The 128,570-nt window shown below is 34.4% G+C and overlaps 2 protein-coding genes and 1 long non-coding RNA gene across 4 annotated transcripts; 2 read left to right on the forward strand and 1 right to left on the reverse strand.

Moving 5' to 3' along the window:
- Nucleotides 1-39,249: 39,249 nt before the first annotated feature.
- Nucleotides 39,250-96,596, forward strand: LOC149781291 (tumor necrosis factor receptor superfamily member 11B-like). 2 transcript variants are annotated; one of them, XM_089935378.1, is made up of 8 exons: nt 39,250-39,308; nt 50,359-50,414; nt 51,809-51,906; nt 61,145-61,480; nt 70,785-70,940; nt 80,045-80,180; nt 86,853-86,889; nt 93,820-96,596. In XM_089935378.1, the coding sequence occupies exons 3-8, from the start codon at nt 51,843-51,845 to the stop codon at nt 93,844-93,846; spliced, it is 756 nt and encodes a 251-aa protein (XP_089791504.1). In that variant the 5' UTR covers nt 39,250-39,308; nt 50,359-50,414; nt 51,809-51,842; the 3' UTR covers nt 93,847-96,596. The 2 variants fall into 2 exon arrangements, with proteins under 2 accessions (XP_089791504.1, XP_089791503.1); XM_089935377.1 differs by lacking the exons at nt 39,250-39,308; nt 50,359-50,414 and adding an exon at nt 51,189-51,340.
- LOC149781292 (uncharacterized) lies at nt 89,569-93,813 on the reverse strand. The gene is made up of 3 exons (XR_016414668.1): nt 92,132-93,813; nt 91,414-91,510; nt 89,569-90,556 (listed from the first exon to the last, which is right to left on the reverse strand). It is a non-coding gene; the product is annotated as an uncharacterized LOC149781292 (long non-coding RNA).
- A 5,426-nt stretch (nt 96,597-102,022) lies between the features above and the next one.
- On the forward strand, nt 102,023-119,710 carry LOC149781293 (uncharacterized). The gene is made up of 4 exons (XM_089935379.1): nt 102,023-102,071; nt 108,510-108,920; nt 115,349-115,435; nt 117,886-119,710. Exons 2-4 carry the CDS (start codon nt 108,521-108,523, stop codon nt 118,131-118,133), a joined length of 735 nt encoding a protein of 244 aa, XP_089791505.1. The 5' UTR covers nt 102,023-102,071; nt 108,510-108,520; the 3' UTR covers nt 118,134-119,710.
- Nucleotides 119,711-128,570: the final 8,860 nt, after the last annotated feature.

A 128,570-nucleotide genomic window follows, 5' to 3' on the forward strand; every position in this document is an offset into this window, starting at 1 on the left:
GTTTGGGGATGTTTGGGGTGACAGTTTTGTTTGTATCTGGAGTGTTATCAGGGTGGTCTTGGTTTGTTACAATGTGGGTTGTAATTATTGGTTCTTTTGTTTCCTGATTCGAGGGTATGTTTTGTGGTGCAATGTTTTCCCTTCTGATTCTGTGTGGAGAGTCATGGTGTTCATTGATTGTTTCAGAGGTAGATTTTGGTGTGTTGGGGTTGTTTTTATAGATAATGTTTTTGGCAGAATGGTAGGTGAGGTGTTTTCCGTTCATTAAGTCCACTATTTGTTTCTCTTTTATTGTAAATCTGCATTCTACCGATCTAGGATAATGGTTTTCTTTACAGTTAGCACATTTTTCTTTAGTTGTGTGGCATCCTCCTTTGTGTGGACCTCCCGAATACTTACATCTTGGTTTGAATCTACATCTGAAGGCATAGTATCCCCAGTGCAGGCATTTGGTGCAAAATCTTGGCGTATTTATGTAGTTTTCCAACTTATGGTACACTCCTGACTGTCCTTGTTTTATTATTGAGGGTATTGGCTCGGTAGCCTCTATAACTGCTTTGTTTGTTTCTTGTCCCTTGTGATTTTTAAGACGATAGACTTTGGTGGTCTGTGTTCCATTTGCTGTGAGTTTATGAAGTAGGAGTTCATTGCTTATGTCCTTGTTGTATCCCGTTTAGTGCTATTACTTATTTAAAGATAGTGGTTTTAGTGGGTTCAGCCAGATTAGTTGTGGTTCACTGTGTTTGGAGTTCGAAGTGACTTGTGTTTTCCTTTGAATGCTATGGTGTTTCTCTACTTTGATCTTTATTGGGCCTATAGTTTCAATTTGGATGAATTTTTCTACCTGTTGAATTGTGTTGCATTGGACAATCAGGTGGTTTCGCCTTGGTCTTCTCAGTTTGAATTGTCCAGTGTGAATTTTGGCCAGTGCTGTCATAATAATATTGGTACTTAGAATATTAATTCTGTTGCACCTGCTGCTTATGTATATGGTGCGTTCGATGGAATGATAATTGTCAATTTTGTTTTGGGGTTCTGTTGTTGTTTTATTTCCTGTTTTGAGTTAACCTTACTTGTTGGGGTTGGGGTTGGTTATTTGGGGGTTTTACCGGGCCCATGCCTTTACCTAGGTATGTGTTTTGGGGTTTGGGGGTTGTTTCGGGTCTTTGGGTTGCCTTATTAGTGATGCTGCTGGGTAGTTTGGTAGTGTCTAATTCATTGGATTTGTTCCCATAGGTTGGTGGTTCCCTTGGTGTTATTATCCCAGATGGTCCAGGGGTTTGGCTTGAGTGTATAGTTTCTTTCCTAATGTTTTGATTTATTGTTTTTTGCTTGATTTCCCGTTGTTGGTTTGTTTGCATGTTTCTAGGATTAGTTAGTTTATTTTTGGTGACTTTTGGGGTGCTGGTTATGGTTATGTGGTCTAATTGTGGGGAGTTTAAGGTAGGTTACTGACAAATTCATTTGTTAGGTTTGGAATAGTGGTGTCTATATCTTTATTTGCGTGTGGTTTTTCCGCTTCCTTGGAGAGGATTGGCGATAGTATTGGCATTGTATTTATATTATTCCCTGGAGTATAGTTTTGTATTTCTAGTAGTTTCTGTTGGTGGGGTGGGGATGGGGTGTTAGTTATTTCTGCTGGTTTGTGGTTTGTTTGGTCTCTGTTTGTGACCAGAATTTGGGGTCCCAGTGTGATGTTGGTTGAATTGGAGTTTGTGTTGTGGTTGGTACGACTTGCGTTAATCTTGCTTATTTTACATGCTTTATTGGTGCTGTTTGGAGTTGTGATACATCCATTATTTTTACTGATTTGTTGATAGGGTTGTTTGGTGGCTTGTGTGTTTGCATGTTTGGGTTGAATAGAGCCATTTGGACATAGTACACAATTAATTTTAATTTTATTGTTCTCTACATTTGTTTCTCAGTACTGGCCTTTCCACTGTGTGACAATCAATGCAAATCATATGTTAATCTAAAATACCTTCAAAGATGACTTCGCGGTGACGTTCTAGTCAAAGGTTGACCTGCTCTTTTTTTAGATGATTGACTATCAACAGAGCAGCATGTAAACAGAACACAGATTTCACTTCTGGATCATCACCAAGGCCTTATTACTCACTGTGCACTGTCGCCAAAATACATACAGACAACAACACCCTGAGCTCATATTATCAAGAATAAACAGTTACCTTTAAATCCCTACCAAAAATGCATAAATAAAACTCTTCTATCACCACCAAAATGAGAGAGGAAAAAATGTTCTAAAAATAGACTAGAACTACATTCGTGGGTACTGAACTGGAAGTATTAATTGTGACGTAATTCCATTTGTTTGGACCTAGTTTCTATTCTTCTACTTAAACTGCGTCTAGCATTGAATGATTACTTATCTTTTGTTTTTGTGCAAATGCCCAGTCTGCTTCTCCGCTCCAAGTCTCTCCTTTGTTCCTTTCTTTTCTGTTACGTGTTCCTATCGTTCCTTTGTTTGAGAGTTCCTTTGTTCTGTGCACTTCCTTTGTTCACGACTTGGCGGGCTGCTAATCGTTTCCTCTTCTTAGTATTATTTCTTTGCTCTTGTTTCCCTGTTTCTTTCTTCTGTGTTAATTGGTGATGATGGTGGCCGCACTCAGTAGAACTTTTAAAATTATACACCAAGCCGGTTTTACACAGCAAACAAATCAAGCAAATTGAGAGATAGTTTTCAAACTTGACGTTATGGGAATGACGTCACTAAAAATAAACAACGTTAGTTTACATATGATAGTTTGTCATTCTATGTAATTCTGAATTTATTTAAAGGATATTGAAACAATCGTCACAAAAACCTTACACAATTCTCTCTCGGCAACATGGTGTAATATTCGATAACAGAACTGTATCCATTTGCGAAGTAACTTGATATGGCTTGATGCATAACAGTACACGTAAGTACATGTAAATATTCAAACATTCGCCAGCTTAAATGCAGTCACATGCATGTATTGCGAGCGATGAAATATTTTTGAGCAAACAGTCATATATATATATATATATATATATATATATATATATATATATATATATATATATATATATATATATATATATATAGATAGATATGTATATATATATATATATATAGCTAGATAGATAGATATGTATATATATATATATATATATATATATATATATATATATATATATATATATATATATATATATATATATATTGCACATATGTATTGATTGTTAGGTTTTTAATTCATTGTATGTTATGGGTTATGCAAGAGTATATTGTGTAGCTGACATTGTCCAAACTCATGTTAATGAATCTACTTGAACAGAATCATTGAAATTTTGTTTACTCGGTGAGCCTAGATTAAATATCAAGATCATTATCTTAGTCTGAGTCAAGGACATTATGATTACCATGTTCTATATCGTAATTACAGTAAACAACCTTGTCTAATCATAGCTTTGATTTTAATGGAAATGAAATTTTGTCCTTCACCCTAGCTTTCATATTGTGTCTTCGTTTTTAAATAATATTGTTTTTCTAGAAAATATGTATGCATGCTGTAATAAGATCTTGAAGCAAAATCATTTGTTGTGTTCAGTATCTGATTTTGGACTGGAAATTTATTTAACTCAAATTTTTCGTCTTTGGAAATATAAAGTGCTCGATAATATTCTTGGCAAGAAACATTAACTTGGAATTATAGTGAATTAAAACAAAGAAACCTTGGGTTATATTACTGTGATTCAACAAAAGACTGTTGGCATATCATTACAATTCAGGATACACTGGTCAACAGTGAAATCATTACTGACTTGAAAAGGCCCTAATCTGTAGTATTTTGGTGTGCCGAACACGAATATAACCGTGAAAAATTTGTATTGGCTCTCGTTTTGAAGATATTCATATACCTCATTTTCTATGTTTCACTGTGTAAATTTCTCCAGTAGGACTGCAGCAACATCCGGAATAATGATGTAACATTGCATAATACCATCATGCTCACATCATCCACAGTTGATTGCATCATTTTCTGATGCAATGCAATACTAATGCCATGCGGCTGCTGAAGTAAGTTGACGTCAGCAGTGTACTATACATGTGTAGGCCTATTATACTAATGCCAGGCGGCTGCTGAAGCTGACGTAAGCAGTGTACTATATAAAGCCCAATCAGATAGGTTCAGCATTTAAAATATTTTAGACGTTGTGCGAGACAGTTCAAGCTACTGTTACATAAAACTTATTATTTTATCCATTTACGTACAATAAAGAACAGTAATGCCTCGAAAGTGTGTTAATACCGCGGACAATTTTTGCTATATTTGTGGGGAAGTGACATTTGCCAACCAGAAGAAAAGTATCAATTCTCAAGTGAAGAAGGCATATCATCTTTACTTCGGATGCAAGGTTGGTGACCAAGACAAGCCTTGGGCTCCGCATATATGCTGTGCTACATGTACAACACAGCTTTCACAGTGGTTGAATTGCAAAAGGTCATCAAAGCCGTTTGCAGTCCCAATGGTGTGGAGAGAGCCAAGCAACCACCTAAATGACTGTTACTTCTGCTTGGTTCCTCCTCTTTCCGGCGGAATAACGAAGCGAAAGAAGTCGAGAATAGTCTACCCAAACATTCCGTCTGCATTGAGACCAGTTCCACATGGTGAGGGACTTCCTATTCCAGAACCTCCAGCAGAATATTCTCTTGATTCATCTGACGAAGACAAAGGTGAGTCGACCTGTTCTTCTCCTGGTCCATCAGCATGCAGTGATCCAGATTTTCACTGTGGTGCATCATCAACCCCACACAGAATAACACAGGAAGAACTAAATGACCTGATTCGTGATTTGGACTTATCAAAGAACAAGGCAGAATTGCTAGGATCAAGACTCCAACAATGGAATCTTCTAGAAGAAGATGTCACAATTACTGCATATCGAAAGCGCCACCAGCAATTGGAGCCTTTCTTCAGAAAGGAAAGTAATCTGATATTCTGTTCCGATATTGAGGGCCTCATGAATGCTTTAAAAATCACTCATGACCCACAAGAATGGAGACTATTTGTGGACTCTTCGAAACTGAGTCTCAAGGCTGTGCTTTTGCACAATGGAAACATTCTTCCATCTATTCCAGTAGCGTATGCTGTCCACATGAAAGAGACATACGATAACTTAAGGCAGCTACTGAATTCCATTGAGTATAACAAGTACAGCTGGCACCTCTGTGGTGATTTGAAGGTAGTTGCCCTTTTAATGGGACTGCAGCAAGGATATACAAAATACATGTGTTTCTTATGCGAGTGGGATAGCCGAGCAAGGGAAATGCACTACATGAGGAAGGAATGGACTCACAGGCAGAATGTAGCCATTGGAGAGAAGAATATCCAACACCCAGCTCTGGTTGAGGCTCAGAAAATCTTGCTACCACCCCTTCACATCAAACTAGGTTTGATGAAGAACTTCGTGAAAGCCATTGACCGGACTTTGCCAGCATTCCGATACCTGCATGAAAAATTCCCTCGACTCAGCGAAGCAAAGATTAAAGAGGGAGTTTTTGTGGGTCCTCAGATTCGAGAGCTTTTCAAAGATGACCGGTTCAACAACTTGCTGGAAGGTGACGCGAAACAAGCATGGAATGCTTTTCGCCTAGTTTCTACAAACTTCCTCGGAAATGTTAGGGCAGAAAACTATAAGGAACTAGTAGAAGACATGTTGATGAAGTATAAGAAACTTGGCTGCAATATGTCTCTAAAGATTCACTTCCTTCATTCCCATTTGGATTTCTTTCCTAGCAACTGTGGTATTGTTAGTGATGAACACGGCGAACGTTTTCATCAAGATATCGCAACAATGGAACAAAGATACCAGGGAAAATGGTCCACTACAATGCTGGCTGACTACTGCTGGACACTCCTCAGAGCTCCCGAACAGCTGTACAAGAGACAGGCGAAGAAATCTAAGATGTAGTCAATGACTTGATTTTTTATAGGTAGGCTATTACAGTTGACCTTTTACTATTGGAATGCATTTCGTTATGTAAACATTAATTTCTTGCAGATTACAAAAGAACTAGAGCCAATTTTGCAATTTGACTGTCATATTCGTGTTCAGCACATAAAAATTGATAAGAATTGACTAATTTTATTTCAGTAACATGACTTTTGTAAAAATTTGTTGTCCAGTGATATCGGTACATTAGTACATTAAAGACTTCAGACCACTGCAGCATATCAATACCTTCAGCGTTAAAATTATTTGGAATAATACTACAGTTTAAACAGGCTTTATTCATTTGGATTTGTGCTAGAAAGTCCATGATTATTTGGGATTTAATTCGCAATACCGTAAGTTTTGTTTACATTTGTATTCTAGGAAAATAAATTAGTTGATGAATTTACAAAGGTTGTTGCTTCTCACTCTTTGCTATAACTTTTTTTTACGACCATAGAGTCGTATGTATGTATGTATGTATGTATACAGAGAGAGAGAGAGAGAGAGAGAGAGAGAGAGTTTGTTAATGTAAAGGTATGAAACAGACACATGCCTTGGTTATGTTTATGGGTATCGGGGATTCCCCATTCTATTTGTTCTTGTGTCGTCTCGCGCAGTAAATACGAACGAATAAGTGATGGGTGCCATAAAACTGACTGCGGCAACAATAAAAAAAATAGCAACAGACTTCCACTAGATTGGGTGGAATCCACTAGACTTGGGGGACTACACCAAACTGAATGGATATCCACTATTCATAGTGGGAACTTAATCCCTTACTCCTCTATCCACATCCATCGGTTTTAGTGGGCAATCCGTTATCCATGATGCGTGAAGATCCAAACCAAAGAAATGAATTTTAGCATATGATGCCAATCTGCCATTACATATGGCTGGAAAGAAATTAAACAACCTCTTCTCCAAAAAAGCTGAACTAAATTTGACGAAATTTGACATAAAGCATATTCGCATAGAGGGCTTTCAGCTTTTCCAAATGAGGCTGATCCACCGACATACATGCCAACTAGAAGTTGCCGGTATACTGGATTACCGTTTTCCTGTTGTATCTACCATGATACGTTCTGGCTGTACCTGTACTTTGGTAGTTTCCGTCAGTAAGAAATGTACAGAAATTCAAAAATAGTCTTGTTGCTTATTTATTGATATTATCTGTATATTATCATTTTTCCTGACAAAGGGGGTGATTGTTGCGAGTTTGTTCTCAGCTAAACTATTTTATTTTCTTTCATCTCAAAATAAATTATTTCAAATAATATGGTAAATATAATATGCTTTTATATTGATGTAAATCAGAGCAAGATATTTTTCCAGCGGAAAATTCAAAGCATAGCCTGAGGCACATGCCTCAGAATATTAAATCGTTTATACTTAATATAATTGTTGTATGCCACTTAAGAGAAATAGATTATATTTGACAGCATCGTGGAATAAAGACTTTTAAAATGTATGCAATCGATCCCCAATAAAATATTGCCACCATTCCTCAAAGTAGAAAAACCCTAAGTGACTTTCTCTCTCAAACCAATGAGTGCAATTTGACCAAACTTCACAGAACACATTATGACATGAGGAACTTTCATAATAGTATAAGTGATGCCATTCCACCATCAAATTATGACCACGGTTAGAAACATTTAAAAACCTTTGAACAGCTTATCTGAAAGACCTAAACAGAATTTGATACAACTTGTCAGACTGCATACTGACATAAAGATATTTTAAGTACAAACAAAAGGTGTCGAGTTTTCCAGGAAAATTTGCTTTGGCCTTTGATACCTTTAAGCAACTACTTTTCAAACACTACTCAATAGATTTGACAAAATTTTGTAAAACATCCTTGAAATAACGTCGTTTGACTTCTTTCCAAATGAGGCTGATCTGTTTTCAGATATGCTGACCACTCATTAAATACAAAACTTTGGAAGTAGCATTTTCTCCCAAAACTTGTTTTATGACCAAGGTTACAAACATTTAAAAAATCTTTGAATAGATTCTCTGAAACAGCTAAACAGAATTTGACAAAACTTGACAGAAAGCATCCAGGCATGTTGATGATTGAGGTTATACAAAAGATGCCAATTCACCATAAAATATGGCCACAGTTACAAAACGTATATATAAAAACCTTTAAATGAGATCCTATTTATAATTTTAATATATGACCAAACGTAATAGAAGCGTTTGGTTTCAAGATCTTTAATGCTTCTACAGATTTTGCTGATGAATCAAAATTACAAAAAGATATAGAAAATCCTTTAAATGACCTCTTCTCGAAAACCACTGTTGATAAAACTTGATAGAAAGTATCTTGCAGTGAAGACTTTTAAGATGTTTACAAAAGATGCCAATAAGCCATAAGATGTGGCCATGGTTACATAGAAAACCTTCAGAGCTTTACTGCAAAGTCATACCTTTTATGCAAACCCCTTTACAACGCTATGATGCCTTTCTACGCCTTAATTGACAAATAGTAATAAGATACTAAGTGCTGCCAAATAGGTCTTTAGACCCATAACTACTATTGTATGACTGAGACAATAAATCTATCAAGTAAATACAAAGCAAATCATTACCGGTAGTTTCATCACAAGATTAAAGCAAGTGCACTCATCCATTCAAAGTAAAAGAGTGCTCTGTATCCCACAGTTGTGATATAAAGTCATTTGAAAATTTGAATATTACATTTGACACATTTTTGATAATATATACTGGAATATGCCAATCATTGAACCAGCTGAGTTTATTGTTATCAAGTTTGCGTCAACGTTAGAGGAAGATTATAACAACTTCAAACCTTGGAACGAAGCTATGTGCTGAAAATACCTTACAGACACGTCTTCACTGCTACATTTATATCTCTCATTTCAGCAAAAAAAGACTCATCAAGAATCGCCTTTTTCTCAGAAATTTTAATTTTTGAAAGCTGAAAAACATTTATTCCCTAATTGTATTACCAAGCAGCATGAAAAATATATTAATGAAGTCTTCGAATATTTTTTTTTCCAAAAAGGGTAAAAAATCATTACTCACAGCAAATTATTCTAAGCTCAGCTAATCAATATTACATGTTTATTGCCATAAGATTGAGTTGTCTTGAAAGAAATGCGCTTCAATTCTATTCAGTATTTAATGTCACATATAATTTTAAATCATTATAATTTATAATTTGTCGAATTTCAAATGAAAGTTGCAGCACATTGGTAAATCTCTATATGAGTGAATCGAGAAGCTCACATTTCGAAAACCTTTCAAATCTTTACATATACTAAAGATTGCAAATTAATACCGATTTCATGTTTGTTTGGAATTTTTTTTGTCATAGGTTGTCAAAGGTTTGCTTAAAAAAAATTGAATTAGCAGCAATATTGAATTCCTGCCCTCAAAAATGCATTTCTGATTGAATTATGTATTGACAATGTGAAGATAGAATACTTAGAAGATTATTAGATTTCGAAAATGCGACCACCTTAGCTGTTCTATGAAATTCACAGAATGTTTAAATTAAGCCAAAAGTGTAATTTTTCATTATTAAGGGATCAAACAATAGATTAAATATTTGATATAGGTCTTTGAATAACTTGACGACAACAATGATCATAGTACATAGATATAAAAATATAGTAAGGTATATATGACACTGATAATTCAAGTTTGTGTTGCATGATTTTGCTAAACAATAAATGTGTTCGATTTTAGATTTACAGAATATAACACACAATATGTTTTAACAAATATATAATGTATACAATTCATCTTAAGTTATTCAGTCTGGAAGCTTGAGAATTCAAAGGTCTCTAATCAAGTTTGTGCATTGAAAAGATATCGTTCCAGGAGAAGGCAAAACATAATTTGCTTAATGAGTCTAAAGTTTAGGAAAGGGAACAAATTAAAGTATAATTTTCTCTTGGACGCAGATGCTATGCGAGCATATAATAACAAGGTAACCATTGAAATACTTTGAGACAAAAATAATAATGTATTCACTCATTATTTAGCTTCATTCTATAAAGTTATTGTTGATGATTAATTCAAGATACACGTATTGTCATTATGTCCATTTCATCCAAGCATTACTTTACAGATTTTACAATAATCTTTACCTATGTAATAATTTCGACTGTAAGAAATCTTTTACAATATTTTTAAAAGTAATGTCTAATTATGTGCATTTTTGTCAATGATGGGTTAAATTTACAAAAATGTTGATACGATCAAAAATAAAATGCATTTACTATGATTATTGTTCCACGAATATTTGGACTGTCATGGCTTAGACATGTACATACCCCTGACCATTGACTGTCTCCAATTAAGATATTCTTCCGTTAATGTTCATCTTGACTGAAAATGATTTACTGATTTTTATTTAATGTTTCAGTAAATAATGATATTCATCAACTTTATTATTCTCTTATAACCAAATTATGTTTGATAATGATAATTTTTTTTATCTAATTTGCCAGATTCGTCATATCTTAAATGCATTTTTAGTTAAAGAAAATTTGATCCTCAAAATAACAATATGATGATATTTACTCATTTTGAACATGCTTCTGCAATCTGATTCGTATATAATTTTATTTTTATGTAATTTGAGTGTTCAGTTTTAAAAAAGACAGGAATTTTCCTTTCTCAATCAAATCTGAAAGGAACTGCTACCTATTGCCCAATGCTTCTCAAAACGAAAAACCTCAGGGTACGGAATCCAAATTTTTCCTACATTAATATCATCACTTTCCACAGTAAATTAAATCCGTGCACCTTCCCATCGTAGCCAATCCCCCTGCTCCCTCGTGTCACCCGATTTGACTTGCCTGACTTCCTCTTCTGCAAGACATACTTCTTTTTGGACAATGGCAGGCTTCTCTTTTATGCTTTCTGCTTGTAATGTACGTCTTTTCAGACTTCCCAGCCCCAACCTTCCTGTCGCTACTGTACCTACAATGTCATTGTGTCTCAGTCGGAATTCTGCCCATTCAACAGTCTTACACAATGTTCCTTCGCTCACCTTCTCATCTGCACTCTCTTTCAGCATTATCACCTGCCTGATCGCAGTCACCTTGAACTCCTCTGTCAGTGATGATAATGGTAACTGAAGCTTTCTGTTGTTACTGTACAAGTTGATACTGCTGAAGCTCTTTGGCACACCCATCCATCATCACAGATATGTATTGAAATTTATCTCGACTGCTTCTAGAGCCGGCAATGGAAGTGGCCTAAGAATTCGTTGCAAAATACCATGATGGTAACATCAGACCTTGTACTTCTCAGGTAGCCCACTCCTCCATCCAGTCTTTGGCTTGTCACTTCATGTCGGCCACACTCTCGCTGTCATACACGGAGCCCTCTGGTACTGATGGATGTAATTGTCGTATCATCCATGAAGGCCCTTGAGGAGGCAGCCGAACTCAAGATGACATAATTGTCAACGAATCATCGTCTCTGCTGACTTTACAAGAAGACTGATTGAAACTGAAAATAGTACCATCGAAATGCTACATCTAGGTATAATGCCAATTTCTAAGCTCTGCCATGATGTTGCGCACGCTGACACGGTGAAGGGCATTTTGAAGTTACCAGGGTAGTGTTGAAGCATGTCCCTGAACTTCTCTGTTACATGATATTTCACCAGTTTGTGTGGAATGCTACCATCTGAATCGGTGAGGTCTAGCCACATCACTCTCAGATTTCCTTTATATTCATTGGCAATCCTGGATGATGTTACTTAAGACACTTATGTGCTCAAGGCAAACAGGTACTGCTCAAATTCCACCGTTCTGCACTGAAGTATCGATATGCTCGTTTTCAAGCATGTATTTCGTCAGATTTCGGGCAAGGATGGCTAGGAGTATATTCCTTTCCATGTTTAAGAGGGATATTTTCCTGAAATTCCTGATTCCAGACGAATTTTTCTTCTTCGCAATAAAGCAGCTGTCAGCAAGCAGCCAACTCTCTGTCAACTTGCCTCTTCTCCATAAGACCTGTATTAGCTTCCAAAGTCTTCTGGTTAGTCTTGGATAGTATTTGTAACCCTTGTAATGAACATCATTTGGTCCTGGGTCTGATGCTGCCCTTGCATCTTTTATAATGTCCTTCAATTCTTGCAGTCTTGGTTCTGAACTATCAATTGGAACTGCAGGTTCTTCTGGGTTTATTAGTCTGACTGCTCCCCGAGGCCTTTCTCTCTCTGTGGATCACTGTGGGGTTTTCTCAAATTTTCTTCTACCTCCTCATTTGGACATTCATGTCTTCCTGATCGTTTGTCTCCTAACAGCTTTTGACAAAGCCAGATGGATTGATAGTGAAGGGTACTTTCTGCTGAATACGCTCCCTTCTCTTCTTTCTGATGCTTTCTGCTTTTCTCAGTGTCTTTGCCTTTTACATATATTATCTCTAAAATCATCCAACCCCTTTTTCTCTTCATCCACTGTATTGAGATACCTTCTTCTCACCCTCCACATCTTTGTTCTTATATTTGTATTCTCCCGAAGTTGACGATTTTCTTATGGCAAAGTATTTCTTGGCTTCCTTTCCTATATCCCAAATATATATAGTTTCCCATACTGTATATGATGTTGGCCATGGCTTCAACCTTTCTATCAACACTTACTTCCATTGTTACTTCCAGTAGATGGTCGAAGTCGTTTCCATACGGTGTTGAACTCACTAGCCATTTCACATCTTAGATTCCGTTGACTAACACTCTTTACCGTTGCAGCCCTTTCTTGATTATCCAGCTCCTGTCTCCTGTTCAAAACATGCTATTTTGCATGTGTCTGGATCAAAATAATGCTGCACTTAAGTACCTACATAAACATGCACACTACCGATTACATTACTTTTTCTCTCTTCATGCATCTTATAAATTGTTTGTCACTCCTCCATTTTTTTGCATCTTCTTTTGATCAGATTTAATATCGTAATAATATTACTGCATTTCAACAGTTAACATAGTAAGCAAGCAGTTTGATACCAATGCCAAATAACGTTTATTGTTAGACCGAAATACCGTTTTATATTTTAATTGTTGAAGACCAGGTGAGTATATGCAAGAAAAATCTAAACACATTATATAGCCAAACCTTTATTGACTTCAAATATACAATCTTGACTCTTCACTGAAAACAAACCACCTATTTTGTCAATATTAGTTGGAACTTGGAATTTCTAAGCTATATAATTGCAAAACGTTCATTTCCTCAACCATTATTTGTGAAAATGCAAAACGTGATTGATTTGGCAAGAAGGTAGAATGCTCACCTTACATGCATCCTGAACAATGCATACTTTTTATGATTTTTATACATAATTGATAAGATTTGGTTGCCAAACTATTTAATTCTCTGAATGCTGACTTACATACCACAACAGCAATAAAACAGAAAATTCTTCTTTTCCAATATTCTTCATAATGAATTGTAAATGAACATACTGTTAAACACTGAGTGAAGAAAATTAATAATATGAATGCATGGCATCACTGAATTGAAAGTAGTATCATATCTGTTGAACGAACATTGAATGCTTATATTTGTGTTTAAATTGCATCAGACAAATTTAATCACTTTGCACAAAGCAAGACCTGATGAGTGTTTGTAGAACAAACGTTGAACTTTCCTAACTGGGCTGATATAAACTAGTATAGTACCAATCTGCCATAAATGGGGTCATAGAAAATTATTAAATGACGTCTGAAGAAAAAAACCTCCACATAATTTGACCAAACTTTCCAGAAAGCATCCTGGTATACAGGTTATCAAATCTGATCATATGCTGCCAATTCACCATCAAATATGCCTGTCATTCCCAATAAAAGAAAGGAATTCAAACGTTTTTCAGAAACTGATCAGCGAAAATTTACAAAATTTGAGAGCGAACGTTTTTGGCCAAAAGAACTAATAAGTTGATATGAAAGCTGCAGATTTGTCATCAATTATGGCCACCATTACTAATAATGGAAACTCCTTTAAATGACCGTAACTCAATAAACACTTAACAGACTCGAACCAAATTGTACAGCAAGCATTTTAGCTCAAAGAGATTTTAAGTCTATATAAATGATGCCAATCTGCTATCAAATACCGCTGCTGTTAAAAAATAGACAAATGCAATAACTTCATCAAAATACTACATACTGACTTTGACCAGATTATACTGAAAGTATTCTCGCGAGAAGTTCTTTAAAATTAGTGCAAATATTTTTGATTAGCAGGCAAAATAAGACGACTCTTACAAATAATAGAAAAACCTTGACATAACTTTTCCAAAGTAGCTGACTAGAATTTGAACGAACCTGAAAGACAGCATTCCGATATAAAATCTTTCCAAGCTATTACTAGTGATGCAGATCCAATGTGAAATGCTGCAGTTTCTACTAAAACTCAAAACTCTTGGAACAACCTCGGAAGAGAACTTGATGGAAAGCTTCCTGAAGTAGGTGGCTTTCAGTTTATTACAAATTGCTGCTGATCCACCATCAAACATGACCACTTTTACTTCAAAAAGAACATCAAAGAATGACCTCTCCAAAAACATTAAATAGAAATGGAACAAGCTTGACAGAAGGATATCCTAAAAACCTACAAAATTGTGCAAATGACCCTTCCGATATGACCACCATTGTTTAAGAGTCATTGTTAATAACTGTACAAATCCTTTAAGCAGCATCTCCAAATCGGATAGTTAGAATTTAACAGAACTTGACAGAAAGAACCCTGACAGTAGAACCTTTTAAATTTGTGCAAATAATACTCATCTGGCAGTGAATATAACATACATTTGTAAATGTTTGATAACGTTCAAGTGATATGCTGTCATATCAGCATACTGTTTCCTAAACAAGACTTCTTATGGTGCTGATATGTGGTCTGTCTTAAAAATATTGCTATTGGTACTCCTTCTGAACCAATAGGGATATTTACATGAAGTTTTCCACCAGAAATTTTTTAGTTATGCTTGTTTGGTCCCAAATATAAGTGGTTCTCACTCATCTAAAATGGCTGCCACAGCAACAATCTTGAGACTCGTGTTATCGCAACTTCTCTTGAATACACAATCATATTAAAAGTATTTTTTATTAAATGATTTCTTATGTTGTCAAGTTGGTCCTAATAAAAAATAGTGCTCATCAGACATCCATTATAACACCAAAAAACATGTTACATGTATCTTTATAACTGCATCACTGGAATTAATTGTCAGATCAGCATGGGGTTCCCACTGATATAATTATTATAACATTTCATTCATCATAAATGAAAATCATGGCAAATCTGATCTCCAGTAATGCCACTGCAATGGTTATCTGCAAAATATTAGTATCGCCACTTCTTTTAGATGCTGGTCAAGCTGACAAGGGTTTTTCACAAGAAGACTTCTTTAGCTGTATATTTAGTCCCTTGATGAAATTGTGCGAATCTGAATCCAATGGTCAAGATGTCAACCACCTTAAAAATTTTAACATTGTTAAATCTCCGAAATAGAAAGTTGTATCAGCGTGCGTCTTCTTATAATATCTTGCTGGTCCTAAATTAAAATGGTGCTGATCTGACATCCAAATTGGCTGCCATGGTGACCAGCTTGAACACATTACCTCTACTACTTCCAAACGGATGGCTAAATGAACATGATGTTTTCACCAGTAGACTTCTTATAAAATTAAGTTGGTCCTAAATGAAATTCGTACCAATCGTACTTTCAATAAGGCAGCCATAACAGCTGTCTTGAAAATCATTCAGTCACTATTCATCCTGGATATATGTTCATAATGGCATTTGGGTTTTTACCAAAATACTTCTAAATGAATTCTACTTGACCTTAATGTAAATGGTGCCAGTCTGGCATCCTGCATGTTCATCAGCTAATTTTAGAATATCTTGTTCTTGCTGAAGAATATTGGAGATAATTTATGCACTCAGCAATTAAGAGAAAGAAATGGTTTTATCTTGAATTCTTGGAAATTCTTTGTGCCCATTAGGGCATTAGCCTTTTTGAGGAAGTCTCGTTTTGCTTTTGCATTTTTCATATGTCAATTCCATATATTCTGAGCTGTACCGTGGATGAATTAAAAAATAATGTGACTGTAAGTGGAATTCAATGAAGTGTTAATATCTTTGAATGTCAGTATTGCTTGTACAGTCATAATTTTCAGCTTTTCTCTTTCAGAGAAGGAGATACCTGTAATTTCAGAGAGGGAAGTACCTGAAATATTTTTATTTCTGACCAGAGAAATAGTAGATGATTTCCTTGACTTTTTCAGGTTTCTTGTCCCCCTTTGTAAGTATTTAATATGTATATAGTTATTACATGTTCCTTCTCAGAGTCATAGTGTGATGTGACAAGAGCTTTTTTGAATTCTGTTGATGAGTTCATGTAATGTTGAATCAAAACTAAATTAATCAAGATGTATATTAGTTTAACTTCTCAGTATTTCTTATCTATTTATGAAAGTTTGCAATCTGGAATTGTGTGCAATGTTTCTGTGAAAGCCAATTTAATCATCATTTCCCTGCATTGTTTTCTAAATTCTTTGTAATTGTCTTGATTAGATCTTGACAGATTTCATATGAATCCTTTAGGCTTTTGTTTACTATTAATTGCAAATGATCTTTATTTGCCATATGCGATCTATTAAAGACATCATTCTGCCAAAAAGACATCAGTTTCATATTTAAAATACATTTAAACTTTCACAATACATTAGGACTCTATCGTCAAAAACTAATTAGCAAAAAGAAGCTAAACCATCAATTTTGCAAAACATGGCAAATAATTTAATTATCAAGGTTATAAATGAAAACGTGAAAGGAACAGACTCTAGTCACGTGTGCAAAATCTAACTAAAGATGATGAGAAATTACAACAATTTACACTATGAATAAAAATTACAAAATTTAAATGAAATCATGTACCAGGAGTTACAAAAATAGAGATACGCATAACAAGAGACACTAAAAGATATAACAGAAAATTTCGCAATTCTGATTTATGTTAAAATAAATTACTACAGATTCCCAAAAGATGTTGAAAGTGAAGGATGTTATTGTACAGAAGAACACCTGACTGTTGCGTCTGAGAACCCATAATAAAACGTTATTGGCTGCTAAGTGACTAAATTTGCAAGGAAGACACTAAGTGGATTTTCAATAGGGTTACAGGTCACAGTACCATAGTTGATTAAGAAAATTGAAATAGGTGCTACATCTATGTTTTGTTACTTTTTCCTATTATTTTTTGATGGTGTATTTTGAAATTTGCAATGATCTCTTTTATTACTTGCAGTTGTCTTTAGAATTGATGTTACTTTGAAAGAATCTCTTTAATTAATATTTACATGTTGTTGTTTTCTTTTCTTCTCTATTGTTCACCCATAGATTTATGTAAGAAGTTATAAGATACCTTCATATAATAGCATTACTATTGACAGTCACAGCAAGAAAGTATATGTTTACCATGTAGTGAGTTAAATTTCTACGTGTAACAGTTTCCAGAAAGAATGGTTTTAAATTGGGGCGATTTTTGTATCTCTGGTCACTGACTAGAAGCACTCATGTGTTGACCTTTCATCCGATATATCATGTAGGTATCTATTAGCACACGTTTGTTGCTGCTACTTATAAACTAAGGAGTCTGAGCATTCTCATGGAACTTTGCACACACTGATATCAAAATGTAGATAAACTAAACGGAAAATGTTGCCCCTAGGACTGCCACTTTAGCCATTGCTGTTACTTCTGAATCGGTGGTTAAATCAGTATGGCGTTTACACATACAAACTTCCTATATATCTCGGTCCTCAGTGGAAATTGTACCAATCTCACAGCTATCTTGAAAGTCATGTTACTGTTTTGCCTCCTGACTGGTAATTTGTTTTTAATATTGGCATATAACGAAAATACTTCTTATGATTTCTATGTGCATTCCTGCAAACCAATCAGATTCAGTTTGAATCATTTTGATAATGAATCCAGCATTCCTACAGATTCTGTATTTGCCCAATTTTGTATCCGCGTAAATAAAACTAAACACGAAACAATTATTCAATAGATTTGCATGTATTCTCGTGGTGTCAAATCTCACTCTTGCTTGCTTGAGACAGGATAATGAAGTAAATAGGATACTTCAGGCAAAGACCTGGTTATCATTACAATATGCCAGCTACAAGAATTAGGTCATCATTTATAAGAATAATCCTATCTCCGAATAAAATTTCGATAGTTGTGATATTTAGAAATGCGTGCAATCATCTGGCTTTTTGTATCCTCAAGCAAGTGACTTTTCTTTTTAATGAACCTGCAATTATGGAGAAAATTAGAGCACCAGGGCAAACGGAAACCCCTTGATTATATTGGTCGAATATTACTTATTGTGCCTGCTGGTAACTGGCCACCCTATGTCACCATTGGGAAAATTCCAACTCTTTGATTGGCAATTGACTTTGACCCTACGCTACAGCATTAATGTCAAAATTACAAAACTAGGGTAGGAAGGGTCAGAGGAAACTTGGACTAACAGTGTAGCACTCAGGATTGCCCCAGGAAGCTGCTTTTCATTTATCTAGTCATCATAGGTCGCAAGTAAAAGCTAACTGTCTTTTGATGTCTGAGTTTGAGCATATATATATATATATATATATATATATATATATATATATATATATATATATATATATATATATACGTGTGTGTGTGTGTGTCCCATATGAACGTGTTGAAACCAGTAATATTCATTGATATCTACTTTGTTTCCTTTTCAGTTAGTTTTTGTTCGTACACTTTCTACCATTTCAAGGATGGCTGTTGTCATTAGGGACAGCAGTTTTGTATTGTTATTTCCATCAATACATGCATACAATTATACTTCTGGACAAAATGTAATTGTATATGTATATTTTAATTAAGGAAATGTATTATTCAAGTAGTATAAATATATACAATCAGTGTTGCTCTTTTCAACACCATAATTCTAATGAACATAATGCATTATTATATGTTCTAAACTGTCATTCAAAATTACAATTTGTTTGTAAAACAGACATTGAAATAAACATATAAATTGTATCTCATTTCTTACCTTTGTTACCAATTAACACATCAGAATCAGAAACGGTTAGTAAAATCACTAATGCATAATACCAACAAAAAAAAAAACAACAAAAACAAAACAGACAAAGAAAGAAACCCATTAATACATTGTTTTTAAACTTATGGAATATATATGTAACATTTATAGATTCTACATGCATAATATCACATCAACTAAGCAAAGTGTAATTGTATGCACTACACAAAATATAAGAAATAGTCACTTTCCTACATACATCTCTCTATTTATATGTTAAAACATGAATCGCATATAAGAATACTTCATCGACATTATTTAAGGGGATGGGGGTAACGGCAGTTCCCTTGGAATTTTCGTCTCAAAATATTCAGGATATATATACCGGTGATGAAATGCAAGCAATTTGTGTATTATACAGTTCTAGAAAGATCCATCAAATTTGATTATATGATTTATACAGTCTGCAGGCTTTAGCACCAATGTAACTAAATATTGGAATGCACATCTATATTCAGATAAACAAATTTAACGCCTGGTACATGCTTTTCAGTAAGAAAAATTATAAGAACAATAACACAAAAAAGAAGACTAACGCCATTAAGCCGGTTCGCATTGTCCGAATGGCTATTTTTAGAAACTGATATCACTGCGTGTGACGTTTCACAGAGGCAAAAAGTACAAGCGCTATTTAAGTTATCAGATTGCTTGTATGAGACATTAAATGAGAAGCAGAGTATGGTACTGTTAAATGCACAGTTATTTCTCTGCAGGAGAGAAAACACCTCTTGTCATTGGCAAGTCAAAGTGAGGATTCAGTTTTCTTGTGTGAAACTTATTTTATTAAATTTTGTTATTTTTCTTTCTGCTAAATTAACTAAGCTAAATACATGTATCTTCAGAGCATGCTACTGTTAATAATAATAATAATAATAATAATATTATTATTATTATTATTATTATTATTATTATTATTATTATTATTAATACATGTGAAATAATAATAATATTAATACTTATACCAGTAATAATGCTATTTAGTTCATATTATATATAATTGTCATGAACCAAGTTTGAGAGCTAAACCTATTTTCAGAGGGCAGCTTTCTACAAAGGCCACTTTTGCCTTTTCCCATGGTTGGCTGCTGTACACAGGTTTGCCTGTACGATGTATTCCAAAGGCTTTGTAATAATGTTCTTTTGTTACAATGTTTAAATGGTTTATGACGTTGGATTTATGTGGTCTGTTTTAGACAATTAGCTCAATTACAATATCTTTATCAACTGACATGCTGAAGCCAAATAAACAAAGGCATTCGTTTAATACGAAAGGCGTATCAATGAATGCGCTTTGTAACGACGTGTAATTGTCACACTTCATTCATAATCAGTAATAACAGGAACCAAACAGAGGTACCAGGTAACAAGCAACAATCTCACCTGGTTCATAATCGCTATTTTGGAATCACGCATTAGTGATTAATTACAATTAAAGCAAGAAAACAAATGATTTTGTTTTGTACTTTTTGACCCAATTATTTAGAAGCATTCATTAGCTAGCTATTACTCTATACTAGTATGTTGACTAATTTAGTACAGCATGCCTGAAAATTTGCCAATAATAAAAATACAGAATGTCTGTTAAGAGATAAAACCACAGCAAATTATATGAGGACTAGAAACAAGGCGTTCCAATAATTGAGAGAGAACTAAATGTATTAGTTGCAACCAACATATATATAAGACCTTGCATTTAGTCGTTGTTGTTGTTGTAGGGTTTAACGCCATTTTTCAGCACACGATAGGCTATACATGGCGGCCAGTATTAATGGTGGAGGAAGAACCCGGGAAAACACCGGAAAGAACCACCGACCCTCGAGAAGCTACTGGCAAGCTTTCTCACATACCCACATTGGCTGAATCGGAGACTCGAACCTACGCAGACAGAGGTGAGATGGCAGTGATCCGTAACGGAGAGCGCTTTAGACCATTCGGCCACTCGGGGCCCCGCATTTAGTTGCATTCCAATGAACAAGTAAACGTAGTGCTTTATACCACTCAGCCACCTGGGGCCTCAACAGTGGTTGATAGTCAAAATTCAAAAAATTGTTCATCGTGTGATGATATGTCGAAAGATCACGAGAGTAACCATCCAGTTTATGCAGAAGAAGCAAACAAAACATTGATTTGTTCAGAAATCTGTATGTATCAATAGCTAGAATAATTTCATTCAAACCATATATAACATTTCTTTAGTTATCACTGAAACAATGTGCTACATTTTAAGATTTGGAACCACTATTTTCAAGTAAAGTTATATCTACTGGAAAATCCATGAGAACTGGGATATTGTATTTCTGATCCCCCCTCCCCCACAAGATTGGGTCAAATTAATTATCGTTAAATGTTGTATGATAAGTTATAAAATTATTGAATAGAAAGATGATATATGATCGTGTATTGAGCACCAAATTCATTTCAACTTGATAATGTCATTTGTCTTGTCTTTACGAAGATTTGCACTTATTTTGCAGCTGTGAAACCCAACCAAGAAATGCCAAATGTTGAAGCATGGATTCAGCAAGAAAAAAGAGATAACAGCTTCAAGGTGACAGAAATGAATTATCAACTTCTTGTCAAATGGAAAAGTCATCGTGGAGGATTAGATGAAAACTTCTGCAATGACATTATGAAGGCACTTAGGCATGCTGGAAAAAATGAGACTCTAGCAAAATTGGAACAGAAGCTTAGTAAATATTTTACTCATTAATGATAATCTTTGAAACGACAGTGAACTGTGAAAAGCATGTTTCTTATTGTTTTTGAAAAAGTATATCAGATATATATTTTGACACCTTGTGGGTTTGGGGATACAGAATAGGTCAAATCATAGGAGGCGTTCTAATGAATGAAAGGGTCAGATCTTACAGTTTGATCAGCCAGGGTCAGCTACCTTGAAACACCCTTGGCAAAGCACTTTACTCAAATTGCAGTATTTAGACCACTAATTAGTTTACAGGCAGAGAACCCATCTACAATTGGGAGAATTGAGCACTAAATATTTTAAGATGCACTTATTGGCTCGTAAACGGATTCAGTATTATTCCATTATACATTTCATTACTATACACTATACTTTAGTTAACAACAAAATACTTTATATTGATATCCTGTATTTGAGTTCCTGCTGAGAAAATAGACTTGCATATGGATTCTTCGTGTGAGGCTATCCAATTTTGTGCATACCAGGAAGTTGTCTGTTTAGCAACATGACATGCAACCAAATACTGCAAAACATCTGTTTTTGAAGGTTAAAAATTCACTAATGAATGGCAGCATGCGTGGTCTGTATGTCAATCTAATGAAATTATTTTTAGGAAATGAATTAGTTGTCCGATCCCTTGCATCTGCCTTAAATTACCTACATGTGTTGCTGTGCCATAAAGGACAAAACCAAACAAATTAAAATGGATTTTCTGATAGAAAATAAACAGTTTTTTGTTATACAATATATATCCAAGTCCCTTCAGTTTCATTTATTTTATTACAAACTTTATATCATTATATGTCAGCTTATTAATACTGACTGCGTGATCTTTTTAAATCAACAACAGAGATATTAAGGAAACTTCACTTGCATTATATGTTGATATTTACAGGTAGTCAATGACATAACATATGAAAATGTTTTGCCTAAAGGTCAGGATCACACCAAATTAATCATGATACCTTTTCCATACTTTTAAAAACTCTACCTCATTTATTATAGATATTTTTGAAACATTTTAATCATGTCAGCAATATTTTCTTTTACTCATTCATTTAAGAAATTGATAACGTACTTTTTCTTTGTCATTCATTGACCCATAATAGGTGGTTATGAAACTTGAGACTAATGAAGTCACTCTAGCCTTGAATAGTCAGCACAATGTGTCTACTCACACGCAGCACACGGACACCACTAACTGAGTTTATTAAGTGAATGGACAACTCTGACTTGATTAGACTTGAGTTTGCTCATTTTTTAATTTTGGAGAAAACTACAAATTTGAGTCAGACAAGGATTTAAGTTGGAGACAAGACATTAGACTTTATAAATTTCAAGGGATTCTTTTACAGACGAGTCACTAAAATTGATCAAATACTTTCCAATAGCAAGTAAAGCAAAATAAACCTTACAACTAAACTAGGATACAGTTGTAGGAAAATTAGGTTAAACAAGTGTTTAATAATAATAATAATAATAATGGCTTTGTTAAAAGATGGTGACACAATTAGTTACATGGAACTAATCCTCCATGTGGCAATCTAATATATATATATATATATATATATATATATATATATATATATATATATATATATATATATATATATAGCTGCACATACAATTATAAATTATATCAAAATGCGGAAAATAAACTACATTTCTATATGGACATAATAAATATAATATTTTATGAGAGCATGCTCAAACTATATAAATTAAGTATTTACAGTACAAAAATGATGCAGCAACAAAGTGCAAGGTTTCAGGATTTATACTTTAAGTTATAATGAATTTGTTAGATTGAACAAGTCCTACCTTTTCATCTTTTGAATTAGATTAAAAATAAATGCATTTTTATTTTTTCTTTCTCTAATTGCCTTCGATATTCTGTTTAAAATTAGTGGCCCTGAATATTGAAAACTACTCTTACTTTTATATTTTCTTTTATATTTTCTTTAAGACTGGAATCTTGGTTAGTTGAAATTGATCTTAACTTGGGAGTTTTACCTTCTTTTCTAGCATGAAATTACCCCATGTGGGACAATGGGGCCATATGTTTTGAAACTTTTTGCACAAGTTTAACCGTTCTCAAAAATATTTCTTCACCTACTGTTAACACTTTAATATGATTCATTGCTTTCAGGATGTTTTCAACTTTATCTAGGATGTGTCTGTATGCATCCATTTGCAATCAGAATGATTTGCAAATATTCTTGTCAGACGTTTTTCCCCAAATGCATGTACTATTACAGTAGGTATAGTTGTATGGATTTTGTCATGGATCCATCTATAAACAGATTTCATTCAACTTAAGATTCAAAGTGTTATTTTCCGATTTTGCTCTCATTTTCTGGGGTAGTTGTCTTTAATAATGTAGTCATTTTGGTGTTTACTTACATTCTAATTTTCTTACACTAGGAATCTAGTAGCTGAGTGGTCTAAAGTGCTCGACGTTATTTTGTTTGTTTGTTTGCTGTGGGGTTTAACGCCATTTTTCAGCATACGATAGGCTATTCATGGCGGCCAGTATTAATGGTGGAGGAAGAACCCGGGAAAACCCCAGGAAGAAGCACCAACCCACGAGAAGCTATTGGCAAGCTTTCTCACATACCCACATTGAAAAATAGCGTTAAACCCTACAACAACAACAACAACAACAACTAGGAATCTAAGCAAGGCTATCTGAACGAAGACCTCTAGGTCTGATTTTAGATGTTTTAAATGTGAAAGAGTGGTGTTTTCTGCTTATAGGTCGTTAAATGTAATACAGTTGCCTATCTCAGTGGCAGGTCATTTATTACAATAAGGAAGAGGAATGCGCCCATGATTGATCCCAATAGTACTCCATATGTAATTAGTTCTTTAAAAACAAAAGTGACAATTCATTTCTCACATTTAGTATTATTTTGGATAGATATGATGTAATCCCATTATTTGTTGAATTGTAACATTAATAATTGTTCAGTTTTATTGATAAAAATATCATAATCATCATGGCCAAAAGATTTTTAAGATCAATTAAAAATAGTATGGATCGAACTAATTTTCTTTGATCTTAGGCACTAATTCATTTATCTATTATATAGACCACAGCTGTCTCATATGAGTGTTTTATTCTGAACCCTGACTGGTGAATGAAGTTACATATTGATAGGTACATCAACAGAATATGAATATGTTTTCCTAGAAGTTTGGACAGGGATGGTAATAGGGTTATCTTGTGAATAAGTTTTTTTTTTGCCAAGTTCCAGCTTTGGAGGAACTCTGAAGTAGATAAACTTACATTACGTATGTAAGCTGTGCTATTAGATATTATAATTGAAGGAACTCTCAGGAGACAACGGTCCCATATTATATAGGACTGTTTCTTTTGTTGTCTTGGTAAAATTGGATCTATTTAATAGCTTTTCATTAAATATTGTGAAGATACAAAATTTTGTGTTGGTTGGACTTTTATCTGAACAAAACATGATGATTAGAGTTTGGTGTGGGTTATTTAATTTGTATTCCTCCATGCGTAAATGACCTTGATATTGTGATCTTAGGACTTTGGGGTTGTACGGCTGTTTTTAAGCTAAATTAAATTTTCATAAAGCCTTTTCAATTGTAAAATTTTACTTTTACATGACTTTTATTCTAGGCAGTGAAAATGGTGCCAGTATCGACATTTTTTAAAGTTGAAACATTATGAATGTTAATGTATCCCTAGTTTTTGTTTCTGGACAAGAGTTGCCTTTTGTACCTTAGTCTTTTACATAGTAAATGTTGCAGAATGTTGACATGTGATATATTTTGTCTGTGTTATACAAAATATATATTTTATGCATACGAATCATATTGGAATATTACTCTTGCAAAGAGTATCAAGAAATCTTTTTTGTCCAGACGTGCTGAAAGGAGTTTGATTACATTTTACAAAATACATCATGTACATAACAGTTTGCTGTTAAGGCAAGGGAAGTCTTTGTTGAAAATCACAGATCTGGTATTATGGAGAGTTCTCATCTTTTCAAAAAATGTAAAACAGATCTTTTAAAATGATTTTGGATATAGGATGCACAATGTCAGGATGCACGTTGTCAATAAAACAAGTTGCATAAATTATCAAAATGATTGCATGATTATTTAAATCTAAAGAACCAACATATAACAGAAATATGTGATACTTTAAATAAAGAAATTATAGATCCAATGAGTTTCAAAAACAGGGAAATGCGTGTATTTTCTTTCTAATTTTCAAAGCCTGACATTTATATTACTATGATAGTAAAATATCAGTCTCTAATTGGCAATTTCACTTATGTATGTTTATGTTTGGCTGTATCTGACTAACTTGTAGAGATCTCTACAAAAGTTGTTTAAGTTTATTAATTACATTTTATCTTTTCCCATTTATTACTTTAACATAGTAAGCAGGAATTAAGCTTCAATCGTTTTTTTTCCTTGTCTTTTTGCCATTTGTTTTTCATACTTAATATTTCAAAAAGTTCTGAACCAGTTAGTTGAGCAAATTTTGTTGTCGATTTGTCCATACAAATCTGTTTTATTGGACTGCAAATCTCGTGCTTGAAAACAAAAATCTCCTATATTTTGCACTTGAGACTAATGAAGTCACGGTTCTTAATATTTCTTTCAAAGATAAATGCACATAGAAAGGAAATAGGCATGCAGTTGCAATTGCAATTGTTCATGGCAAATCTTAACATCATAAGCCTTAGGTGTCATATACATACACCTCTGTTACATGCAAAAAGTCATATATGCCAAATCATCTAAAAGATACTGAATCTTAAAAAAGATATTGGTCTTCAATTTCAACTGAATACTGAATGTCATTTAATCTAACATCTTGATGATTTAAACAAATGGTTTGTGTCAGACAGGTGTTTTCAATAAAACATTTCCTTTCTTATAAACATTAGTTAGATTGGTGAAATTTATGATAAAAGGCAGCGTCTGGGGCTTTAATACAAATATGTTGTAAAACCTTTCTTAGTGCTACAATAATTCGGTAGGAGTTACAATTATCAATGATGTACCTGGAAAAAATACTTTCACCAAAAATACTAACATGAAATTGCTTTGTCTTACTCGCTTTCTTTTGCTAAATAATTAAAGCCACAAACTGGTTTGCCATGGCAAGAAAGTAACTTTATTTGATATAAATTTTCTAGGATTATAATATATTGAAATTATACATTATGAAACTCATGACGGTAACTGAGTAATATTGACTGCGCATAATATCAAACTAATTACCTGTCCATCATCCCACAGCATTTTTAAAACCACATAAGTATTTACCTTGGCATTCATAGATGAATATCATGCATAGTTCATTTGTAAACATTAGCAAGATCTGAGAGAAAAATATTTAGCCAAACCTTGGTATAATAATGCATCTATTGAAAACAATATGTGGCTTTATGTTAACACAAAATGCTTTTGTTATCCGCAGAGTTGTATTATCTATGTACAATTTCCTTCATTGACAAGAAAATGGAAACAATATTTAATGGAAATACAATATGTATATATGCACCTGAACTGAAAGTTTTTCTTTGTGTATATTATTGTATAATGGACTGGTGGCCAAGATTACCAATTAAGAAACGTAAATCTCTAATCATAATCAGTTAGATACATGTATAATATTTATTATTCATGAATTGATATACACTTGTCATACTAATTGAATAAAACAATCCTGCAACACTTACTTGTTGCGATTAATCCTCAGCCACTTACAATTCTGTGTGTTAACACCTTCAATGGTTTATATACCCATTTTTGTCACTTCACTATGATTGTTGCTGACTGCACAAACTATAAATCCTAATTAATTGTAATTAGTAGGAGTACATAGAGTGCATTTTCAGAAATACAAATTGGTAAAATTATTTAATGAACCACTAAAATAAGAAGGAAAGAATATTATTTTTTTTTATCAGTTTCAAAAAATAACAAAACCCTAAGTCAAAACACCAACATTAATATTTGGTCTGACCTATAAATATGTAGCTGTAAGGAGGACGTCGCTCTTGTGTAACTTTGGTGATCTCTATGGTGTGAATACATGACCATTGTGGCGTCATCCCCCGTGCATGTATATTGACTGTTTTAAAATAGATTTCAAATGTTTGCGAAATTGTCTAAAAAATTAATTGTTTGTTTTAGTGGTTTTGTTTAAATATTTATACCTATTTATAAATTCTTTAATAACATTTTGCACCTACTAGCAGATAGATTTAATCGCATTGTAAGATTCTGCAGTGCTTATTTTAAATCATATGGTGCAATGACTAAAACACGCACACAGACAATAAGTGTGTGCAACTGTTGATACTACTATCGTTTCCAGCTTATATGTTCGGTCCAAACGGTTGTATATTAAATAAAGTAATAGATTCAAATTTATCTTTTCGATTATATCCCTCAAATATGTGACACATAAATCGTTTTCTTAGTTCTTTCAGTCACATTAATTTAGCTTTCCTACCCTTTGTTAAATCACTTTTTCGCTAAACTCTAACAAGGTATTATCATCAGATGTCATCTTGTTCTTTAGGTCAAAATATTTTTGTACCAAACATTATCTTCTATATTTCTTGTTTACGATAAATACTTTAGTTGATAAAGACTATAGTAAACATGAAAATGATCAATAGAGTAATTTGATGTTTTATTAATTTGATAGCTCTCAGTTATCTGCAACAGTCATTGCTTTCTGTCCTGAATGGCCTACTGGTCTAGAGTGCTCGCCTTTACGGATCACTGACATTTCACCCCTGTCTTCGTGGGTATGAGTCTCGGGCTCAGCCAATTTGGTGATGTGATAAAACTGCCAATAGCATCATCTGGGTCAGTGGTTTTTACCGAATTATTCCGCGTTCTTCCTACACCAGATATAGTGGCTGCCATGTGTAGCCTATCTTGTGTTGACAAATAACATTTAACTTCAAAACAAAAACAGTCTCTACTTCATTCTTGTCATTGAAGTAAAGGAAAATCTTGGGGATTTTTAAAGTTTTTCAAAGCCATTGTGATACCCAACAACAAATCTAATCTCTTGAATAAAATATATAGTTGGGCATTTCTCTTTTGAACGAGGTGGATAATAATCAGTGAGTCCATCAACTGTAATATTTATATTTTGCTTTGTAAATGATGATCCATTCATTATGTGGCAATAAAGGTTGTATAAAGACAAGGACATGTACATTTGTTTATATGATACATTTGTGTCAGAACAATGACACGCTTAAGAATTAAAGTCTTTTTTCTCTTCTCGTTCTATTCAAAATGCTTTCTGCATGTTTCTCCAAGATCTGTCTCTTGTTTGTTACTGCATTCATTTCTTCCATAAAATGTTTCATATCTCTTAACATCTGTTGTAAGTGTTGATGTGAAAAAAGAATCTTCGTACTTAATTTCACTGCCACTAATCGTTTTCCTATCATGTCATTGATTCCATTCAGCTTGGTGATTTTGTGTCAGACGTTACTATTTCATCATGTTTTAAAGTATTTTTAATGAATTTTCATTCATAGCTTTTGAAATAATTCATAGGTACGCAGTGTCGAATTATACATTAACCCAATGTTTTAGCCAATTTACGTACAGACCTAAGTTCCTGTTAAATTGAATTTGTTGCTAAAATGGGTTGTAAGCCAAGAACATGGTTGGATTTTATTGATCTGCTTTGGTTGTTTGGACATTATTTTAATTTTAAATGTTCTTGTACAGCAAGATGTTGAAGAAGCAATCGATGACCAAATGAACAAGATGCCCCTCCCCCCACAACAGGTATAACAGGAATTGTCCAATAATACATTATGATGTTTTTATTTCGTTCCATTTTTTGACATAGAGTGATTTCGGCATCTTGAGGTGACATTTGTACAGATGTGAAATTTGGACTCTCAGCTGTTATTTCTATAAAGTTTCAGCTTTGGCTTTTTATTAAAATCTTGTAAATATTTTACAACTTGAACTCTACTTGGATACTTTTGCTTTTGTGAAGTTACCCATTTTAAGTTCTTTGTGATCCATATATTCATCCTGTCATGTTTCACTACCTTCTATATCTGTATGATCAGATCAATATAAAACTCTGAACAAAGGCTAAGTTCAAAGTAGTCAAAACGCGGTTAAAGAAACAAAATGGATTTTAAGATATGTGGAGAGGGAAAATATGCTCATGAGTTGTACAAAACTAATGTCTATTGTAAAGCTTGCTTTAATTTGTAAATGAAGATACGTCAATGAATATTACACACAAAACGGAGGGAAGACGGCATATATTTAGAATTAATAGGAAACAAAACTACATGCAACGAGATACCAGAATGATAAAACCAAGACTGACTAGAATTCAATTTATATTAAGAAATAAGATTAATTCAGACACAACTTTAAAGACACTATGTTTTCCAAGAATTAATTTATCTTGTACACAGTAAATATTACTAAACTTGTAGTTGTAAGTGAAGATGATCTAGGTCATGTCATACCATATTCCTCCTTAGATCGACAAAGGGTAAAAATGGGTAAACGTTACTCAACTTGAATTTGTCCGTAGAGATGATCACCCAACACCACCAACACCATACACGCAGAGTCTTTCTTCAAAAGAACATATACTATTTGAGAAAGCAAAGTATTATGGCTACCACAATAATTGATGTCATATTGTAAAATACCGCCATCTACATTTTTAGATTGTCATGTCCAATATTGTGATGCTAATTTTTTTTTTTTGGGGGGGGGGTATTTTTTCATATGGCTTTCGCTCTTCATGGAATCCTTGGATCGATGTTTAGCAATTATTGATTCATTTTTTAGACTGTCAGTTTCTTTTATTGAGTCTTTTAATTCTTCGTTTAATCAGTTGTGCTATCAATCTGATGGCTCAGTTTTGTTACATTATCGAATGTGATGGTTTGGTTTCTAAATGCATTTTGATTTCTTGTTTGGGTTCAATGTACAGTTTCTCAAACAGTTGGGATACAATGTCACTATTTAAGACACCCAATCACCTAATACATTGCTCTGCGCACTAATACATTTATATCAGTATTGATTTCAAGTAGTTTCTTTGAGTTAGGACCACACTAATCAAATCTTTTGGTTACTAATAAAATCAAGGGATCGTAAACTTGTAACAGAATTTGTTGGTAAGAGGCTTGCTATTTTCCTTTTACGCAACTTGAAAACGTGGTCACGGTGGTCTGAACACTTTCCTTAAGATTATTCATTTTGTTTCACTTATTTTGAGAAGGTAAAATAGGTCAGTACTGCTTATTGTAATCCTAAAGGATCTCACATGAATGGAAAAAAATCACTTTTCACTCACTAAATTCCAAAATCACTCAACAAATAAATCCAAACGATATATCCAGAAATATAATATTCTCATAAAGCAACAGTGAATTATTACATTGCAATGCAAATATCAACAATCATTTAAAAGAACTTTTTATCCCATAATTAACACCTAACTGTGCTGATTACTCCGAACAAAATTCGTCAAGACTTATTTCATGGGTCGAAAATATCCCAAGAAATAAAATGTCAATGAAGAGGCAATGTAAAAATTTATTCAAAGAGGGGATGTTTGCGCCCATGCATATATGCAAGAGTTAAATCCTTTTAGTCGGCTTAAATTATATCCCACCCATATATTTAACACCACCCCCATCCCCATTTATTGAAATCGGCACGATGAATATTGTATTAATTTTTTACATACCACTGAAACGGATCTCTTACTAGGAACTATAAAAAATGTTTTCAAATCAAAATTCTCTACATAGCTGCTCCACGCATTGCAAGGTTTGGCAATAATCTGTCCAAAAACGGAACCATTTTCTTATTGCCAGTACCCATAAAAACCTTATTTCTCAGATTACACTCGACGAACATTGTCGATACTTCGTTTGAGAATCAAGTATATCTCAACGTACAAGCTATCAAAAAGAACGAACCACGTCCAAATCATTTTCGGGGTGGACTGTAGGGTCCACAAATGGACCAAAGAGGTAATCTCCTTGTGGGCTTTGTTATAGGTACCGTATATTGAGATCCCAATTACTCGAAATCGGCTTGACAAATTTTACCTAAACGTTTCGTACTTTTGAAGTAGAAACTCTGAAAGAGGCCTTGATTTCAAAATCCTCTAAATAATTATTCAGTTAGTTAGATGTTGATATAATCGATAAACCTTGTATCTGCTACTCATAGCCGATATTCTTAAGTTACCCCTTATTGCGGTGATTTCTCAATTCGTTTAGACTCCTTTTGTCAATGCCTCTTTTGGGAGTCAAATATATTCCTGCGTACAACCATCAAATAATGATCAGTGTGAAAATCATTTTAAGGGTGAACTGTAGGGTCCACATATTGACTGATGAGGTAATCTCCCTGTGGTTTATGTTTTTTTTTAAAGACCTAACATAGTAGCTCAAAGTCAGTTAAATCGGCTCAACGAATGTTCTTTAAATTTGTAACCGATCCCTGACTTGAAACTATCCAAAAGGCAATGAATTCAAATTACTCTTAGAAAGGCGTTAGGTTAGTGCAAAATATTGATTGCTTCGGTTAACATTGTATCTGTAATTGACACCCGGTACCCGTAATTTGTTGCTTATTTCTCTGATTCTTCTCGACGAAACTCGTCAAAGCTTGTCGAAAATTAAAAGTATTTGTAGAGGTAATATCACAAATAAAGGACAATTTACAAATTATTTAATGAAGAAATATTTGGATCCATACGTGTACATAAGATTTAATCGAATTATTGCCGTGGTTATACCCACCAACACCCTCGCCAGTATGAAATTTGTCCCCTTTTCCGAAATTGGCGTAGCAGATTTCTTTTTAACTAATGTTGCAGCCAATCGGTAATTAGAGAATGTCAAACATGAGCTCAGATCAAAATTGTCTATATATGTCTAAATAGCGGTTCACGTTCCGATATATATATATATATATATATATATATATATATATATATATATATATATATATATATATATATATATATATATATATATATATATATACATATATTCAGCCTACACTTTAACAGTGATTATTGTCGATATCCATAAGGACCGGCCTATGTCTTCGATTTCTATCAACGAAATTCGTCAAAACTTCTTTTGGGGGTCAAACATATCTCTGCGTACAAATATCAAAGAATGATATATTTTAAATTCGTATTTATGATGATATGTAGGGTCCATATATGGATTTAATGGATAATCTCCTTGTGGTCTTTGTTGCACTTTCTATTTATCCACTACTTCTCTCGAAATCGGCTTTACAAATTTCTTTAGACTTTTCCAGCTGTTGGAGCAGATACTCAATGAGGCGGTGATATCTAAATCATATAATTAAAGTTCGCACAGTACGAAATGTTGATTCCATTTATCCACACTGTACCTACTTTTCATACATGGTAACCATAAGCTGCCCATTATTTCACAGATTCATCTCGAAAAAATTCGTCAAGACTTCGTTTGTGGGCAGAAAATATTCGTAGAGGTAAATGGTGAAAGAACGGTCAATGTAAAAATCCTTCATGGTGGAGCTGTAAGAATTAATCCCCTTACGTCATATTGCCGCATCCCCCACCACCCCATGCACACAGATAGATTGTATCCCTATCATTGTCGAAATTGGTTTAACGATTTTTTTTCTATATTTTGCTAATGCCGGAACTAATCACTAACCATGAACTGTCAAACAGTGGCTATGTTCAAAATTTTCAATTCTTACGACTCAAGATCTTAAAATATGTAACAGAAAGGACGTAAAACCAAAAACTGAGATAAAATCAACAAATTATTTATTTTCTAGTTACAATGTGTAAATGTAACAAACACAGTACTGTGAATCAAATCCCAAATAGTCCTAAATTTTCCATCACAATTCCAAGTGTATAGAATGTTTCGAATGAATTCCACTAGTCTTGAATGTCTTGATGAATCACAATGATGTAATCCAGAACTTCCTTGAAAGAGGTTTAAATAATCCCAAAATAATGTGTTAAACCAGTCAATGAGCACTTTGGTAATTCTAATAACTTATTTAAATGATTCCTCTCGAACGATATCTGAACACAACTGCAAACTCTGATCATAGAGTCATATAGACCGATATAACAAAATGACAAATTCTTCACCAAATCCCTTTTTATATACACTCGAGCTTGACCTTCATCCCAACAGAATGTTCTGGAACTCCCTAAATGTGAGTAATCTCAAATTGTAAAATTCCATCAAATCTTAAACAAAGACTTATTTAAAATTTACAATCATGGAAAAAAGTTAACAATGTGAACATGTTGTTTTCGAATGAGTAATGTATTTGAAATCTTCATAAATGCTGAACATTGCAAAGTTTTGGATATGACGGTCCTTACTATAGCAGTTTAGTACTGCCAGTATCGATCATGACCCTCCTCATTCTATGATTGCTCTCGATGGACTTTGCAATACTTCTGTTGTGGGTGAAATATATCCGTACGTACGAAATATCATTAAACGATCATTTTCAACGTCTTTTTTAGTAGTTGACTGTAGGGTCCATATAATGACTTAACGTGAAATCTCCCGGTGGTACTATTATGCTTTGATATATTTAGCTCCTTATTTTGCGAAATCAGTTGGACGAATTCTTTTAAAACTTTGGCCTACGTAGAAACTGAAAAATTAAATAGCTTTAAAATAAAGGTCCTCTAAATAGGGGTTCAGTTAGTACAATTTGATGTCAGAGTAGATCCGCGTTATACCGGCATTTCTTACTTGGTACCTATAAGTTCCCCCTAATTTCGTCAAGACTTCTTTTTTTGGGTCTAAAATATTACTAGAGATAAAATCGCAGATGTGTCCATGTAAGTTTTGTATGCAGGGGATACTTTGGCTCATATCTGTACGTAAGACTTGGTCTCCTCAGTCTCAAAACTGGCTTGTGCGATTAACCATATATGTATCCCCATAAACATCGAAATCGCCTAGACGATTTTTTTGTCTAGCTGTTGCTAGTTTTGGAACATATTACGGTGAACTTTCAAAGAGAGGATGAAATCAAAATTATTTAAGTAGGAGTTCACGCACTGCAAAGTTTGGATATAATCGGTAAACGGTAAAGTAGTTTCCCATTTCTCTGATTTCTCTTAAGGAACGTGCTCAAGATTTTTGTGTTGGATGGGGTGGGTGGGTGGGTGTATGGTGGGGGCAACCATATCCCTAGAGACGAAATCTCAAGAAGGATCCATATCAAAACGATGAGAGGATGTGTGTAACGTCGCCCTAGTAGTAAGAGGGGTGGTTAATTGGATTTGGCTGGCGTTATCTAGGGGATGACCTCCCTCGATTTTATGGCCCGGTGTGAATGGACGGATAGAACATCAACAGAGAACTGAGCAAGACTATTGGGAAGAAATAATGCAATACGAGCCCCCTTAGACAAGAAAAGAAGAATAGCGGCAGCTCCAATTCAATCTAAGTTTTGTCAACAGAATTAAATAGCAGTGTCTAAGTTGGATTTATTTCATCATGATAACGAATGGCGAAAAAACCGCTTTGTCCACAACTGATTTACGTCACCTTCCTCTCTTTACCCGTGCACCACACGTCCTCCTATTTTATCTAGTCTTCCTATTATGAACTCTCCATCTCTTTCTGGACTTCCTAGTCTTTTATTCTGAACACGTCATCTCTTTCCGGACTTCCGTCGTCGGACTGTCTCGTCTCTCCAAGAAAGCTGTTTCCTTAAAGGTCAAAATTACCCCTAAATCTCTATACGTATCACTTCCTATACCTACATACAATTTCCTCACTTTCGTCACTCAGAAGCATAACTAGCTATCCAAACACTGCATAAATTCTGACCTAATTCGATAGATCATTACTCTCGCTTCACAGCGACCGGCAATAAATTAACATGTGAGCGATGTATCTAACATTATCGTATCTCTTTACCTACGTTACCACATGCTCGATTACTATTGCATAAAATTCACAAACTTCTAGCCCATAGCAATCCCTAACCTACAAGATAATTTAAACATTACAAAATCAGATATAAATATGCGAGTATCGTTAACTCACGATAATCAGTATCGTCCTAACAGACAAAGGAAATTATTTCATATAACCCTATTTCTATCAATGAACTAGTAATTGTAAAATTAATGAGATAAATTGCATAAAAACTCCAGCATCAACATATTTCTATGAAATTTAATAAATGATACATAATATGGATCACATTTGCATAAAAGAAACAATCAAAAATAGAAAATTACGTGGAAAAATTAAAATTTCATACCTTAATGCTGTTCTCTTTCAGTAATTGTGTGTCCAAGCACTAAAAACGTTTCTTACAAGAAAGCCACCTGGTTCCCTTTTCTTGTTTAACAAGGAAAACACTATTCTTTTTAGGCTTCCTCGGCGACAAACTTCTCCTCTCATGAATTTTCGAACATAAGAATTTCGAACAAGGTCGTCACTTTAAATTCACATTACTTCCAAAGTGTACGCCTTAATTTACTCTGACCAATCGTACGTAGCGGTCCCTAAATTTTCCCAAGATAATCAATTTTTCGTCCGATTTTGGACAACCTAGAATCTCTGGACTACGCTGTATCTCAACTTCCCTTTGAAAATGACTATATGACATGGGTTCCTTTCAAGCGGTTATCGTTGGAAGCTCAATTGTTTACTTTCTCAGGACAGCGTTGTGATACCTCGGTCAAATCTCAATGAGTCGTAGATGCAGGCCTTTCAAGTTTAGCACTCACATGGGGGGGGGGGAGAAGAAATGTCGAAGTGACCCTTCATAAAGACTTTTCTGGCTTAATGTGATAAAATTTTAATGCTCAATTCATTCAACTTTAAGGTTCAATACTTATTCAAAATTCGACACTTTACAAGGTGATTTTTGGGTCAATAGTTTACTTTAGATTTTATCCCAATACGGTTTTTTATTTCTTTTTTTTTTTTTTTTTTTTTTTTTTTTTTTTGCTTTGATTTACAGCTCCTAAAGATTTATCACCCTATTTCTGTAAATCGGTTCGTCTGAGTTTCTCGAGCCTGTTCCTATTACTGAAGCAGATTCCTGACAAGAAAAACTCAGAAAGTGGGTCAAATCAAAATCCTTTAAGTATCGGTTAAATTAGTACAAGTTGTTGATGGAATCGGTTCTCTGTGCATGTGCTTTGCAGAGGCGGCACTCTTAAAGAAGTTTTCTATTTCTCTGATTACTGTGCACGAATTTCGTCAAGTGTGGGTCGAAAATATCCCTAAAGATAAAATCTCAAAGATTGGCCCATGTCAAACTTATTTAAGGAGGCGATATTCCATGTGTGGACTTGATAGGTATATTTATATAGCTATAACTTGCAATCAGCTCTACGACTTTTTCGTAACTTTTTCTTCTGTTGGAGCAGATCCATAACTAGAAACTATTGAGTCCCAGATCAAAATGCCTTAAAGAAGGGTTCAAGTCATTAAAAATTTAATATAAACCGCGATCAATCTGAATCAATAGATATCACGGTGTCAATTTTTTATACTGACCTCATCGCTAACGTTTGACAAAATAAATATACTTTCTATCCTACCTCAACATGTGTGTCACTCTGTCATAAAGAGCAATGCTAGATTGTCAATTTGACAACGGCAGAAGTAGGTTCTTCCCTGCATTATATTATCGTGTGCAGTGCGTCCTCAGCCATTTAACAACGTCATCAGCAGCAACGTGCATAGCCTGCAGTCCAGCGGGGAACTTTGCAGTGGACAGTTGTTCACAATGTGTGACATGGTCTGAAGAGCTAGCAGGAAGAGTTAGCGGCCTGGATCCATCGGACAGGGTTGACTGCACAACAACCCTGTCCTGTCTGAAAGCGGTTCAGTGTGGTCCACAGATGACGTGGAAGGTTGAAGCCAGGAGGGCAGACAGATGGCTCAGCTACAAGGGAGTGGTTTACAACATTTGTTGAAGACCACTCAAAACTCCATGCCGAAATATCTGTCATATCCTCCGGCAACGGACCTAACCAGATTGGGCATCTTGAAGTCAAGCGGACTGCTGGATGTGAGATGATGTCTATGTACAGTGGAAGTTTCTCACTGGCATAGACCTTAGCCAGCATTTTTGTGGTTGCTTCCTGGCGACGCAGATGCGAAGGAGGAATATTGCTGAGTACTGGCAGCCGTTGTAAAAGAGTAGGACGTAGTGTTCCAGAGATTATGCGCATTGTTGTGTTGAGATGGACATCAACTAACATAGTGTGAAATGATCGAGCCCAGACAGGAGCCCAATGCTCGGCTGTCGAATAACAGATGGCCAGTGCTGATGTATTTAGTGTCTGAGCACTAGCGCACCAGGTTCAGTCAGCCAGTTTGCAGAGTAGATTGTTTCGAGTGCTAAGTTTTGCTGAAGTTTTCTTCAGGTGGTTGTAGAATGTCAGTGATCTGTCCAGAGTCACATCAAGGTATGTTGGTGTCGGGTCGTGTTTTATCTGCTGCCCATTGAGGAGGATGCAAAGCTCACGGTTCGCATTTGCATTGTTAATGTGGAAGACGCTGGAGACTGTCTTTGTTGCGCTTGGCTGTAGACGACATTTCTTGAAGAAGTCCGTCATATTCTCCAGGTCCTTGTTCAGTACCCCTCACGCTCAGCAAATGAGCGACTTAGACATTAAGCCCCCTCTTCCCCCAAAGTTGCTCATTCACTGCATTAACGAGAGATAACTCTGCTGCAACTAAGCAGGGGTAAGAGTTATTCAGTCACAAAAGATAACATTTTCAATAATGCGTATCACATTTTTTTTTAATTTAGAAAAAAATATGAATTAACAAATCTCATGTGTTGTCAAGAAACTCAACTTTTTTAGCCTGAAAGAAACTACAACTCTTACATAATGCACCAATCACGGCTAGCTTTTGTTGTTTATTTCTAAATATCCCCTCCCCTCAGCCCGTTGTTGTTCAATTACTACCGTTATACCAAGAAGACTCCTCAGATTTTTTTGATTGGGCTAGACTAATTATTTCGTCTCATCATATAGAGGTCAACGTGAATCACTAGATATGAATGCCCTGAATAGTGATCAAATTTGTATGGGTTTTTCTTATTTTTCTTTTGTTTTCTTTTTGAATTGGCAATTCGTAAGCGGCAACCATTCCTTATTGAATCGGAAACATGTAACCAACTCGAGGTCAAATTTGTTGACTCGGGAGTCGTATATCCTTTGTATCGAGTTGTAGGCTAACTGTTACAGTATTGTATCCTGTAGAGTAAACATGAATACAAACCCCTTAGTACTTGTGTGGGCGTGCACCTGGATTATTGGATTCCCAAGAGATTCTAATATTAAACATGATTAATAGTCCTAGATTGTTGTTTTCATTCCATAGTCCTCAATCTATGGAGGAACACTAACTACATCGGTGTTGCTCAGGTAAGAATACTTAAGTTGAATTACTAATTCTTTTTAGAAAGTCATAAATTTCTCTCTCTCTCTCTCTCTCAGAAGTGATATATTTGCACAACGTTAAAACAACTGTCAAAATGTATGTAATGGTGGGGCTAACAGAGAGCTATTATCAGAACACAAGTCTAGTATATGTGTTGATTATAACAAATCTCTCTCTCTCTCTCTCTCTCTCTCTCTCTCTGAGAAGTGATATATTTGCACAACTTGAAACAGCTGTCAAAATATATGCACTGATGAGGCAAATATAGAGATCTTCATGGAACACAACAAAAGTCTACAATATATGTTGATAAATCTCTCTCTCTCTCTCTCGTAAGTTGATAAAGAATATTAAAGCATAGAGAGTGACTTCGAAAACCAGCTAACAATATCAATTGATTCATCAAATCTGGTATGGAATTGTCGTCATTTTTTGCGCTCTGATAAAATTACATCGAAAGTCATTTCGTACGATTATCATCGTGAATAGATCGCTGCCTATACAAATTGTTGAGATAGTGGACGCATTGATCCGAATTAGAAAGTTAGAGTTATTTACTCAACACCCCTAAAAAAATCAGCTAATTAGATTTTCGCATGACTTAGTTCATTGTGTTTTCAATGCAGCTTGGCGAAGATTTTGTTGGGGTGCGGGTATATAAACACCACACAGATCTAAAAAATCTAGATTTGAAAGCTTGAAATGTTTATTAATATGATGAAATATTCCAATTCGTTCCTAAAAAAATCCTAGCAATATTCGAATTGAAAAAGTTGCATTCATTTGAGCTCAAGTGGTGTCAATGGGCAGAGTATCTAAAACGCAGGCAAATTAAAATTTTGGTTTATGTGGATGGGTGCTCACTGTACTCAGGTAGTAATTATACCAGGTTTGACTAGTATATATCGATCAGGCAATTTAGCCATGAGCTGTGTCAAAAGATCTTGCGATCTACAGACGTTAGTATAATAATAATAACCTCAAAATATCCTTCTAATTACATCAGTTTTAAGCCTATAGAGTGTTTTTTTTTTCTTGACCTATAACTTACGTCCCAGCAAAGCAAAAACAAGATTATTTCATTTATTGTAGCCAAAATTAATATTAATTCAATTATTTTAGCCAAAATTAATATTTAACATATTTAATTTATCATTGAGTCACTTAAGTGCCTGGATAGCTTTTATCCAAACATGCAGACAACATTTATTATTTCAAAAACCTTGTACCGTGGAATTGCACATAGTGACTGCGGCTAAAAATCCATTGTCTATTGGGGGGGGGGGGGAGGGGCAGGCAAAAATAAGAAAAGACAGCCCAGAACCTTTTTTCACCATTTATAATTTAGCACTTACATCATGACAGGTTTTTAAAATAGACTATCATTTCATCCGTTAAGAGACAGTCAATACCTGCTACAAATTTAGGACATGGTCAACCCGTATATAGAAGCTTGCTGTTGAATTTACGCATCTAACATTTGCTGGCAAAACACTCAGCTCTTACATGGACAAAAAGGTGTTCATTCCTGGCATTTTATTGATGATGCCACATTTAATAATGCTCTTAAAGGTACGATTAAATGTCACGCTATGCCCTCTTAAAGGTGACACTAAATGTCACGCTTTACTCTCTTAAAAGTGAGACTAAATATTAAGGTACTCTCTCTCTTAAAAGTGACATTAAATGTCATGCTATGCTCTCTTAAAGGTTACATTAAATGTCAGGTTATACTCACTTATGGTGACACTAAATGTCACGCTTTACTCTCTTAAAGGTGACATTAAATGTCAAGGTACTCTTTCTTAAAGGTGACATTAAATGTCAGGATATACTCTCTTAATGGTGACACTAAATGTTAAGGTACTCTCTCTTAAAGGTGACATTAAATGTCAGGTTATACTCTCTTATGGTGACAATAAATGTCACGCTTTACTCTCTTAAAGGTGACATTAAATGTCAGGTTATACTCTCTTATGGTGACACTAAATGTCACGCTTTACTCTCTTAAAGGTGACATTAAATGTCAAGGTAATCTCTCTTAAAGGTGACATTAAATGTCAGGATATACTCTCTTAAAGGTGACATTAAATGTCATTCTATACTCTCTTAATGGTGACACTAAATGTCACGTTTTACTCTCTTAAAGGTGAGACTAAATGTCAAGGTACTCTCTCTTAAAGGTGACATTAAATGTCAAGGTAATCTCTCTTGAAGGTGACATTAAATGTCATTCTATACTCTCTTAAAGGTGAGACTAAATGTCAAGGTACTCTCTCTTAAAGGTGACATTAAATGTCAAGGTACTCTCTTAAAGGTGACATTAAATGTCATTCTATACTCTCTTAAAGGTGACATTAAATGTCATTCTATACTCTCTTAAAGGTGACATTAAATGTCATTCTATACTCTCTTAAAGGTGACATTAAATGTCATTCTATACTCTCTTAAAGGTGACACTAAATGTCACGTTTTACTCTCTTAAAGGTGAGACTAAATGTCAAACTATACTCTCTAAAAGGTGACATGAAATATCAAGATGAAAGTTCACGAACTGTAAAATAATACATTTTATTAACAATAATCAAACTACTGCTAAAATATGTCCACATCTCTTACCAACATGTTACGTGATTACCTCAGTGTAATGTCAAACTGTACTGCAAGCGACGAGAGAGAGAGAGAGAGAGAGAGAGAACCTGGTCCGGTAAGTTCAGTATATATATGTACAACACCATCAAAGTAAACTATTAAAAGGAAACACGGGCAGTATAAAGCCATTTTAATAAATAAACTTAATGCTAATGAAAACAATAATCCAGAAGTTTCTGGCAATTGTTTTATGTCATGTTCAGAAACTGGACAAGGACCATTAAGAAGGCTGGACATATGTTGATACATAGGAAGCGTATGTCCAAAATGTAGAAACTAATGGTAGTCTGTTTTTAATCAATGACTCAACACCAGTGAAAAACTGAATTATCTAATTAGTGTTACAGAGGTCCTAAAAGCAGCAACAATGTTAAAATTAATTATGCAAGTAGCCTTGATCATGTCAGAAATGGAATTTGCAAGGCATTCATGCTCAGTCCACTTACAAGTTATACAGAATGGTTCAATTTACTTCTAACTACGAATACTGCTGTGGAAAATAATATCAGAACACCTCTATATAAAGAGTTTTTAGCTCTCATGGACGTATGGCCAATTGAGATTGGTATGGCCCTGTGTGTCGTGCGTCGTCCGCCTTAAGTCCGTCTGTTATTGGTCGCTTGTTACCCACTATGCAGTCCAAATTTCTGATCCGATTTCAATTAGAATTGGAATGTGGGTTTATATCATCAAAATCAAGAATGAAATAGATAATGAGAGTGATCGATGCATAGTAATTAGGCGATCTTGTATCAAGCTGGTTTCAATCTTTACCACTCTGATGGTCAAATTTCTGATCCTATTTTGATCCAACTTGGAATATATGCTTTATATTGTTATGGTCGCGAACGAGTTTGATAACGAATGAGATCCACGCATACTCATGTGCTGAGCATGTACCTGATTGGCCTAGCTTGTTGCCACTCTGTAGTCACATTTCTGATCCAGTTTTGGCCATATTGGGAGTTTATGCTTATATCAATAAGATCTCGGACGAGTTCCATAATGAGCGAGATCCCTTGCATAATAATGAGATGATATTTTGCATCTGATTGGCTGACCTTGCTGCTACTGTGTCAGTCAGTTAGCTAGGCGTTATACTGAAAGAAAAAGAATGCATGTCATTAAAAAAGCCTAAAGTATATAAAAAATTTATAAGAATAAATTTGTAAATTGCCTCTCTGCTGTTGGTGGCTGCTTCAATGATGTTGGTTCCACAATAAGATACTTCGACTGTATTACATCTGTGACTCTGTAAGGCAGTGACCTGAACAAGTTAAAAATGTATCCGAAAACAATAGTCTGCTGATGTACAGCTGTTGAGAATACAACTGCATTTGCTAAAGATTCAAGGACCTAACTATTTACAGACTGGTTTATTAATTGCATGTCTGATAATGGACAGTGGAATCAACCTCCGTGCAGTTTTCAATTTGTTGTCTTAAATAAAACAATACTGCAGATACTGGGATGTGCTTGAATGATTATGAGAATGCTAAATTATTATTATTATTATTATCTTGCTCAAAGATCATTAGCGTTCTTAAGTGACTTCCCATCATATGCTTGGGTTACAATTAGTGTCAGAACGACTTGAAAAATGACTTCTCCGTTCAGAAGACAATGGACAAGTGGAAGAACTTCAGCGAAAAAGATGGCTACGAGATTTGCAAATATAATTTTCATTCACAAATGTATATTTACCGTAAGAAAATGTTATTGTAATATGGTCTTTACTGTGGTCAGCATGATATATTTTTGAATTAAGTATCTACTATAGATTACTCTACAATGTTTTCAAATTAAAGGTTTCTATCTTACATACCTTTTTGTATAATTTATTGTTAAAAGAATGACAATCTCTTGAAAAAGTGTTTTCATGACACTGGCGCGAAACGTGCAATCCACGATTTATTTATTTATTTATTTATTTATTTGCCTCTTTATTCGTCACTTGTCAAACTTGATAGCTTCTTGTGTGTATAATTCCAGCACTTATTTACAACGGTGGTTCGCATAAAATATTAAAGTTGCTCTGATTGGCTAAACTTGGATATTATCCCACAGACAACTTGTAGAAGTATGACTATGTTCATTTTGATAATTCAACACCTTATCATCTGAATTAAACAATTAAAATCAATGGAAATCTGCTGAAATTAATTTTTGCTCAGCAACTCTTCTTGCCGACAACCCATTCAAAGGAGTGGGTTTTTTAAAGCCTGTAATTACGGTCTTCAGCCACAGGGGCTCATATTTGGTGCTTGTAATTTACCTACAAATTATTTATGTACCACATAATAATGCAAGGGAGGACACTTCTTCCATTTCTCCTGCGAACTGTTTAAGAATCGACACTGATATTTTCGGCTACATTTCGCGGCAAAAAAAAAAAAAACAATCACGCTGATGTTTACATCCGGGTACCCCTGGTCGTCGATTACAGCACCACTCTGCACCAACGCCGCTCAATAAGCGTCTCTGCCATCTAGTGATTAACTATCAAATTTTGATAGTATCTCTAAGCCGACCAACTCGGAGGTCACGTGTGTATGTTAAGAGAAACAAGTTCGTTCCAAGCATGTGATCTCGTTATTTTGCTTATTTCCATGGCTTGCTAAGGTCAGTCTAATATATATCTTGGTTGCAATTTAAGGTAAGCACAATTCTTAATAGAAAAAAACTGCAAATATGTCGGTTTGCAAAGCGTAAATTTGACTATGCTTATTGTCGATTCTTCAGTTTCGGAATTTTGCAGGTTGTTAAGCTCTTTAGTTTCGGAAGTAGGTAAATCTTGTATGGAATCAGAACACAATTAATTTTCCTATATCGTCTCTACATTTGTTTTATCAGTACTCAACTTTCCTTTGTGTCCTAATGATAATAAATCATATCTCATTCTAAAGTACCTTCAAAGATGAACTCACATTGAAGTTCTTGTCATAGATTCACTGGCATTTCTTTGAGAGGCAGTAAATGTAAACACAGCAATGTGCAATGGAACACATATTTCACTCCAGGATCATCACCAAGGCCTTATTACTCACTGTACATTGTCAACGAAAGACAGCCATACCATAAGCTCATGTTCCAAAGAATAAACAATTGCCTTTAAATCCATACAAAGAATGCCTAAACCTAAATCTTGTATCACCACTAAAAGGAGATGGGAAATAATATCGGAGCTAATACTTGTGATCTGATTCCTGCCAGGCTAAACTATTTATGGCCAATTTTCTAGTCAAACTTTTGTATTAGCATGCCACACCTATTTTAAATTTCTACATGAAGTCTTGCTGAACTGGAACTCAAATTGTGATCTGATTCCGTATGTAAACCGCAATCCCATAATGCATAATCAGAGGTAATCGGTTTTAAAAACCACCGGAACTTACATGAAGTTTGGAGTACCCGTATGGTGTTTTAACAAACTTCATAAGTTAAAACAATAGCCCACAGGCAAGGACTACAGAATGTCGGAATCCTATGAACAAATAAAATGGCAGAAATTGTACGATTTACTATAGAAATATGCCGATTCAGTATGTTCTGGTGAGGACCTAATGTTATTGTTGTGCAGAATGGAAAAATACCTGTCCGAAAGAAGAAAAAGAACTTGTTATTTTTAAAAAGGAAGTCCTTCAGTGTTTATACCACTTGTTAGGACATGAGACAGCTTCCATCCCTTTGACCATCAAATCGTTTTCCGCCTTGTTTTTCCTGACTTTTCTGGCAATGGACTGCCTACGGCACGATATATTCTGTGTATGTGTGTGTGTGTGTGTGCGTGTGTGTGTGTGTGATTAGGGGCCATATGTTATAGTACGTACGCAAAATTCTGGCAAAGCTTGAACCACCCCCCACCCCCCGTACACATGCGAACTGTTTTACACACACACACCTGCGTACTTACGCTTGACGCACCCTCCCACCTGAATTCTATAGAACGGCCTATATTTTAATCCACGTAGAAACGATCAAAGATTAACAATATTAACGTGTTTAATAAAACAGTTAGTCCACCGACGTTGAATGTCTGGCTGCATCAAAGAAATAAGCTGCGTAACTTTAAAAAGTTTGTTAGTGTCCGCTAAATTTCAAACGCCGACTGAACCCAGTTGAACAGATTACGTATTAGACAAATTATTATCGAGGTTTCAACAACCATCCACCCACCCCGTTACCTATGCCTACGTACATTATCAGTAGACAACACCCCCCCCCCAACCAATACGCAAGCGTATTTATTTGGGTTAACCCCCCTCCATGCATACGTACTAAATGGACGGCCCCTTACGATTTTTAACGCAGCTTTAACAATTTTCAGTCATATCGCTACAATGTCTGCAGTGTGGCAGTTTATAGTGATGTCTATCTAGTACTGGGGCATCACGCGGCAGACATGTAGCATGATGTCCCACCCAGTAACATTATCCTGACACCAGGCTGACCAGTCCTAACACTAACCTGTTAATGCTGAGCGCCTAGCGAGGCAGCTATTAGTACCATTTTTGTAAGTCTATGGTATAACTCGACCGGGATTCGAACCCACAACCTCCCGCTTCTGAGGCGGACGCTCTAAACACTAGGCCACCGGAGAGGTCCTCGATATATTCTGTAGCGTCAGCTTTGTTAATCAGGCGAATTATCGGGCCGCTCGGTACTAATTAATACATTTATTTACGCTGACCGTTATATGCGGACGGTAAGTATCATCCCTCTTCTTTTGAGCCATGCCATTAAATCTTTGAGTACACTCACTTTTTTTTTAGTAATATTCCCGGCCGGAACAAAAACACCTGTGTGCCCAGCACAGAAGGTCGTATCAATGCTTATAATTAAACTATCAGTCATATAAAATATATATAATACTACAAGGGAGGACATTTATCTCCTTTCTCGTGCGACCTATTTAAGAATCAACGCTGATATTTCAAGCTAAGTTTCGCAGAGCGTAAGAAATTTGATACCAATGTTTAGCTCAGGAATTGGACTTTGTATGTCTATCCAAAATTTGGCTTACTGTCTTTCCTGTAAGAAATGCCAGACCATTTTCACACGCTATCGCTTGCCATGGCCATGACGCAAGCGCGAAGCACTAGATGTAATCATGCCTTCTCACTGGCCAACAGAAAATAAGTTATAAATGGGTGCTTATGTCGTTTTCCTTTGGCCAATGAGAGGGCAATATTCCATTCAGCGAATTTTGTTATTATTCTATACGTTTTCATTCTTGAAATTTAGGACATTGTATCTTTTTACAATCGCCCCCCCCCCCATATATCATGTATATGCAAATATAAAACCGTTTCATGCATTAGTCACTTCTCAGTGATAAAGGTTTTGCCATACGATTAAGACTGCCTTTTCTTGCCTCAGGGTGATGCTGCTTACGACGTATATATCAGCAAATTCGAATCCGGGGTCATTACCGGCTGAATACACACGTGTTCTGTTCTGACAGGGAATATTACTAAAACAGCAAGTGTTCTGAAAGATTTAATGTCATGACTAGAAGAAGAGTGACAAAACTTACCGTCTGCATACAAAAGTCAGTCGAAATAAATATATTATTTAGTAACCAGTCCTGATAATCCGCCTGATTAACACACTGAAGCTCCAACACAAATCCTGTATTAGTTGCTTTTGCTCCGCCACCAGTAATGTCAGAAAAAAAGAAGGCGGGGAACAACATGTTGTTCTAAGGGAGTGAAACCTTCAGGTGGCCTAACAAGCGGTTTAATCAATGAAAATAACAACAGGGCTTCGTTTCTAAAACTAAAATCTTTATTTTCTGAAACGTCTTTTGCCATTACGAACAACGATAACATGTCCCCACTGGAACAAACAGAATAGACATATTTGTTTTATAATAATTTGTACAATGTTCACCCATTTGTTTGGATCGCTCGATTCCGCCATTAGGAAGACCTTGCCTGGCGTAGGTGTTTTAAAGGTCACTTGCCACCTATATTGTACAAACGTGTGATATTATTATAGTCATTAAAAAGATGCATTTATTATGTATGCATACCATAAATATGTTTCATAAGACTTAAAAATCCGCTTTTTTAAATGAAAAAAATAATAATATTCGGCAATCTCCGTAAACAATCGGTAGTTTCCGCGTGTAAATGTCAATGTGATATATCTTACTATCGTGCTTTAATAAAGCATATATGGTGCACTGTGTTGCATATGGATGTAACCAAAAGAGTGTTGATGGGACAAAAGGGTTCTTTCTTTTTCCTACAGACCCCTGTTTACCACAAAAATGTGGATTGAAGCTGTGGGATCGAATAAGTCCTAAATCCAACTAAATCCCGTAGAAATCTCTATGGTGCATATGAGAAGACGGATAGAAAGAAAGTAAGTAAAATATATCAAATAAAGGATTACAGTACAGTAATGTTACCGCAGATTGAAAACATTATTGTTTAAAATAATCATAATACTTTTGGAACGTGCAGAGTGTAGACTTTGATCAAATTCTTTATTTATTTAGCATTATTTTAACCAATATGAACTCAAAAGGATTTTGTGTTTAACTTATCCCCTCCCCCACTGCCCGGTACAATAAAACAGATAAAGAAAACACTGATTTGAAAATAAAATGAAAGAAACTAACATTGCATTGTTATCATTTATTCCTTTTTTCATCATGCAAAATTTATTTTAAAAAATATATCCACGAACTCAGTATATGTAGCAGATGCCTGCAACCTTACTGAAGTGTTTATCACTTATGTCAGATCACAAAATCGCAAATGAGACAGGAATATCACCCGATTGCTTGAGGTCACCTGTCATTCACGCATGATACGTTATAAGGTGCAAAATGACCACGATTGTATTGTATCCGGGTTAACTATACGTTGATATCTCGCAAATAAAAATCATTATTTGAAAATACATTCACTGAGTGCAAATGATAATCTTTTTGCTAGCATGAGTTACAAAAGTATTATCAAAGCAATTTATTGCTGTGTACAATATTTACCCTGCAAAGATCAATATCCGTTTGTATCAGTTATGATTACATATGGCAAACAAATAGAAGCCCGGGTGATGAGTAAACGCAACTGGCAGCGAGCAATAAACTCATTGCTTAAACTTACTGACAAGATATCAAATACAAAGGTTATTTTATTAAAAAGCAAGCCAACCCCAGAAACTCACTTTGGGTTCTTTTAAATGTGCCAATTTTTTTTAAAAATGAAGTCGGCCGACGTAAGGAAGCCAACTTTGGTTCCTTTGGATTCTTTTAAGTGTGCCGTTTTCTTCTTTTTTTACAAAGTCGGCCGACATAGGGAAGTCAACATTGATTTCTTTTTACCTGTATTAACGGGAATTTTGAAAATAAATTGAAACAATGGAACAGTTTTGAAAGCGGCACAATCTAGTGCGTCGTGCATGCACATCGATATGAGGCTAAAGAGTAAATTAGTTTTCAATAGTTTCATCTAAATTTGCCCTATCCATAGTTTATAGCTTTATTTTTTGACAACAAGAAGCATGTACTTCGTCTAGTGGGGATAAATGTACGTCATTTCCGATTGGCGTCCTCTATAGGTGGGAAATCGTATCTAAGGGGAAGTAACAACATTGTATACTTCTATTTCGAGTAATTAAATTTTTTCTTCCTTACACTTGATAGTTCATTTATTCCTTTTATGCAAATATAACTACTTTAATCACGTAATGCAAATCTGATGTCAAAAGAAAAATGTTAGAGTATGGTCGGTGACCTTGTGACCTTTACCTGACGATCCAGGGAGCCCAGATGCAATTTTTAGTTCAGTGATTCGCCCTTCGATGCCTAAATGAAACTTTATTCACCATCCCACCTTTAAGGAATACTAGCCCATTTTCCAACATTACCGCTGGACATAGGCACTGGGCATATTCGCACCAGCCTAATACGCAATTGAAACGCGCTGAATGGAATACTCTCCTCTCATTCGGCGTCATATTCGGTCATACGGACTCAGCATTTATATGTGCAATGAGTAATGGAACACAGATTTCACTTCAGGATCATCACCAAGGCCTTATTACTCACTGTGCTCTGTCCCCGAAACACACACAGACAACCACACCATAAGCTCATATTCTAAAGAATAAACCTTTAAATCCATACCAAGAATGCCTAAATCTAACTCTTGTATCACCACCAAAAGGAGATGGGGAAAAATGCTATAAAAATAGACTGGGACTACATTCGTTGAACCGGAAGTAATAATTGTGATCTGATTCCATACTCAGACTAGTATGGTTTATACATTAGGTAACTATCCTTATCGAGGTGATATGACTGGTGAACAGGTTATTTTAGATTGGTTGTTATGCACTAGTTGTTTGATACATATTATTTCCATTCAGGTGCAGAGATAATCAGATGGGCGTGGTGCAGTAAGAGTGTGCCTGGTGATATTTAGGTAAATATACAATCTCAGTAATTTAGTAATTTTTTTTACTGCAATTGACCTTCTCGGCATTGGGTTTCTTCTTTGTGTAACAGACTCCTCTTCCAGATTTCAATTTATTGCTTTGAAACTTAATTTATTTGTATATTTCTTTTTATACCCCATGGATTTGTATGGGACAAATTATGAAATGGTATATGAGTTGGCTTTTAAATTACAATGTTTTTTCATTTTATCTCTCTTTTCATGTGGCATTTATATTAAGTTATACATTTCACATCAACATCCAGATTTTGAATGCATGATAAGTAAAACAATGAAACTGAATTTTCAATCTTTTTGCACGAATTTTCCATCGTATGGATATAACTGTTATTTTATCACTTTTAGAAAGAAAATGCCATATCAGAGAGTCAAAAATATGAGTCATTGATTGGAATTCACCAATCTTTGAGTTGCTACGAATTTGTGACGCATGGCAAAAATAAGAGATTATATCACAGCTATTAAATTTATTGAAAAGCAATTTAAAGTCTGCTTTAAAACTTTAAATTTCACAACTTAATTTGTCTTCAAAACAGTAGTACTAACAAGTAATATTGATATAAATGGCTAAAGGCAGTTACAGTTCTGGTCAGAGTTGCTCCCCTTTTCTATTTAAATGCTACTTATTGAAAGGTGGGTGTCTACAGATTTCTAGTTTGAAAATGTAATGAAAATTCTGATGTTGCCATCATCCTACAGATGCCACATTTATAAGTAATCTTAGAAGTTAAAATTGAAAGCTTACTAAGAATATCAAAATATCATTCCTGTAATATGCATTTTTTTTTTAAAATTTACATGCCCCCACGGTGTAGTTAGTTCCCCCAAGGGTTGACCAAGATCAGCAAGCTACAGTGAATTGGCGCATTTCAGAGCTGACTTTTTGTAAAAAGGTAAAAGGTATAATTAAAAAATGGGTTAACAAAGTTAACAAAGCTGTATAGATTGTTAACACTTGCCTGCACTGCACTGACAACAACAATGTGTACGAACTATTTAAAATAGTTATAATGTGCAAGTCGTCAACCCCGATATATATATATATATATATATATATATATGATGGTGGGCCAGCATTATGCTGGCTGCCATAACAGTCAGTGATGTCTAGTAGAGGCAGCTGGAAGCTAAATTTGTGAGAAAATTTCCATAGTTAGCAGACTGCACTGATTTTGTTGCACAGTTGAATTGCTTTATTTTACCATACTGGTACTTACAAAAATGCCGTTTTCCTTGTTTAAATCTTATGTTGATGAAAGCTATACATTACTTTAGAAAAAAAGAATGTGAAGTCTATTCAACAGGATAAAGTAAATTGGCAAAAATTAATTGTATGTATTTTGTTTCTTCTTTGTTTTTAGAACTACAGCCTGAAATATTGTTTGCCAGAAGAAAATGAATATGCTGCAGGTGGTATTTGTGGTTTTGATGTCGGTACATGTAATAAAAGGACATTCTGGTAGGTTATCTAAATTAAGCAGTTAGTTCTGTTAGATCTTTTATTTATGGGTATAAAAAACGTACTAGACACTGCTAGAGCCATTAAGATATTTTCACTTATCAATGCATGTAAGTAATAGCATTTAGATTGTGTTAATTGTTTTAATATTTCAGAATGTGAAATTGGAAGTTTTAAATATAGGGGGAGGTAATTTCAAAGATTACACTATAAATTGAAAATTTTGACTGTCTATGATGATTTTAGAATTTAATATTTGCATGTAAAGGGGCCAAAGTATGGAAAGCACATGTTTCATTCATCATGGTAATGCATGTATAGGGACCAAAATATGGGAAGTAAATGATCCATTGATCATGGCAGTGCATGTAAATGGACCAAAATACGGGAAGTAAATGTTCCATTCATATTGGCAGTGCATGTAAAGGGACAAAATATGGGAAGTAAATATTCCATTCATCATGGAAATGCATGTAAAGGAACCAAAATATGGGAAGCAAATGTTCCATTGATCATGGCAGTGCATGTAAAGGGACCAAAATATGGGAAGTAAATGGACCAAAATATGGGAAGTAAATGTTCCATTCATCTTGGCAGTGCATGTAAAGGGACCAAAATATGGCAAGTAAATGTTCCATTCATCTTGGCAGTGCATGTAAAGGGACCAAAATATGGCAAATAAATGTTCCATTCATCGTGGTAATGCATGTATAAGGACCAAAATATGGGAAGTAAATGTTCCATTCATCATTGCAATGCATGTATGGGGACCACAATATGGGAAGTATATGTTCCTTTCCTCATGGCAGTGCATGCTATTAACACTTTATTTAATAAAACAGAGTGATGGTTAAAATATTATGTGAACTCCATTCTTGAATAACCAATACACCAGTTTATAATGTAACCAACCAGCTTTTCACTCAAAATGTAAAATACATTGGCTTTCAAATTTGAAAAAATTTCATGATTAATACCATGTATACTCGCTTATATGTTGTTGAGTCAAACTGCAACCACATCTACCCTTATCTGCCATCACATCAAGCACTGGCAGATCAGGGTCGATATTGTCTGTTCTACTAACTGCTCCTAACAAATGGCATATACCCAAGATCTGCTGGCACACTATGCAATGGTAGATCTGGGTCTGTGCAGTTTGCATTTGGACTGGTACTTATAAACGAATAAATACAGTATGCACATAAAATCTGTGTACTGAGTCACATATTGTATGTTATGCTGGAGTAATTGAAACAAAGTAGACTCAGTTATTTATGTTAATGGAATTTGCACAGTACAGTAAACTTTTCTTCAAAGACCACTGCTGTGAGAGAACACCTGTGTAGAGAAACAAGATTCTTGATGCACGCATTGATTTGCTGTTGAGTGTGATTATCTGTTTTGAGAGACTACCTTAACCTGTACGAAAACTTCCGCCCTGACTTTACCCAGATTCCAGGTGGAATTTTAAAGTGGATTTCACTTAAAGCCTAGATTCCACTTATTATAAATTTTAGGTGGGTTCAGGGCGGATTCAGGGTGGAATACAGCCCGAAATATGCAAATTAGTCCGTCTATTACTAGGCGGAATTTGTTTATTCTGCTTATTTAGCCTAGATATTCCCTTATTATCACTTTTAGGCAGATTCAGGGTGGAATATAGCTCGAAATATGCAAATTAATGTTACTAGGCAGAATCTTTACTTCTGCCTAATTAGATGGAAATACCTGCAGAAACCCAATCCAATAATGAAAATGTCAAGGCAGATTTCAGACGGGTTTTTTAAGCAATTTCTGCCTAAACCATAAAAATTATACTTCAGATTTCTATTAAACTGCCTAATGATTTTTAGACATTATTGGGAATCAACGATAAATATTCACAGTAATATTTAAAATGGATCATAAATTGTATTTTGACAGACATTATCAAATAAGATTTAGGTTTTTCTTGTCCTAAGGGGCAATGCCATTTTCTTTCTTGCATACAAAATCTAATCCAACATGGCATCACTTAAGTATTTTTCATTTCACTTTAAAGTTTGGTGAGATTTCACCGGTTACTAGAAACACCGAAATACACTGAAAAACCGAAATACACATCGAAATACACATAAAAAATTATTATTTGGTTTTGTGTGAATAATAATATAATGCAAAATAAAATATTTATGTGATTTTGATACGAATTATTTACTTTTTTCCTATTTATAGCAAAATTCATTTAACTATGTCACTCGGTTATACTTGATTCGACAGACATGATACAGGGCTAATCGTAGTAATACATACGCAGAGTGAAAGTGAAAAGTATCGAAGTATCAAAATTATTTGCCGACATTATATTATATATTTACTATAACTTTTAATGATATAGTTTTTGACAAATAAATAACATTTAATTTATGTTTTGTTTAAAAGGTTTCAAAATATTTGGCATATATATACTGGTTATGATGATATGACAGTTTGCAAGGATGTTAAAAAAGTATTCCCCTTGGAAATATGGGAATAGTCATACATGTTTAAATAATAATAAAATGCCAAATAATTTAAATTTATATGAATTATTTATTCTTTACTTGATTTGACATATATGTGATAAACGGCGAATTGAAATACATACACAAAGTGAAAGTGAAATGTAACAAAGTACCAAAAGTGTATTCGATAGTATATATACAAGAGTGAGATTAATATTGTGATCGTAACAAGCCACGATACATGATGATAGACAAAGACAACTCAGGTATGCATTTTTGTTAAAAACGTGTATTATTCATTATTTGGCAGAATTTAATATTTACGTTTAATTACACACATAATGTATCAGGTTTCAATGACTGCATAATTTCAGCAATCAGATAAATTAATTAATCCAACAGTATTCAGGATTATGTTCCTCTTGAAAATCGAACTAAAAGTCATGTTGCACAAGACAAGGTAAAATAAACCTAACCGAAAACAATAAAATATAGCACATTATGACGAAATCTCTGGTTCATGTTTAAATTTTTAGCTGTAATTGTCACAGTTCGTACATTAATTTTTCGTTTCCTTTGTCCAGGTTTTCGTCCATTAGTCCTTGGTGCAACAACAGTTGTCTGACCGTCCGTCAAAATCATGTAGTTTGTGTCTATGTCGATGTGGCGTCTGAAGCGTTTGAACAAGTTTGTGCGTTGTTGCTCTGTCATCTTTATCCAGTCTGTTTTTCTCGACTCAGATTGTTTATGACTGTCGGCCTGCCGGAATTCTCCAGTGCATACTAGAGCACTCCTCAGATTTCTGAATTGTCCGGTTACTAATTCATGTGTTAGTTGTACAAATTCCGTCAACGTTTTCGTCTTCCAGTCAACTGTCTGTTTTAAAACGTGGTTCATGGACTCACAATTATTATTTTTCCACATGCGGTCTATTTGATAGATTCCTAATGGATTATTGACTTTTAGTTTGATATTTGTCTTTAGTTTTTTCCGCAAGTAATTAAGAAATTTTCCTGTCATTTCTGTAATCTCGTCTAAAACAAGGTCAGGAGTCCGCAAATACTCTGTCGTCTGTCGCGAGTTTCCATGTGGCGTTAACCCAGGAAATGTCCCTACATATTCAACCAGTGCCAAATTACTTGCCAGACCCCCCTCCCCTAGCCATGTGACCCTCTTTTTGTACATATTGTCCTTTTTTAACTGAGTATAGTAGATGTGGATCACAACAACTTGATCTTTGCCAGGTTGCGAATCAAAAGGTCGATACCCAGTTTTCCGCTGGATTTGTCTTTTTAAACAATACTTCCCATTTTTTTTAAATATCATGGTCAGATTACCGTTGTCAGACAGCAAATAGTAGGATTTAGGGGATGCACCAGCAGATGTATCCCATACACCACAGCCGTCTGAAATAGAACTTTTGCCATTATTTGACCTCTTTTCGAGGTTTTTCGCATTATTCACAATGAAATATACATTTTCTTTCAAGCCACATGGAATGCATTCTACGCTAGATTCTGATTTTAACAAAAATTCCACTGCTTTTCCCGTGTCAAGAAAATGACACTGGTCAAATTTGCCTTTTGCTGGATGTCTGTATATGTCATTTCCGTCTTTTACCTCGTTGTGTAAGTCAGTTACCTCGTCGATTGTATCAGTATGTGACTCGTTACTAACGTGTTTTGCCGTCAAGTCAATTAACAGAAATAACATCAAATGAGTCATCTAATGAATCATCTACATCTACAATGACCATATGCTCCTTGTTTTCATATAACAGAGGCACAAAGTGATTGGGAATAAACCCGTTTGTTCGTTTCTGGCCCGACATTTGAGTCCACATTATGCATGCTGCGGGAGATACGGATTGGTTCACTGCCCTTCCAACAACCTTACGATTAAAAGGTTCTGATGCAAACTCGGCTTGTAACTGTGGCGGATAATAAGAACGAATGGGTATGGAGATGCTGGCACTTAGTGCATAAATGTGCGCAATTTCAGAGTAGGAACCAGCCTCAACAGCGTCTTTCACAAGCTTTGAATAGTCACTAACAACAATGCGATTATCACAAATCAAATCTACAAAACTGTTGGACTTTTCATCATAGTAAATAGGATTCAATATCAGTTCTATTGCAGTTCGTAGTCGCAGAAGTTCGTGAAAGTTTTCTTAACCAGTCAGTGCTCTAGAAACTGCTCTATATAAACAGTTACCATCACCACAAACTGACATTGGTACAAGTTCCCTTAAAATTGCTGGATTATACAATTTTAAAATTACTACAGAAACTGCATCTTTCTCTCCATTGGTAGACATGTGCTCTGATTCTGGAATCAAAATCCCGTAGGTGATAAGAAGCTTACTTTCTGACTTTGCAGCATTGGTCAGGGCATTCATTTTCTTCAAATGGAAAGCTGTCTGCAGCCTGGAAATATATTTTTACAGTGTCATTTAAATGTAAGTGAAATTCTTGATATATTTAAATGACACTGTAAAAATATATTTCCAGGCTGCAGACAGCTTTCCATTTGAAGAAAATGAATGCTTGTTTGCTTTATCTTATAACTTACATATGCATAACCACATCCGCTATCAAAATCGGGACCGTTTCTTTAATGTACTAGACATTGTCATCTTAGTTTGAATAAGAAATGAGATCACGGGGAAGACAATAAAGGGTGTGCAGTCAAATAAAAATGAATAATAGAACGTGTGCAGGACAAATCGAGAAAAGTAGATTAAAGCATTAAGTATGACCAGAGGGCAAGAATGGCCAGATATAGGTTAGGTACATATAAATTAAATCATTTATTTTAAGAAACTTTGTCAATTGCAATTACAAACGGGGATTTAGTAGAAAGCATGAGCATAATACTCTCTCCCCAGATAGTAAGAGCAAATATAAACAAAGAATAGGAACTACATAAATATGTGACTTAAATCAATACATTCAATAGTTTTGTCGTCCTCGCGAAGTTTTGCGCAGACAGTAATAACATTAAGTGATTTCTTGTTCTCGACTGAAGTACGCTTTGAAATAAGTAAGTCAATCAATCCAATAGTATATAACATTAATAATGTATCGAATGGACAGAATATATAGATGGATACATAGAGATACAGGAAAAGTATGTAATTGTCGCAAACATGTACATTCATTTCAACGAGAAAAGCGGCACGAATATAATCTTATTTAATTCTTTGAATATCAAGATCAAAATATTTATTTTAAGAATAATAACAAGAAACAATATGTAATTCATCAAGGTATCTATTTATATATTTATAGAGAGAACATAAATTTGTATTACCTTTGAAAGACCTGCCCAGCATCATATACATCTCCACTGAAAGAACACGTCGTGCAAAGAAACTCCAAGTAATCGCGTGACCATGATCTCAAGTCTTTTGCACTCATGGAAATACAATCACAATGGACCCATTTTCGGCAATTTGTGCATTGCAAAGCGTCAGTTTTACATTCACCGGAACAAATAACACATGGATATTGATCCATCCTTGTTGCGTATGTTTGTGTATGTGATAATATCAATATTGTACAACGCCTTTATATCAAAACATTTACTTCTCAGTTATGAAATGTGTGCATAATCAAAGTCGAGCGTGATTTCTTTAAGTGCGCAATTAGCGAATAATGACAACGTTGAGCAAAAGGGTGACTTTTCTTTAATGTGCGCGACATTTGGCTTTAACTTGAGTAAGAAATGGGTTCAAAGGGATGATAATAAAGTGTGTGCAGTCAATTCAAAAATGAATTAAGGGACTTAAAAGATGAATTAAGCCGACTTTCAATGTCCGTTCCGAATTAAGCGACTTAATAAAATGATTGTTTTCTTAACTTGAATAAGAAATTAGATCAAAGGGAGAACAATAAATGTGTATGCATTGCAGTCAATTAGAACATTAATTAAGCGACTTGAAATAATATGAATTAAGCCGAATTACACCGTCATTTCCGGAGATTAAGTTCGTTCCGGAACGATCAGTCGTTATCATACTACATGTACCTCCGTTCCGGAACGATCAACCTGTCCAATAAAGTACGACCAATTGACGCGTGCTATAACTAGGAAAAAGTAAATAATTCGTATCAAAATCAAAAAATCATATTTTATTTTGCATTATATTATTATTCACACAAAACCAATAATAATTTGTGTGTGGAAACCGATATATACAGAGAGAACATGTAAATACATGTGTATTTCGGTTTTTCAGTGTATTTCGGTGTTTCTAGTAACCCAGATTTCACACATATTTTGACCAAAACTTTCATTGAAATTATGTCGAGGTCTCACTCAAATTTCTTTGAAATATTTGTGAGGTTTCACAAAAAAATTGACTAAAACTTTTGTAAGATTTCACTAAAATTTTGATCATTATAGAGTATTTTACTTAAGTTTTTTTAGTGTTTCAGACATTTCAGTAGGTTTCAAAGAAATAATGGATATGAATTAAACAGGACTTTATTAACCAAGGTGATATTTAAGTGTGCATGAAAACAATTATACTGATACTGTAATTATATGACATCCAAGGCAAGAGAAATGGGAGTTAATAATAATAAAAATAATAATAATAATATAATAATAATGACTTCATTTAGAGAAGGTAATTCAATTAGTTACAGAACTAATCTACCTTGGGGCCTTCTATCTGTGATGTACAACATATACAGTATATACAACATGATATGAAGTATCTGACACTAAATAATTAAGTGGTTTTAAAAATCAAAGTATCAAGCCTGGAACATATGCACAGGCATCTGTGAACACATAAACATATATACAATATAAAATATTAATCTGCATTGAAAAATTCAGCCGTGAAAATAATGCAAAATTACAGAAAAGCATCCATTTGAGACAATTTGATTATGAGAAGAAAAGCTAGGAGCCTGCCTTATGTCACTTGTACTGTAGACTGGATTTTTTATTGCACAAACTATGATGCTGTTGTGGTCTCTCGAATTAGTCCTTGTTCCATAAGCAGCCGTGACAAAACGTTATCATGATATAATTACTCTTATTTTACACTGAATTCCAACACACCAAGAATATTTTGATAATATACACAATAATGCCTCACGAGATTGAAAGTAGATTCTACTTTTAAGCCAAGAAAAGTCCGCAAAGATATGACTATCTTTGATAGACATGGATATCTGGCAACAATTCCCACCAGTGATCTACACGTTGTCCCTCCTTAAATTCTGAAGTTAATCAGTTTGGAGTTGTATAACTTCGAAATCATCCGGATTCCTGGTTCAATTCCTTGTCCTATTTAGCACGTTAGTCGCTACTGTAAAGCTCTTTATGGCACAAAAAGCAAAATGCTTGTCCTGGCGTTCAGTTTTCATACAGACTGACCAATTATGTTCCCATCAAATTTGCGTTCAGGGTATTCTCATTGCCGCACATTTTTCAAATGGTTATTCAATCTCTCGTCCCGCTCGAAAATTCGAATCCCCATGTTCAGCAAACATGCTCTTTCCCATCAGTTTCTGTTACGCGACAATTCATTGGGCAATTACAAACTTTTCACCAATCAGAAAGCTTTATACAACGATCCTCTGTTAAACAATAAAGGGAACAAATACTTATTTGAAAGCTCGTTGTGGAATGGGACCGGATAGAGCATTATTTAAAAAAAAGTTACGGAGACGATATTAAAAAATGGGTCCATATCGAGGAAATTCAGGTCAGGAGAAAAGCGAAATTATGTTTAAAACGGAAAACAAGATGAAAACTTGTTTGAGGGCAGTTAAATTCAATTGAAGTTAAATTAAAATACAATAACAACAACAAATTTGAAAAAGAAATTTAACAAGGAAAGCTCTGGAAAGAAGTTATAAATTGTGCCCGAAATAAACAATAAAATTACAGCTATCAGAAACAGGAAATATAAATGCTGCTGAAAATCATTCAAATTGTGCAAGAAACAATAAATGTTATTATATCTTATTGATATTTTTATTGAACTGTCAGTGATATTACAATCACAAAATATCACTATATTTTCAGTCATTTAGCTTTACAGACACACAAAAGCCAAGTCCTAATTATGCCTTCTTTAACTGATGTAAATGACTAAGTTCTTCATTCTGCCTAGATGTTGGTTAGAAAATAAACTAAGTATAGATTCCTCCTTTCATATAATAGATGCCAGTGACTAAGTTCCTAATTCCACCTAGATGGTGGATGGAAAATCAACCAAGTCCAAAATTATGCCTAAAGATGTATTTATAGCAAGAATTTGACAAAAGTCCATCTTAAAGTTAGACGGACTCTAGATGGATTCATCTTTGACTTCTCAAATTTTCCATGTTCGCATTTGTATTAACCAGACTTTTAACATTTTAGGCAGATTCCGCCTGGAGTCTGCTTATGTTCCAGGTGGAATCCGCCTAATTATTTTGTACGGGAATCTTGACAGCCAATGTTTTGTTGGCAGAAGGGGTGGTCTCTCAAAACAGGTTTGACTGTATTAAGATGATACTCTTTCAGAGGTTTTGTTTACAAGACTAATAGTTATGACTTTTTTAACTTTAAAATTGCAGATCTTTTGTGGACATTTCCTAAAGATCAACCTCATGGTTGTTAGTTATTTCATTCTTTCAGGTGTGATGTACACTGTATCAAGTTTTATTGTTTTATTGCCAGTATTTACCTGTATTTATATAGCCATTATAGGCATTTCTTAATTAATCTTTTTAACTTTAACACAGACTGTGGGATGTACACTGCAGCAAATGGTAAAAGTTGCTTTTTGTGTCAACCGGGATATTATAAAATCAGCGACTGTGATGAGAATGGCAAACCAGCAGGTTGTATGCCATGTCCGAATGGAAAATTCCAGACGACATGTAACCAAGCAGCAACATGTGCACCGTGTGCTTCACATTGTAGTCGGTTTAACTCTGACATAAAAGAGAATTGCACTGCAACCTCTGACCTCATTTGTGAATGCGAATCTGGATATTTCTTAATTGATCAGGGTGACGGGAATGGAATATGTAAAAGACATAGACAGTGCCTCCCAGGGCAGGGAGTGAGCAGACCAGGTAGGGAATCAATATCAAATCATTCATATGAATAGTTGTCAAATTTTATTGTAAGAGGATGTTTCTAAGAACAGTTTTTTTTCTAGCATCATTCCTCTCTATCATGGCTGTTTTACTCTCACCCAATTCATTAAGCGTATTAATTATTTTGTAATACAAGTTTCAAGATTGGATATGAATTTATATAGATTTTCTGGTAGTACACGTGTGAATTTAATTATTCTTAAGCTTGATATATTTTCTCTGTATTACAATTCTTAATAGAACTCTTTATGCAAACAACAGTTTCCTGCTTTGTTCTTTTATCTTGTTCAGTTCATACGGATCTACAATTCAAATATGGCTGCTGCAAAACCTTTGAGAAATTTATATTTAGCACTTCTTTTTATAAAGTTTTGCCATCCAATCCATTATGTCTTCTGTAACTGTGAGGAAAGATACTTCATACTTTGGAAAAGCTACTAAATGAATTTGAAAGGGACCGTCCTAGAATTCTTTCTAACTGATAGAAATGTTGCCACCTCTCCATTGAAAATTGTAATTATCTCTTACTATTAATAGACAAAAAATGTAAATTAATTCTTCTAGAATAACTGAGCATGTATTCTCTTAATTTGACTAAGTTTCTGGGTACCATTGGAATACTTCCACTTTGGTTATTTAAAAGGTACTTTTGGGTGTATGCCTCAAGTATACTGTTTGGTTTGGTATATTTGAGGTACCTGTTTCAGAGGTACATTTAAATTATACCTTCAAAGTTAAAAATAATCAATGTGGGTTGTACAGAAGACATACCCTGTACATCATGCATACATTCCCCAAGGTATGATTGAAGAGTATCAAAAGCCAGTCAGTTCTCTCTCTCTCTCTCTCTCTCTCACACACACACACACACACACACACACACAGAGTAAAGCTCTTCTTTGTGACTGGTCTTGTTTGGTAAAACACAATGTTTTCTGAAAGTTGATTCTCATTTCTCAACACTGCAAGATCACAAAAAAGACCTTTACTGTATAAGGGCCATAGGGGTCATAGAGCGCGATCACAGGCCCTGGGGTAAGAAACACCTGGGCTTCTCCTAGTTCTTGTTAAAAAAAAATCTTTTATAAAATTAAAAAGTGTTGTTGTGCCCAAGCCCCGGGGATATATGCCTGGTTGCCCTCCCCCCTTGTCGGCCCTGAGGGCCATTTTCTGCCCACTCTCCAATTGTCTTTATATGAAGTATACTGCAAGCATGAGATGGTTAACATTTCTTTTTATATGTCAGTTTTGTGTCCACATTCCAATTGCCATGGTAATCAAGCATCAAGAAATTATCAAAAACAGTTCATATTTTCCATTTACTTATCTAAATACTGTTTTACCCATAACTATTCACTCAGCTTAAAATTAGATAAATAATATGTGGACCAAGATCAAGAAAATTTTGAATGGTAGAAGTCCTCAATAAATGTTTATCATCCCCACCCCCTTTTTCCCATCTCCCTGGACAACTTGGATGGCATTTGAATGTATGTATGCTTTGGAACACATACAAATGAGATGAAAGGTTTTTATCTTCATACAAACATTCCAGTAAATTAAATTTAATTATGAATACATGGTTTACTGTCCATTGATTTCAATAAGAGCTTGTCTTAAAACTTTCTTGATGTTTAATATCCATTGTGAAGGTTTTCTGGTTGTCCTTGAACATTTCTTGGTGTTTACTATCCATTGTGAAGGTTTTCTGGTTGTCTTTGAACATTTATTGGTGTTTTGGTGATTGTCAATGGAAAGCGCAGTAAAATAACTAAAACATAGTTTTGAAAAATCCATGATTGTCCTTGGGCAAACAGCTTTTAAAAATCTTGTTGTCCAGCAGGTTTGTTGGTTCCCCAGTAAATTGCTACAGTTGCCCAGAAGATGGCTTTAATGAAAATTATTCAACAACTTAGTCATTCATGTGTGTGTGTGTGTGTGTGTGTGTGTGTGTGTGTGTTTCCTAGCATACGGATCCCTAAAGCTGCCCCAGCTTTCATTTCTAAATGACCATATACCTTATTATTTCTAAATGATCATGTATCTTTTTATTTCTAAATGACCATGTATCTTCTTATTTCTAAATGACCATGTATCTTCTTATTTCTAAATGACCATGTATCTTATTTCTAAATGACTATGTATCTTCTTATTTCTAAATGACTATGTATCTTCTTATTTCTAAATGACCATGTATCTTCTTATTTCTAAATGACTATGTATCTTCTTATTTCTAAATGACCATGTATCTTCTTCATCTAATTATCATCAGTATATCTCACAGTTTTTTTTCTCAGTTTAAAATGTATTCATTAAATATTTTGTATTTTCCATTTTGTACATCAGGCCTAATAATAGGGTGAGAACTAAAAACGTTTTCTTGCCTGGTATTTTGTTTTATGTTGTGTATGGTTTTCTTGTCTGGTATTTTGTTTTATGTTGTGTATGGTTTTCTTGCCTTAGCCTAATTTGTATTTGAATCACAGCACCATAGCCTGCATGAAAATGCTTGCATGCTAGTCTTGTTCCGCGTCTTGTAAAATCAATGATCCATGTATTCCCCCTTTGTAAGTCTGTTTAGCACTTTAATACAAAAATAGTCTTCTTGCACATTTTTGGAGAAAATAAAATCAACATATAGAATCTTTAAAGTCTGCAAATCTCTCTCAGATATGTGAGTTAAGTCACAGTATTTTATAATTGTAACTGTTGTTCCTAATTTAATACATCAGACTTTTTGACACCTTGTGAAAACTATAAAGCAAAAATTATAATGCCTTCTTTCAACTCAGGTTTTCATAACACATAAAAAAATACAAAATGTAGTGAATTCCACCTAGGGATTCAGGAGGACATATGATAATAAACATGCAAATGGATAATAATAATAATAATAATATTAATAATAATAATAATTCTTCATTTATTTTGGGTAGATCAGTTTGAATGTAAATGTATCTAGTCTTCCCTGAAGGCACTCAGCTTCTTTCTGAGTCTACATGCATGTATGTTAATAACAAAAATGTCTAGGAAAAGTAAAGTCATAACATTTAGCAAGGAACAGTCAAGTGGTATGACTTTCACATTACTCTGAACACAATGAGTCATATATTAAAACAAAATGCAGTTTAGCATGCACAGTGACAAAGCAATTGGATTAGAAACAGGAATTTACCAAAAATATAATGACATTAAGAAATCAATTAAAATCAAGCTTCAATTGATTCAGATATTTTTCTTTAAATGTTTTAACAAAATTAGTTGCTGATCTAATTGACAAAGAATTCCACATCTTTATTCCATAATATTGAAGACAGCATATAAATAGTTCAATTTTGGGTTTTGGAAATTTCAAGTGGCCGTGTAAGGTCCATTATAAAACATATAGTCCATGATTTGTATAAAATAGTTCTAAAATATTCAGGCATATAACAGTTAATACATTCATAAACAAGTACTGCCTTTGGAAATTTTATTCCACCATTTATTTGTAGCAATTTCAATTTATGCAAAAGAATACTAACTTGTGTGTCAAAGTAAGAATCCAGAATCAGGCAAGCTACTTGTTTTTATAGTTTGTTTATTTTTCCCCATATTTTCAAAACAATAGTCAGTAACTGGCACAATTTAGATATTGTGGTAAATTATTCTAGTTGGTATTTCTTAATTTTACTTGGTAAAGCTAATTTGTGGGTTAGAGATCTTTAGATATAGTCAGTATGTCTTTCTTATATTAAATCACTTTCAGCTGTCACCAAGAAAGGTTTCTCTTCCATTTTTTAAACGATTTGACCATTTTTTTGCCAGATTTACAAGTTTCTTAGAAGTGTAATGCTATTTTATCTTGGGATATCACCGTATATATTTTGCTATTGTTTCATTTATAACCATTTTATTTTGCTTTGACCTTAATGTTAAAAAAGCATTATCTGCAAATAAGTTTGTGTTTGTGTGCTTTGTCCATAGAGGAAGGTAATTTGTGAAAATAAGAAATAGCAATGGGCCTAAAACACACCCTTGCAGAACAGAATTGATTTCCATTGAACTCTATTAAACATTTCGATTAGCAGTTTTTTGCATCCTGTTAAATAGATAGGATGAGATTCATTTCAAGGCCATTTAACTTGGGCAAGATAATGGAGCCTGAAGACTATAGATATTGTACATAATAGAGTAGGTTCCCCTTGTTGATTTCCTGTAGTCAGCAATCTGTGAGTTTTGATAAAGATGTTTGACATGAACGTCCCTTGTGAAAATCTTATTTTTCTTTGTGAAAGAATGAGACTGTTTTAAAATAAACTTACACTTGCTTAATAATCAATTTCCCAAGGATTTGTGATAATGTAGGGTGAATAGAAATGGGTCTGTAGTTTCCTGTGTCCTTCTAAGAGTCTTTATTATGTGTTGGGGTTACTTTTGCTTTTTTTCAATTTATCTGGGAAGTCAGCTGACTGGATACTTTGATTAACGAGGTAATCTATGGATTGAGATATCAGAGGTTCTGTACATATTAGGGCTAGTGGGCCTATTTTAGAAAGCCCAGGGGTGGGTGGATATTTTAATATTTAGCATCATAAGGGTACAGTAATATTTTATATCATATTCACTAAAATACATTAATTATTGAAATTCAAAAGAAGGATCAGTTTTGAACCTTAGCATTTACATCATTGGGATTTTTTTGTGCAGTCAATGCTTTCATTGTTCCCCTTATTCAATTTTTTCTTGTGTTTGTAAAGTAATGATTGATTAATTTCTTCTGTTTAATGTACAATTGTAGTTGAGTCTCCACTCTAGTCTAATTGGATACAATTTTGGGGGGAAGGACTAAATTCTTTTTCATATTGCATAACATGCTTGTATTAGTGCCTTCCCAGTAGCTTTATTATAATAGTTTTCTTAAGTTTGATGTTTAAAGCTGGTTGCTATTTTTGCAATTATTTAATTTCATTTTATAAATCATATTTGTTACCTGAACCAGTGCTTTAAGTATTTAATGTATGACAGGATCATAAAACCATGCATGCATATAAAATATAGATTCACTTAATTTTAATGCTTGTTTACCATCAAAGCAATATTATGGCAATTTTTTGCACATATTTTACTGTTTCACCACATGTACGGCCCCTTTTAAAGTCACATTCGATTGAATGTATGATACAAAAATGCTAATTCATTTTGCACTGACAAATATAATTGGTGGGTTTATCATCATAAGTGTTCATATATATACATTTCTTGTTAGACTTTCACTCTGATAAAACTGAACCTATTTGAATTTTTTGGCTTAGTTCTACTGGTTAGTGACAGAAAGAGCTTATGCAGTGGCCTGTCATCTGTATTCTGTTGTCCATTCATTTGCATCCATCTTGTTATAAACTTCACCTAAAATACTTAAAGGATTGCCATGAAACTTTAAATTCACATTCATCCAACTGTCTAGATTGACCTAAACAAAAATGATGTCCCTCAGAATCCGATTTTGCTGCCCCATTCTCAAAATCTTTTTATCACGATTCTGCCAGACTGGCTTGGTGCAAATGGGGTTTTCACTAAAAGGCTTCATATGATGTCTTTGTTGGTCATAAATAAAAGTTATGTCAATTGGACCCAATATAGCCATCATGGATACCATCACAAAGACCTTGTTGTCACTACTACTTTGGCATGCATAGTACATGACCATGACCTGGTTTTGCACTAAAGCACCTGCTGCAATACTTAATTAGTTCTGAATGAAAATTGTTCAGTCTAACCGCCAACTTATCTGCACTCTTGCAAAGGAGTTTCAAAGCCAACTGACCTTGTTTCAAATTCATGGCTGACATTTTTGTACTTTATTCATCTTATGAGTACAAATATTTTTGACAAATTGGATACTTTCTTCAAGGTCAAAAGTAATGATTTACTGGCTTATGGGCATCCTAACATGAACAAGTACAAATGGATTTTTGTTGTTGTTAAAAACTATTTTGTGGAGATATCTAATACCTTGAATGATATCATTGATGTCATGCTCTGTTGACTTATTAAAAACTACCCACATGACTTTATCAGATCTGATGGAAAGCATGTTAGCATTAAAACCTTTCAAGTTTATACAAATATTGCAGATCCACCAGCATACATGGCTACCATTACTAAAATTAGGTAAAAACAGCCATAAACACCAGCATACATGGCTGCCATTACTAAAATTAGGTAAAAACAACCATAAACACCAGGATACATGGCTGCCATTACTAAAATTAGGTAAAAAGAGCCATAAACACCAGCATACATGGCTGCCATTACTAAAATTAGGTGAAAACAGCCATAAACACCAGCATACATGGCTGCCATTACTAAAATTAGGTAAAAACAGCCATAAACACCGGCATACATGGCTGCCATTACTAAAATTAGGTAAAAAGAGCCATAAACACCGGCATACATGGCTGCCATTACTAAAATTAGGTGAAAACAGCCATAAACACCAGCATGCATGGCTGCCATTACTAAAATTAGGTAAAAACAGCCATAAACACCAGCATGCATGGCTGCCATTACTAAAATTAGGTAAAAACAGCCATAAACACCAGCATGCATGGCTGCCATTACTAAAATTAGGTAAAAACAGCCATAAACACCAGCATACATGGCTGCCATTACCAAAATTAGGTAAAAACAACCATAAACACTTCACAAAAATCACTCAACAGATTTAACCAGATTTCAAATAAATCATCTAGGTGTAAAGGCATTTTAGACAGTATCAGAAGCTGAGACCACTATATTCATTTTTTGTTTGTTAATCTGTATTACTTTATTCTACTGTTAAAAATAATTAATACATTTGTTCCTAGGTTAATACCAAACTTTTGTGAAAAAAGTGTGTGTGTGTGTGTGTGATTTGGTATTTTAATGTAGCTTTAAAAAAATTCAGTCATATCGCTATGATGTCTGCAGTGTGGCAATTTATAGTGATGTCTAGCACTGAGGCTTAATGCTGCAGACAAGTAGCATGATGTCCCACCCAGTCACATTATCCTGACACCAGGCCGACTATTCCTAACACTAACCTCTTAATGCTGAGCGCCAGGTGAGGCCACATCTGAGGCAGATGCTCTAATCATGAAGCCACCAGAGCGGTCCTGTGAAAAAAGACAAAACATTGCACAAATCATTGGAAACAAGACACATTAGGTGCACAGTGTAAAATAAAATCAGGTTTGCAGATTATTGGAACATGCAAGAGTTATTGGAAAATGACGCAGGTACACAGGTTCCAATATTGTTTTAAATTTATACCAATGATAAGTATACTATGTATGAAATATGGTCATTACTAGAAAGAGAGAACATTTGAATGACTAACTATAATTCCACAACAGCTTTCAAGAGAATTTGACAAAATGTTGGTAAGAAGACCCTTAAAACGTATATAAATGATGTCATATAGCTATTACCATTACTTCAACCCTCTATGACTTCTTTTCAAAACTACTACCAGAATTAGACCACGTCTAACAGAAAGCTTTAGAGCACTAAGGGGCCTTTCATTTTGTACAAAAGAGGCAGATCCAGATGCTGGTACTAAAAATGGAAAAGCCCTTAAATAATTTCTCAAAACGTGTTCAACAGAATTTACCAAATTTTAAAGAAAAGTCTCCTTTCAAATTTACACAAAATAATGCAAGTCATCAAAATTAGGTTGTCATTACTAAAAATAGTAACCAATTCAAATGAATGATTTTGTCAGAAAACACTAAACAGAGTGTTACTAATCATGTCGTTAAGCATGATTAAGGTCTTTCAAGTTTTTACAAATGATACTATTATGCTAGCATTACTAAACTTAGAAAATATTTCAACTATTTTTGTCAAAAACTGCTCAACTGAATCTAACTGCAAAAAGCATCTTGGCCATTCCAACAAAAGAAAACTTAAAATGCCCAAAGTCCGCAACAGAATTTGAAGACATTATCTTTGTTCAAATATATCAATTTTAATATCTTCTTACTACAAATAGAAATACCATTCTTCTCAAAAACTATTGAAGAGAATTTGATTAGATTTTGAAGAAAGCAGCTCAGTTTGAAGATCTTCCATGTTTGTAAAAATGATGGCCATCTGTCATCACATGTGGCTGAAGATAATAGAAAAATTCAGACAACCTTTTTCATAGCCATCTGGAGCCCCGGGTGGCCAAGTGGTCTAAAGTGCTCACCAATACCCATCACTGCCATCTCACCTCTGTCTGCATGGGTTCAAGCCTCAGGTTCAGCCAATTCAAAGGTACATGAGAAAGTTTGCCAGTAGCTTCCCATGGGTCAGTTAAAGTTCTTACTGGGGATTTTCTGGGTTATTCTTCCAGCAGATATACTGGCCTCCATATATAGACTGTCTTGTGCTGAAAATGGCATTAAACTCCATAGCAACAACCCTCAAAAATGATAACCTACCAACATATTTTGAAAATAATTTGATATAAAGCACCATACTAACCCAGATTCATTGGAAAACTGCTGTTGCATTGCCAATTAGGACAATGTCAACTAGGTGAGCAATTTAGGGCCTGCTTGGGTCCCTTGTTTTAATTTGGTATTGAATGTTTATACTGTGCATGATAAATCTTGTTTCCGTTTGATATTGAATATATAGACTGTGTACTATAAATCTTGTTTTAATTTGGTATTGAATGCATATACTATGCATGATAAATCTTGTGTGTGCAACCAATATTTCCCTTAGCTAAGTTATCCTGAAATATAGCAGTCATGACAAACATCTTTTGCAGATACTCATATCATTCTGCCATTATATATATATATTGTATGCACAGTTAATAATGCAAATTACTTTGCAGACAGCATATCCATCATTCCATATATGCATATATATGTATTCATAAGTCATTACATTTTTTCATTAAATTTATTTAGAGTTATGTCCCTTTTGGAGATTTTAGTACATATTACATTATGCAGCATGTCTTGTATCTTTTACAGGAATGTTGAGAAGCTTAAAAACAATATTTACTGTCTATGAATATGCACCAGTTGTGTTCCTTCGACTGAGACAGTTATTGGAAGTCAGATATGACATTATGCAAAATTTGACAACACGATACTTGTGGGATCACTATTTAGTTTGATTTTGCACAAATATTATTTCTGAACATCTTTTTTACACCTTAACTTCTAATTTCATATCTGCTTTACTGAATGAATCCTTATCTGATCATACAGCATTTGGCCTTGATCTTACAGTACAATTTTTGGTGTCTGAAATTTAGGTACAGCGATGGCTGATGTACAGTGTGAGCCATGTGTCAATGGAAGTACTTACTCGAACATCTCCAGTAGCACACAGCAGTGTCAGAAATGCAGTACATGCGTAACCACTGTTACATCACCATGTACACCTTATAAAGACACAAACTGCTCATCAGGTAAGCTTAAGATTCTTATCATATAAAAGCACATGCTGGTGTAATGGACATTTCTTATTTTGAACAATAAGCTCCACCCACTTAGAGTTATTGTTGCTATAGCTCACAAGCTATCACGAATATGGTGGATCCAGTAGCACCAACAGCAGATTCATTAGAAACGATTTTCGACAATATTTCTGAAAAATTCTTACCTGATTGCAAGATTTTTTCAAATCGTGCATTAAAGAAAGCTTTAATTACTGTGCAAAAAAATATAGTCATGAAATTAGTATTTTCGATGGTAAAAATCAGGTCAAAGTTAGTTTACAATATATCGCTGGTGATCAATGTGGAAGAATGAACATTCTGACAAACTGGAAGATAACATTTTGCTAGAAAAGGACAAAATAACAAAATCTTTCTGTTCTTGCAAAGCTATGTATACTTAATAAGCAGATTTTTTAGTATGGTTTCAGTACTTTAAAAAAAAAAATTAAAAATACAGCTTTTGTTATGTACCTGTTGTCATATAAGAATTAAACAAGTATTTCTATATCTACAATTAATAATTTCATTATGTTTATGAAAACAAATATTAAAGTTAAATAAATAAATAAACACTTTATAACAAGTTGCCTGAGTGATTGAAGGAAATGTTTTACGTTGTTTATGTCACAGTAACATGTTTCCGCAGTTGGATGGATGAAACATTTATAAGGGTATCATTCAGAAACCAGTAAATTTGAATTATATGAGATCCATGTAAAACGATCATTTATCATATTCTCTTAGAAAAGAAGAAAATAATAATGGCACATCGAAATAAACAACAACACGCACATTCACTAAATATGTTTGAAAGTGCTTTGAACTTTGTTCGCAAATTAGTGTGACTTGTTTTATTTTATTATTTTGATGTTTTAACAATTTTGGGGGTGTTTTAAAATCAGTAATTTGTAAGAGATTAGTTCTACTTCAAGTCAAAAGGACAAAACTATATATTGATGGCAGGATATAGCTGATTTATAGTCCCAAGTTTAATTAAGACAAAATGAATATTTTATTTCACCTCTTCATAAGTTTAAAATATTTTTGAAAACATTCCATAATAAAAACTGTATTGAAAATAACTATATTTTGAAATATTTGATATCAAAATCCAACTTTATAATTATATATATGAATAGGATTAGGGATAATCCAGAATTTAAAGTTTAGGGTGGTATTTTGTCAACTTCGCACCAGTTACAACTCAATGCTCAAGTTTGAAAATTTGAATAAAATCATTGATATTCTGAATTTAATTTTTAAAAGAAAAACAAACTAAAATTATAAAGTATAAAAAGAAACAAGACGTATACACAACATTTCTCTTTCAAATGTAATATTATGGCTCCAATAAGATATACAATTTGAACATTAGCATACAATTAGCATAAGATTGTACTCAACATTTTCACAAGCACAACAAATAATATCATTGTTTAAAATCAGTTTTGTGTTACTTATGTATGAAATATGATTATAAATAATGCATCACTACCAATACAGACAATTTTCCGTGTTGGTTTTTGGTCTGAAAATTTTTTTTGTGGTAAAATTCCCTCTTGAATCTTTTCATAATAATGACAGTCTGCATTTCATGTGCTCCAAGCACCATGGCAGATAATTTTTCTGATAAATTTTCAGTGATTTTCTGTGTAAACTTTAAAATTCCTCTGCAATGTAATACGTGTAATCATTCATGGTCTCATGTTTGTGAGCAAATATGGTGGATAGCAACGCATGACTACACAGTGAAATCAATACCTACTTTTGATTGGTCAGTGTTCCCAGTTTAATTGGCATGTCAGAACTGTCCATTCTAGTAAATATGACATGAGGCTACTGTGACCTTGCTGTATTTAAAGTGACCTTGGCTCAGTTTTCAGGGATAAAGTGAAGCATCAATCATAACTCAACTGAGTTTTGTAAGAAAACCGTGAACATTGAAATTGACCTTAGTCTTATTGATATAAAGCCTCATACCAAATTTATTGCAGTAGGTTCTGCTATTATTTCATTATGCCAAAACATTTTTACGAGAACATTAGCATAAAGTCCTACATCGGCTATTATTTCATTATGCCAAAACATTTTTAGGAGAACATGAGCATAAAGTCCTAAATCGGCTATTATTTTATTATGCCAAAACATTTTTAGGAGTACATTAGCATAAAGTCCTAAATCAGCTATTATTTCATTATGCCAAAACATTTTTTAGGAGAACAGTAGCATAAAGTCCTAAATCAGCTATTATTTCATTATGCCAAAACATTTTTAGGAGTACATTAGCATAAAGTCCTAAATCAGCTATTATTTCATTATGCCAAAACATTTTTAGGAGAACATTAGCATAAAGTCCTAAATCAGCTATTATTTCATTACGACAGAAATGTCCCATATCTGCTATTATTTCATAATTCCAGAAATGTATACAGCAGATCCCTAGATCAGATTTTGTATTAATTCAGGGTGCTGATTATACATCATAGGTACTATAACTTTATTTGATTTAATGGGTGATTTTTTGTGATTCTGCAAAGCTGCAATTTCATCAGTGCTAAACTTGTTAGATTGGCAAATGGGTCCTATAGTATCCACAAAAAATCCTTACTCATTTGGGCTTTAAGTTCGTATTTTGTAGTTGAGAAATCTACAAAATTCCATGCGTCAAATAGAAAAAAAACTTTCTGGATCTTTGTATATACAGTAATTCTCAAGTACATCAAACCATTCTTCTTTCTGGTACTCAACAAGTAGTCCCACGGTAGTTGTTGGATTGCCATGAAATTTGGTAAATATTATGGTCATCAATTGGAGATGCAGTGTCAAATCATCAAATCGCTTTATTTGAGAAATTGTACTTTATGTCGTGTAGCTTATACATGTATCAGCAAACATGACACATCTTGTTAGCACAACTAGTTCTGTAGTTTTTTACGAATTGCCATGAAATTTGGTAAATATTACTGTGACCATCAGTTGGAGATGCGCATATCAACAAAATAATTTTGCTTCCACAAAGTTTGCTAGAGTTATTGCCCTTTTAATCTTGTAGCAATGTATTAAACAGACTAGAGACACAGGATTTGAAGGACTGTCTTGGGACTTGGGAAATGTTATGGTTATAAACCAAAGATCTGCATATAAACAAATCACTTTGCACCCACAATTTAGTGCACAATCTAATTAGCAAATCTGGTTCTGCACTTCTTGCAGTTGTTTATGGATTGCTGTGAAACTAGGTTTATTAGGATCATCATGTGAAGATGCACTTGACAAATCTTTGTGCTCCAATGAGCTTTGTAAGAGTTGTTATCCATTTTAACTTACAGCTAGATGCAATATTATGATATAATTTTGTGAATGCAACTACTCTTGTAGCATCTAGTGGACTTATTATGTATTATAGTTTGTCATCAGAACATATGCATGTTGACCAGTCATATTACTTGTACTATTTTCAGAAGAGTTGTGCAACTTTCTCTTCTATAAAATCATCTTCATCATGGGGTAGGGGTGGGAGGAGTTTCATATAGACACATCATCATCATGGTTAGGAGTGGGGAGTAGTATCATTTATGTAGATTCCTCTTCATCATGGGATAAGGATGGTAGGGATGGCACTGGCATTAACAAATTTGTCTCTCAAAAAAATCACCAACCTTAAAATTTTGTCACCATTTTTTTAAAAATGTGGCCATTTTCATAATACAGTACTTCCTGTTTATCTTGATATCCCTGTGACCAAGGGAATATTATTGACTTAAGTTGATGCAGAGATAAGCATTGGAGGGTAGGGGCTAAAAGAAATCAAATTTCCCATAGAAGTTAAATTTCTAAGAGGTAATCTGTCATCAATGAATAGGATTTACACTGAGAGTGTGTATTGACAATTCAAAACAGTGGAGAAGAATCCATAATGCGTAAAGTACTGTACATGAATATGAAAATCCATGAATTAGAGGATGGATCACTTGTTAGAAAACTTGAATATAATTCACGTCCCATTAGAAAACACAAATAACTCATTTTATTTTTACAAAATGTTAGTCTTCATTTGATCTATATCCCTTTGTCACAAAACACACGTCACTACATAATTCACAGAGATATTCATTCTTGCCAGTAGCACATTGCTTTATAGTTGTTTATATTTAAATGGCCTTTATTTTGGTCAGCTGGAGACACCCATCATCTTGCCGAGGCTACCAAGTGAATAAGACTGTTAATAGGGAAATGAAAACACATGAACAAATTAAAGAGTTTAACAAACATCTTTGCAACCAAAATATATATGGCTTCAAAAGATCTGAAATTTAGTAATTTAATTTGCTTTTTATGCCGCCTTTGGTAGTGATCATAAGTTTAAACATTTTTCCTGTTAAGCAGAAACTTTCTTGGCAAAATGTTCCAATCACTTTGGAAAATGCAATAATTGATCAGATTCCATGACATTTATTTAAGTTTTATGCTGACTTCCTTTGATGGAAAGTGTTATTGAAGATTGTAGTTGGCTTGCTTTGTAGAAGGGTGCAGGTGTTATTGAAGTAACCATTAAATGCAAACGTTTGAGGACCAAACAAATGCCAGTTTATTACTGTGGTAGTAATATCAAATAATTGTAGAAGATTGATTGAGACTGATATTTTTTTTTTGTTGTGGTGGAGGTATTTGCATACTATTTATACAAAGTAATCAGATTTCTTTGAAATTGCAGCAAAACTATATTTTTGGGGTACATTTTTTCCACAAATAAACCAGTGATTTGGTCAGTTGTAGCTATTCCTGTTAAAGCTGTACCAATTAATTGGCCATCCTCATAATCGGGCCGATTATTAGAACAATCGGTATAATATGTATCGGCAGAAATAATTGGTGCCAATGTAAACAAATTTCTAATATATAAATTCAGTCTTAACATTCATCTTGACATGGCTTGAATTTTAAATCAGAATTAAATAGTTGAAATTAAGGAATAAACTTTTGATTGTGGGTTGATTGAAAGACAATATATTCTTAAAAGTAAATACTTTTTAACACACTTGCTGTACACTACCACTGATTGTCTGCACACAACAGATTATCAATACCATTCATGCACTCATCCCAGTCACAGCAGCCAGCCAGCAAGCGAGGCCTGGTGTTGCTTTTGAACTTCCAACATACACATTAGCAGATATCTAGGCAGATTAGATAGTTAGCGACATTTACAACTACAATGAAACTATGACTCACTATAGTTAATCTGTTGTTTAGCCAGTCCTGCAATGCTGCTAGTCAATGAATAGCGGTCGCATGCTGAGGCAGCTGAATGCTGACATACAATATTATGCAGCATTGATATTGGCATGCCAGCATCAGCAACATTACGCCTGCATACCCCAGCTGCTTCAGCGCATGACTCACAGTTTAGTCTGGAATTACTTCAAAGTAAATACAGGTGATGAGTCCAAAGCAAATTGCACACTTTGCAAAGCATGCATTTCCAGAGGAGGAAAGGATTCCAAAAACCAAAAATAAATGACATCAAATCTTGTCCAGCACTTGCGGTGCAAGCACATGGTTGAACATGGCCTGTTTCTGGCAGATAAAAAAGAAAAGGATGCTGCGCAGTTAACCTCAGCAGCTTCTGCAACCCCTCGTACTCTGACTATTAATACCATGCTGGACCAGAAGCAGCCATTTGCATTTAACAACCTGAGAGCTATTAGTTGGCACAAAGCTATTGCAGAGTTCATGTCAGTAGATGTGCAACCATTTTCTGTTGTTGAAGCCACTGGATTTCAACATCTGCTGGCCAAGGCAGAACCGCGCTATAAAATTCCAAATCAGAAGTACTTTTCCACATCTTTGATACCTGACATGCATAAGGCGATACAAAGCAAGGTGTATGATTTAGTTTCTGCCCAATCTGACCTTAGTTTGACATTTGATGCATGGTCAGACTCATCCATCAGTGTAGCCTTGTTGAGTCTTACAGCACACTGTCAGACGGAAGACTTTCAGCGGAAACAGATGATTTTAGCAGCAACGCCGCTCAGTGAATCACACACAGGAGAATATTTGGTGAGCAAACTGGACAAATTATGGGAGGAATACAACATTCCCAAAACTCATATCCATGTTCTTCTCTGTGACAGAGGTGCAAACATGATTAAAGTAATTTGTCTAGCTGAAATCGACAGCATCAGCTGCTTTGCACACATGCTGCAGCTCGTTAGTGATGGCATTCTGTCGCAATGAGCTGTTAAAGATGTTTTGGTGATCTTGCAATCGATAGTCATCAAGTTACCGCACTCCATCCTAGCACAACAGCAGCTCAAAGAGAAGCAGGAAAAATTTGATGTTGCCCATAAAAAACTTGTCCAGGATGTCCGGACACGCTGAAATTCTACATAAAATATCTTGGTTTCATTATATGAACAAAAACAAGTCTTGAGGGCTTACGTTACTCTCTATGACCTGCCTAGCCTAACAGTCCAACAGTGGGTCTTGATTAACAATATTGTGGACACATGAGGCCCATTTGCAGACATTACCAAGGAAGTAAGTGATAGCCAAACATGTACATGTATTCGTCATTCTTCCTATGCTGAAAATGCCCCAAATGTTGCTGGCTCGAGAGCATGAAGCAAGTCATTGGTATTCAGACAATGCACCATGATATGATGACATCACTGAACACATGCTTTGCTGACACTGCCAGCAACAAAAATCATGTCTTGGCCACCATGATTCAAACATTGCCTATTCAGCAAAGAATTACTTGTGACCAGATCCAAAGAATGGCTTAGAGCAGAATGCATCATAGTTGCATCAGCTGACAAGCAGGAGGACAACCCCGACCAAAAAAAAGAAAAACTGAAACCCCACTGGACCATCAACGGCACATCTCTGGGATTTGTTTTCTGTGGCTTGTGTCAAACCTGTCCATACTGTCAATGAAACAAACCACATGGACGACGCTGTTGACACAATGATTGAATTGTATCTGGCCAGCCCTCTGTTGCCATGAGAAGAAGACACATACAGCTGGCAGAACGCTCACAGATTTCAGTTCCTTTACTTGGCCAGATTAGCTAGATGCTATTTGTCTACACCAGCTTCAAGTGTTCTGAGCGAGCAGCTGTTTATTGGCACAGGCCAGATTTTTTTTGATCGTCATGGATCGTTACGAGAAGAGAGAAATGTTACTGTTGCTTAAATACAACCTACCTCAACTAGGCTTTCAGTATTAGCTGCAGCCAGCATACAGTGACGTCTAACTTTAGTCTTAAAGTATGCATATTATTAATTTTAATTATTATTGGGCTATTGTTATTAACATTTTTTAGTCATTTATTGAAATCTAGTAATGGCAACCTGCATCATTGAATCTAAGTTAAAATACTAGCTTAATATATTTTCATTCATTTATATGTTGAATTGGCAAACCATAGGTCACTGTTAGTTATAAAGTTTTTCAAGTTTTATGTTTGTGTGATCGTTGTTTTCTATAAATAGCAATGTACTTCTTATCTGGTTCCTGTTTGTTTTTGTAATAAGTTCAAATTCACTTGCAGCATAAACAACCTTGTTATAACTCACACGGCAAAATACCTGCTTGCATTACACTTAAATAGGCTTATGTTTCTGAACCATTCATTGTTATAAAACAAATAATAATGAAATAATGAAATAATAGGTCTCATAATCGGTATCGGCAATTTTAATAATCGGCTATACATCGTATCAGCATAATTGGCAAAAAGTGACATCGGTACAGCTTTAATTCCTGTTCCTACCTTTAGAGGTCAATCAGATGTAACTGATTGGGTAGTATGATTGTTCCAGTGTTCAATGCATGCAGTACCCAAGCCAAGTCTCTGCATAAGCGAATTATGATGTAAAAATGCTCTGTTAAGATGCATTTGTCAGTATGAACAAAGGATTTATTTATGTAATAATAGATTCCAGTGCATTTATATCCAAGTTTGCAGCTTCCTTTCATGGTGCCTTTAAATTTCTCCACCCCAAACCCAAGAGCCAAATTTTCTTGTAGCCAAAAATTGCCAGATTGGATTTTTTGTCACCAATAAGTAATAAAATTGCTATTTGAGAAGCCAAGCACCATCCCTGGGGTGGGAAGTAGTTTCTTATCAATTCATGTTTATTATGGGTAGGGATGGGAGGTGGTTTCTATAGACTCATCTTCTTCATGGTGTAGGGGTGGGAAATGGTTTCCTATAGAAACATCTTCATCATGGGATAGGGGTGGGTAGTAGTTGAACTTTTATTTACTCATTTTCTTCATGGTGAAGGGGTTTAAGATTGTTTCCTATAGACACATCTCCATCATGTGATCGGGTTGGGAGGTAGTTTAATTTCTATGGATTCATCTTCATCATGGTGTAGGGGTGGGAAATGGTTTCCTATAGACATATCTTCATCATGGTGTAGGGGTGGGAAATGGTTTCCTATAGACACATCTTCATCATGGTGTAGGGGTGGCAAATGGTTTCCTATAGACAAAAGACATATCTTCATCATGGTGTAGGGGTGGGAAATGGTTTCCTATAGACACATCTTCATCATGGGATCGGGGTGGGAGGTAGTTTAATTTTTATAGACTCGTCTTCTTCATGGTGTACGGGTGCAAAATGGTTTCCTACAGACACATCTTCATCATGGTGTAGGGGTGGGAAATGGTTTCCTATAGACATATCTTCATCATGGGACAGGGGTGGGAGGTAGTTTAATTTTTATAGACTCGTCTTCTTCATGGTGTAGGGGTGGGAAATGGTTTCCTACAGACACATCTTCATCATGGTATGGGGTGGGAGATGGTTTCCTATAGACACATCTTCATCATGGGATAGGGTGGGAAATGGTTTCCTATAGACACATCTTCATCATGGGATGGGGTGGGAAATGGTTTCCTATAGACACATCTTCATCATGGGATCGGGGTGGGAGGTAGTTTCATTATTATAGACTCCTCTTCATCTTGGGTAGGGGTGGCAGGTGCAGGAGGTGAGGGTGTATTTATTGGAGCAAATTGCTGACTATTCCTCTACTTATTTTATTGATTTTTTCAGCTACCACTACCATAACAGATGGATTGAGTCAGACATCTCCATCGGTCATTATAGCTGTATGTGTGTTGGCAGTAGTTGTCACTGTACTTGGAGGAGGACTGTTGATATATATCTTTCACAAACGAAGAAGAAGAAGGTAATGTATGTTTGCTACAATTGTCAATGATGAGTCATAGAGAACACTGTACGGTTAATTTCATTAGGGTAATGTGTTATAATTGACTAGTGCAAATAAGTTTATTCATTTTTAAGATAGTCACACAAATTTTCCATCCAAGCAGATCTGTTAAACATAAATTCATTCCAACATTCTCATCACACTTACTCATTCTGTACAAAAATCTCCTCTTTGATCATTAAATTAAGGTAAACTTCTCTGTTGATTGATTCTAAATATTTTGTTACAATCCTTCATGCATTGAATTTTCTAAGCACTGCTAAACTTGATTGTCTCCAGTTTAATATGGTTTTTGATTAAAAAATTTTTTGTATGCTTCTTATTTTGGCTTTTATTTTCAATAAATATAAGATGGGTCCTATCGTGCATTTGTGTATTTCATAACGTAAAATATGCATCATCCAAGAAAGAGGCTATTTAAGAGCTTTAACACCAGAAATATAAATGAGTGTGAGCTTGCATTTCCCGACGTACAACACTATCCTTTTCACCTGTGCATAAAACCATGTTCAGGCCTTATAAGATGGAGGGGGACAACCGGAATAATACCCTGGACACTGGCCCTTGAGTTGGCAGGGGCCAAACAACTTTTTAATTCTATAAAAGAAAAATTTTGCTTCAACAAGAACTAGGAGGGGCCCTGGTGTTTCTTACCCCAGTTCCCATGATCGTTCTCTATGGCCCTGACCATGTTAAATTATTCTATGGCTTTACAGTTCCCATGATCATTCTCTATGGCCCTGACCATGTTAAATTATTCTATGGCTTTACAGTTCCCGTGATCATTCTCTATGGCCCTGACCATGTTAAATTATTATGTGGCTTTACAGTTCCCATGATCATTCTCTATGGCCCTGACCATGTTAAATTATTCTATGGCTTTACAGTTCCCATGATCATTCTCTATGGCCCTGACCATGTTAAATTATTCTATGGCTTTACAGTTCCCATGATCGTTCTCTACGGCCCTGACCATGTTAAATTATTCTATGGCTTTACAGTTCCCATGATCGTTCTCTACGGCCCTGACCATGTTAAATTATTCTATGGCTTTACAGTTCCCATGATCGTTCTCTACGGCCCTGACCATGTTAAATTATTCTATGGCTTTACAGTTCCCATGATCGTTCTCTACGGCCCTGACCATGTTAAATTATTCTATGGCTTTACAGTTCCCATGATCGTTCTCTACGGCCCTGACCATGTTAAATTATTCTATGGCTTTACAGTTCCCATGATCGTTCTCTACGGCCCTGACCATGTTAAATTATTCTATGGCTTTACAGTTCCCATGATCGTTCTCTACAGCCCTGACCATGTTAAATTATTCTATGGCTTTACAGTTCCCATGATCGTTCTCTATGGCCCTGACCATGTTAAATTATTCTATGGCTTTACAGTTCCCATGATCGTTCTCTATGGCCCTGACCATGTTAAATTATTCTATGGCTTTACAGTTCCCATGATCATTCTCTATGGCCCTGACCATGTTAAATTATTCTATGGCTTTACAGTTCCCGTGATCGTTCTCTATGGCCCTGACCATGTTAAATTATTCTATGGCTTTACAGTTCCCGTGATCGTTCTCTATGGCCCTGACCATGTTAAATTATTCTATGGCTTTACAGTTCCCATGATCGTTATCTATGGCCCTGACCATGTTAAATTATTCTATGGCTTTACAGCCACTATTCATCATCTGCTTCTCTTCATGTGTCTTGTATCAATCAAAACAAAATTTTATATTAAGGTCTATCTTGTATTAATTACTCCTAATAAAATTACAAAGACCATAATCTGTTAGCTCATTATGCAATGGCAGATCTGGGTCTATGAAGCTTGTAGTTGGACCTGACTTAAAGGCAGGTATATATGGTAACTGTTTGGTATGTTAAAGGTGGGTATATATGGTAATTGTTTGGTATGTTAAAGGTGTGTATATATGGTAACTGTTTGGTATGTTAATGGTGGGTATATATGGTAACTGTTTGGTATGTTAAAGGTGGGTATATATGGTAACTGTTTGGTATGTTAAAGGTGGGTATATATGGTAATTGTTTGGTATGTTAAAGGTGGGTATATATGGTAACTGTTTGGCATAATAAAGGTGGGTATATATAGTAACTGTTTGATATGTTAAAGGTGGGTATATATGGTAAATGTTTGGAATATTAAAGGCGGATATATATGGTAACTGTTTGGAATGTTAAAGGTGGGTATGTATGGTAAATGTTTGGCATAATAAAGGTGGGTGTATATGGTAACTCTTTCATATGTTAAAGGTGGGTATATATGGTAAATGTTTGGCATGTTAAAGTTGGGTGTATATGGTAACTGTTTGGCATGTTAAAGGTGTGTCTATATGGTAACTGTTTGTTATATATGGTAACTGTTTGGAATGTTAAAGGTGGATATATATGGTAACTGTTTGGTATAGTAAAGGTCAGTATATATGGTAACTACTTGTATATATATGGTAACTGTTTGGAATGTTAAAGGTGGGTATATATGGCAACTGTTTGGTATATTAAAGGTGGGTATATATGGTAACTACTTGTATATATATGGCAACTGTTTGGAATGTTAAAGGTGGGTATATATGGTAACTATTTGGTATGTTAAAGGTGGGTATATATGGTAATTGTATGGTATATTAAACTGTTTGGTATGCTAAAGGTGGGTATATATGGTAACTGTTTGGCATGTTAAAGGTGGGTATATATGGTAACTGTTTGGAATGTTAAAGGTGGGTATATATGGTAATTGTATGGTATGTTAAAGGTGGGTATATATGGTAATTGTATGGTATATTAAAGGTGGGTATATATGGCAACTGTTTGGTATGTTTCAAGATACATTTTGAAAAACAACTGCTTTATGATTTACAAATGCAGCAGTAGGAAGCTTAATTTTGGAATCTGAGAACCAGAGTTTGACAGAAAGTATCATTGTCTGAAACCCATTGCAATATATTCAAAGGATGCAAAATCTCTTGTCAAATATAGCTGTTATTACCAACCTAGATTATTTGCCTAGCTGATTGGATTAGTCACAATTAAGCCATGTTTCGTGACAATAAAATATGGCAAATAGAAACCTATCAGTATATCAGTCCATCATTTTACTCTCTGGGCATTGCTAACTCTGGGCATTACTAACTGTGGGCATTACTAACTGGGCATTACTAACTCTGCAGGCTTTAATAAGAATTTAGGTATTAATTGTAAACAATGAAAAATGTTAACTTACCATGTAAAGGAGTACAAAAAGATTGGCAAAGCAGGTTATATCTGGTCTGCTTTATGAATGAGAAAAAAACATGGCATGTTCACTATGGCAAGAAAAGTTAAGGTGTTTGCTTTCATTGGTTTGGATATATTTTGTCAGTTGTATACTGCCATTCTAATTTAGATAACTTTCTCTCTTCCAGCTACATAGTGAATTCAGTTTATTTCCAGACATAGCATGATTTCACTGGACAGAGGAAAACCAACTACTTAAAATATTAACATGTTCATGAACCATACATTCTTTTGAGATGTTTGAAAAATATATGTTCCTGCTATTTTACTTAAAATAACTTGACTATGATTTTAAATTTAAAAATCTTACAGTCTTCACTGTCTGCTCCAGATTGGAAAGGGGGCAATTTATTTTAAGCTGATTTTAAATATAAAATGCAATACCCTTTATGCAGTTATGTTTTTTAAATGCAGCACATGTTTTATTGCCTTATACACAGTTCAGTGGCAAGGTTGGAGTCTCACCATTTACAATATATGAGTTAATATTAATTTCATAGTAGGGAACCAAAAGTACCAGACTAAACTTAGCTATGTCAGAGGCTGTTACAAAAGTAGAGAGAGTCACAAAGAGGAAAGTTGTATACACATATGTGTACAAGTATATTACATCTTATTTTCATATTCATAAGTTTCTGCTTCTGTGGCTTTTGTCATCCATCCTTCTACTCATGTATCCATCCTTCTACTCATGTGTGCAGACAAATCATTATACATAAATCTATTAAAAAAAATACCTTACATATATAAATGTGTACTACATACAGTAAAACCTGTCTTGAGAGACCACTGCTATGAGAGGCCACCTGTCTTGAGAGACCAGGTTCTCCATGTACAGATTTAGAGATTATATAGTGTTATAACCTGTTATGAGAGACCATTATGTTTTGGCAGAAGGGGTGGTCTTTCAAGACAGGTTCCACTGTATTACATATACATATATAGACACATATATACATACATATATACATATACACACATATAAATACATACATATATACATATACACACACATAAATACATACATATCTTATACATACATTCAAACTTATATATATATATATATATATATATATATATATATATATATATATATATATATATATATATACTTATAGAATGGTAAATATCGATAAACTTATATTCAGTTTTAGAACAACTTTTGTAAATTTGCCATTTGTATCAAAATTTCCCCATGCACAATTTTTTATGCAGAATTCTTTTCTGACAAAAAGTATATTTCAATTCTTTCTTAAAATGAGTTCTGTTTGACAATTCGTTATTAAATCTACATTTATAAATATATAATTTCAATAGTAGTATAAATACACATCATCAGATATTTTTCATCTGTTATGCCAGGCAGAAATTCTATGAACTTACCTTGTAATTGAGATTGATTCTATTTTTGTATACTTCCATCAGAGATGGATAAAACATATACAGAGATTTTGGAGAGATAAAAAATTACTTGAAATGTTACCAATTTTTAAAACAAATGTGTTGTTAAAATTATGTGCAAAATTTTAGTTTGAAACCATTCAAGTCTGGGACTCCTGATTACCTTGTGAAGTAAGGAAAAAAACCTGTTCCATTCATCCTCATTTAATTTGTCAAATTCTGTATTCCATTTTGCAACTGAGACTGGCTTGTGATTATTTCAGATGAAAGTTCTGTGAATTCTTGTATTCCTTATAATTAAGACAGGGGAGTGCATAAATAGGTACTATATATATTAGAATTGATACTTACATAAAAATTACTTCAGCTGTCGATTTTTATGGCAACCAATAGCTCCTGAAATGCTAGGAAACTTACATGGAATCCAGATTTATTACAAAACCTGTCAAGAGTGATCCATGAACAATGTTCATTTACAAAGTCATTTATTTTAGAAGATTCCTTTTTCAATCCAGTGTATGGACGTTACAGTAGAATTTCCAGTAATGATATTGGGATTTGTTGATAATTGATGTTCTTATATTTTTCAACAGTAAGCTTATTGTGCAATTTTATGTAAGCTGAAAATATATCCAAACTCATTCATGCATTTGTTAGCTTTTTTAAGAAAATCTTTTACTATAGGAAACATTTTGCTATGTTTGGGAGAGGAGAGGAGCAAATAGAATGTTTTTCCAATTTGTGTTCAAGAGCAACCATTTTTCTGATCAAGGCTATCTCAGCAGAATCCACAAACATATTTGATATCAACCATTTTAGGGTTTCCCTCATGGTAGTCTTTAATTACTTTTCTTTTAATTTTGTCTCTTGCCCTACTTCAAACAAACTTATAAAAAAAATGAGTCTAGTACAGCTTGGTGGAGGGGGGGACTTGGTAAACTCATTAGTAGGTAAACAAGTTTTGATAGTGTCAAACTTGTAATAGCTAAACTTTTACCAAACAGGGTTGGTAATCTTTTTGACCACTGCAGAATTCAATTTTTAATTTCCCTGATTTTGTATCATAGTGTAATTTAACCATATTGTTTAGCTCCATGGAAAGTAAATAAATGTAGATGAATCCGAATCTAAATGATATTCTGAGATATTTAATATTCCTACATGTTCTACTTCCAATCCAGACTGGGTTTTGGGGTTTTTCTTAACAATATACTTAGGCCTTAAAAATTCAGAGCATTAATGAAAGCAGTCCAGTCCTGATTTCAGGAATTTTTCAGAGTCATCAGGCATAAGTACCATGTCATCTGTGAAATAAGATATTCTATATGATTTAGTCATGTTCCTTTAATATTTGGGTTTTTCCTGATCATGTGGGCTAATATCTCTGCACACAGAAGAAAAATACATATGGAGAAAGGATCACCTTTTCTGCAGCCCCTCCTGTTGTCAAACCATGATGAACACTGTCACAATATTGGATGATTTAATATTTTTGTAAAACAACTTTATCCATATTTTGAAGTCTCCTCCAAAAGGTTAAAGAATCCAACACTTTACCAATGAAAGACCATATGACAGAATCAAAAAAAAATTCTAAGTCTCAAAAGAAGGAGTCCTGGTGTGTTATATTTTTTGTAGAAAACATGAGATCATATAGCATGTGAATATTTTACCCTCTATATCTTTCCTAGATAAAACTGGTTTGATCATTATTTATAATTGCTTGAAGAACCTGCTTCAGGCTATTTGCAGTACATGCTGATGCCATTTTCTAAGCTTCATTATTAGTAGAGATGGGTTTCCAGTTTTTAAACTGGTTTATTCCCTTTTGGAAAGCAATGTGCAGCAGATAGTAGGAGTAGGTTTGTCCTTGAATAATCTTGTATAATCTTTTCTCTATTTTCTTAATTTTCAATGTCTTTCACAGAAATCATGAACAAGAAAATGAAGCTGGACAATTACCAGTAAGTCATATGTTTTTTAATGCACTTGTTGTAAATTAGATGTATTATGATGTGGCATTATTTATCCATCCATTAACATGCTTTTTTCTAGCTCGTACTGCTCCGGTGGCCTAGTGGTTAGAGCGTCCGCCACGGAAGCGGGAGGTCGTGGGTTTGAACCCCGGCCAAGTCATACCAAAGACTTACAAAAATGGTACTGACAGCTGCCACGCTAGGCACTCAACATTAAGAGGTTCGTGTTAGGACTGGTTGGCCTGGTGTCAGGATAATGTGACTGGGTGTCTACATGTCTGCAGCATGATGTCCCATTGCTAGACATCACTATAAACTGCCACTGTACTGCATACATCGTAGTGATATGACTGAAAAATTAAAGCTGTTAAAGCTATGTTAAAAATCCTAATCACATACACACACATCTAGTTCATACCTGATGTATTATGATATGGCATTATTTATCCATACATTAACATATGCTTATCTAGTTCACACCTGATGTAGTATATGGTATTATTTATCCATACGTTAAAATGTATTTATCTAGCTTATAACTTTCAAGCCTTGCAGAGATTTGGACCAAATTTTACTTAGCTGTATATAATGATAATTCAGTGTGTCATTTACAGTTGTAGCTTCCAAAGGGTTAAGGTCATGACAAGACTGTCATTTACAGTTGTTAGGTCCTAAAGAGTTAAGGTCATGACAAGGGAAAATGAAGCACTTTGACCTACTTCATTATTGTTCTGGCTAAAACTTTTGAACCACTGAAGATATTTTCATTAAACTTTATCCAAATATAAATCATGACAAGGTGCTGTGTCATGTATCACAGTCATACCCCCCACATTAGATCAAGGTAATGAAAAATTCAACTTTGTGACCCATTTCATTCTTTGGGCGTAACTTATGAATGAATTTTGGTATTTTTGTGAATCTGTACTGGAATGTACAGTATGCTGGACATTGTGTTCATGTTACACTGGTATGGCTACATCAAGGCCATAAGGACAGTTAAAAAAATGTAACTGTGACTGGTTTCCTTGTCTGTACCACAACCTTTGAACCATGAAAGATCTTTATGTGATACTTGACCAGGATTTAGTTGTAGACTGTCACATACTGCAGTTGTGACCCCTACCTCTAATATCAAAGTCATAGCAAGGGAATTTGTAACTCTGTGACTTGCTTCTGACCCTTGCCTCTATGAATAAAGTCCTTGCATTTAGAATTATTAACTCTGTGACTTGCTTCTGTTTGATCTTTTTCTGTTTTGGGGTATGACATTTTGAACTACACCAAATATTATTACAAAACTTTACAAAGCTATACATCATAACTGGACTGTGCATCAGAGACATGATAGTCTGTGTTCCTAGGTCAAAGGTCAGTTCATGCATGGGAAAAAGACACAAAATGAACATACCCTGTGCCACATGCAAAACTCTTGTTGTTTAAAATATTGCTTTCAACAAAGTTGAAACACGAATGATTCTGCACATCAACTTATACATTATTGAAACAAGAGGATGAGGTGAGCAGCTGTTTAAAAAAATCCCAGAAACTCAGTCAGTTACTTATTGGATGGAACCATTCATAATGCTGTCTCACCTTGTATATGTTAATGTGGTGTTTCAATGACTGAGGTTGTTATCCTGCTGGAAACTGAATATTATGGATACTTAAATTGTCATGTAATTGGTATGTAGCTTAATTAAGTTAAAGTTCAATGCCATGCCCACACTATGTTTAGCATGAAGTTACTGCTAACCTAGTTGTTTGGCAGATTTTGAGGTTTTGTTTAACATGGTAATTTTGAAGAAATGCCCAGCCCAGTCATTTTCTACTGATTAAGAAATCGATGTCATAAAATGTCATTCAGAGTGTATGTATTTGGTGCAATAACTGTTTAGAAATCACATGAAACAATGCAAAGTAAAACAAAACATAATGCACAAAAATGTAAGCTAAGTGCTAGTCTATTTAAGCACCTGAAGCACCTGCTTATATAACTCCCCGGCTGTACTTTTTCCATCGTATACTCTGGAAAAGGATGGAATACGATGGAAAAACATGAAAAACCCTGGAAAACGATGGAAAAATGAAATATTCTGCAGAATTTAGCATGGAAACCCTGGACATTGTGCATGGAAAATGCTGGACATGCCTGGAAAATGCTGGACATTTTGGACTTTGAAATTTTTCAGCATGGAAAACCCTGGAAAACGATGGATATTTTGGACTTTGATTTTTTTCAGCATGGAAAACGCTGGAAAATGATGGACATTTTGGACTCTGATTTTTTTCCAGCATGGAAAACCCTGGAAAAGCATGGACAGTTTAGACTTAGAATTTTTTGGATAAATTTCAGCATGGAAAACCCTGGAAAAGGATGGACAGTTTGGACTTAGAATTTTTTGGATAAATTTCAGCATGGAAAACCCTGGAAAAGGACTTAGTCAATTTTCAAGATTGGTACTAAGAATTATTTTAATTACCTAAAGAAAGAGCAATCGTGACTAAACTGCGGTGTAACACAGATTTTTTAACTTGAAACTAAACTATTATTTCAAACCTATGATAAATATATACTGAGAAATAGAGGACACAAGTCAAATAATCAAACTAAACCATACACACACACACACTTGACCCCTGCTTTAAAAAGACAAACCACAAGTGTTGAAGTAGTACATCATTTATTGTATGTACCACATATGTAATTAAATGTTCATTATCAAAAGAACATCACTATACAAAAATGTTGGTGTAACACAAACTATACATGTATGAAAAGATATCCTGAAAAATTAGTTAAATCCTGACCAGAAAATATCTGGTGCATATAAAATCATAAATATGTCCAAATCTGTTCACCACACGAGCTTGACACTACAGTGTATAAGTATGAAATTCTGCTGTGCAATGGTGAGAGCCATTTTAGTCCTTTTCATGATGACGGGGGAGAACAGTACCATAAATGGCATTTCCAATTTCAACAACAATAATAGGTTCTCGAAGACACTCGATCCTATTTTTGATGACGAAAGGAAGTCTTCTTTCTTGTCAGAGCCAACTTCATTCATGAGAGATGTTTGCTCATAATTATTAGTTACGTACACCCATACAGCCCCGAGTTTCACACATTTCTTCTTTATCGGAGTACAATTTTTTGCAGATCTCACAATAAAAATTGTATTTGAGATACTCCTTACTGAATTCACATTTTTCCTTCAAATCTTTGACAATTGTCAATCCTGTGTTTGTTGAAGGAAGATGCAACTGAATTAAGTCCAAAAAGTCACATATTTAGCATCTGACAAATTATGTCTTGTTGGCAAAGCCCCAAGGACAATAACATGTTCAGACTTTGTGATTTCACAACAATATATATCTTGTTATGGGGCTATGACATAAAGTGGGGGATCTGTGACATGGGATGGGTAAGACTGAGTTGCTTCATTCACCTGATGATACTGTTCATCATCTGAACTTGATTAAAACTCTATACTTTCTTCTGAGTCAGATGAAAAACTCATGTCACTGTCACCATATCTAGTTGGTTCATCTGTTGATATTCTCATTATATTTGAAGAGTTAGTATTATGTACAGTCACCAATTTCATAATCTCCAAGACCAACAGAACTGGATTCACCTAGATCAACAACACTGTAATGAGAAGTACAAATTTTAGTGAACATTTATAATTCATATTAAAATCTTAACATTCAAACATTATTGTTTTGTTGTGGGAATTGAATATGTACAGTTAATATTACACTGTTACAGTAGTTTAGTTCGACAAATCCAATGTTAATGCATGCATCATTTAAACATGGGTAATGCAAACATGATACACAATGAATGCATGTAAATGACAAGTAATTGATACACAATAATATACTCAATCATACAAAGTAATTGTGATACAACATACACTTCATAAATTTATGTGATGTTTTCAGAAAAACAACTCAAGTTTCATAACGTTTTAGGGCATTATAAGAAAATGAAAGTAAAAATTATATTTAACTTTATAAATAATTAAAAACTGAAGTATGACAATGCATAACAATAAATTATTATATCTTGTTCTGCAAGAATCATTACTGATCAGATATTTCCTGGAATTTCTGTAATTGGCTGATTTGGTTGTATATGGTGTACATTGTGCATATATTGTGTATGGTGTGTTGGATAACCCATACAGAGTGAATGTTCTGTTCAAACACGCACATTGAATATTCTGTCTGTAAATACTGAATGATTTCACCATATACTCAGAATTTGTTGAACTCTGAAAATTCCACTTAGTGTTGTGTAGTGAAATTTGTTTATTCCTTAAATTATTGATATGGTAATGAAACTGTGTTTAAGATATGAGCCATGTTAAGCTGTGAATGTGCTAGGTAAGAACAAATGTATAAAGAATAATGCTTATCTTCACACAAATAAACAATGTTGTGGGAGACAGCTGCAGACATTATTTAAAATGTAAAAAAACTCTCTATTACTCCTGGAATTACCATTGTTTTCTCTTCCTCCAGTACATGGTGCTTTTAGGAATGGACTTTGTGGAATTAACTTCAAACTGCTTATATATTTTGTCCTGAACGCAAGTACCTGTAATACACAAACAGCATTAAAACGTTTACAGACTGTACAGTCAGACTGATTAAAACATTAACATATCGTTCAAAAATCATCTTCATGGTAAAACTTGTGTAAATTTTAATCTTGCTAAGATTAATATGAAATTTTTCAAAATTTCTTTTTCCAGGGCTTAAGTTACTTAAGTTATGATTTTACTTATATATGTAGCAGTCTGAAAATTTAGCAGTAACCTAAAGACCTTTTTGGACTAGATCTACAAATACTCAAGAAATTCACAACTTTATCATAATACCAGAGCAGTCCCTGTTTGGGCTTACATGCATCACTGGAGTTAACATTTCCAAGACTGACAATTACAAGGTTATGGCTGTTAAAATAAAATTGCACAAATTAGGTTGCTTTGAAAGTTATATACATACATATTGAAAAACAAAAATACCTACTCTAATTTTAAAACTGGTGCAAGAGGAAACTTGTTTTTGACCTTGTATATCTTTTCACATTTATTGAAATACTTGCTTACAATTTAATTACCAGTCATACATATATAGTGTTGGGCGGTTGATCATATAGTCAGTTTATACTTGGGCAAACAAGATAAAGTCGAGACTCCGTTTATTTTATACTCACCTATAATATTTGGGTGTCCAGTTTGTGTTGTCTTTCCATTTGTGTTCCACACCTCGACACGATATTGCCGCTTGGTCATAAACTTTGTCTTCTAAAACCACTTTACTGTAAACCGATCATTCCCCAACATATCCAAATCAGGGTGTTGGTATCCGATGTATACATATTAACTCTTTAGATAAATCATAAATCAAAAGAGAACAAAATGTCTGATTTTTCTGTCAAGGTGGCAGGGACCAGTTTCGTATATTGGCCCCTGGCAAATTTCTTAACTTCAGGCTATGGTGTGACTTTTTCAGCTATTATTGTTTACTATTTATAGATATGGACATATTTGTGAACTAGGTGTTTTGGGCTTGTGTTGTTCTTGAAATTGATGTCAGGCATGTACACCTTCCATAGTTGCTCTACAGTATGTTGATAGTGAAATACCAATAGTTGGCTAGGAAGAAGAGCTAGCCTCCCATAGCAGTAGACACGTGAGTTCAAGGCAAGCCGAGTATCTCAAAAACGGCTTGGATGACAACTATTCTGAATTGCATCAAACTATTTAGTAGACAATGTTTTTCAAAATTTTCATCCAGGGAAAGGGCTTGCGTTTGCACTGTGAGCACTACATGCTGTCAAAAATGGCATTTGGATGTGAAAAATGCAGGTATAAAATAGGGGTTGGGGTGCATAAACCTCTTCTGCTATGAACTGCCATTGACTTCTCTGGTCAAGTGAATACTATTCTTATGCTTTGTTTTAATATAGGTATCTAAAAATATGGACCTTTTTGACCTCACTTGTGTATTTGATTTTTTATGATTTTTTATACTAGGTCGCTGATTGCGGCATTAAATTTGTACATAAAAACTGAACCCTGCCACCTTAAGGAAAATTGATCATTTTTTGATGGTGCAGTCAGCCACATCTATTATACTTTTCTGTTTCTTTGTGTATATTTAAATAATTTTTATGCATTAGCTTTATTATATCTCCTTCCTTTTTCCATATATTACTTAGTGTTGTATGTGATGTTCTTTGGAGAGGGAGGTAACTGTGTTTTGTACCTCCATGTGAGAACTGTTTACATCATGACAAAATAGCATATTTTGGATATAACTTACTAAATATGGGAACAAAATGGTAACCATAATGTATTGTCTTGCACTTTCTGTAGCTGTCAAGGTTTTGCACCTCTATTTTTATGAATACTATTCACATTTCAATACAGACACACCTAAACAATTGCATAGCATGTCAACATGTATTCTTTAAAGTAATTTAACTCCACAGGAGCAGATAGAATTCAGAGGAATCATACATAAACATACTGTTGTGAATATTGAATGTCACCAGTGGAACGGTCTTAGAAATCATGATGCATATGGCATATTACTTGCTATATTTTGGTGAGAAGAATGAAAGTTTTAGCACACCGACATAGTTTCTACCTTCATGACCCCACTCTGAAGTTGACATAAGAGATTCATATCTCACACTTGGGTGATAATAGAAAATGTTTCAGTGTTATGTATATATCTTGAAATTTCTAGGTTCAGTTAACAAAGGGGGAAAAGCTTAAAATTAAGTGGCAGCTTCATGCATTTGACAATGCACATACAGTTTCTCCTCTGAAAGTCTTATGTTTTCACTGAATGTTAAAAGTACATCAATATCACTTGTTTCTTTTCTTTTTGCAGGTGTCAGTTTGCATAGTAAGAGATTAGGATTAATCGGTTAGTCATGCTGAAAGAAACAATAGCTTCAATCTCATCCAGATACTCATTCTGATCTAAGTGCACAAGAGAGTGACTTTGACGGATAGACTTAGCTTCTGCAGGAGTTGTTTTTTTATGGTACGTGCTTATCAAAAGCCAAGCTGGTGATATGCTTTTTACCTTTAACTGGATTTTCCACTATAAATATTTGTTCTATACCTTATCTTATTATTTACTATGATTTTGTAAACTCCAGAAAACATTAAAGTCAGTTGTAAGTAAATTGGTGTCTGAGAAGAAATTTCTCTGTTAAACTGTATTGAGTAATTTGTATATGTATGGTCAATTTCATTGGCTATGTATCAATGAATTTATTTGATATGTCACTCTTTGTAAGTTTTAGGGTCCTACACATCAGTATATCAATATTCCAGCATTGTCTAATGTTAATTGATTAAACTTTGACTTTTCCAGACTAGCTAGACTTGTGTTGCGATTACCCTCCCCCCACAATATGCACTGACACAACACTGATGTTGTTATTAGCATCTCCAGAATGATAATGAAAAGTTAGGAACCACTTCTTTTATATCAGTCTAAGAGTACTTCTAAAGCACATGATTTACTTAAATGTGTGATTTCTTTAAGTTTGCTAGAAGAGTTTAGAGAAACTTTTCACTTCTGTCACTGACACCTAACATAGCATTTCTGTTATTCCCTCCTAAAATTTATAACTTCCAGATCTCTTCTTGACATTCATGAAACATTGTAAAGGAATTTTGATTTTGTACTGATGCTATGGTGGTAAACAAAGACCAAGCACACTGTAGGTTGCAAACAATTTGAAATCTTTCAAGAAATGCAGTCAGTCATAATTCACAATGTAAATAATGCAGTGCTTTTTGCCGCAAAAGGTAACTTTTCTAAAAGCATAATACCATTTTCCTTTATACCATTGTACTAGATCATGTCTAAATATGTGATATGTACACAACTTTTGACATAAACCATTTTTAGCCAAATTCTTAAGGTGGCAGGGTCCAGTTTCGTATATTGGCCCCTGGCAAATTTCTTAACTTCAGGCTATGGTGTGACTTTTTCAGCTATTATTGTTTACTATTTATAGATATGGATATATATGTGAACTAGGTGTTTTGGGCTTGTGTTGTTCTTGAAATTGATGTCAGGCATGTACACCTTCCATAGTTGCTCTGCAGTATGTTGATAGTGAAATACCAATAGTTGGCTAGGAAGAAGAGCTAGCCTTCCATAGCAGTAGACACGTGGGTTCAAGGCAAGCCTAGTATCTCAAAAACGGCTTGGATGACAACTATTCTGAATTGCATCAAACTATTTAGTAGACAATGTTTTTCAAAATTTTCATCCAGGGAAAGGGCTTGCGTTTGCACTGTGAGCACTACATGCTGTCAAAAATGGCATTTGGATGTGAAAAATGCAGGTATAAAATAGGGGTTGGGGTGCATAAACCTCTTCTGCTATGAACTGCCATCGACTTCTCTGGTCAAGTGAATACTATTCTTATGCTTTGTTTTAATATAGGTATCTAAAAATATGGGCCTTTTTGACCTCACTTGTGTATTTGATTTTTTATGATTTTTTTATACTAGGTCGCTGATTGCGGCATTAAATTTGTACATAAAAACTGGACCCTGCCCCCCAAGTATTCGCCTTCATGTATCGGAGTCACGTTTTTGTCACGCAGAAATAGCCGCGGTTGTTCCGTATGATGATGGCTGATGAAGATGACTATGATGGGATATAAAATTATGAACTTATTTTTTTTAACCAATTACTAGATTGAAAAAGCCGGCATATTTCGATTTCATACGTTAGAACCAAATTTTCTGTAAAAAAGAAAAAAAAGAAAGAAAAAAAACGTTTCTGTAAATTTTGGTTCCAAATTTGGCACCGTAAAACAAGTTGGATAACCAGTCTAGAATTTGGGCGCAATTTTCGATTGGAGTATCATTGAAATTGTACAATATAAAATATCCCAAGATTTTAAGATGACCACTGAACCAGAAATATCCCTGGTTATATGGGTGAATCAACGTTCAGGGAGGCATAATCTGTATGGCTGATGTACACTCGCCACGAAAAGAAATGAAGGAATATCGCACGGGAGAGAAAGTGATGGCGGTTTATCGTGGATTCAAGGATACCATGAGTGTATTATTGCGAAAATTGCAGGTAAGTCATTACTCAGTCCAAATGTAGCAAAATTATTGTACGGCCGCCAAGTACCTTAGCTGCAAAAGACTTCGCGTGACGTAAATTTACGGAAAGCTATTACGAAATATATCCTATGGAACAATTTCTCTTTTTTTATGCTGTTTGAAGACATAAATTAAACATCAAACTTGTAAGGATATTGAAAGGTATGTGTTATGTTTTAAGCTTTGTTTACATAATTGGCAACATTTTTTACTTATTCTAATGCACAATGACCAGTCATCTCATGGCTGTCTTTCAAAAAGTTGGTACATGCCGGCCTTGCGAATATACATTTCCAAATTGTAAATTTCACTTTAAATTTTATTCAGCCATGATATTATTAATGATCTGACTGGTATTTGTATTTTTTACATTTTCGTTATTATTTTCCAGACAATGTGCTATTTGTAGCAATAAGTTATATTTGTTTTAATTAATTTTAGACTGTGACTCAGAAATATATCGGTAGATCTCTTTTCCAGTTAATCTTCAATTCAGATTATGGCTTGTTTTTTTCTATCCAATTTATATACAGCCATTTCAGTAATATTTAATAGTAGCTTACTGTATAATTAATAAGAATGTACAGTTGTAAACTGTTGGAAATGATTATCAATTTTCCTCACCAAAAATACTTGTTTAGTCTGTGTCCTTTAATTTCAGAAAAAAAAGTTGCAAGGCACAGTTATGTAAACAACTTGATGGCGACAGCTTCACTGAAATTCTTCAATCTTTTAATTTGAATTAAGCATGCGAGAGGTAATACTACATTTGTTTCAAATTCAAATGTCTAGAACATTAGCTGTAACCTGGAGTTGTGTCTGTAGATAAGTAAATATATCAGAAACTTAGTGCATATGAATCATCATGGTGAAAATTTGGATTAAAATTTTTTTCACACCCAGCATGAGGCAGAAATATGTGAAATTTTGGATTTTAACAAAGCTGCTATTCAGAATGCTGTACAATTCTGGTGAATATACATGTATTGGCAAGACACTAACTGGGGCAAGAGCCAATAATAAGTACACACAAGGCCACCTCTCCAAGACCAGTCCAGAATTCAAATAATTTATGGTATATTTTAAATTATTAACCATGCGTTTTAAACTTTGTTAAACAATGACAAAATATATGCCAAATTGTAACAAATTTTTTTTATGCACTAAGGCTGGAACATTATTGTGAAATTTAAACATATGCACAACTACTACTTGAAACATTATAGTGTAGACAGGCAATATTCAAATGGACAATGTAAATCAACTTTCAGTTTAAATGGTATAATCACAACTGCATGTATATGGTGGCCAGTTTGTGTGTGCGTGATTCAGATGTTTAGTAACGTAGCTTTAACAAATATTTAGTCACATCGCTATGATGTCTGCAGTGTGGCAATTTATAGTGATGTCTAGCACTGGGGTATCATGCCACAGACATGTAGCATAATGTCTCCCACCCAGTCACATTATCTTGACACCAGGTTGACCAGTCCTAACACTAACCTCTTAACCGTTTACCTTATAGAGCATAGTTACAAAGTGCAGCATGCTATAAATAGAGCACCTGTTACCTATTCGACTCCATACGCATAGGCCTGCCTGTCAACTGTTAAGCAATGTAGTGTATTTTACGTTAAACAGCAATTATAACCATTTTACATTTTTGGTACACATCTATTATGTGTGGAAAAATTTAAGATTAAACTCTGATTGTTATAGCTGCATAATTATTTTTCACTGAAGAATTTTTTACATGCTTTAAAATCTTGAGAGGACTCATTCACCGTCATGTCAGTGAGGCCGCGTGACCAATCGTAGCTGCCATTTCTCATACTTGAAATTTACAATTTGTCGTCTGCATCTACATCACTAAGTCATCTGAATTTGATAATTTATAAAAACTAATTGCTGCCTACATCAATATCAGAGCCTTTACCTAAGTTATTGAATCTTTCGTAGTTGTGATTCTAATCGTGAAAACTTAGTAAGTACTGAATTAAATCCGCGACCTCCACTTTGGAGAGTGGAGATTATGACCCAGTTACTTTAAATAGCAGATATCGACAAGGGCATAAACAGTGACCATGTGATCTGATGTAATTGTCATTCACAGAAATGAATGTGGTATCTAAATGGGGGTTTTCCCCAAAGGTGGCGCTATGAAAACCGGCTTAAAATGGCTGATGTTTACAGTATGCGTCAAAAGGTGCTTCCATGTGAATGGAGTAGAGGCGTCAAAAGATGCTTGCATGAGGTAAAGGGTTAATGCTGAGAACCAGGTGAGGCAGCTAATAGTACCATTTTTTAAATAAGTCTTTGGTATGACCAGTTAAGGGTTCAAACCTGTGACCTCTCACACCCATAGCAGGCGCTCTAACTACTTAGACTTAGGCCACAGGAGCAGTTAGGTAGCCAGTTTAATTTGTGATGGAAACCACAGGTTTTTAAGCCTATTAAGTTAGTCATCAAGCCAAGTGCCTCATTACATTTACCAACCTCAGGGATTGTAAAAGTACTGTAATTGCATGAAATGTTTCAGGCATAACTCTCATTCTCTCACTCCCTCTCTCTCTCTCTCTCTCTCTCTATATATATATATATATATATATATATATATATATATATATATGGGATTGAAATAAATTTGAAATCTTGCTTGATTCTATTCATTAATATACAATGATTTGTATTTCAGAAATCATCAAGGAGAAGTATGACTTTGGGGGAGGTGATGGCGAGGCAGAAGCTTTGCAATTTGGTTAAACCATCAAGAGTACCATCACTTCCACAGACTCCAGTGGTGACAACAGAAAAATAAGAAATATGGTAAATGAACTATGAAACAACACGTGTAAAAAAAATATTTTAAATTTTTTTAATTAAAATTGGGATAGAAATTAGCGTGAATTTCTGTTATTTTGTTGTTAAGATTGCTTCAGAATAAATTCAAACTATAACTAGAGTAAGAGAACATATTTTTAGAAACTCGGATGATGTTAAGGAGCCAGTAATCTGGATTTTATGACACACCAGTAGAAGTGTAGCGACATTTATGACAACTTAAGCCATGTTGTCTACTGAATACTAGTGCACAACCTATTAAGCTACCAGTGACAAGTATAGTTTTTAATTTTTATTCCCTTGTTTAAAAGTCACTAAACATCACAGTCAATACAAGGAGTTGGTTGGGGTAATTTGGATCATGTTCTTCTTGAAATTATCATCAAATAAAAGTTGCATCACTGTTAAAAAATCTCGTTTTCATAAAATATTTCAACAATTTTCAGCTAAATTTTAGTGTTGTCCAGGGTTTTCCAGCCTACCCTGGATAAAGACTGGAATATTAGTCCAAATGCTCCAGCATTTTCCATGCTAGAATTGTCCAGGGTTTTCCAGCCTACCCTGGACATAGCCTGGAATATAGTCCAAATACTCCAGCGTTTTCCATGCTAGAATTGTCCAGGGTTTTCCAGCCTACCCTGGACAGAGGCTGGAATATTAGTCCAAATACTCCAGCATTTTCCATGCTATAATTGTCCAGGGTTTTCCAGCCTACCCTGGACATAGGCTGGAATATTAGTCCAAATACTCCAGCGTTTTCCATGCTAGAATTTTCCAGCGTTTTCCATGCTAGAATTGTTCAGGGTTTTCCATCGTTTTTCATGGAATATGATGGACATTCTACAACCGGGTCTACATCATTTGTTGAAATGATGGTGGATATCAGGAAAAGAAACAATTTTTATTTGTTTGATTCACTGAGCTGATTTTAGGTATATGATTAGTCAGATACAAATGTTGACATTTTGACAATTTTGCAGAAAAGTAAGCCCAATATTCAGATCCAAAATTGAAAGAAATGTTACATTTACCAGGAAAGTCTTGCATCATAGTTAATTTATATGACAATGTTCTCATTACTTACTGATATCAAGTGACATGGGATTATATGACAATGTTCTCATTACTTACTGATCTCAAGTGACATAGGATTATATGACAATGTTCTCATGACTTACTGATCTCAAATGACATGGGATTATATGACAATGTTCTCATTACTTACTGATCTCAAGTGACATGAGATTATATGACAATGTTCTCATGACTTACTGATCTCAAGCGACATGGGATTATATGACAATGTTCTCATTACTTACTGATCTCAAGTGACATGGGATTATATGACAATGTTCTCAAGACTTACTGATCTCAAGTGACATGTAATTATATGACAATATTCTCATGACTTACTGATCTCAAATGACATGTTATTATATGACAATGTTCTCATGACTTACTGATCTCGAGTGACATGTGATTATATGACAATGTTCTCATGACTTACTGATCTCAAGTGACATGTGATTATATGACAATGTTCTCATGACTTACTGATCTCAAGTGACATGGAATATAGATTCTTTATAGTCATTTATTCCAATTGACGTGATTTATATTCTTCTACAAAACTGGCAAAGTATCCAAATTTTTGTATCTAATCAGTGACTCTAATATGTTCTCCAAACCCAATAGTCTTTGAGAAATTGGCAGTTGTTATCATGAACAAGCTTTTATTTGCCTTATAATTGCATATGCAGACACAAAACACACACATACATGAACACAATGTGACAAACACAAATGTAAACAACTTATAGTATAAATTTCAAGAGGAAATCAAGCCTTCTATGGTATGGCATACAACTTGAATCTTTACATATATAAAAAATTCAAATCATATGGAAAATAACAGTCCTTTTAAGTGCACAAGATCCAGCAAGGGATCACGTGTGTCAGGGATTGATTAAGATAAATGAAATAAACTGACAAAGAACAGTGCAAAACTTAAGTATCTAACTTGCCAATCACTAACCAAGACCACCCTGCTAAATCTGTGGTGACAAAAGGTGCAGAACTCGCCAACATATGACAGAGACCAGCACATTTTCTAGCACAGCAATTAGGGGAAAACTGAATGAACATACATGGTTTAAACAAAACATGCAAAACAGAGAATGTAATGTACCTCATCACATGTAGGATCTGTAGTCTTCAAAGCTACACGAAAGGATCAACCTTCATAGATCTGATTGGATGACAAAGAAGCTGTACAGAAGTCCAGTCACAGAACACTTCTCCTCTCATGGCCATACTTTCATTGATATAACACTTGTCGCAGTTGCTCACAACCCCAACTGGAGCTCTGAAACCTGGAAAGAAAAGGAATCTTTCTGCATACACCACCTTAGAACATCGGAACCAAGCAGTTTAAACCAAGAAGACTAGAAAAAGACAGCCATGCACCAATACAATCATCTTTTTACAGCAGACACATTTTCATTTAAATAATTCTCTAAATTTGATTATTAGTCTCCCAATAGCCATTAATTACTAATATAACAATGAAATATCTGGGATATAATTTGCGCTGACATAAATATACATAAAATAACAGATGGCAATGTGGATCATTGATTTCTACATCAGTATCAAATATTTTTCAGCATCTGCTAAATTAAGTATTGAAGTAAGCTACTGTTTGTTGAAACACAACAAAATTTCAAGCTTTTATTCCCATAGAAATAGTAAAGTTTTTAACCTCAATTATTTTTTGTTTTTGTTTGTCTTGTCTCTGTTTTGTATTTGCCTTTGAAAAAGACTCATTTAGAGTCATAAGTACTCAGGCTAGGTAGATACTAGATTTGCACTGCTCATTGTCAGTTTATTGCATTCATAGATGCATATACATACACACATATTCACAAATTGGGACTTAACAAATAAGATCTCATTTTTAAGTAAAATTTTCATTTGCTCACAAAACTTTTTTAAAATTTTATATTTCATTTATCAGATTCTTATTATTTAATATATTGTGTTTAAAAATATGAAATGAAATGATTATCTAACATTGAAATATAATTTCCAATTTGTAGGAATTAAATGATGTTCATGGAGACAGAGAATCAACTCCTGACCCACCAATACAAAATGGTTTGCTACACTGGAGATTTTTTAAAATAGCTTTTACAAGATAACTGTCAGATTTAGCTTTATAACACAAACAGTGCGTATTAAATGGGATTTTTTTTTTATCCTTTCTGGTGTTTTTTCATAACGCCCAGAATGGTTATCTGCCAATTAAAATATAAAGTCACCATAATGCCAGGCCAGCTTTCTATTGTGCAAATAGTTTTCATTTCATGTCTTGAAATAGGCTCATTTCTAATTTGCTTATAATATCCACCATAGATTTTGACATTTTAAGTTACAGTCAGTTTATGGTTCCAGCTGTGGCAACAAAAGTATGAAAAACAATTAATAATTTATTAATATTTATTAATCATTTCACTTTGACCATTTGTTTTCAATAAGGCAGTTGATAACACTACTCAAACCAATTTTAAATCTGTATGACCCATGTGTTCTTTGTAGCCCTTAACATTTTAAAGTAATTATTTTACCATAAAATAACCCCCAATTTGTAGGCTGTAATACATTGTCTTGATAAGTTGAATACATGGAGATCTTGAAAATGAGGCTTGCTTTCCCCAGATTGGTAAACATGAACTGTGCTTCAAATAATTGTTTTGTTTTATTTTAGGGTATGTTATACCTTTTGAGGTAGAATAGATCTTATGCCAGGTACAATTGTCCAAAACTGTTACTAGAATGATGAGAACATTGACTGAGTTATATGCAGGCTGTGTGCAGTCACATTTGCCATGTTGACCTTAACACTCTTATGTCACGTGTTTAGGCTTGAATAAACAGTAACACAAGAAAGAGTGAAAACAACAAGCTTTGAAAGAATACAATAACTTATTTCCCTGTAAAAATTCTGTAAAAATAATCCAAGAATAATCCACAAATAAAATTTTTGAAGTCCTGATAACAAAATATTCTAATGATTTCAAGTTCGAATCCCAATGAAGAATCCAAGATGGAAGATGATGATGTATGCTGTAACCTGTAGTTTTGAAGTCTATAGTTCTTTGTAGAAACAAGAATTATCACTCCGGTTTTGGAAATCAAAATAAATTTCTTATAAGAACTGTCTTTGATTAAGAGTCTCACATGAACACATATATTTCACAGGAAAAAAGAATTAATCCTTTTGAATCCAAATTATTTGAAATAACTCCAATCCAGGTACTTTGAATTAACTCGAAACAGCTCAACATACAACTTTCAGTTTAGCAGCCAGCTTCTACTGAGAATATTTCTCCAAAACAGAGGTTATATGGTCTTCTAAAGCATAAAAAAGGGGGTCAGACGATCATGTTCTGGAAGCTCATAGAAATTAGGTACTTGTTAAAGGTCACATACACCCTATGTGACCCTGATAAAAACCAATCATTTTACTCAAAGAAAATAAAAAATTTAAAAAATTGTTTACATCTTAAACATGAAGTCCCATCATGACCTTGACAACAACCAATCATTTAAAAATAAAAATAGAACTTGTTTACGTGGTTGCTACAAATTTTGAATCAAGGTCAGGGTTTAGATCAACACCTGGTGTTTATAAAATGAACAGTCAAAGTCAAACTATTTTCTGAAAAAAGTATCATCTCTAGTAGATAAATTTACATTACTGTAGCATGTAATGAAAACATATTTTTTAAACTGAAAAACAATTAAATTGAAATGATTATATATTAAATCAGATATAATTAAATCAAATATGCATAACAACACCAGTTCATTTACATGGTGATGTATATCTGCAAGTAACAATATACTTAAAGTCAGCATTATTTACTTCTTGTCCCATATGTTTATTGGTGACTTGGAGATTAGCACACTGGACTCATGATGAGAAGGTTCAGATCATACCATGATCAGGCCAGGTCAGTTGATGTGGTACATCTCTGGGCAGGGCACTAAACTCTAATTGCCTTGGCTGGATCAGCTGACATGGTGCATCAAGGCAGGAAGCTTTACAATAAATGGCTTTGAGTATATTATCTCTCAATTGTTAATGTACCTTTATAAACCAAGCAAACAAACGTATCTGCATGACAATATCTTCCTTACCCTAATGCACATAATTGCAAACAAATCTTTAATATTCTTCACTGACAGCCAAAATTTTAATCACGTCACTATTTTGATTATGGTTTTTATTGGGGCCCTGTGTGGCAAAGTAGTCTAAGGCACTCTCCTTTACTGATCACTGCCATCTCATCCCTGTCTGCATTGGTTCAAGTCTCAGGCTAGACCAAAGTGGGTATGTGCTAAACCTTGCCATTAGTTTCCCATGGGTTGGTGATTCCTCCCTGGTTTTACTGGGTTATTCCTCCATCAAGCATACTGGATGCCATTTATAGCCTATCATGTTCAGAAAAATGTGCTAACAAATAACTACAACACCATTTTTATTGTTTAAAAAGAATAGATTTTTATTAAAGAAAGCAAAATGATAGGAGATAAAATGCATTCTTTGAAAGGATATTGCTATAATATGAATGGTAAACAAGTCCCATTCTTAATAAGAAAGTCTTGGTAAAACATCAGACCATTTTTTTGTCCTGTACAGTCTAAGACATTTTTGTACCAATTTAAAGCTGGTATTCCTAATAACTTTATATTTAAGAATATCATCAGATTGCAGCAGCTACTGGCACTTTTTTTACCCATTCTGTCTCCTGGCACTTTTTTTACACATTCTATGTCAAATCATGATAACCTTCTTTTGCAAATGAAGCTTCATGATTACCAGTGATGCAATGAAGATGTAATGTTTTTTCTGTCTTTTATATACATTACTTGATTTGATTTGTGATTCAAATCGACCTTCACCTTTTATCCATAAACTGACAAAAGAACATTACAACTAAAAAGAATCAGAAACACTCCTTTTTTAAGTCTGAGCTTAGCCAATTTCTGTCATTGTGAGAAATTTAAACACACAGTAAAGAAGCCATTGTGCAACAGAGCAGCATAAAGACCATGCATTGATGTATCAACTTTGAGAGTAAACTTTTTGTTTGGATCCTAATATACTAACACTTGACTTTTGTGTTATTTTATACTTGATTTTGCATTATTATATTCCCAATCTTATGGAAAGCTTGGTCATGTTGTAGCTGACAAAAAAAATTTGTAACATCATTAAGCTCTTTCTGGAATTTTGCAAGACAGTTCACCATGCATGAGACTGTTTAAAACTCATTTTGATTACATGGCAGCTTAATTTCTTTAATTGGGTGTATATTTGCAGGGTTCAACATAGCACCCTCAGACTCATATCAGTTGTTTCTGAAATATGGAACTTCTTTCATTTTGACTGAAAGTTTATTGAGAGAAACAGTTTCCCAAGAGCACTGTAGTGTGCTAAATTCGTATTGTCTTCCTTTTACATAAAACTTCAAATGATAGGTGCAAAACCAAATTAATCATAAATGGTAGTTACAGCAATCAATACCAAATTAATCCCAAATGGTATGTGCAGGAATCGATACTGAATTAATCCCAAATGGTAGTTACAGCAATCAATACCAAATTAATCCCAAATGGTATGTGCAGGAATCGATACTGAATTAATCCCAAATGGTAGTTACAGCAATCAATACCAAATTAATCCCAAATGGTATGTGCAGGAATCGATACTGAATTAATCCCAAATGGTAGTTACAGCAATCAATACCAAATTAATCCCAAATGGTATGTGCAGGAATCGATACCGAATTAATCCCAAATGGTAGTTACAGCAATCAATACCAAATTAATCCCAAATGGTATGTGCAGGAATCGATACCGAATTAATCCCAAATGGTAGGTGCAGAAATCAATACCGAATTAATCCCAAGTGGTAGGTGCAGGAATTGATACTGAATTAATCCCAAATGGTAATTGCAAGAATAGAGACCAAATTAATCCCATATGATATGTGTAGGAATCAGTATTGAATGTTGTGAGAAATGTATATTACCATACTCTGATCATTTGGTCACCCAATACCTTGATCTAGGATCTGGATTGTTGAAGTAAAGAACTAAAGCAAGTTTGGGTGTTACATTGTCATGGGTTTTCATAGGGCAATTGTGGGTATCACTTTATTTAAGCATTGGGAATGAATACAAACCTGTAGTTTACCACTTGGGGATATTTTATCTGTGATATTCTAGTTTATTGCATTTAGTGGGTTCAGTGACCTATCGTATTACATCAGTATTTTCCATATGACCAAGTTCTGTTTAATCATTCAGACACTGCAGCAGGCACTTTTTTTGGCAGGTGAATAACAGGTCTATCATTCTGCTCAGAAAAAAGTTGAAAATGTATTCCCCTGGATAAAGACTTTCAGTCCAAAAGAATAGAGACAGCATCTGTCTTAAGACTTGTGACATCTTAAGCCTGTCCTTCATTTCTTTCATCAACTGAAAAATTAAGCTTTATAAATACTAAGTCAGAGCAAGTTCTAAGACTGAGAATGGTTGATGACTTTGCATCCATGACAAAACGTTTATGACAGGTGGCTCATAATATATTTCTAACATGACCGTGTAAAACCATATGCCACCATATTGGTGTTGTTCAGTTGGATACAGTGGCTCAGTGTTTGTACAAATTGTGTTGAAAAAATGACTTTGGTAAAATATTTAACTTCTGAGCTGGTGTCAGACCTAAATTTGATTATGTTATATTTTTGACCAATTTTGATATATACAGTTTCTGTCATTGCTAGAATAATGCTTTTCACAAAGAATTTCTCATCATTATCACTGAGACCTGGGTGTGTACTGTCATTACCTTAAAAATTAGACCTGAAAACATTTGCAAATTGGTTTTCTTATTGTATTTATTATTCTCCTTTGGCAGGATGAGTGCCCATTTTAGCATGATTCTAGCCAGTTTCCACATTGTTTTCCTCCCCTTTTGAAATTAGAGGTGTGGGTTTTTTCCCTGCTCATGCATCATGTTGTTATACCCAAAGGAGTTGTTCCCCTTGCATTGTTGCAGGTTGCCACACTAGGTTTCATGTCTGTTGTTCCTTTGATTTTGCTTCTAACCCTCAATGGATTCTTGTTGACATTAACTTCAGTTTGATATTATTTTGAGTAAATAGTCTGGGCACCTTTAATGTCATCAATGAATGTACAGCCTACATATATGAGATTCTATTTGGGCTGAATGTATGCTTGGCATTGTTCTTAGTAACTTTCCAGATGCTTAGTTTCTGCAGCATTGATGCCCACATGACTGTGTTTTAAACATCTCTGACCATGCAATAGCAGTTCCACATCTTGGTGGAGGTTTTCCATGTGTCGAGAAGAATAATTCTTATGAAGGGTTGAAATGCCTGTCAGATTCATGAAGTCAGTGGTCACATCTGACACCAAATAATATGTTATGGAGCAACTAAAAAATGCACGCTATTCTACATGGATCAGATATAGGATTGTTGACATACCTGGTAGTATCAGAAATTCAACCAGTAATATATAATGGAAATTATTGTATAATGAAATGTTTATCACCCTCTAGTTAACTGTAATTCTGCATTTGATGTGTTCCAGAGACATGTTTCCCAGCCTCCTACCCTTGTTAGTACTGTACATGCTTTATATTAAATGTATGTATTTAATGTAATGTGTATACAGTGTTTATATTTTCCTGCATTTTTATCATAAATTTATACTTGTTTATTTAAATTGATGTGAAATATACTTTTGATTCCTTTTTTTCTGATTTAGATAATTTTGTCCTACTTATTGTCCTTATGATGGCATTTCTGTTTGATTGTTTAGTCAGATCACAATATTTTCATTTCATTATGATGTGATGCATTAACTCATCACAATACTGTCATTTCGTTATGATGTGAGTAGCATTTTTGGATTGTAATACATTAATTCATCTTTGTGATCAAAATATTTAAATAATTAAAATGTAGAAAGAAATTGATATCTTATTTATATAATTAAATGTAAACATTAAATTTGCTAAAGATTTCAAGAATACATTTTTTTTTTAAATTTTGTGATTCATCCTTGGCAATTATCACATGTTCTTGACTGTTACATCATTTCACTTGTAATCTCACATGTTCTTGACTGTTACATCATCTCACTTGTAATCTCGTATGTTCTTGACTGTTACATCATGTCACTTGTAATCTTACATGTTCTTGACTGTTACATCATCTCACTTGCAATCTTACATGTTCTTGACTGTTACATCATCTCACTTGTAATCTTACATGTTCTTGACTGTTACATCATCTCACTTGTAATCTCACATGTTCTTGACTGTTACATCATCTCACTTGTAATCTCACTGATGTAAATACCAACTTATACCTTCACATTGGCACTAATAATAATTTTTAAAATTCTGATAATGAAACCTGACCCACCAAATATGGCAAGAATTTCAGCTTGAATCTTTTACTTTGGAGAGAGATGATAATACAATTTTTTTCAGGTTCAGTTAACATGGTTAATGAAGCAAATACATGTACATCTGAAAAACCAACTAGCAATGACCTTGATGTAGATACTGACCCAATAAACCTGGCAGATGTTCATCAGAGTGAAAATCACATTAAAGCATATACAAGGCAGAAGGTTTCACATAATCAAGAGACTTCAAACCACACAGGTGACAGCAATGAAAACATCTATGCACGAATTTCATTTGCTGACCCTTTGCATAGTGAACATCCCAGTACTCCAAGTAATGATCTCAATGACATCAACAACACAGATCCCAAACAGATCATTCCTAATGGTCCAGGTCCAGGAAATGCTTTACAGTCTGGCACTCAACAGCCTGATATAGGAGGGAATAGCAGTTTTGTAACAACTGGCAAAGACAGCAGTCGAGCAAAACAAGGTAAGTATATCAAGATGAAATCTGAGACTGTAACTGTCTGCATGGTGATATTCTTGGATGCACCGAATCAGACTTTTATAATTCCTAACTTGTTTTGGATACCATTCATACTGTTTATCTAAACAGATTGGAAAAGTGGAAAAGAGAGGGTATGTAACAAATATGAAACTGAATTGATGTTTTGTTCCATGTTTGTCACAAATACAAAAACGAATTCTATATTGCTTTGTTTCATATTTGTGACTAATAGAATCTATCTTGGGATTTCAACTGAGACAAGGAAATCCCAATCAGTGGGTTGTGTTAGTTGTTTCCCCATGAGGCTAGGCTGTGCCTTGTGGGGAGGCAAATAATGCAACCCTGTGACTGGGATTTCCTTGTCTTGGTGCAAATACCAACATAGATTATTTTTCTCATCCAATTTATTCCAACTAAATTAAAATAACCCTGCACTCTTGCAAAGTCACCCTCTATAAATAAAGCATTATTATTATTATTATTATTATTATTATTATTATTATTATTTACTTAGCAGATTCAAAACACAGTATTCATTGGGTACACATAAATGCTTCTCACTCTGTATAAGGGTCATCAGGTTGTGTGTGTGTGTGTGTGTATGATTTGCATTTTTAGTGTAGCTTTAACAATTTTTCAGCCATATCACTATGATGTCTGCAGTGTGGCAGTTTATAGTGATGTCTAGCACTGGGGCACCACAACCTCCCGCATCTGAGGCGGACACTCTAACCACTACGTCTCCATAGCGGTCTCATCAGGTTTTGTACTATTTGATGAAAATCTGAATAAATTTTCTAAGTTAAATCTAGGTATACAGTATATGCCGCTCTTAGAAGAGGAAGAAAATCAAGAAAAAATGTATAATTGATATGTGCTGGAAGTATTGCACAATGAGCATCTCAAGCCACGTGCTTTTGTTTATACTGCACATTAAAGGCTATTATGTTAATGAGACTAATGGGGTGACCTATCAACCCTAAGTACACCAATTCTACACTTGAGAAAGCAGAAGCATAAAATCATTGATATTATTACTGTATTATCACATTTAATCAATGGATGTTGTAACAAATTGACAATAAGTAATTAATATTTTTTATTTGGTTAAATTTTAACTTTCATCAGTTCCCATTTGGAAAATGTTCTATGGTATGCAATGGTATGATGCTGTGCAGTACAGTATGCCAGCTGGGTACATTTCTAACGAAGTAGTGTAGTGACATCAGGAAATTTCTCATTCATGGCTTTCCTGGAAATTTATATTTTCTGGAAATATGGCAAGTGTTGCTATCACTAGTGCAATGATATGCTGCATGGAAATCTTTTTGTGGAATAGCATGTGGACTGAAGAATTTACCACTCTGGTTGTTAAGCGCAGGAGTTTTCATTTGCAATCATATCGTTCAAATGGGGCAAATTGTGGGTGTTCAACAAAGAAGAAAGCAGTTTGACATTACACATTTCTGGTTTTTGCCAGGCTTGCATTAGCGCTTGAGAGAATTTGGTTTTCGTGTGGCCAGTGATGTGTATTGCCTGTGTGTCTAGAGCTCTATCAAATAGCTTGGTGTGTGTGTGTGTGTGTGTGTGTGTGTGACAATGGTGTTACCAAATTGGAAACACCTCAAGTTGCTTATGAGTGAATTTCTTCTTCTTGTTGGATTTTATAAAAACTACATCAGGCACAGCAGAAGATTTCAATGGTTTCTTTTTAAAGGTAATTCCTAGTGCATTGATACCATGAATGAGACAACAGATCTGAGATAAGCAGACATACCGTGACTGAGACAAAATGTCTGAGATAAGCAGACATACCATGAATGAGACAACAGGTCTGAGATAAGCAGACATACCAGGAATGAGACAACATGTCTGAGATAAGCAGACATACCATGAATGAGACAACAGATCTGAGATAAGCAGACATACCATGAATGAGACAACAGATCTGAGATGAGCAGACATACCATGAATGAGACAACATGTCTGAGATAAGCAGACATACCGTGAATGAGACAACAGATCTGAGATAAGCAGACATACCATGAATAAGACATGTCTGAGATAAGCAGACATACCATGAATGAGACAACAGATCTGAGATAAGCAGACATACCATGAATAAGACAACAGATCTGAGATATGCAGACAAACCATGAATAAGACAACAGATCTGAGATAAGCAGACATACCATGAATGAGACAACATGTCTGAGATAAGCAGACATACCATGAATGAGACAACAGATCTGAGATAAGCAGACATACCATGAATGAGACAACAGATCTGAGATAAGCAGAAATACCGTGAATGAGACAACATGTCTGAGATAAGCAGACATACTGTGTATGAGACAACAGATCTGAGATAAGCAGACATACCATGAATGAGACAACAGATCTGAGATAAGCAGACATACCATGAATGAGACAACAGATCTGAGATAAGCAGACATACCATGATTGAGACAACATGTCTGAGATAAGCAGATATACCATGATTGAGACAACATGTCTGAGATAAGCAGATATACCATGAATGAGACAACAGATCTGAGATAAGCAGATATACCATGACTGAGACAACAGGTCTGAGATAACTAGACTGAGGTATTAAAAGTAAGGTTAGCAAAACAGATTTCTCTATTTCATGGGTGAGAAAAATAGGAAACCAAATTCACATTTTGCTCCATGTTTGAGATACTGATTAGATTTTGAAACTCTTTTTAACAATTTATCTGAAAGCTTTCTACCTTACAAGGCCACCCCTCACCTTTACCAGAATGGTAGAGCTTTCAGTAAAGGTGTGAAGCAGGTCGACCTTTCATCCAGTACAGTTTCTGGACAGTGCAAGTGTGGGGAACCACATAATGAACACACATCAGCATATAAGCACATAATAGAAAAATTATACAAGCTTAGTTTTTATTGGTTCATCTAAATTCTAAAAGTTATTGAAGCCTGTGATTAAATTTGTGTGTTTATATTTTACATGCCCCCATCTTCTCATGGTCATTTGAATATATTGTCTTGTATATGACACATCTGCACTTTTTATTTTATTTATTTTTCTGTTGAATAATTGGTTGATTTCATCATGTTTCTTCCTTCCTTCATTCATTCTTAAAGCTATGTGTGCCGTATATATAAAATATTAATTTAAAGACTATTCAGGCAGAATTGGTCATCAGGCCAAGTGAGCTTATATAGTCCTGTGTCTAGTGTGCATCACCCCTCATCATTAGTCTGTCCATCAATGTTTGGTATCAAGTGAAATGAAATTTTGTAGAGTATCTTCAAGCAAAAAACACCTTTCAATATTTTACAGTTGTTTCTGATGTACCTTTAAATATGGCAGTAGTTACTAAAAATATAAAATCTTTAAATTGCTTTGTCTCAAATAGTGTTCATCTGATTTTTACACAGTTTTGCAGTATGCTGACCAAAGACCATTTCTTGTAGAAATGATGCCAATCTGCCATCAGATATGGCCCAGTTTACTAAAACTAGGAAACTTCATACAACTTTATAAATTCAACAGGCAGCATTGTGATATAAATGGCTTTCAAATTTATATGCAAAAGGTATCATAGATATGGCCACCACTGCTAAAGATAAAATGGTACGAAAGTATTTCAGATTTGTAGAAATGATGCCAATATTCTGTCATTATAAAAAAATAAAAATAAATCTTAAAATAGCTTTGCAGATAACACTCAGCAGAAATTTGCTAAACTTTTACAAAATGATATATGGAAAAAAGACCTTTCAAGATTTTATAAATTTAACCAAATTTGATTTTTTAAAAATATCCTGGAACAAAGGCATTGTTGTTACTCATGAATATAAAAAGTGATACACCATTAAACAACTGTTTTCATAACGAATCAACAGAAATTATGAAATTTTGACAGTAGGCATCATATTAACGTAAAACTCTTGACTTGACAGTCGTCAGCCAAGTAAGTAATCTAGGGTCTAATTTGGCCTCTTTTTAGTTGATGTGTTTTCAAAACCTTGTTCAACTTTTTTAAACATTTTGTAGATTAGCATTGTGTGGAAAGCCTAATTATCATGATATCTTGAGTTACAATTTTAGTATAATTTAGTATTGTAAGCCCAGGGTTCCATGCCATCTTGTCAACAACAATGCTGTCAGTTACAATACAACTATATTAAAGAGTGTAGCTATTATTTCTACTAGTACAAGACTAGCATCAATCATCCATTCAGCAAACATTATCCATTTGCAATTAACATAGTCTCATCCTGAGGTCTCAATGACCCAGAACATAAAAATGGTGTCCCCTTGAACAGCCACAATATGGTGGCCAATATCATCATCTTAAAAATTTTGTATCACAGCTCCTACCAAACCTATGGCCACTTAAGTGTAGGGTTTTCTCTTAAAGAGATTTCATGACTTGTAAAGAATGTTGCCAATCTGGCATTTTTCTAAATCTTGTCATTGTCATTTTTCTTGAATGAAAGGTCATATCAACCTGCAGATTTGTAGATGGTCCTCAACAAAACGGGTATCAATCTGACATCCAACATGGCCACTGTGCAGGCTGTTATTTGTCTTGAATGGATATTCATATCAACCAGTTTGCCTAAAAGATTTTGTTATAACACACTGGCCTAAGTGAAAATGGTGATAGGTTGACATCCAACATGACCACTGTGCAGGCTGTTATTTGTCTTGAATGGATATTCATATCAACTGGCAGTTTGCCTAAAAGATTTTGTTATAACACACTGGCCTAAGTGAAAATGGTGATAGGTTGACATCCAACATGGCCACCTTTATAATCATGTTATCACTACTTCACATGAATGGAAGGTTATGTTAACATGGGTTCTATTTATCTCTGAAAGGCTTCATATAACATTATGAAAATTAGATGCAGGTCCTAATTTAAAATGGTGCCAGTCTGACATCAAACATGACTAATATAATGAGCACCGTAAGTCTTTTTACTGCTACACATCCAAACTTGATAATCATATCAACATGAGATTTTTAAAGATTTCTTATGATTTCTAGATAGTGCTTAATGAAAAATTGTGCTGATCTGACATACAGAATGGTCATGATGGTGGCCATCTTGATATTGTTATTAAGCATATTGTTATCAAGCATTATAATGTAATGGAATTTCAAGCATGTTCCAGAAAACTATTCTTAATAACAAAAAACTGACAGTATTGTTGGAATGTATGTATACTGCCTATAATACCTCTAGGTCCTGAGTATGACATAATAATCTAATGCTATAGCATTCTTCTCAGATGTGTTTCATGCAAAACAGTAATATACTTACCCTTTCAAAATATGACAGGCCCTGACATATGCTTAAAAGTGTGGTCATGATAGAGACCTTTAAATTTTACAGTAATTTAGTGTTCATCCTGAATTGCACTAAACATACTGTTGTATCATTTATTTTCATGGGCTCACTTTGTGTGGTTTTGTTGAAAAAAAAGACATTCTCGTAGATGCCTAAATTCCTGGTTTTACCTGTCAAGTTTGTATATTAGTAAGTATTTCAATTTAATCTTTACAAATACCCCAAACAAAGATAACAAAGATAACAAAATAACCAAAAAAATGCAGACACAAACTGCAGTCATTGGAATGTTTGCAAACAAGTGTACCACATGCAATCTTTGAATGTATTATAACAATATACTATATATCGTAATTCTTTTTTCAAAGGGTTAAAATAAAATGAACATGTGTAAAAACTAATATTTTATTATCAGATTACAATATTGACATTCATTTATCAAATACTAGAAACAAAACACAATAAGAAAATGGAGGGGAGCATCACATCACACATTGCTAATTTTGCATTGGGTTATTAAACTTGTACCTCAGGGTCACATCTAGAACTTGTACATCAGGGTCACATCTAGAACTTGTACATCAGGGTCACATCTAGAACTTGTACCTCAGGGTCACATCTTAAACTTGTACCTCAGGGTTACATCTAAACCTTGTACCTCAGGGTCACATCTAGAACTTGTACCTCAGGGTCACATCTAAAAGTTGTACCTCAGGGTCACATCTAAACCTTGTACCTCAGGGTCACATCTAAAACTTGTACCTCAGGGTCACATCTAAAACTTGTACCTCAGGGTCACATCTAAACCTTGTACCTCAGGGTCACATCTAAAACTTGTACCTCAGGGTCACATCTAAAACCATGAAAACTGGTCTCCCATGAAAAGACATGATACTACAGTATACAATATTCTCAAATTTTATATTTTTAGTACAGTGTATGTTTAATGAACTTGATTTGACATACTGTGACTTTTTCCAATTGTTTCCTCTAAAATGGAACTATTGCAAGACTTATTTTTCACATCTTATACTTTAATTTCCTGTTTATCTGTTACAGATGAGGCAGTGAGGTCAGTTTTCATGATCTTGGCAGAAAAGTTTGTAATGGGCTTTGAATTCTTTTTCCGAAGACTTTGCCATATTTGTAAGTATTTCATGCTGGTGGCTACACATTATAGTTCAATGACTACACTTGTTTTGATTATCAAAATCACATTGCTGTTGGGGAAGATATCTATGTTCCATAAGTAACTAAAAGCTTGTCCAGCTAGAAAAAGTTGCTCCATTTCTTACACTAAGTTACAGAGACAAAGTCATGGATTCAATAACCATGCCTATAGGTTAGTATGCAGCAGAGTTATAAATGTTTCTTTTGTCATACAAGAAGGGTTAACAAATAAGAATAAGTAATTTCTTGACTAATCATTTTCTAACTTTACTTTTTATTCATGTCTTGTCAAGTTGTAAAATAAATGTGTTAAATTTCATATTTTTAAGAATAACTAAAAACCATTTAACCAGTTAGTTTTAAAAGGTAACTAAATAACTATGTTCAACATTGAAATTTAAAAATTTAAAACATGAAGAAAAATTGCATGAGGGTTGAGTTAATAAAAGATTGAAATGACTCTTTTCTTTGTCCAGTTTTATTGGGGGGTGTACTAATTTTATATATATATATATATATATATATATATATATATATATATATATATATATATATATATATATGTCCTACCATCCATCTTTCCTTCCTTCTTTCAAGGTTCAATGATAATTCTTTTACATACATCATTTACAGATTTGTATCCTTTCAAAGTAGGAGTGTCCAAATATTAATTACTTTACCTTGGCTTTATATTTAGGTGCATATCAAATAACTGTGTGCTTTATACATATGTATATGCATATATTGTGAATTATGTTTCTTCCATCGACCAGCATGACTATGCCATAATCATGACACTAACTATTCTATTTTGTATTAACTGGATAAAATGAGCCACATTTATTCATAATGACAAGATGATGTACAATGTTATATACATAATGACCAGACACTGTTTTGTTATACATAATGATAAGATAACCTATTGTTATACATAATGACAAGGTACAGTATTAACATACATACTGATAGGATACTGTATTGTTATACAAAATGACCAGATACAGTATTATCATAATGATAAGATACCATATTTTTATAAATAATGATAAGATACCATATTGTTATACATAATGATAAGATACCATATTGTTATACATTATGACAAGATACTGCATTGTTATACAAAATGACCAGATACAGTATTATCATACATAATGACCAGATACTGTATTGTTACACATAATGACCAGATACTGTATTGTTACACATAATGACCAGATGCTGTATTGTTACACATAATGACCAGATACTGTATTGTTACACATAATGACCAGATGCTGTATTGTTACACATAATGACCAGATACTGTATTGTTACACATAATGACCAGATGCTGTATTGTTGCACATAATATTGTTACACATAATGACCAGATACTGTATTGTTACACACAATGACCAGATACTGTATTGTTACACATAATGACCAGATACTGTATTGTTACACATAATGACCAGATACTGTATTGTTACACATAATGGCCAGATGCTGCATTGTTACACATGATGACCAGATACTGTATTGTTACACATAATGACCAGATGCTGTATTGTTACACATAATGACCAGATACTGTATTGTTTTACATAATGACCAGATAATGTATTGTTACACATAATGACCAGATACAGTAATATACATAATGACCAGATACTGTATTGTTACACATGATGACCAGATACTGTATTGTTACACATAATGACCAGATGCTGTATTGTTACACATAATGACCAGATACTGTATTGTTACACATAATGACCAGATGCTGTATTGTTACACATAATGACCAGATAAGTTACACACAATGACCAGATACTGTATTGTTACACATAATGACCAGATACTGTATTGTTACACATAATGACCAGATACTGTATTGTTACACATAATGACCAGATGCTGTATTGTTACACATGATGACCAGATGCTGTATTGTTACACATAATGACCAGATGCTGTATTGTTACACATAATGACCAGATACTGTATTCTTACACATAATGACCAGATACTATATTGTTACACATAATGACCAGATACTGTATTATTGCACATAATATTGTTACACATAATGACCAGATACTGTATTGTTACACATAATGACCAGATACAGTAATATACATAATGACCAGATACTGTATTGTTACACATAATGACCAGATGCTGCATTGTTACACATAATGACCAGATACTGTATTGTTACACATAATGACCAGATACTGTATTGTTACACATAATGACCAGATGCTGTATTGTTACACATAATGACCAGATGCTGTATTGTTACACATAACAAATACCATTTACTAAATGTGCAGTCCTATCTTCACACTCAAAGTCAGATGCATTCTTTCTGATTTTTTAAGTCCTTCATTCATGATGACATAAAATGCAGTTTTATCTGAGATTTATTAATTTTGCAGCTGGGAAAATGCGAGTAGAAGGTCCACCTGTGGAGTCATGGATAGATCAATCAAACGTGGATGGTAGTAACAAAGGGGTAATGGAATCACATTATAAACTTTTGGAAAAATGGAGACAGTGGTATGGAAAATTGGATGACAATTTTTTTCTGATCATCAAAAAAGCTCTAAAGAATTCCCATGCTAATGAAATTTTAGCCCAGTTAGAGACTGAGACTGGGTTTACAGACTATACTCCTTCCAATTAAGAGTTTTTATGGTGAAGAGTGGATACCTTTTCCAAAATATATTGTCACTTTCTTTAGAACTGGTATATATTTTTAAAGATGAATATATTTAATAGTATATGTAATATTCAATTAGATTATCACATCATCAGTATACTGTACCTAATTGAGACACTATTTAAATATGAACTGTATGGTCCAGCATAAAATTACCAATTTTTAAATCACACTGGATAGACGATGGTATTCAAACTGAATTTTAATTCATTTATCTTCTTGGATTGTTAGAATATTAATCAAGTATCTTCACTTTAAAAATATATGGCTTGATTAATTAATTTATTTTTGTTTAAGAACAATGTGCTACCTCACTGAACATTAGAAAATAATCTGAAATTATATGAATACTTACATGAATAATAATTAATAATACCTTGCATAATGACAATAATGCTTTATATTACAGATATGAGGTAGGCTTTATTAAAGACATATATTAGAGTTTTGAATTATAGTTAATTGTAGATAATTATAGCTCTTTTGTAATCTTCAATAGGATATGTTTTTAAGCACCTTTGTAAATAATTGACTGAGACTGGCAACCAACCCATAAGGGAGAAATGGACAGGTAGACCTATCTTTTTGTTGGTCTAAGGTTTGATAGGTGTCATTACATTGTCATGCAAATTGTTAATTACTCAGTCATGTTATGTCTGGCATTGTATGTTAATTGATATATCAACTATTTTCAGTTACTACCTGCTTATTATTGGTCATGCTTACCACTGACCAACTGTATCATTAACCATGTGTAAACTGACAGGACATGTCTTTGATTGCACCGATCAATATTTCTTGAAACCATCCCTAAGGTGAAGCAAAATATCAGAGTGCAAAAAACAATGTTACCTCAACATTACGTATGATGGGAATGAGACTAGATATTATATTCCAGCTTTATAGTATGACCTTGACTTTAAAGTTTTATTGATTTATTTGATTAAGATGGTATGTCATAGGTCATATTTACATTAAACTCTAACTTTTGGTTCATATACAGAAGAATTTGCATTTACTGTAGTGGCTACTTATTGTTGATAGCTAACACGTAACTAGGTGACAGGGAAGATTTTCATATTCAACTTGGATATACCACTCTGGAGGCCCAAGTGGTTAGAGCATCTGGCCCATATGCAGGAGGTCATGGGTTCGAACTCTCGCTGAGTCGTACCCAAGAATTATACAAATGGGTTGGTGCTCAACATTAAAAGGTTAGCGTTAGGACTGGTCAACATGGTGTCAGGATAATATATCTGGGTGGGACATTATGCTACGTGTCTGCAGCATGATGCCCCAGTGCTAGACATCACCATAAACTGCCACACTGCAGACATCATAGTGATATGACTCAAATTGTTAAAGCTACATTACAAATTCCAGAACACACACACACAGTTTCAATAGTGTTTAAGAATAACTAAAAACTGAGTGGGTAAAGTAACATTGCACTGGTGTATTAATGGCATCTAGCGCATTACACAAAATATTAGGAACAAAGTTCTTTTTATACAAAGATCAAATTTAAAATGATAGTAATGTAGCTATTGTCAATTTGAAAGAAATATATATATATATATATATATATATATATATATATATATATATATATATATATATATATATATATATATATATATATATTACCTATTTTTTATTTAGAAAAATAAATCACATTTTGGTTAAATTGGAAAGATCTTTAATGTTTTAACATCTGAAAGAAGTTTGATAAAATATTATACTTCTTACAAAAGACAGTCCAAAGAAGTTTGATAAAATATACTTCTAACAACAGACAGTCCAAAGAAGTTTAATAAAATAGTATACTTCTAACATCAGAGAGTCCAAAGTGATTTTCAAAGAGTATTAATACTATTATTCTTTAAGCAGAGTTTTCAAAATCATCTTTACATTTTTATTAGTTATTTAAGAAAAGTTGAAAACTTATGATATATTCTAGAAATATTAATCACTTGAATCCTAGGTTTATGTTCATCAGGTGAGAAATAAGTACGATTAATACTGCTTATAGTAATGATATATACTGCTTATGGTAATGATATATACTGCTTATAGTAATGATATATACTGCTTATAGTAACGATATATGCTGCTTATAGTAATGATGTATACTGCTTATAGTAACGATATATACTGCTTATAGTAATGATATATACTGCTTGTAGTAACAATATATACTGCTTATAGTAATGATATATACTGCTTATAGTAACGATATATGCTGCTTATAGTAATGATATATGCTGCTTATAGTAACAATAAAAACTGCTTATAGTAATAATATATACTGCTTATAGTAATAATATATACTGCTTATAGTAACAATATATACTGCTTATAGTAATGATATATACTGCTTATAGTAACAATATATACTGCTTATAGTAAAGATATATACTGCTTATAGTAATGTCAAACAACTGCAAACTGCATAGACATTCATTGGCTGTCACATGAAGCACAGATAGATCTGGGTTAATGCAGTGTGTTAGGAGTAATCGGTAGAAATACAACAGGCCCTGATCTGCCAATGCATTATATGATTGCAAACCATGGTCAGTGTTGATTGTGGTTGGACTCAACTTGTAAAAGAATAAATACAGTGTAATAGGTTTTGCATGTGTGTGTATATATATATATATATATATATATATATATATAATGTAAGAAAGAATTTTTTGTGTACAAGAAAAATACATGTACATGAAATTTCGGGAGCCACCCCATGACCGTGTTATATTATCCGCATTCGTGTTATAACGGAGCATGCTATAGCGGGGTCACACTGTATATATATAATCTACTTTTTTCTACTGGAATCTTCTGTCAAGGGTTTTATGTTTTAACGTACCTCAACTTTTTTACATTTTCAGTCAAAGATTTTATGTATATAACACTTCTCTGTTTTCAGACAGTTTGATTTCTTAATTTCTCTTTTTTATGCTTGGTATATAAGCAAGTGCTCAATTTTTGTTGTTGATTTGGTCTAATAATCTGCCTTTCTTTCTTCTGAATGTCTTAAACAAAGTATTGTTTACAATAAATAAGTAAAGATCTGTTAGATGTATACAATGCAGTTTGTCAACTTCCAGATAGGTTTGGATGTAGTCCAGCTGACTAGTTCCACAAGGTAAAACTTACAGATAGATCTTTGTGTAGCCTAGCTGAATAGTTCCACAAGGTAAAATGTCCAGATAGATCTGTATGTAGTGTAGCTGACTAGTTTCCAAAGGTAAAACATCCAGATCTCTATGTAGTCTAGCTGACTAGCAAAGCTTCCAGATAGATTTGTATGTAGTATAGTAGTACACTATAGCTGACTAGCAAAGCTTCCAGATAGATCTGTATGTGGTATAGTAGTACACTATAGCTGACTAGCAAAGCTTCCAGATAGATCTGTATGTGGTATAGTAGTACACTATAGCTGACTAGCAAAGCTTCCAGATAGATCCGTATGTAGTATAGTAGTTCAGTATAGCTGACTAGCAAAGCTTCCAGATAGATCTGTATGTAGTATAGTAGTACAGTATAGCTGACTAGCAAAGCTTCCAGATAGATCGGTATGTGGTATAGTAAGTACAGTATAGCTGACTAGCAAAGCTTCCAGATAGATCGGTATGTGGTATAGTAAGTACAGTATAGCTGACTAGCAAAGCTTCCAGATAGATCTGTATGTGATATAGTAGTACAGTATAGCTGACTAGCAAAGCTTCCAGATAGATCTGTATGTAGTCTAGCTGACTAGTTCCACAAGGTAAAACAGAAGTAATTAACTAGCTGTATACTAAATACAATGTAGATCTGAGCTGAACTCTTTGCTAATGCAACAGCAATCTTTCACTGCAATAAAGAGAATGAAAACAATGTAAATTGAGTGCACAATTGGTAATACCTCATATGTATGCACATAGTTCTTGTAAAGATGCATTCCCTTACATACAATTAAGAGTTCACTTACCATCCATTTAGATTATTCAGTGTTGTGTCTAACATGAATGCAGACCAATGATAGCAATCTATTATTCGAATTACTGCAGTAATGTCATGTCACTAGAGTGTGAGCATGTCAGTTCAGTGATGGCATGTCACTGGAGTGTGGGCATGTCAGTTCAGTGATGGCATGTCACTAGAGTGTGGGCATGTCAGTTCAGTAATGTCATGTCAATAGAGTGTGAGCATGTCAGTTCAGTAATGTCATGTCACTAGAGTGTGGGCATGTCAGTTCATTGATGGCATGTCACTAGAGTGTGGGCATGTCAGTTCTGTGATGGCATGTCACTAGAGTATGGGCATGTCAGTTCAGTAATGTCATGTCAATAGAGTGTGAGCATGTCAGTTCAATAATGTCATGTCACTAGAGTGTGGGCATGTCAGTTCATTGATGGCATGTCACTAGAGTGTGGGCATGTCAGTTCTGTGATGGCATGTCACTAGAGTATGGGCATGTCAGTTCAGTGATGGCATGTCACTAGAGTGATAGCATGTCAGTTCAGTGATGGCATGTCAGTAGAGTGATAGCATGTCAGTTCAGTGATGACATGTCAGTAGAGTGATGACATGTCAGTTCATTGATGTCATGTCACTAAAGTGTGGGCATGTCAGTTCAGTAATGTCATGTCACTAGAGTGTGAGCATGTCAGTTCAGTAATGTCATGTCACTAGAGTGTGCGCATGTCAGTTCAGTGATGGCATGTCAGTTCAGTGATGGCATGTCACTAGAGTGTGGGCATGTGAGTTCAGTAATGTCATGTCAATAGAGTGTGAGCATGTCAGTTCAGTAATGTCATGTCACTAGAGTGTGGACATGTCAGTTCAGTAATGTCATGTCACTAGAGTGTGGGCATGTCAGTTCATTGATGGCATGTCACTAGAGTGTGGGCATGTCAGTTCAGTGATGGCATGTCACTTGAGTGATAGCATGTCAGTTCAGTGATGGCATTTCAGTAGAGTGATAGCATGTCAGTTCAGTGATGGCATGTCAGTAGAGGGATGACGTGTCAGTTCATTGATGTCATGTCACTAGAGTGTGGGCATGTCAGTTCAGTAATGTCATGTCACTAGAATGTAAGCATGTCAGTTCAGTGATGGCATGTCAGTAGAATGATAGCATGTCAGTTCAGTGATGATATGTCATTAGAGTGATAGCATGTCCATTCAGTGATGGCATTTCAGTAGAGTTATAGCATGTCAGTTCAGTGATGACATGTCAGTAGAGTGATAGCATGTCAGTTCAGTGATGGCAAGTCAGCAGAATGATGGCATGTCAGTAGGGTGATGGCTTGTCGGTTCAGTGATGACATGTCAGTAGAGTGATATCATGTCAGTTCAGTGATGGCATTTTAGTAGAGTTATAGCATGTTTGTTCAGTGATGGCATGTCAGTAGAGTGATAGCATGTCAGTTCAGTGATGGCATGTCACTATAGTGTGGGCATGTCAGTTCAGTGATGGCAAGTCATTAGAATGATGGCATGTCAGTAGAGTGCTGACATGTCAGTTCAGTGATGACATGTCAGTAGAGTGATGACATGTCAGTTCAGTAATGGCATGTTAGTTGAGTGATGGCATGTCAGTGGAATGATGGCATGTCCGTTCAGTGACAACATGTCAGTTGAGTGATGGCTTGTCAGTTCAGTGATGGCATGTCAGTAGAATGATGGCATGTCAGTAGAGTGATGACATGTCAGTGGAGTGATGACATGTCAGTTCAGTGATGATATGTCAGTAGAGTGATGACATGTCAGTTCAGTGATGGCATGTCAGTTTAGTGATGACATGTCAGTAGAGTGGTGGCATGTCAGTAGTAGAGTGATGGCATGTCAGTAGAGTGATGACATGTCACAAAAAGATGCAATAGACTATTAGGTTCCCAAATATGAAGATTTAAGAGCATAATTTGATTACTGAAAAACAAAGTTTGACTTATTCTCAGAAATCAGTTTTATGATTGAGGACATAATTCACTCTTACCTAATAGCAGTACACCTTTCTACTCTTTCATCCATGTGCTAAATACATGTACATTCATAAAATCATTTGCATGCATTCCTTTCCCCTTACATATTAACTTATGCTCATCAAGGTTCCTTTTGTCCTAATGAAACCAGTCTCAAAATATCTGACTCAAAATTGTTTTGCTTTTGACCACGTTTACACCAATTTGAAGATAAAACAATCACATGTTATTGTCCTTTTGCTCTGTGGAAAAATCTACACCCCTACACTAGCTATTTTGTTGTGGCCATAAAATTTGCCAACTTGATAAAACAAGGTAATTCAATTTTGGCTGGTAATATGGTAGAAATTGAAAATTTTCATGTGTAATGTTTTTCAAATGGTACATTTCTGTGGAATTATTTTCACAGTTCAACCTGACATTGCTAAGTTGCTAAATTTTTACCACTGCAGATTTTTCCATTATATGGAACAATGTTTGTAAAGCCTTTTTATTCACAATAAAAACTTAATAGCCACTTGAATTAGCATACACAGAAGAATGCCTATAGTGGGTTGATAACAATGCATAAATTCTTTAAGAAAACCAAAGGGCATAACTAAATTTGCTTAAGTTGCAGTAAGCAAATACTGCAGTTGACTATTTTCCACTAGTCAGATGGAGGTTGTTAGTGCCAATTGACCATTTGCTTTCATATTATATATGAATGTATCACTCAATAAATTTTATTGTTTTGTTTTAATTTGTTGTCTTCCTTCAAGTAACTGTAGTAATTACATGAAAACATATTTTGTTAATATTTTAATATTTCTTTGTTTGTGTGTGTGTGTGTATATATATATATATATATATATATATATATATATATATATACACCTCCCCGCTGCTCTGTACCCTACACTGGCTATCCATTCAATCCAGAATCAAACACAAAATTTGTTCTCTGTGCTACGTTTCACTGTCAAACTCAAATCCAATATACCTATCTGACCTCACCCATGTGTACACACCAGCAAGATACTTACGCTCTTCTTCTGACAATCGTATACTCATTATTCCCACTATGAAAATAAAGTCATATGGACAGCGTTCTTTTGCATACCAGGGCCCAGCAACGTGGAATGAATTGCCCACTGAACCTAGACACAAAGACACAGTGATCACATTCAAGAGTGCTCTCAAAACTCACTTATTTTGACTGCAAGAAGAAACTTAAAGCCTAGTAATGTTTAATACCTTAAATATTCTCAGCATGGTTTTTTTTGTTTTCTAATTTCATGGTGTTTGTTTTTGTAATCATATCATTATATATGTTTTTTATCTTATAGGTGTTGTCTAATGTTGTAAAGCTCTTAGAGCTTCTAAAGATTAGGTGCTATACAAAGTCCTCATTATTATTATTATTATTATTATTATTATTGTTATTATTATATGTATAGATATGGGCCCTGAGTGGTCTAAAGTACTCACCATTACGGATCACTGCTGTCTCACCTATGTCTGCATGGACTCAAATCTCAGGCTCAGCCAATGTGGATACATGAGAAAGCTTGCCAGTAACTTCTCGAGGGTTGGTGGTTCTTTCCTGTTTTTTTTCTGGGTTTTTCCTCCACCATTGATACTGGTCTCCATGTATCGCCTATCTTGTGCTGTAAAATGGCAATGAACAGCATATATATATATATATATATATATATATATATATATATATATATATTAATTTCTTATATAAAATGCTGTCTGTGATATTCAGATAAGTACACTATGTGATAAAACATAAAACAATCACTGGCTCTTGGTTTTCATTGATAAAGAAGGATTTATCAGCCCCTGAAAATGTTATATTATCCAAGGCCATCATTACCTGTAATTAACATACTTACATTTAGAAAACTGACCATTGAAGACCACTATTGTCCATGGAATTAGACCATGGTTATCCATGGTCACATGTGACTAATACAGCTGGAAAGATGTGATTACCTATAGCATTGATGTTTGTGATTTCTTTTTAGTAAGTAACAGTAGTACATTTGGAAAAGATCGAAAAGTACCATCAACTACAGATTTTGATTCAATTTACAAACAAATACTTAACAACATTAACTGTCTCACTACAATGAAAGGAAGGTGAGAAGAACTCGCATTAAGACAATATCAGTATAGTGTGGGCTTTCACAACAGGTAAACTATATGAAACATGTTTATGGTTGTTATTCCTTTAAAGGTATAATTCCTCATCATAAGAATTTCAATTAATGTGGCATTACAACTGTAGTTTGCGACATATAATTAAATATAGTTTACAGCCTTTACCACACAACTCTGTCATGCACCTTTCAGAAAACTGGAAACCAGACTTGACTATTTCTCTCAGCATGTTAATAGGAAGTGAGATATAGCAGTCACCCTCCAATATCACCAGCAGCAGTACAGTAGCAGCTTCGAAGGCTTTGATTGAATTTTTATTTCGTGATTTTCTATACCCTCTAATAGACGGTCATTATATGTTTATGAAGAACTTTGAAGCCAAGACAATTCATTCTAGGACATACAATGATGATACGTGCCCAATTTATGCTCAAAGTTACCTTTTTGCTATGTAATTAAAGTATATTCGAAAAAGGGCAAAAGTAGAAGCTAATATAAATCTAGATTTAGTATACAGACAAATGATTTGCAGTACCCAATGCACTAAAATAAAAATTAGCATCATATGGTTTTGGTTTAAGTTTTCATTTGGTAGTATTTCCTAAATCCCATCATACATTTTCATACACGGCATCATACATTTCATACACGGCATCATACATTTCATACATGGCATCATACATTTCATACATGGCATCATACATTTCATACATGGCATCATACATTTCATACATGGCATCATACATTTCATACATGGCATCATACATTTCATACATGGCATCATACATTTTCATACATGGCATCATACATTTCATACACGGCATCATACATTTCATACATGGCATCATACATTTCATACACGGCATCATACATTTCATACATGGCATCATACATTTCATACATGGCATCATACATTTCATACATGGCATCATACATTTTCATACATGGCATCATACATTTTCATACATGGCATCATACATTTCATACATGGCATCATACATTTCATACATGGCATCATACATTTCATACATGGCATCATACATTTCATACATGGCATCATACATTTCATACATGGCATCATACATTTCATACATGGCATCATACATTTTCATACATGGCATCATACATTTCATACACGGCATCATACATTTTCATACATGGCATCATACATTTCATACATGGCATCATACATTTCATACATGGCATCATACATTTCATACATGGCATCATACATTTCATACATGGCATCATACATTTCATACACGGCATCATACATTTCATACACGGCATCATACATTTCATACATGGCATCATACATTTTCATACATGGCATCATACATTTTCATACATGGCATCATACATTTCATACATGGCATCATACATTTTCATACATGGCATCATACATTTTCATACACGGCATCATACATTTCATACATGGCATCATACATTTTCATACATGGCATCATACATTTCATACATGGCATCATACATTTCATACATGGCATAAATCATGATATTGGCAAGACAACCCATTCTATGACAAGGTTCACCAAATAAATGTTAATCCAGACACCAAGGAAACTCTACTGGCAGTGTCCTCTATATATATGTAGACCCACTCTGCTTTTGTCAGATGCATCACCACATGGACCGGACAGCTCCAGTGGCCTAGTGGTTAGAGCGACCGCCTCTGACGCAGGAGGTCGTGGGTTCGAACCCCGGCCGAGTCATACCAAAGACACAAAAATGGTACTAACAGGTGCCTCGTTTGGCGCTCAGCATTAAGAGGTTAGTGTTAGGACTGGTCGGCCTGGTGCCAGGATAATGTGACTGGATTTGACATTATGCTACGTGTCTTTGGCATGATCCCCCAGTGCTAGACATCACTATAAACTGCCTTACTTCAGACATCGTAGCGATATGACTAAAAAAATTTAAAAGCTACGTTAAAAATCCTAATCAAACACATAGCCACACTGACCACATCAGAAAGTGTATAAGGCATAACGTCCCAAAAGATCTTAAAGTGTTCCTCAAATAGCATTGGGAACACCTGTGCACGACTTTTATTTAGCAACTAGTATCTCAGCTATATATAAGAGAACCCTATTGACATGAGAAATACACATAGGAAACAGCCTGCATAAAGGCCAGCTTGAGGGAAGGATAGCAGTTTACTTTTATATAATGAATGCAGTCAAGCCAATAAAAATTAGTCCACCTAGATAAAAGCAGAGACACACATTGACCATTCCTATTTAGTGTGCACCTGGCC

Source organism: Sinohyriopsis cumingii, chromosome 15 (assembly GCF_028554795.1).
Source record: "Sinohyriopsis cumingii isolate HCF-2022 chromosome 15, ASM2855479v2, whole genome shotgun sequence".
Lineage (NCBI taxonomy): Eukaryota > Metazoa > Mollusca > Bivalvia > Unionida > Unionidae > Sinohyriopsis > Sinohyriopsis cumingii.

Bases quoted from the DNA above. Each gene is read 5' to 3' on its own strand.
- LOC149781291 (XM_089935378.1), top strand. From the start codon at position 51,843: ATGAATATGCTGCAGGTGGTATTTGTGGTTTTGATGTCGGTACATGTA. The intron at 80,181-86,852 runs GTAATGTATGTT...TGTCTTTCACAG, and splicing joins CACAAACGAAGAAGAAGAAG to AAATCATGAACAAGAAAATG. The intron at 86,890-93,819 runs GTAAGTCATATG...TTCTTTTTGCAG, and splicing joins ATGAAGCTGGACAATTACCA to GTGTCAGTTTGCATAGTAAG.
- LOC149781293 (XM_089935379.1), top strand. From the start codon at position 108,521: ATGGTTAATGAAGCAAATACATGTACATCTGAAAAACCAACTAGCAAT. The intron at 108,921-115,348 runs GTAAGTATATCA...TATCTGTTACAG, and splicing joins CAGCAGTCGAGCAAAACAAG to ATGAGGCAGTGAGGTCAGTT. The intron at 115,436-117,885 runs GTAAGTATTTCA...TTAATTTTGCAG, and splicing joins CCGAAGACTTTGCCATATTT to CTGGGAAAATGCGAGTAGAA.